The 144,179-nt window shown below is 44.2% G+C and overlaps 3 protein-coding genes across 5 annotated transcripts in view; 2 read left to right on the forward strand and 1 right to left on the reverse strand.

Annotated features, from left to right (window-relative positions):
- Window positions 1-1,498: 1,498 nt before the first annotated feature.
- Window positions 1,499-8,931, reverse strand: Spase12 (Signal peptidase complex subunit Spase12). Its single transcript, XM_037423960.2, has 4 exons — window positions 8,742-8,931; window positions 8,595-8,654; window positions 8,078-8,164; window positions 1,499-1,755 (listed from the first exon to the last, which is right to left on the reverse strand). The coding sequence occupies exons 1-4, from the start codon at window positions 8,793-8,795 to the stop codon at window positions 1,648-1,650; spliced, it is 309 nt and encodes a 102-aa protein (XP_037279857.1). The 5' UTR covers window positions 8,796-8,931; the 3' UTR covers window positions 1,499-1,647.
- Window positions 8,932-9,095: 164 nt separating this feature from the next.
- pcm (5'-3' exoribonuclease pacman) lies at window positions 9,096-116,449 on the forward strand. 2 transcript variants are annotated; one of them, XM_037423936.2, is made up of 39 exons: window positions 9,096-9,291; window positions 15,779-15,910; window positions 16,027-16,127; window positions 17,691-17,788; window positions 19,163-19,272; window positions 19,867-19,977; window positions 23,843-23,928; window positions 24,773-24,860; window positions 24,949-25,117; window positions 26,089-26,156; window positions 26,251-26,398; window positions 27,605-27,743; window positions 27,832-27,921; window positions 29,705-29,861; window positions 30,532-30,651; window positions 36,577-36,746; window positions 39,011-39,137; window positions 41,603-41,692; window positions 42,250-42,353; window positions 43,409-43,522; window positions 44,135-44,209; window positions 44,669-44,756; window positions 53,695-53,808; window positions 54,733-54,831; window positions 58,527-58,706; window positions 59,133-59,215; window positions 59,784-59,867; window positions 62,284-62,419; window positions 65,909-66,098; window positions 68,315-68,520; window positions 74,150-74,302; window positions 78,825-78,999; window positions 82,421-82,475; window positions 83,116-83,197; window positions 95,503-95,625; window positions 98,595-98,640; window positions 99,511-99,851; window positions 105,189-105,428; window positions 115,803-116,449. In XM_037423936.2, exons 1-39 carry the CDS (start codon window positions 9,217-9,219, stop codon window positions 116,154-116,156), a joined length of 5,121 nt encoding a protein of 1,706 aa, XP_037279833.2. In that variant the 5' UTR covers window positions 9,096-9,216; the 3' UTR covers window positions 116,157-116,449. The 2 variants fall into 2 exon arrangements, with proteins under 2 accessions (XP_037279833.2, XP_037279840.2); XM_037423943.2 differs by lacking the exon at window positions 95,503-95,625.
- An 18,679-nt stretch (window positions 116,450-135,128) lies between these two features.
- IntS2 (integrator complex subunit 2) overlaps window positions 135,129-144,179 on the forward strand; it is a 44,740-nt gene continuing 35,689 nt past the window's right edge. For both annotated transcript variants that reach the window (XM_037423925.2, XM_075889914.1), the window contains exons 1-7: window positions 135,129-135,535; window positions 135,629-135,767; window positions 136,587-136,689; window positions 137,317-137,430; window positions 138,966-139,096; window positions 140,955-141,137; window positions 143,027-143,202. In XM_037423925.2, the coding sequence (XP_037279822.2) occupies window positions 135,231-135,535; window positions 135,629-135,767; window positions 136,587-136,689; window positions 137,317-137,430; window positions 138,966-139,096; window positions 140,955-141,137; window positions 143,027-143,202 (1,151 nt within the window). In that variant the 5' untranslated portion in view covers window positions 135,129-135,230. The remainder of the gene's footprint in view (window positions 135,536-135,628; window positions 135,768-136,586; window positions 136,690-137,316; window positions 137,431-138,965; window positions 139,097-140,954; window positions 141,138-143,026; window positions 143,203-144,179) is intronic.

Below are 144,179 nucleotides of genomic sequence, written 5' to 3' on the forward strand. Positions count from 1 at the left end.
TTAGGGTTAAGAGACAAAAGCCAATTATCGCACCATTCTTGAATGTGGTTAAGATCGTTCTGGAGAAGATTTTGGTCGCAAGTGTTAGCTACTGTCCGATAGATTACACAGTCATCTGCAAACACGCGGATTTTGCAGGATACACTGAGGGGTAAGTCGTTGATGTATATCAGAAACAGGAGGGGGCCAAGAACTGAACCTTGAGGTACGCCTGATGTTACTTTGAGGTAAGCAGAAGATTTATTATTGACATGCACAAACTGAGAACGGTTAGTTAGAAATGCTTTTATTCAATTTAGTACACTTGGGTCTAAGTTTAACTGGGATAGTTTTAGCATTAGTCTTTGGTGGGGTACTGTGTCCAATGCCTTTGCGTAATCTAGAAAGATTGCACCAGTTTGCAAGTTGTCAAGATTAGCATGCAGATCGTGAAGAAATATTGCTAGTTGCATTTCGCAGGAGAATCCTTTCCTAAAACCATGCTGGCTGGGGTGAAAAAAGTTGTTGGAATCTAGAAAGTTTACAATCTGAGAGTAGATGACATGAGTAGATGACGCTTGTTAAAGAAATGGGACGGTAGTTCAATGGACAGTTCTTAACATATCTACCACACCGGTTGAATGTGTGTTTGCTTGTTTGCAAAATGTCTGGAGGCTACTCTCCACATTCGGATGTTCGCCGCTTGCCCTTCGATGGCAGATGAACAAGGCACCACTCTACCCGGGATCTCCAGATATGCCGGAATAGACATCGCTGATGGGCAGACTTTCTAAAAAATCCACACACAAAGAGGAATGTATTAAAAGAAGAAAGTAGACAACCATGCTTTGTCATCCTCTCTGGTCCCATATGTGGGCTCACTGTGTTTGTTGTTATAGTGCTCTTCGAAGCACACTGCTCACTTGAAGTAATATTATTAGGTATTAAACCTCTGCCAGTAGTTTCTGCGTCTCCTCATCTTCCCTGATAACATGTTTTAAGTTCAAAGCAGAAACTGCTAATGTCTGCCCTTTTCATCAATTTAACATGTTATACTGTTTAATGGAGCAGTAAATATAACTAATTGGCTTATTCTGGCAGCCATTGTAATGCTTTTTTAAAAGCCTTGATAGTGCCAGATAAAATGATTATGTGAAAATTCCACTGAAAAAAATATACTAGTAACCTTGAATGCATAAGGACAAAACATAATGTTTAAGTATTAGCATAAGGACTCTGTAAAGCTTAAGACACTGAAAATATCAATTGGCCAGGCACAGATTACCCTTTCGACATGTATCCTGTGTAATCTTTCTTACCTAAGCATGTTTAATGAGCAACAACGAATGTTTTAGGTGCGAAAAGCATGCCTGCTTGTCTAGAATGTAAGCTCGTACATGAACTGACAAGCTCTTTCATTTTTTCAACTCCAAGGAAAGGATTGATGACATGCTATGAGCCACAGTGCACTGCCGAGTTGTGACCCTGTGTGCACAAGCTGAGAAAAAGAAACACCATCTCCAAACAGTGTCCTCATATTTGTTCACTGAACTGAAGACAGTCTTGGATAATTTATTAATAAAGAACACACACCACATCCCCTCACTTCACTCAAAATATGGAAAAGCCTTAATGAAGAAAAAAAAATTGTTGAAAGCCCTTCGTTGATCACTTCTTTTTCTTGCTAGACTTGCTTGACGAGGAGCCAGCTTCGTCCCTCGCCTTTTGCCATGGGAGAGGGTTCTTACGGTACACCGGCCAGGGAGGCAGCGTAAGCTACAAAAGTAATAAATGCATGGCCACCTCAGAGATGATAGCACTCACGAATAGCAAAACACCATTGACAGCAACTCAAATGCAGGCTTACCGTATTTACTCGATTCTACCGCGCCCTCGATTGTAGCGCGCACCCGATTTCCACCGCGAAAAAAAAAAAAAAAAAACGTAAGACATCGATTGCAACGCGCACCCATTTTTTTTTTTTTTCGCTGGCCCGCACGATCACACCACTCGAAAAAACGATTCCTTTCGGAATTGTCTTCCATTTAAATTTGAGGTACGGGCGAAGCTTGCGCCCATCTGACGTGTAACAGAGCATTGCCGTCACTGTAGTTTTACCGTGGACCGATGTCAGCACGCGAACTTGCTTCGCCCCCTTCTTCTCGCAGGCATGTCGAAGTAAAGAGGCGTCTGATCGGCATTCCAGATTTGCCCAAGCAGGTAGCCGTTGTTGCGCCGCAAGTTTAGGACGAACCTCTGAAAACTGTAAAGCTTTTGATCGTACTTCTCCGCAAAAGTTTTCGCATATGCATGTCCCCCTTCGGAGGGAAGAGCCTCGTCTCTTCATATAGTTGATTAGCCAGCACCTGCTGGCTTTAAACTGGCTCCGCATTAGACCTTTTTCTAAGACTAATTGCATAGCCCGCACTTGGAGCAGTTCTGTCGTCACGGGCCGCTGTGCCGCTCGCTCCTGAAGCACATACTCGCCGAGCAGCTCTTTAATTTGCGGAAACCGACCCTGCTGTGGTTCACTGAAGCCTTTGCGTGAAGCTTTGCTGTCGACAATCTTCTGCTTTTGTTTCCGCCGGTCCCGCACGCACGTTTCGGGAACGACCGCGATGCGGCCCGATTTCCGTCCATTTCTGCACACGCGATGACTTTTCTTTTAAAAGCGGCATCGTGGTGCACTCGAGTTTTTGGAGTCGGCCCTTCCACGTCGTCGATGCTAATGCACTACTAGATGACGAACTCCTCAGCACACGTACGAAGTGCCGCACATGGTAAACACATAGGCAGAAATAGCCGACGCACCATGCCGATGCACGTAGGGGGCGGCCATTTTGAATTTGCGATGGCAATAGATTGACCGTAATTTTTTTGTTCGTACTTGATTGTAACGCGCATGCGATTTATGAACTCGCTTAACCGGAAAAAAGGTGCGCGTTAGATTCGAGTAATTACGGTAACAAGGAATGTGCCCTGACAAAGTGGGCTCAGAAACTATTTTAAACAGTGTGTATAAGTGGTACGGACAGTTATTAGTTATACAATCCTCTAAATAACGTGTCTACTACACTGAAACTTCAGAGATAGCAGAACAGCTACAATACAAATGTGAACATTTACTATCCTAGCTTTTATGAAATCTACACAGCAGCGATTGAGCAGAGTCCGTGACACTGACCAGTGGATATAGGTAAAGGACGTTTAAAATATAATTCTGGAGTAAAAGCACACAATGCCTTTGTAGCAATTGTGCCTTAGCAGCACCCGTGAAGCAAGCATTTGCCTGCAGCTTACTTCAGAAATGTAACCTTCCTGTGTGATTCTTGATAACAGAGAAAGTGCATTTATTCAGCAAGTGTAGGTGTACCATGTTAATTAAAAAACAAGAAATTGTTCTTGACTAAAGTAACTTACCTAGACGAGTATTCGTATCATGATCTCTAATAAAATTTCACTACATGTCGTGGTTTCCTAAGAAAACCAGGAATATCAGCCACGAAGAATTAGCCACATGAAACTCTCGGCATGTGCAAGGAAAACGCTGCTCTTTCTTCACTGTACGTGAACGCTTTACTGTGCCTGGAGTAACATGATGGAGGTCCGGCTGCACTTTCACAACATTTTTTTCACTCGAACATTTTTTTTTAACGGCAAATTTCACTGGTGGATCCGGAGTGGCCGCCGAAACCTTGGAGCGAGTACTCGGAATGTGCCAAATGAGATCTGCGAGTGGAACACGTGAATGCCCCGCGTGAGGTCTCTGCAGAAGTTTTTTACGCATACGTCACGAAACCAGTACCGTAAACGATTTTCTTTTCTGCTCTCGACATTTCAATGACAACTGTGTTGCCACGCAGTCTCGTGGAAAGCAGGGCTACCACTTTCCAATTTTAGGAATGTAAACAAGAGCACAGAGTTACTAGACCGCCTCAAAAAGGGCAACCCAGCTGTCCGACTGCACCAGAAATGATGGCAACGCATTCTCGAAGTTCCGGCGAAATCCGCCTCCGCAAGACGGAGCACGCTGAACACTCCTTCGCGGAGTGGATTGCTCCGAATCTACCAGTGGAAAATGCAAACTTGCTCTGAATCTACCAGCGAAACGCGGATTGTCAGCTTTGGAGCAAGAAAACTTGCTCCCGTTCGACGAGTGGTATTCGCCATAAACCTGCTTCATTTCGAGAGGGGTGGCAGTATGTACATACGCATTATATATCACGCAATTCTGACATTGCACCTTGTGACTGGGCTTACGATTTCAATGCTTCCAGTCTAAAACCTGCCAGGAGACTACTGGGATGATATGATTGCTTACTTGTTCTATATGAAACTGTCCCAACATGGCATTACTCATTCTCAGCAATGACAGAAAGGAGCAGGTTCTGAAACGCCATCAGGACTCTGAGACTTGTCAGTAATGGCTGACAAAGCTTGTCATTAAAGCCTTTACTGAGCGCAGGCTTTTTTATTTTGTCGACGGTGACAGAACCACTGAAGGGTTTTCAGCTACATTATTACTTTCTACCTAATTTGGGAGAGAGAGAGAGAGGCACCCGAGAGGAAAAAGTGGCCCCAAATACAAAAAAAAAAGTTTTGAGCGGCTTCACGCTAGTGGCACCAAGCTTAGACGAAGCGCAGAGCTGGGCAGCTTTCTTTGTTTCTCTGCGGCTTTCTCTCTTTCTCTTTCTAACAGTTCTTTTTTGTCTTCCTATCTCTATTTCTCTTTGTATTGTTTACCTTTCTGTTGTCTCTCTATTTCTCGCTTTCTATCTCATTTCGTCTATTTCAATAAGTGGTTTTGCCTGCATTATGCTAAGCAACAACAGCATACGACAGCATAGGACAGCCCAGGCCCCTAAAGTGCCCTGAAAGGGGCCCTGCAATTCTTTTTTAAGTAGCCATGCAATGGATTCTCTGAAAAAGCTTACCGCCTCACGAATTCACAGCCGCAAAAGCTTTTCGAATCCATTCAGTACGAGTAGAGTTACAAAAATTTGGCGCACCCTTCAAATGTATTCCCTCTTTTCGATGAAAGCACTGGAAGCAAAGTAGGGAAGGATGGCACGAGGAAAAAAAAAAAGTCTCGCACGCCTCGTGACCATGCGCACTTTGTTTTCTCCCTTCTTTCTTTATTCGAATACATGCCACACACGCATGGACAAGTCGCAGCGATCCCTGTAACGACAGAGCGCGCCATACTCAAATCAGCCAATGGCTGGTTGAATGGCTGTAAAGAGTGATTTTTGAGCTTTTTCAGTCATTTGTCGAGAGAAGAGACAGCCATTCCCGGCTGACTGAAATTTTATTGCGAATTCCAGGCAGCGTGCTGCGCTATAATATTTGACTCACATGTTATCGAGTGCCTCTACTACCGATCGGAATCGTTTTCTGGCCATGCTCAAAAGGTGTTGCAGGACGCCTTTAACATCATCATCATCAAGGCACTCGAAGAACAAGAAAAAGAAGACTCCTCCTTGGTGCGAGTGTGTGCTCAACATGCCGAAGACTGCTACGCTTCATGCGATTTTGCCTGCGTTACCCTAAACGACGAAGACAGAGATTCCAGGCCCTTATAGTTGCCCACTTAAAACCAGAGCACAGCATGGGCATATGGACGTACAAGTTGATCGAACAGAGCAGCCCAGTGAAAACAAGACGTAAATCGGTCTGAGCAATTTTGCGATAAGTTTAAAGGTGCCCTTAGTACTACTGTAAAATAAACCCAGTGCACCCTCACAACAAGAAAGGTCAGAAGGACCCAAATCTCAAGTTTGCGGAACGAAGACAATGCCATGCTGCGACCCTGGCTGCAAGCTCAGGGAAATTGGGGATATGCATAGCGGAAGGCGCAGGCGATTCAATGTGTTTCACCACAGCGGGAGCACGTGCAGAACGCATTCTAGAGCCATCAACTTGATGTGCTGGGACAAGATGCTCGCAGTTTGACGTTGCTTTTCCGCAATGACAGGAGCGACCACACGGAAGCATAAGCAAGGTCTGAAGTATTGTTCTGTGCCACGAGAGTGCAGACAGTACCAAGACACGGGATCCACTTGTAAAACCGTTGGTTGCCAGACAAGTCGTACGAGAGAGAAAGAAAACAAGTGTGGATAACAGCAGTTAAGAATAAAGTAAGTTCTAGCTCTGTCTCACCTTCAGTTTTGATTATTTCAATTCACTTGAGATCATTTGTTTTGACTACCTGAACCAGTACGTAACACGTCCATGCAACGACTGAGTAATGACAGCTCGGTGTCTTCTCTAATTGTGAAAGCCCAGTTATGATTGTATGCTGAAACAATTTTGCGTTTTCATTCTTTGCGATTGTGAGACGTAGCTGTCGTTGTTGGATGCAAGTCATACTGCGGTTAGCGTTGCGCTGTTGGTTGCTTTCAATAGAACTGTGCACATTGTGAAAGGTTCGCTGCCTGCAATTCACGCATCAGGAAGGCTGCATCATAGTGCCGGAACGAACAGCTGTGTATTTTCAGTGAAATTTGACATCGCATTGCTGGTTAGTTATATTTTTGTCGCTTCATTATAATGGTATTTATTCGAGTCACTGAATCAAACTGGCACTTATTAGATTCGAAGATGTGTGGTTTTCTTTCACGTGCGCCGCATGTATGCGTCTTACACTCTGTAGAGTGCTTCCAGTGTGCGCTAGTTGCGCGAGCTCATCAGGCACCTGATATCACATTGTGCCTGAAATTCAACACCTCTCACTTTGAGCCCCATTCATGCAGCAGGCCTTATAGATCTGTACAGTCGATATTTTCAAAAAATAGAAAGTGCAAGCACGACGCGACAATCGACAAAAAGAAAAAACAATGATGGCAGTTAAACTTGCTTCACAGCAGTTAAAGCTAAGCTAGCTGCCTGACAGCTTGGTCAGACTTTAACCTTATCAACTTATAACGATTGTTAGTGCTATGGCCGTATCATCTTTGTTTCTTTTTCGCACACCGCAAAAGTTCGTTCATGACAGTACGTGTCTGCTACATCCAGCATGCACATCGAAACAACAATCATGTTATTCATTGCAGACAATGTAGAACATTGATTGCAAGTGTGGCTTCACTTCGCACTGCATAAAGACCATGAGGTATACTTAAAGTGTGAAATAAGGAGGGGTACTTCGACCTATCGTACATGGTAATGCCGTGGACTTTGGAAATGCATGTTATGTTAAGTCAGACGTATTTGTCGTCTGCGCCACAACGTAAACGTGATGAACAAGCTTTTCTGATTTGATTACGTTCGCTTTTCAAAGTGACTGTCTCTAGATAGGACATTTTTTTTCAAGTGGTGCGCAGCGCTCCAAGTGCAGAGCGAAAGCTCTGCCCGTTCACGGAAATGAGTGGCAGTGCGGCAGAAAGAAGAGAAAACGCGCGGCGTACATTTACATTTTTCTGCCAGAGATGGCGCTGCCTGTCCAGCGTTTCAGCACCACCAAGCGTTTTGGGTCCTTATGGGGAGCAAAAGTTTTGCTTGCTTAGTGCCACTCTGATGCGCGCGCAACGCAGAGCACGTTGTTCGATAGGTAGGCAAGGAAAGCAGAAATTTCAGAACCAATGGCATATAGATGCCTGAGCGAGTGCTGGCAGCATGAGACATGCTTTGGGTTAGCATATATATATATATATATATATATATATATATATATATATATATATATATATATATATATATATATATATATATATATACACACATATGTGTGCAATAGGCCTCAGTGAAAACGAGTCAATTTATTTTTTCCTTGACCACTGCTGTCTTTTCTTGGCGATGTTTAATTATAAACATAACTCAAATACCAACCTAAAAAAGTTACTGGGCATCAAACAGAACACCAACTCATGTTTAGTTCTCAAAAATATTACAAGCACGAGATCCAACACAACGATTTCACAGAAGTATTAATCATTGCATAAGTCCTACTGCCCCAATCATTATCTCCCTGGCAACGTCGGCAATCGTTTCACGCAGGATCAGTACTGCACGCAACTAGGCACGGAATCGCCACAACTGCACCGGCTGCCAATCGAAGCGGCAGTTGACATGAACACCGCCAAACGAGCAGGTTGCTTACCAGGCAGGAAATGACGAAACCAATGCCGAGGCTGATGACAGTGTAGGAGAACTGCTGCACCATATATCCCCAAGCAAGTCCGGCAAACTGCAGCAAAAGACGACACAAAAATGAGCTCCTCGCGCGTAAGCTCCCACGGCAGAGTAAAAAGAACTAGTTCACGCCGCCAGTTCGACTAGCATACAAAACGTGACAATGCCTCAGTTACATTTCACTACCGCGAAAAGCCAGCATTTAATTCAGCCGTTCTGCGGTTCGACTTACCCGCACTGATACAAACTGTGTTTAGCACAATATAGCATCACAATATAGTCACACTATGCACACTAAATCGTACCTGAAGAAAAAAAAAAAGGAACTGTGACCTATAACTTTTGTTTTTCAGCTACTTCTTCCGCACCTCAACTATCGACGAAACGAAGATGACACGTCCGCATAAGGCTAGTTGAATCGCGGTTTCCGTTCGTAGTAAAGCCGCACCTTGCATTCATGAAACTGTCAGTGCAAGCCCACTTACCGCAAAGGCAATTATGACTACTTGAAATATTTTCTCCGCCGCTTTCTGTCCCTCGAAGTCCTGCAAAACGGGGAGCACCATTTGCACCAACGCGACACACGCAACAGCCGGCTTGCTGTAAACAGAGCCACGGCCTATTCAACGTACCATGTATGTAGGAATTCTGTCCAAGAGCGGTGTCAAAAAGGGTATGTCAATCATGATTGCGAGCTTGTGATTGCAATACCACTAGCAGAGAGAGAGTTCGTAAACGGGTTCTCAAACAGCTGAAACGAACACGTAAGCACGTAGCGTGTTTTCGCCTGGCGGGCAGGTCTGCGCAAGACGACAAGCAACGTCCGCGTTACTGTCACGCAGAAAATAAAAAAAAATAATTTTTGTTGCATATTGACTAAAAATTGTTTTGATAAACTCAATTATTTTATTTTAATAATTTACTCAGTTGTTGTTTGAGTTTTTGTTTTGAATTTTAGAAAACGTCAAATTGCAGGAACGCAGCAACCAAGGATTTGTCTGTTCTGTGTCTGTTCTCTGTTTTCAGCGTAATTGTAAATTTTAGCACACGCGATTTATTGGCTTTATGAGTGTGTAAAATCCCGAGCTAAACAAGCCGCACGCAAGAATGGGGGTGCCGAAGTTCTACCGATGGATAAGCGAACGGTATCCTTGCCTAAGCTCCGCTGTCAAGGAATATCAGGTAGGTTTGACGTCGCAGCGGCAGGTAATCCCAACCGTCACTAGACGCACCTCGTAGATCATGTTACAATAGGCATTGTTCTTGCGATAACTGGTTGCCACGCCCGTTTCGGCACCGTCAGAAAGGCAGTCTAACTTCGTGTGCGGTGCATAGCAGTGTGTCGCTGGGGATTCCCGCACGGAGCTCGATGCGACGTCGGTTCGAGATCGAAGGGGTGCTGACCGCGCTGAAGTACCGTATTGAATGGAGTGCCCCCGTCTCGGTCCATGCTCTACGTCCTAAGCACTTAGTTTTGAGCGCCGTCGATGAGATGGAGCGGCACTCGGCGTTAAAGAGCAGCATCTACATCAGGGCGCTTTGTAAATGAGGCGCGTCCATTGGGCACGTTTACGTTGGCGTGTTCTGACTTTTGTTTACAGATTTGCTAAGCAGTAGATACGAGGAATCAGTTACGCGACGCAATTTTTTTCATTTCAATTAGTCTTTTTTGGTAGATTACGTGGTTTACGCTGTAGTACATTACAGTCTGCTTCGTAAACAGTTTGTTGCAGCGTTTGGTGACTGCTCGTCTCAGCCTTGCGTTATCTCGATGTCCCCCACGGAAGCGACGTTCACAAGCCACTGATTTCCGCTCTGGATTGGGCTCCATGAAATTTTTGTGAAATTACATGTGCCGGCAGGAATCACTTGAAGGAAAATTTGCCGGCTGCTTGAAGTTCCCCGATATTTTCGTGTATTTTCCTATTTAACATTTTTATTGTCCATGTGACATCAGGACAGCAGTTGGCAAAATCATTAAAACGATTACAAAAACAAATCCTAGTGCTTACCGTAACCCTGTTGTTATGACTTTATTCATTTCTTTTAAACCTTTTATATTTGTTGCTAGTACAAAGTACAAGCATACCCTCATTCAGAATGTGCACTTGAATCTTGTCGTAACCTCTCGGAAATACTTTTAAATTCTTTCCTTTCATTATTTTGATGGCAGTCTGTGCCAGTATGATAAGTTGTGCCTGGAGAATGACCTTGTTAAAGGGGATATGTGTGATAAAAAAGGCACTCGTGTCAGTAAGAATGCAAGCTGAAACAAAAATGCAATACAAATGCCGAGGGGATCCTCCACCAAAAAGTCATCAGTTGGATGAGCTGGAGACTTGTTACAGTCGAAACTTGAAGTGTCGAAGGGTAAAACGTCACACTGAATGTGTACCACGTATTGAAGTAGTGGTGTTCCAGATCTCTTAGACATTAGGCATGAATTGTATGATCATCTATAGCCAACGTAGTGTTAACATGCGCCTGAGTGCACTGGATGCAGCATAAGTATTCATCAAGAACATACGCTTATTGCCATTTGTCAACATACTGTAGCACACGTAGTTTGATCTCAATCTCTATTACACAATGATTGAGACTAGGCATTGCACTCCACTTCACAGAAAATTAGATGGACCAGATTAAGAAAAAACATGTAACATGTGTTGGCCACACATCATTTTGCTATTCCCAATAAAGAGCTAACGCACCTGACAATCTGTCATGCTCCTTGAAAAGTGATTGATTTCTGTTAAAGGGACACCAAAGAGAAATGGTGACTTGCTTTTGATCGACAAACTGAGAACTCTAATGCCAATGTCTGACTATCATAAGTTCGTTATTAGCGGTTAAAATCCAGGTTGAAGGTTTATTTATAGTCTTGCCGCGGTGGTCTAGTGGCTAATGTACTGGGCTGCTGACCCGCAGGTCGCGGGTTTGAATCCCGGCTGCATTTCCGATAAAAGCGGAAATGTTGTAGGCCCGTGTGCTCAGATTTCGGTGCACGTTAAGAACCCCAGGTGGTCGAAATTTTCGGAGCCTTCCACTACGACGTCTCTCATAATCATATGGTGGTTTTGGGACGTTAAACACCACATATCAATCAATCGAAGTTTCATTTTTAAATGTCACGCCGAAAATACTGTCTGTGACATCAAAAATTTTAAAATGTATTTATTTTTGCTACATTGGCTTGATAAAATTCTCTGAGACGTTGTAAGCTAGGTCTATGGTGCTCACACATGATGTTTTTCATTATTATTGACTAGAACCTACGTAATACCCAGTAGACGCCTTCAAAATCTATGATGCCACGGTATTTGGTGCGGGGATCTTAAAGGAGCACTGACATCAAATTTCAAGATCAAGATGTGCCCATCATTAGATAGCTTGGTATGCAAAGGTCTTTTTGGCCAAATTTGAACGGCATCCGTCGCGTGGAAGTTATTTTAATTGAATGTCAAACAGCGTAGAAAAGCCAAAGAGAAAAAACGGAAAATAGACTGCCCTGCGACATCAACACTAGTGCTATGTGTTCGGTGTGATACATTCCACAAATACCATCCTGAGTGACGATGCCCTAGTAGCGACGACTAGTACGATCCGAGTGTTCTTATCGTGGCGCCGAAGTGCAGAAACGCACTCGCTCGTCGCGCCGGTTTGAATGATTTTGTGACATTATCAAGATAGAAACCACCTTTAGAAGAACGGCTAAAAAAAAGCATGATTAAACGTGTGCTGTCGATCAGCATGCCACGGAATTGTGAGTTGTAGGCGAGTTGCAGTCGTCTAGTTCGGCGCACAGAAAAAGTGCAATGAGAGTGTCTTTTCATATCACAGATGTGTTACCCATCAGCATGACCATATCAAAAGTGGAACAGCGTATAGTCGGATACCGTCGGTGACAAGTAACATGCAGGTATCGTTGAATTTGACTTTGCGTCCACGTAAAAGTGGCAATACCGTGGTAACCGCGAGAGGTTGGATAGATGGTGCCATCTGGAGGCGCGAAAAAGGACCGGGCAAGCAGGAAACATATTCTATTTCTCCGCTGATGCTCATTCGCGATAGCTATATTGCATTGACCCCTCTGCGTATACCTGAATTCTTTGCACGCCAAAACACACCAATATAGCTGAGACACACGAGCGAACATGGCTGAAGCGTGCATCCTCGGGCACCTCTGCAGTGCTGTTTGGAACGACGTTCGTTTCGGAATCACTGTTCTACAAAAGGTTGATCGAAGCAAAAATAATTCGCAACGTCGCGAATCAGGGGGATTTCAACACCAGACGATCTTATTGAAGCCGACTCGACACTTCGTACGGCGATGACAGCAATGCAGGAGAAAAGGCGAGGCTGAATGTGTCCGCCTAGCGGATGAAATGTTTGCGGAGCAGCTGAGCCTGACGTCACTCTTTTCTGTGGAGAAGTGGTCAGCTGTGGCGGGATTTGGAGGTGACCTTGAGGTAGCGCGACTGCTGGTGCTCCCAGCATTAGAAATGGTGGGATTGCCAACCGTTTTGAAGTGTGCGAGATACCAGTGATAGAAATCAACGAAAGTGATCGTTATTCATCCCTCAGTTGCGTTTTAGGTAGCGAATTGCTGCTACGGGGTCTATAGCTACTTGCCGACGCAAAAATCTTGGCACGAGTAAATTTTATGTCAGTGCTTCTTTAAGGTGGCGTCGTCTACACCCACATTTTCTTTTCACAAATTTTCTCCCTTACGAAGCGTCATGTTGTGATAAAAGGGGTGTTTTGAGGATTTTAAAATTGTACTTTAGTAATATGTGAAATCGTTTTGCTTGTAAGTGTCCCTTTAAAATATCATGTCACCATATTTGTTTTACCTTTGACAGCCATGTTTATAGTTCATTAAATAAAGAAAAGGTAGTGGTGAATGAAATCTTCTGTTGTGATTTATTTCTTTTGTAGCAGTCATGCTAGCTCTCTTTTTTCACCATGAAGTTTCACATTATGGTCACTGACACTTGTCCACGACCTGCTATATAAACTTCCAACCTGCTCATGGCGTTGCTCCCCCTGTCGCCAGATTTGCTTTTGCTTGTTTAGTTTTTTTGGTTCTCGAAACGGCCACAACACGCCGTGGCGCTATCACTAACCCCCATCGTGTTAGTGGCCACTTCATTCTCCGTACGCTCCCAGTCGCCGCCAACACAGAGTCTGAAGTTTGCTACGTGCGATAGGTGCCCCTTAGTAAAGCTGTTGTGTGTAATCAGTTGCTATACTTAGTCGGCAACATCGTCAAAAGACGGCAGCAGTATAATACCATTTTCTGCGATTGTATACGGCTGCGTTCCTTACTGCAAGTCCAGCGGGCGACTTTCTAGGAAGGTCAACTTTCCTTGCCCTTCCTACAGAACGACGTCAGTGTCGGCCGCGCTAGTGATGGGTGATTGAGAGAATGAGCATTTGGGTACACTTTGGAAGTGAATTGAACTATATTTTGAACGTTTGTTGCGTCGGACCCTTTGTGTGGAGTGTCCTTGCATACAGAGAAAAGCCACGACAGACGTTATATATATTGCCTCAATGTTTGGCGTCGCCACCCCTTTAAATTATGTTTTAAACTCGAGGAGTTGCATAAAATATTTTGCCATCTGCCCCCCTCACACCAAATTCCACTTCATAACAGCCTTTTTCCTGCCACAAAAATCAGAATGTCTATTCCATCACTGATAATGACTGCACATTCAATGTTGGAAATGTTGACGGGAATGTGCCTGCCAAATGCAGGTGTTTCAGTGTATGCTGAGTGAAATAAACTCATTTAAATTGCGAACTTGCTTCTTAATTCTGCTTCTTGCTGTGGGAAAGCTCGCACAGGTACCGGAAAGAGCTTCCGAGGAATCTACTTTTGTATCTTCAGCACCAAGCATGAAATTTATGAATTTGTCTAGTAGTGAGATATATATAGGACTTGTCTAGTAAATTGCCAGGGTGAATGTGTGAACAGCATTGAAATTTCGTTCTTTGAAGTTATTGCCAAACAGGCCTTCAGGATGCATTTTATGCATGATGTCAACCAAGAAATTTGGAAATTCAGCCTTTGATCAGAAACAGTGCATGCATTGTAGGTATTGCTATGCAGGTTAACGTAGTTTTGCAAACTGTAAAACTTGTTGGCATTATAAAATTTCGTGAAACAAGAAAGTGATATTGCAAAGTGGATAGTCGGCATATATAAAATGATAAGGAGAGCAACTGATTAAGTTGGGTTTGTCTCGTAATGCTTTTATATGAAGCATATTCTCAAGACAGTGTACCAGCAGTCATGAGAAAGCATGGTAGCCCCGCCGATGCAAGATACATTTTAATTTCATTGAAGGTGCATCAACATTTCAACTGACTGTAACCGCGATGACTAATTTTAGATGGTGGACAATTTGAAAATACTGTTGGCGCGAACTGTCGTAGCGGCAAGCCGCTACATTGCTCAAACTTGGACATGTGCAAGGGCCGCACGTTTACTTCGCCTTAAGTTTCCTTGACCCTGACGGTTACAATCATCACTCATCACACACCCTTCACGTCTGGACAGCGTGGAATTGGGGTGTCTTGAAACAGAAGTTCTTGCAGTGGCAACGAGTTGGTCCTGGAGACAGGCGACAGCGTGGGTCCAGCAGGACAGAGTGCCCTGCGGAAACTCCTGTTTCAAGATGTGCCGTCAGCCCCAGAATTACTTTTCCACAGTTGATGTGAGGCTCCGCGAAGCGAAGTTAGAAATGTAACGATTGCATTCGCCACTTTATTTTTAGTATATTATTTGTTTTTGCGGCCTACGTGTTCCCGACCGTCTGTTGCCTGTCTGACGGAAAGTCAGCTGATCAACATCAATTCCACTCGACTCCTGCGCGCATTATGACCAGCGTGTTGCCTCGAGATATTAAACCCTGTGAATCAGTCAGCGCACGCGTTAAAGGCAGAAACACACACACAAATGAACGCGCGCACCAGTGCGCGGGGACTTAGCCGCGCGCTCAATGTAAATGACGGCGCATCGTATGCTATGTGGGTAAGTTCTGGCGGCATCTGGTGGCACTTTCGGTCCCTACACATCAATTTTCAGGCCCATGCGCCGCCGTAAGAGAGCGCGCCGGTAAGCAGGTCGGAAGTTTATATAGAAGGTCGTGCACTTGTCGTCTCACCACTGTGTCTGTGAACTGCGTGTTGTACTGCCTGAAATATTTTCTCTTGCTTTCTCTCCTTCACATCTATGTAGGCACTAGTCACATGTGCATAGTCAAATAATGTAGACACAACTGCCCCGGTGGTCTATTGGCTAAGGCACTCAGCTGCTGGCCCCCCAGATCGCGGGATCGAATCCCAGCCATGGTGGCTGCATTTTCTATGGAGGCGAAAATGCTTGGGGCCTGTGTGCTTAGCTTTAGGTGCACAAACCCTAGGTGGTCGAAATTTTTGGAGCCCTGCACTACAGCATCTCTCGTAATTATATGTTAGTTTTGGGATGTTAAAACCCAACAATTATTAAGTAATGAATATGCATTGCTGGCAGATTATGTCCGTGTTGAAATCTTTCATTCCAGTCTGATAGTCACTCTTTGCTTTGTACTCCATTATAATATAATGCAATATGTTTATGAGAATGGCCAGCAGTTTCATTTCATTCCAATCACGCTTTCAGATTCCAGAGTTCGACAACCTCTATCTGGACATGAACGGTATCATCCACGTCTGCTCTCATCCCAACGATGATGACCCGCACTTTCGTATTACAGAAGAAAGAATTTTCTTGGATATCTTCAATTACATAGATGTGAGTATGATGTCACGTTATATAGATTTCGCTCAGTTTGTTGACCTGTTATTGGTGCAGTCAGCCTGGATATATGTGCTTTGTTTGTCTGACAATAGCCCAAATGTGGTTTTCAGTTCCTGTTTCGCATGATCAAGCCCAAGAAGACGTTCTTCATGGCTGTCGATGGGGTAGCCCCAAGGGCCAAGATGAATCAGCAAAGAGGCCGTAGATTCAAGTAAGTGCCTTCACATAGTCACGACTTGCTTCTGTGTGTAAGTGATATTTAGCTGGTGTATCGCTCATGCAGAAATTTGTGTGCTCCAAGTTGTGCCCTTATTCGAGTCACAGAGTAGTTGTGTTTAAGGGTTTTATGAACATCTCCAGATGGCGGGAAAGCTGTGCCTATACATCACCATGCTTAGCATAGTCCACAATGGATAGACGTAATGATTTCACCGTCTTCCCAGTCTGACAACTTAGAAATGTTCTAGCTAATGGACTCTCCTGTGATGTAGAAGTGTAAACCATTGAATCTTGGGGGGGGGGGGGGGGGATACATTGAATAAAGATTAGAGAATTGCCAATGAATAGCTACACCTACGAATAAAAACTCTTGTATGGACAGCAGAGTATCCTTCCTATCAATGATGCGCTTGTGTTGCTGTGGTCAATGCGGCTATTTATCAGCCATTATGCCCTATTCACCTCAGAAAGAGACTCTCATACGAACTTAAATCTGTTTTTATGGTCTTGTTTTTTTTAGCAAATTATTCATCAAGCATCACTAAACATGGTGTCATTATCACACTCATGCTACATACTAAAATTACGTCATATTCCTGAGAAACCAGTGATAATTTCCTCCATTCTTTCATTCTCAATAAAATGGCAAGTCACTTGTACACACAGTACGATCATAAACACTGTGTTGATCTTTTGGTTGTCCCTATAACACTGTGACTGAAGTATTTGTTTTCTGCCCCGCCGCGGTGGTCTAGTGGCTAACGTACTCGGCTGCTGACCCGCAGGTCGCGGGTTCGAATCCCGGCTGCGGCGGCTGCATTTCCGATGGAAGCGGAAACGTTGTAGCCTGTGTGCTCAGATTTGGGTGCACGTTAAAGAACCCCAGGTGGTAAAAATTTCCGGAGCCCTCCGCTACAGCGTCTCTTATAATCATATGGTGGTTTTGGAATGTTAAACCCCACATATAAAACAATCAAGTATTTGTTTTCTGTTTCTATGCTGTATGCTTTCTTTATTTAGGCATCCCTTGTGTAAATTCTGTTCATGAAATTGTTGGAAGCTTGTGACACAGGTAGCGGCACAGTATTGCAGTAGTGCAACAATCATTAGATGTGTTATTTGTGCTTCTGGTAGTACTAGCGTTCCCTATTAGATTAGAAGCTTAACCATTTGAGCTTTGTATACGACATGTACTTGTCTTGAGCAAACTTCTTCAAATAAGTTTCTTTGACAGGCAAAATTAGCAATGTCAAAGGTGCAGAAAAACTTGCTGCTTTCTAAATAACCGTGTCGCCATTCACTGTTGCTCCAAGTTTTTCTTCTATGCGCTTTAAAAGACGTTAATGTTGTCCATGATGTGTCCTTGCATCGAAAGACATGTAGTATACTAAAAGTAAGCTTTTTGTTTTTTTAAATGTATCTTTCTCATGTCCCTCGTATCCACAGTGGGAGATTGTGTTCACCGAATGTGGACTAATTGGAAAGTTCACCGGGTAGAAGATCTGTATCTGGCCCTTGTGTAAATACTGTGCCATATATTTTTTCTTGTTGTTAGGTCTGCAAAAGAAGCCCAGGCACAAGAGAAAGAGGCACGCGAAAGGGGAGAGGTCCTGCCCACTGAGGAGCGGTTCGACTCCAACTGCATCTCGCCTGGTGAGATTTTACCTCATAGTTATCTTTTTCTTTTATTGCGACAGCAATTACATGGACACTCTCGGCTAGATTTTGCCGTCGACGTCATTCGCAGTATATGTATACATATCTACATATATGAAAACGCAAGAAAGAAAAATAATACAGAAAAAGACTCCAGCGCACGAAATCGAACGTGGGACCTCTTGTTTGTGTGTGTGAGGCGTAAGCCACCGAGCCACGAAGGAGCACCTACTTCAAGGTTGAAACGGCAAGCTATTTATATCTATCACTTACCGCTGGCGAAGCTCATCTCGGGGTTAACTATCGTGTTTTCAACATTACCAGCTAAATTGCGCAATGAGCGCGCGGTGTCAGATAGTCACGGCACGGTGGAGCATGCTCTCATCTCCCACACGTATTTTGCCCCACGGAGAGGGGGTTGGGGGTGGACGCTCACGCGTCCCCGCGCTTATCTCGCAGTTGGGAGAATCGTACGCCTTGGGCTTTCACTGCAATGATTCTGTTGTTGTTATTGGGCGCACAAAGGTCACTGCACTCGCTGCACATTCTTCGTTTGCGAAAGGGGCACGCTTTTCAGACGCAGCAAAGTAACAAGTAAGATGTTTATTCGCGTTCATCTGTACCTGTGAGTACTTTTGGTGCGTCATTTGTGCATCAGAAGGGCGGGGCACGTTTCGATCTGCTTGCCATTCTTCGCGTGACCTTCCAATTTGTTGCTATTGCGTTCATTGCTTTGCCTTTGCGGCAAAGCTGTGACTTTTTAATTTTGGGTTCCCTTGCCCTCCCTTCTCTCTCCAATATCTTTTTCGGGGTAGGACTTTAAGTTATGCACTCAACGATTGCATTGCGGCTCCGCCATGTCGCTAATAAGCATTTTTCAGGTGAAACACCCGACTGCACATCCACCATTCTAGAGCCCTCCCTCTCTCTCACTTTCATTTGCAGAAACGGCATGAAAACAGTAATATTACCAACTTTTTAAAGGTTTTCTGCAATCAATATAGCGTTGAGTTTTAGAGAAATATGTTTTACGAGTCCTAGGATTCGCAAAAGGCTGAATTCTAAAATGCTGAAAGGAGCATCAAAGTCTCGATCTGTACTGTACTTCGGTTTTGCAGCCTGCTAGCTAATTCACTTAATTAGAAGAATGATGTCCTTAATAAAAGAACTGAAATTTCTGTTTCATTCGTGGAACTTGCACCCTGCAAGCTTTGCAGTTAACTTTGCTTATAAGCGTGTGTGTTATATTTGCACATCAGCGATACACTTTTGAAGGCATTAATTATAGAGTACTCCGACATGCTAGCTAGCTTTTCTGGTGGACAATTCACATCTTATATGTGAGGAATGACAGCATGCATTCGGGTGCAGGCACCGAATTCATGGCACGGTTGCAGGATCAGCTACAGCAGTTTGTGGCCGTGAAGGTCTCCAGTGACCCATTGTGGCGTGGCGTCAAGGTTTACCTATCGGGCCACCAGGTTTGTTGCTGAAACTTTATTTTAATTTTATTTTTTCTGACTGGCTACCCTAGTGGTCAAAGTTGGCATGTGCATCACTTGTTGTTTATCAAGGAGTCATTTAGCATTTCTTCTTAACGTGCACCCCTAGCTTTAACTCTTCAAAAAAAAAAAAAAAAAAGAAAGAAAGATACCATATAGTCTGTACCCCCACTTTTTAAGCACATTTTTCAGTTTTTATTGGTGCGAGTGATACGCAAGAAAATATGGTATTACCTGTAGACCTAAGGTGCGTCAGATGCCCTATGCCTTTTTGTGATGGTGTGTATAAGAGTCACTTTCATGAAGGCTTGTTTGAGAGTCTTTAGTATAGGTGAATTATAGTCGCACAGGATTTCAACAATATTTAAGGACAGCCATAACTTTGGTCGATCGTACAATATTAATTGTGTGCACTGCCCTGGTGATGGTTTGTGACGTTCCAGCCTTAAAAATATTATTATTTTTTATAGTGCTGATGAATGCTACTCTCTGCTACAAGCATGCATCGATATAATTTTATTGTTGAGCTCTTTTGTTCATGGGACGATTCCTTTTCCGTGCTGTTTTAAATAGACACCAGGTGAAGGGGAACACAAGGTGATGGATTTTATCCGGACAGAACGATCCCAGCCAGGTTACGACCCAGACACTAGACATTGTTTGTATGGGCTTGATGCCGACTTGGTGAGAATTTTTTTTAACAATCGTACTTTGCTTGTTCTATTATTGTCACACACTGTAGACTTTCTGAACTTTGAGCATGTGTTTGTGCCATTGCTATTTCATTGTCACTACCTTTATGGTCTACATATCTGTTCACTTTGGACTCATTACTGTTGAAATGAGACACCTAAAGGTTTGTTTTAATAGCTGAAGCAATGCCAGAGTTTCTGACAAAATTTTAAAGGATTTTCGTATGTCCAACCTAAGATCGAGAACAAAAGGTGTGTCTGTAGGTAAAAGTCAAGTATCTGGAACGTTTGACAAATGTTTGACTTTGCAAAAGTAAGGAAGTATTATTGCAAGAAGCACCTGATTCCACTATGACGCCAAAGCCACCTGTCAGCTATGTTCTGCAAATGGTCATCTGTTCTTTATTTTTATTCACCCATGCTGTTTTGGTGGGTAGTCTTATGGTAGCAAAGTCAGGATTTCGTGTGCTATATGTCTGTAAGGTGTGGCAGCAAACTCTGCAGTTTTGTCGCAAGGTAATGATGGGACGCAAAACACACAGGGTACTGACAAACATCTACACCATTTACTAATTCCATTTTTAATGGGGGAGGCTACCATGGAAGGGTAACATTTTTGTTTGTTGATATATCCTAATGGAATTTTCAGGCTAGGCTAATAATAAAGCCATTTGAATAACCATAAAATTTCATCCATTTAGGTTCACTGGTTCTAAAGTTACAGCCATTTATCAGGATAGTCCATATAGGTTTCTTAGTCAGGCTCTGGTGAATTTAATAAATGTGCTACCACCGTGAAATTCACTGTGATGATTCCTGCATGGGTGTTTTACACTAGAACAGAGACTTTTTTTTTTTAATTTCCTTGCTGAAAATTTTTAGCAGGGCACTGAATTTGGTGTTTGCCATTGAACATTTATTAATAAAATTTTAGTTATCACACAGACGCAATAAATTTTAAAAATGGGTTAGTCAGTGTGTGGGCTATTTATTATGGTACATAACAAAACAAATCTGATAGAAATCAGTTGAGCGGTTGCAGATATATCACCAGACTAAACAGCCTCACTGGCCAAAAAAGTCATTCTGAGAAAACGGACGTTGAAAGTATTGAACACATATTTTGGTCTAAAATGACCCTGCAAAGTAGCTAGAAATGTGCTTTAGGACTTCTTTTCTTTTTCCTCTTTTCCTGCTTGTCTTGCACTGTTCTTGAGCCTTTTTCACTAAAAAAGGGTCTCCGCTGCCCGTTGTTTGCAGGCATAGCGCCGTCAGTTGCCGACATAGCACCGAGCTTTGGTTGCAGAGCAACACGTTCGCTATCCTCTGCGGCTAACTCCGCGCACATTCAAAAACGTGTTGGCAAAGGCACAGTGAATGACACGGTCACACTGTTCAGGGCCATAATCACTGCAGTTAGTGAGTGCAACGCACCAGGCGCACTTGAGCATGAAACACCAACGCCAGCCTCACTTGTGACGACGAAGCGTTGCGTCGATTCGCAATAAGTATCAATGCAGTCGTCGTCTTGAAGAGACAAAGGAGAAGCTGCTCAGCATCGATGCGACTGTCGCCCTCGCGTTGTCGCCTGAAGCGCGAGACAGACCTGCGATTTTCCGTGCGATGCGGCGTCGCATGGTGCGGCGTGTCGCATGCGACGTTTCGGGACACGCGGGGGCAAAGGAGCTATCAGCGGCAGGCTCCGCCCCCATGCGGCGCTTCGGCATGCAGGGTCGAACGACTTGGTATCCTCGTAATGAGGCTCAAAACAAACAACATTGCACAGCCACGCTTCGTTCTATAAAAGTAATTAATCAATTGCATTTGTTAACGACAAGCACGTCGTAACCACGGCAACAGCTGATTATTCATGACTCCGACAGGTAGGCCTAGCATCGCGGGTGCCGGGCGTCGCCTACGCCGTTCACACGCGAGCTCGTCATCGAGCACTTGTTTTTGACAACACTATCAAGCATTGCGCTCGTATGTAATGCGTTAGCATACATTATTACTTTATCGATGCCATCGATGTGAAGAGCAAAGGTGGAATCGAAGCGAGCCAGTGCAGAGACGCCGGTAGCTGTGTTTACCTGCTGGTAAACAGCAGGTGAAATTTACCTGCTGGTAAATGGCCCATGCATCGCTGCTCACGATCTTCGATCTCGCTAGCGGTTTCAAAACGGGCATTGTCGTGCAGAAAAGGAACACTTCAAGCATCACTTTATTCAATCTAAAATAATATCACGTCACCGGGAAAATGTACTCGATGTTTGTCACGCCGCCGCAGTCAGCGATGTCAGCAAATCCACGCTCGCACCGCTTCGTCAACTCGCTTCGAGCCTTGAACCACGGTTGATGGGAGCGGCGACAGGGATATGGCGCCACTAGCATCGTGACGCCACCCGTATGCTCGCACTGTGATTGGCTGCTGCCATGCGGCGGTGCGATGCGCAATACCGCCGCCCCAACGTCCTGGGTACGCAAGCCGCTTGGGTACCCAGCACTAAAACTCCCCAATATCTGGCCGGTTTGATGCTCGCCGCACCGGCTATGCGGCGGTGCTGACGCGATGATACGTCACCACTCCGGCAGTCGAATCGTTGCACCGCCCGCCGAATCGCAGAAAAAATCGCACGTCTGTTTCGCGCTTCAATGAGCCTCACCATGCGTACGAACTTCATCAGATGCTTTCTTGAACAGAACACGTGTCGAGTCCCAAACTTTGCCCTGCCCATTGATAGACAACAATCAGCATCCCATGAACACGGCGAGAGATCGTCTTGTAAAGACGGTGAAAAATTAAAGAGCATGCATGAGAACCAAGCGGAATGATAGAAAACGGGAAAACAACGCATGCCAAGAGAACATAACGACCGGAGTAGACGGCGAGGGGGGGGAACAGATGCGTCATCGCGCGCAGCTGCCAATAGAAGCTGTGTGATCGCCCATTCCCTCGAGACACGCGCGCTTCCTGCAATCGTGGCTTTGCATCCGAGCCGCGGGAGACTTCAAAACTTCGAGAGCCCCCAAATCATGGGCAATTCCTGCGCGGCCACGCCGCTGCTGCTGCTGTGGGTGGCAAAAAAAACAAAAATAAACAGCAAGAATTCACGAGCAAAACAAGACAAAGATGGTGGCGCTAGGCCGTGTGGTTGGGAAATTGCAAACGCGCGAAGTTGGGGTGTTTTCGGCGCTCGCTGGCCACTTGCCGGCTGCCACGGCATGTTACATAATTTATTTGATGTACTCTCGCGATGAATTAAACATTGATATTTACAGAACAGATAGTTTATAAGACATACTACCAGAATATGTGGTTTTCAAAAATCGACTTTTTTGCGATTTTCTCCGTTTTCAAAGGGCGCATACCCCCTTATGCCCATGTAAACCAAGAACTCAAGAATACTATGACGTTGAAAGTAAATATCACTTACTGTGAATGATATTGATACATAACAGCCACCTCGAAATGGCTGCATGAAAGAAAAGGTAGATGATGTCGTTTCTAGTTTTTGCTGAACTGGCGCCATTTGCGCTGTGCATTGTAAATAGGTTATTAAACGAGGTATACTTGTACATAGTAATGATATTACATGTGCCGTGGGACAGGGGCATTGGAAACATTTCTTCACATAATTTTGTTTGTTCTTTTTGTTAATATAGTGTTGCGATCACAGTTCAAATAAGGATTGCAGTTGAAGGTGGTATGTATATGTCATCTGTTGATTTCTGGAACACTTGAGTTTCACATTTTTGCCTTAACGATGTGTCTTCTTATTCACAGGGAGACAGTGCTCTTTTAGTTTTGCTATGTATTAATTCGGTCTGAAGCTTTCAAGTTGGTAATTTCTTTGCAGATTATGCTGGGCATGTGTTCTCACGAACCACACTTCGCACTGCTTCGGGAGGAGATAGTGTATGGCAAAGGGAAGCATTTGAAGAGGTTTGCATTTATTTCTAATATTTTGTGTTTGGTATAATGCATGTGCATTCAGAACTGCATGTATTGTCCATCCACTGAACTTGAGTGTATTTTGTTTGGCTGTTTGTGAATTCATGTGTCATGCCAACCATTGTGAATGAGTTAGTACTTTCGGCTGTGAAAATTTACAGTGCACTAGATTTACGAAGAAGAATAAAAAACATTGGGTCTCTTAAATTCTACGTGAAGTAACCTTAGTATTTTTTTTTTTCCTTGGTCTACGTTTTCCCAGTCAATTGATTCAAATCGTCATGCATTGCCGATGCAGAAAGCCATACATCTAGTGGAACTCGCATCTTATAAGCGCTGTCACGGGCATTGCGGGGATGTATAAACACAAGTAGTTGCTTTTTTTTTTCTTTTTTTAACAGAATTTTACAGCTTTTCTGGAGGCTTACTCTTACTTTAAAAAATTGTAATATTAAAACAGAAGGGCAAGCATCGCAATGTTTTGACAATATTTCCAGCTGCTGTATAGTCTCCCACTCCCGTTTTTTATTACATTTCTCAATCAGTTTTACATTATTACTAAAACCAAGGAGTTGCCCGGAATTTTGTTGCAAAAGAAGCTGTTGTCTTCCTCCTATTACTTGACAACCACTAACACTAGTTTCATCTCATTGTTTCGACTGTAGCTTGTCTTTCTGGGCACAAGTGTGCCCTCTAAAGGGTTATATTTACACTTATAGCTTTTTTTACATTATTAAAAGGTGACTGTGTCATTGATTGAGTGCCGCGCTGTACGCTACATCAATAAGCTCGCGTTGCTTATATTTATTTGCTCATTGTTGTGTTGCTTTTGCAGGCTCAATGTTCCTGAAGAGATCACGTTTCACCTTCTCCATCTGTCGTTGCTGCGAGAGTACTTGGAGCTGGAATTCCAAGAGTTAAAGGTGAGCTACCTGTCCTCTTCTGAAGGGCAGGCTGTAGATTGGATGCATCTGGATAGTGTCCCCGTCATTCTCTTCTTGTACTCCACAGAAGACGATCTCGTTCGAGTTCAAGATGGACAACATCATAGACGACTGGGTGCTGATGTGTTTCCTAGTGGGCAATGACTTTCTTCCACACTTGCCCAATCTCCACATTGCGCACAATGCGTTGCCGGTTCTCTACCAAGCCTACATCGATGTGATGCCATCTCTTGGAGGCAAGTTCCTGACGTCGTTTTCAAAGGAAGGGGCAGTGCATTGACGTGTGTGACTGTTATATGTACGACTGAACAGAGCTACAGTTACACTGTAGCTCTGTTCTGTTGCCACTTTCAGATGAATGTGACAGCACTGCAATGGCAACAGGTGGCGCTTTGCATTTTAAGTATCCCCTGTTCCTTTTCTTTTCACAGCCTAGCCCTTGTAGTTAGCGTGGTTTGTAGCTTGTCTGGTAAGGACGTTGCATTAAAGTCCTGCTTCATAGAGAAGTGCAAAAAAGTCTTGGCAAGTTTTTTTTTAATCTGCCTGTGAAACCTAAAACTGAAGTTGAGCTCTGTCATTGCTGTCCAAAGAGGCAAGTGATATCACATTCGCCTTTAAAGGATGTAGGGATGTGTATACTCAATTGCTGTTTGTTTTTGTTTTGCTAAGAACTGAGAAAAAAGTTGTTATTAGCGATAACCTGGTACAGTTATAGCAGTTTTCCCCTGCTTCACCTCTCCTCTCTCTTTGAGGGGGCAGGGCTTCATGTCGGGAGCAACTGGTCTATGTTTTGCGAGGTCGCATGTGTAATTTGGGCATTAAGTTGCAATTTAAATTGATTATTAGTTTGTCAGGCATGTAATACATTAAATGTGCCCCCAAGAAGGACTTTCTTATATGCCCAAGCATTTCAGTGTGCAAGGAACCTATTTAATGCCCAAATTAGTACAGAATTCGCAGTTTTTATTTTCTAGTGCTGCCTCTGGCGCTTTGTTAGTGATACGAAGCTTTGAAGGGGTCGTCCGCGACAAGTGAGATTGATTGAGAAAAGCCTCCTAGATCAGAGAGTGTCCAGAGACCCCACCAAATGCGTTTTGCGACTTCTGCACCAGGGGAAGCACACGTGTGCTGTGGCACTGCAAAAAAGAGCAGAGAACATAAGCCAGGTACTTTTTAGTTGTCTTGAACCTCTGTTTTTTGCCTGCAGGTTACATCAACGAATATGGAAAGTTAAATTTGGAACGGTTTGAAAAATTTCTTACCAGGCTTTCTCAGGTATGTTTGCTTATCTTCGTACTGAGGTTTTTTTTTTCTTTCTGAATATTGATCTCACATTTTTTATTGACTATTGTGTTTTCATTTTTTCCAGTTTGACTATGAAAAATTCTCAGACGTTCAGGCTGACCAAAAGTTCTTAGCTTCTAAACGAGCCTATGCCGAAGCACCAAACGGTATTGTGCAGCAGAACGGGTCGCCACCATCTGGCAAAGAGAAGACTAAGGATCCAGATGAAAAGCGTAAGGGCAAAACGGGGAGAGTGCAGTCTTTCCACTTCGATGTGTGTCCTCGGGCGAGGTTTCTTGTTAGGCATTGTATTTGCGGTTTATCATTGGGGTGCCTGAGAATGTGGGGAAAGACTTACTCTGACAGTAGACAGATAACACTGATGGCTAATGCTACCCCAGCTGTTCAGTTACTTGTGCCATTGTTGCTTCGTAGAAAGCCCAGCATCATTGAATGTGTTCAATCAATAACTGCAGTACGTAACGTGTAGCTTCCTCCCTTGAATACACCAAGCGGTTTTCAGCATTATTTTGTAAAATAGACTTGATAACGAGCTCTATCAAAGTGTTTCTGTGCCCTTTTTCTTGCGTACACGCTGTGTCATGAATTCATATCAGAAATATGCCGCCAAGTTCAAACGTAGGCATGGGCAGAGCTTTCTGGCATGCATTAATACAGTCAAACTTGCATATATTGCACCTACATATAATGAATTATTGTGCGTATCAAATAATTATGGAATCTCCTAAATATATTTTTTATATATGAAATATTATATGTTTATAGAATTACTTGTAAGGATCCTCTTCAGATTCAAAATGTCTGGGCTTGACTATATAGGTGAATAGCCTGAATTGCTTCTCTTAAGTCTCAAGTAAACAAAAGTAACATTAACATAGACTCAGAATTTTGAGATACTGCAGCTGAAGGTAAGGTCCTGGGTTCACTTTCCAGCTGCCGTTGTTGCATTTCTGTGGAGGCAGTATGTAGCAAACGCTTGCTTGTTTAGATTTAAATACACGTTAAGTAACCTAAGCTGGTGAAAATTAAACCAGACCCCTAAACTTGCTGCATCCCTCGTAATCCAGTGGGGAAATCGAGGGCATCAAATCTGATGATTCAAGTCTGAAGTTTCGAGCATAGGGCCACAACAATGTACTGGGAGAAGTAAATTAATTTACGAGAAACACGTGGGACGTGGTTGGAAAACATGCAAACTTTTTTTTTTTTTTCTGCACACAAGCAAAGCGTGATATGGTCATATAATTGTACATCACTGGTTAGTTCTTCAGATAAGGTTTTCAAAAGATATCAAGGTTTCTATTATATTACGAGGGCCTAAAAGCCTATTGTTCCTGAATAAGCATTGTGTGATTACGCAGTGCCCTCTCCTGCCTGCTGAATGTCAGTGTCTCAAAGTGCTCTACGTTCTCTGTCAGGCCTGTTGGAAAAGTTTAGTCACCTGGACATTCCCGACTTCGATAGTGACGAAGACCAGGAAGGTCTTCTTGAGATGGAGTTTCGTCAGCACAAGCGGGATTACTACGTCAACAAATTGGAATACTCAGACGTCAACAAGTGAGCTCTCTGTTCTTACTTCAAGGCTCTGTGTGGCAGCCCCTCTGTACTTGTCGGCATCACAAGGGGTTGTTTTGTATTCTTTCAGGCAAGTTATGCAAGAACAAGCGCACGGCTACGTCCGAGCCATTCAGTGGAACCTCCACTACTACTACAATGGCGTGCAGTCGTGGAACTGGTAAGGAGTTTTTTGCATGGAAGGTTATGGGAAACTGTTTGGCATGTGAACTGCAATCTTACTTGGATTTTAAAAAAAATTACTGTCATCATCACAGTTCATGTCCAGTGCAAGGCAAAGGCTTCTTTCTGAAACCATTACAGCCAACTTTCATTAATTCAAACTCAAAGGGACCTCTGAATTTTGTTTGAATTACCAGGAAGTTTGAATTATCAGACGTTTTCAGGTGTATAACTGTGGGTGAGGTGACAGCACATATTGCGATTAGGCATTGATTTATCACATTTAAAAATTTTTAAGTGTTTTAAAACCCTAACTGCACACAATAAACAGCAAGCAGAGGTGTAAGGTCCACAAGTTTATTGGCCATTTACTGCTGATCAGACCTTTTAGAGAAATCACGAGTAGCCAACTGCTTCTTTGCTATATGCACCTTCAGCACTAAGCTCTCCATACCAGTTGAAAAGCATCATGGTTTACCATGCGTGTGCTTCGTTTCAAACATTTCTTTACTAGCAAAACCTTTTACCTCAAAGGTCTGAGGTTATTTGTCATTTTTAGACTATTAAGATTATATATGCACCCAAATTTTCAAACAGTAGTTGGAAAGCAGCAGATATTTTCTGGCGTGAACCACAAAAAGTATGAAATAACCGAGTTTGGTGTTTGAAATAAGAGGCTTTTAAATACATTGCAAGAATAGAGGGACAACCAAAAAATTGAATTTTGTTTGAATTAACTGGAAGTATGAATTATCATAGTTTGAATTATCGTGAGCCTGCTGAAATTGGAAATTGCTCCCTTTCGTTTGCTCGTGCCTGTGCATTTCTGTTAAGCTAAGTTGATTGTAGTCAGTCAGTCTTGCATAAACTTCAGTGACATGTGCTCAATTTCGTCATGCTTTCGTACTGGCTTGCAGTCTTCAAAATCTTGCAGGCAGTCAAACGAATCAATATCAAACAAATCAACGGAGATTAATTTTTCCTTTTCTTTCGAAACAAAGTTTCTGAAATAAGGGCTTCGTTATATGGGTCGTGCTGTGCAAGCTGCTGATTACGTGTAGCAAAATTTATAATTTATACCGAGGTGGTATTAAAGAGGAAAGTTGGTCAACTGCGCTTGAGATGGTTAGGGGATGTTCGGGTCATTGGGAAAACGTCTAGGCCTACTGTTAAAACATGGACTAAGTGGGTTTCACTGTCATTCGTATAGCCGTGGTGTTAAATGGAATGATCAACAACTGACCAGTACTCAACCCTTTTGTGACCATTGAGGACTATGTATAGTGGTCACGAGTCATCCCCAAAAATTGGACTCTTGTGGAACCAGTCATCAGAGACTGACTGTACGGCAATTCCGATAAACTACATGGTAGCAGGCGTTGGGAGAGTGTTTGGTTCTGCTCAGGCTCTCAACGGCTGTCTGCTCTGACGGCCGCGAGGCTGCGCGCCAGTTACCGTGCATGGAGTGTGTATCCACTGTAGTTCTGTTTATCATTGCTGCGAGATGGCCCCACTTGACCATGTTTTTTCACAATTGAGCTTGTTCTGTCTTCCCCTCCTGTGTCTCTTCTTTCAATGTATTGCCACCGCTGATACCGTGCATGTTGAATCTTCATATGTCATTTAAATTTAATTATTTGTGCCATTTTATTTAGAAGAAGGTGTAAAAAGTGAGTGACAAAAAAGATGTTTTGGTCATTCTGGTAGTTTTTTTTTTCTATTTTGCTTTTTCAGTCACAAAAGGATTAGTGACAATGCTGGCCACCATGCTATTTCTGCAGGTTCTACCCGCACCACTACTCCCCATACATTTCGGATATCAAGGATTTCCAGAACTTGGACATGACGTTTGAGCTGAGCAAGCCGTTTCTGCCATTCCAGCAGCTCATGGCCATCCTTCCTTCAGCCAGCAAAAAGCTGGTGCCCGTCGCCTATCAGGTGAGTGGCCATAGAAAGCAAATATTCCAACGAGCGCCTGTGATTAGTTCAGATGTAAATGTTTTCAAATGTACTGTTTTTCAATGATTGTAAGTCAAATAGAATTTAGGTCGACACCTAAAATTGCACAGCAAAAAAGAAAGAAAGTACAAGCACATTTCATGAAAACATTTTACAATGTCTGCAAAGGTAATTATATCAAAGGCGGCTGTACGGCAGCACTTGAAAGCTGAGCAGGAAAGCTAGCTTCGCGAGAAGATGCGGGGATTATTTTCAAAAAGATTACAACTGAAAGTAGTTTTTGATTCTAAGTTGACTCCCCCCCCCCCCCCCCCCCAACCGGATTTCAAATGTATACAAAATGGGTTGACCTACAATCTTGTAAATACGTTATTACAACACGTGAGAGCTTGTGGTCCCAGAAAATGGCCATCTCTGTATTTTTGATCTCAGATCCTCTGATAAAACGCAGGCTTTCTTTTGGCACTATGTTGAATCGACCATGTTATATCACTGCCTTGATGTGTAGATGTACCTGTTTTTGCCATCAAGCGTGTATGTCTATGTGCAAACTGTTATTTCATTTTTTTGTGTTTTTTCATATTACTGTGCGTAAAACATGACTTACTGAAAGTGCTTTAATGTTGCTTTTGCATCCCCTTGTTCAAAGGATCTCATGGAGAACGAGGCATCTCCCATCTTGGACTACTACCCCAAGGACTTCAACACAGACTTGAATGGGAAGCAGCATGATTGGGAAGCTGTTGTGCTCATACCTTTCATAGAAGAGGTATGGCTCCTTACTTTTGCAGTGGTATGGGTATGTCACAGGTCCCGTTAATTAGGGAGGCGATCGCCAAGCTAATTCCAAGGGCCGAAGTATCGGCCCCCCGAACCGCACCACGAAAGCGTGGACAATTTAGAAGTGGTCCTATTTGGCGCGCCAGCGGATGCCGGCTGTGGCCCAAAGAACAAGTCAGAGCCGAGAGTTAATAAACAAAACAAGATTATATTCTCAGTTATGGCAGATCAAAACGATACACAAGTATGCACACTCGACTATATTTCAATACAATATGTCACCAATCAAACAATGTACTACACAGTACAATCAGCCACACTCGAAACAACGGACACAGACAACAATACGCACTACAATGCAGTCGCATGCATCGAACAACCAAGACACTTAAAGACTAAAGAGTTAGAAAGCTTATTCAGTCCAAAGTTCTTGGAACAAAAGTCTGGATGATACTCTTCCGAGAATCACTCACTCAAAGTCCAGCGTTGTTGTCGCTCCGCTGCCCCCGAAGTTTCTCTTCCAGGAAACCTCGCGTCTTCAATTGGCCGCTCTCCAGGCTCGAAACTTCTTCGCCGGAAACACTTCGGCTTCACACACGCAGCTGTTGCCACGCGTCTTCGCTCGATAGCGGTAGACACACACTCTTGCCTGTAGCTCGAGTCTTCACCCCTCAGGTGGAAATCCTCTTCTTCTCCTCCTTTATCACGGAAGACAAAAGGCTTCGCCCACAAGGTGAAACACCCTACGCACTCTGGCGCATACTTTCTTTTTCTCCTGCTTTGTCACTAAGGACAAAACCTTCACCGACAGACGCGGCGGAGTAACCCCACACACTGGCACTAACTTCCTTCTTCTCCTGATCTCCCATCTCTGCTGCTCGGTTAAGGGGGCGGACTGGTCTTAGACATTTTTTTTTTTATTTCTTCAGTGATCTTGATAAAACTGCATAGGGTTATACAGTTTTTTCTGCTGATTTCAAATATGTAATTAGTTTTCCTGTCACTCACTTTGTTGCCGAGATAACTTAAGTTCATTCCCTATTGTTTAAGGCCACCATAGAAAAAAAAGTGCTTAATTAAAAGTGATATTTAGGATATGCCAACATAGACTAATGACTATAGAGTGAAAGTATGGAAGAGGTTTTTGTTTTTAGACCTTTATTGGTTATTTTGCAGCAAAATGAACTATACATTTTCAAAAGCAGTTGGAATTGTGTTACAATTTTGATTAGTAATTAATTAAACAGGCATGTGCTCTAAATTTTGCTCCCATACTTGCATTCTACACACATACAGGTTTCCACTGCAAATAGAAATATTGCTGTACCTGCCCTAGCTGCAGAGATATCGAGGCCTCAAAATTGAATAGTTACAAATTTACTTTTTTGAGAAAAATGGAAAAAACTGAAAACACACAGTTTCTTCAAAAAGCAACGATCATGGTGCGCATGTTTAGCAATCCTCACGAAGGCGCTCATAAATTTGTAGTAGAGCTTTAGACAGAGGGGCTGGCAAATTATAAAGAAGCCTCAAAGTCGGTTCCCCATTTTTTTTTGCAGGTTCTGCATGTTAACAGCACCAAGAATCTGGACAGTTAAAATGACATTACAAAAAAATTACTACTTCTTGGTGCATGAAAATTTGCAGAGAGATAGAAAAATACTTGCAAAAACCAAATATGTCAATTTTAAAAAATGAATATTTTTGTCACTTTTTGGTCCCAAAGAGCAGTTTGCCCCCTTAAATACCTTCCGCGCGAGATTCCAGAAAATTCTCATAATTTCGTCGGCCCGATGCGCAGCGAAGGCGGGGGGAAAGCGCAAGACGGTTCGACGGCCGTCCGCGACAGATGACGCCACCCGGCATCACCACGCCCCTTTCCATCGAGAAATTTCCCGGGCTTGCTTGGCCGCGATGTGAAGAGGTTCGTCAGGGAACCTACGCTTCCGAGAGGGGAGAGGGAAGCGCGCCCAGGGGAGTCTTTGGATGCTTGTTTTCTTTTTTTTATCGTTGACCTCGAGGCATCTTTCTGGCACTTCGTCGCGAGAATTTGGCGGCGCGCCCTTTTTGAGCGCTCGTTTTGTGACAGGGTAGTTTTGCCAGTTTTTTTTAACGAGTCAAGCTCGTAAAGCTTGAGGTAAAATGCAGGGTGTCCACTAAAAACCCTCTCCGCCGTTGCTTATCAGCCACCGACGGAGATAGGCCACTGTTTTCCGGCAGCGCGAGCCAAGTATGGGCGACAAAAGTCCCGCGTCTCTACCGAGTGTGCCACAGCCAGCTTTGCACGTTAGTTCTAGTGCTGGATTTTAGACATTCTTGCGTGGTCTGTGACAGGCTGTGGTTTGATCCTACTTTGTCTACACCAACTTTACTCTGTCATCAGCCAAGAAGGCCATGTTAAGCTCTTACGATCAACCGGCTTCGATGTTTCTTAAGCTTTACACGGCCAGGGTAAACATCTCCGTTTTTTTTTTATGTGCTACCGTACTTGCTCGATTCTACCTCGCCCTCGATTGTAACGCGCACCCGATTTCCACGACGAAAAAAAAATTAAGACATCGATTGCGATGCGCACCCATTTTTCTCGCCGGCACGCACGATCACACCACTCGAAAAAACGACTCCTTTCGGGAGCGTCTTCCATTTAACTATGAGGTCCGGGGGGGAAGCTTGTGCCCATCTGACGTGTAACAAAGCATTGCCTTCACTGTAGTTTTACCCTGGACCGACGTCAGCACGCGAACTTTCGCCTCCTTTCTCTCGACGGTCGCGGTGCCAGGCATATCGAAGTAAAAAGGCGCCTGATCGGCATTCCCGATTTGCCCAAGCAGGTAGCCGTTGTTGTGCCGCAAGTTTAGGACGAAGCTGTGAAAACTGTGCAGCTTTTCATGGTACTCCTCCGCAGAACTTTTCGCATATGCCCGTTCACTTTCGGAGGGAAAAGCCTTTCCTCTTCATAAAGTTAGTTAGCCAGCACCTGCTCGCTTTAAACTGGCTCCGCATTAGACCTTTTTCTAAGGCTAACTTCACAGCCCGCACTTGGAGCAGTTCTGTCGTCACGGGCCGCTGTGCCGCTCGCTGCTCAAGCACGTACTCGCCGAGCAGCTCTTCAATTTGCGGAAACCGACCCTGCTGTAGTCCACTGAAGCCTTTGCGTGAAGCTTTGCTGTCGACAATCTTCTGCTTTTGTTTCCGCCATTCCCGTACGCACGTTTCAAATACTCCGAACGTCCGCGATGCGGCCCGATTTACGTCCGTTTCTGCACACACAATGACTTCCCTTTTAAAATCGGCATCGTGGTGCACTCGAGTTTTTGGAGTCGACCCTTCCATGCCGTTGATGCTAATGCACTACAAGATCAATCAATCGATCAATCATTTTATTTCCTTTAGCTAAGGGGGAGGACAGGACTAAAAGCTCAAGAGCTTGACGAGGTCCTTACCCTGTTCACAAGTTGACAAAGCTCCAACAAAAAATGATGAACTCCTCAGCACACGTACGAAGTGCCGCACATGGGAAACACATAGGCAGAAATGGCCAACGCGCGTAGGGGGCGATCATTTTGAAAATGCCGATGGCAATAGAATGACCGTATTCATTTTTTTTTTTTCGTACTTGATTCTAACGCGCATGCGATTTATGAACTCCCTTAACCGGAAAAAAGGTGCGCGTTAGATTCGAGTAATTACGATATGTTTGCATAGTGAGGTTGTGTAAATGGGAATTGTTTAATATTAGCTCTAATTCTCATAAAGAGCACTCTTATTACACAGAGGCTTATTTTGACATCGGTATCATTTCCTTTCATTGCGCTCCAAGTGAGTTGTTGCCGTTCAAAATGTCGTACTCCTTGCCACCTAGAGGTTGGCCTTTCCACAAAGCTTAGTTGTCCGATGGCTGAGCTCACCTTATGAGTTAAAGGGCGAGTAAACAGGCTCCGACTTTTTTAACATGAAAGTATTGTATGCCGTGGCCCACCACGGCTCCGCTGACGTACTTGCGTCACAGAAGGTACGTTGGAAAACATATACTAAGGAATTGCAAAGAAAAATACAGAGGGCAAGCGTTCGTCATGCGGAATCGATCCAGCAACCTCTCAATTCTCAGCGCGCGGCACTTACCACTGTGCCACGGACCATGTGTTGTTGAAGATAGTAACGGAAAGTCATTTATATATATATATATATATATATATATATATATATATACACCGTTTGGTGGTCGTCAGAGCTCTGAAAATATTGCTCGTTTTTTTCATCAGCAGCGAGATGGCGTGATGGGCTCACGTTGGGCACGCTCGAAAGGTCATTGTCTCCACGAAGTGCCCCCTCCACGGAGCGTGGTTTCTCCTGCGCGCACACTTACGATCGGACTCGTAGTTTGAGAAAGGACGAAGGTCACTTCGCACGCTGCCACGGCCGCGTTTATGAAAAGAGCATGCTGGACACACGACGCAGGAAGAATTGTGACAGTTGTTTGCACTTGTCTTGTCTATACTTGTGTGTTTGTTTCGTGAGTTTTTCTTTCTGTTTGAACAGAGCGCTTTGTGTCGAGCTGTGACAGTTGTTAGTCCGCGCCTATCCTGTGCATGCAAGTTTCGAGCCGCTTCCGGTTCTTATTCTGTCTTTGCGATTTCTTGCTGTTGTTAACACCCCTCAAACAAGCTCGCCAATTGTACAGTAGACCTCAGTGATCACATTTTCCAAAGATTACAGCACTGCGTGCTGCGCAGACCCTCCATTTCAAAAAACAATTTCTGCAGTTATTTCCTTCACCTGATCAAGCCCCCTGGTACGCACAGGGACGCAAGTTCGCTCATGAGCAACCTTACGTGCCACTGAGCTCGTCAGTTGGTCCTTCCCCCTTGAAACAGTGCCTTGGCGCTGCGGTGGTGCAGTTTTGGTCGCACATTTTGCATTTTCATTGTCCTGTGCTGCCCTCTTGTCGTTTTGTAGAGCCCGAGACCACCAGGAGAAGCAATATTGCCAGGATGAAAGCCTCCGAGATAAAAAGACGTCTCGCTACTTTATCACTAGGGGAAGGGTGCTCCTCAAACTGCTCTTCCTCCCCACACCGCTATGACATGTGCTCATGTTAGGGAGGCCCTGCTCGGTCGTTTGCTGCACGGCGGTCACGTATCGCTGACATCATGTCACGTTGCTGAAGTAGGTGGATTCATGACGACGTGTTACGCCTTCTGCCTCCCTAGGGTAAAAAATGCTGGCAAGGCCGCGCGACAGTTTGAAACCAGCTCAAATGGATGTTTCGACAGTGGTAATTTCCTTATTATAGCTTGTACTCGCAAAATTCTTGCGGCAGCATGTTCACACAGCAAAAGGGCACATATTCGTGACATTTTTTTTTTACCTTCGGGTTGTTTACTAGCCCTTTTACTTTTGCCAGTAAATGAAGCTATCTCAAAATAGGTTGAAAGTAGCCCACATATTATTTGTATTAGAAACAAATGCGAAGAACTGTGTCATGGCTAGCAACACGATTAAGGGGTAGATTGATGAATCTAATACCGGTGTTAATTATGTAATATTGGATATTTAACATTACTGAATATTCTACCTCCCCCATTTCTTTTTTTTACTCACAAGCCCATACACTGACTTATTTCAGTTTTTTGGCCTATTTTTGCTTCACACCAGGGCTTCACTTTTTGAATCGCCAGTCTTGGTTTGCCTGTACTGCTGTGTTTTTGTGTGCATGGCTGTTGTGTGTGCATAAGTGAGTGTGTGTGTACTTGCATTTACTTAATTATTTAATTACCTACATGAAGCATGAGCAGTGCTTTGAAGGCATCATTGTAGGGGGCACACATAGGGTCCCTGCGTGTAGTCGGCCAGGTAAAATAAACACAACCCCAATAGAGCCACTAGAAAAGCTACATCGCTCATGTTTCGTCAGGATCGGCTGCTTCCCGCGATGGAGGAGCGCTTCGAGAAGCTGACCGAGGAAGAAAAGTCTCGAAATGGCCACTCGGGACACTTGCTGTTTGTCTACTCCGAGGAACCTCAGCCCCCACGCCCATGCAAGGGTGAACGGCTTGTGCCTAGCTTGGAGGTCAATCATGCCAAGTGAGTGGGCTTCATGGCATTGAGACCACCTTCATTGACGCTGTATTCCTTGTGTTCCTATACCTCGATGTGCAGTCGACTTCCGTCAGTTCGAGTGTGAAGGGACCGAATAAATCGGCTAAATTATCTAAAGAATTGTATCATTTAAGACGCAGAAAAAAAAAGAGAAGACACCACTGATTCCTGTGGCAGTATTTAGTGTGTTTGCAGCATAACATTGGTTATTCTCGGTTTAATAAGTTCAAAGTTGGAAAATATCAGAGGTCACATTGTGGTGCATGAGCTACGTAGATATCAAATGTGCACCCAATGTTGGCTAGTTAAAAAACCGTTGCACATCTCAAATTCTGGAAATAATAAAAGCATAAAACAAGTAAACATAGCCTTCATTTGATGAAAATTTATTTGCTTTATATTCCTCATCATCACTCTTCAAGCATCAGTTTATCGCCACGACGAACATAATTCCCCTCTGTACATTAGATTGTGCAGTGGACAGCCTGCATTTGCTTTACTGTTTTACTATATATTGCCAATAAATTAACTTTGATTATAAGTCAACCCCCCCAATTTGCAACCCCTTCTAGGCAATAAACAAAGTTGATTTTGAAGACAGCCTCATGCTGTTGTTATAGCACTCCAGTAAACACCAGTAAGTCTTTCAGAAGAGGGAGTGATGCCGAGAAACATTTATTTGACCGTGAAACATCGCTTACGACTCGTCGTCTCTCGAGAGAAAGATGCGACAGTCACGGTTATTGCCCATCCTGTGAGCCGCTGCTGCTGCTTGCCGTCGGCCCTAGAAAACATGTGGTTTATAGTTCCCAGGGAAGCTTTGCCAGCCCATGTGGCGCTGCCGGCTTTTTTGTGGAACGCCCATGGAGCTTCACGGGAAATCTAACAGCCAGCGCTGTTAGGGCACATTTTCCACTAAAGCAAGAAATGAGTCACGTCTTTCGCGAATGATAAATGTCAAATTTTTTGTGAGCGAGAGACACGTGTGGAGTTTTTTGTGATAGATAAGCGTATGTCGCATTGTTAGCGAACGATAAACGCATGTGTTGTTTCATCACAAGCTCCGAAAGCGGCTCACACGCATCGGGAGATAGCAGTTCCTGCGACTCCGTTGCCTCTGTGGCTGATGTTATCGATTAGTTGAATAGCGGTGAATCAGGACAATGACCGTTCGTCGGATCCCCCAGAAACGTCGACTTTATGACTATAAGTCGACTTCACGATTTCGCATATAGGTCAACTCCAATTATAAACCGACCCCCGAACTTTGGAAGGCTATTTTATGAAAAAAAATGTCGACATGTATTCGGCAATAGACAGTGCTTTTCATCAAAAATCACAAAAGAACGTGCAGCCCTTGCTGGACTAAAAAATTTGCTAATCCGTCTTAGAACATGGAACACAACATGTTCTATTCTAGAGCAGCATGAATACGTGGCATCGCTTTTTTCCGCTAGTTGAACAAGTAATATTTCTCACTTAAACACTTTTCTGTGCCCCTTTACACCTCCTTGCACAGAGTAGCAAGCCAAATATTTATTATTTGTTTAATCTCCCCACCTTCTGCATATCATTTAAAATGAAAAGGTTGTTAATTGGATTTTATGGGTCCGGAATAAATGTCTGAATTAACCGTTGTTAATCTCCCCACCTTTTGCTTACAATTTACCATAAAAAGCTCGTTAATTTAGATTTCAATGGTCCGGAAGAAATGTCTGAATTAACCGAATTCTGAATCCTTGAAAGTATCAAAAAAACAATGTACAAATGTCTATCACATCTATACACTTTTATTTTCTTCATAAATACGTAAATGTTGCACTCATTTTGAAGAAAAGCCAAAATTTTTACCATACTGAAATTTATTTCACAATGCGACCGCAGCTTGAAACCCCTGGTCTCAATTAGCACTACACGTGCTCAGCACCCCTTCTTTATTATGTTTGTCGCCGCCACCATTCGCACATTACGATGCCCTTTTTTTTTTTGCCACGATATGTATGGTTTCATCATAATTTAACCAGGAAAAAGAAAGTTGGTTCCAAAAGGCATGTCCCCCCTTAAAACGCCTTTGTGTAGTCCGTAGGTAATAATTTTTTTTTAGCTCGGTTGTTGTTTCATCCCTCAAGCAGATCCTTCTTTTCCCTTTCGTTTAACCCATTACTGTTCATCAACAGTTGTTTGAACTTTTGTCGGGGTTGTGCCACTTTTTTAGAAGTTTATATAATCAATCATCTCTCGTGTTGTAGAGTCACCGAGCTGGACATGAATGTCTTCAGACTTCCGGTGTCCAAAATCAAGAAAGGTCTCATGGAGGGAATCAGGCTGGATGTCTACTTTCCGGGGTTCCCAACTCTAAAGCATCTCGACTACACGGTAAGTCTGTGGGATGTCTTGTCATACGATATCCTTTATTCTTTATTTTTTATTTTTTCTTTATTTTTACCAGACCAAACTGGAAGGTCGCCAAGGCTAAAAGCCGTGAGAAACGGCTTGACAAAGGCCCTGGTGACCTGAATATACACATGGCAGTAGTGCGGAAATGATTACAAGTACATAACATGCAAGTACAATAAAAAAAATATGAACAATACACAATTCAAAAATGATTTTTAACTGATTATTTTACAATACCTGTTATAAAATGTGTAAAAAAGGGTTTTCAATAAGCAAAATACACCATGCACAGACAAATCGTATACATTGACACTTATCAACCTAAAAAGAAACATATATACATTTATGTGAAAACACATACATTCATATCGCTAATACAACGCAAGATAACGAGATATAACATGATACAATTTATTTACACTGGACTGGACTAGGAATGTTCCTATGGAGCCAGAGAGCAGAAATGTGAGTGTAGTTGTTTTTTGTTGCAGGAGATTGTACTTTCGTGCGTGTTAAGTGTTGTGGGAACGTTGTAGGCCAAGGCTTGGTGTCTATATGTAGTGCGGAAACGCGGTACGAACCAAATATCTGTATTTCTTGTAGGAAACGTAATGACACGACGCTGTAGGCATGACAGTAATCTAATGAAGTTGGAGAAATCCTTATTCGAGAAATAAAGTGTGTGCAATAAGCGAAATGTGTAAAGGTTGTCAGCTCGTATTATATTAAATTCTTGGAAAGCTCCACGCGTCGTTCCGAACGGTTCAATATTTCCAATCTGGCGGACTATTTTTTTTTGCAAAGTAATGACTTTATTAAAAATGACGCAAAATGACGTAGCGTTGGCATGATCAGAGCCAACAATTCTTTGAAATATACGCTATTTTTTGTCACACTCTAGTTGCCGTCATGTTGGGTTGTTAAGGCGGTGTTATCTTGTTTTTTTACATGGGGACCTGAAATAATAATAAAGCCATTAATGTCGTATGCACCTACCCAAGCGTTTTCATGTGTATGCATCTATCATGAGGTCTTGTTTAGTTAAAGGTACAAAATGCAAAGGTTAGCAGCCCAATATGGCGATGCTCGAACCCATCCGTAAAACAGTCTACAAAGCACTGTTTGGAGCAAGATCTTGTGTAAAACAGTGCCGCAACATAAGTATTGTGTTATTCCTCAGTCACAAGAACCTTCGAAATGAAGTGCCTGTCTGGAAAAATGGCTTGCAACTGAGAGCTCAAACTGTGACAACTTTCTTTTTTTTTTTTAATGTGCATGTTCACACATTAGAATAATAAATTTTAGGTTACCTTAGCAATTTAGGGTTTTAGCTTCATTGTCTCAGCCTAAGACAACATGCCGCGCTTCGAAGAACTTATTATTTTCTTACACAATCACTTCTTTCAAGCTGTCATGAACTGTTTCAATTCTGGAAGAGCCACACTCTCTGAGTAATGGAAGTGGTGCTCCGATTGCTCCAAACTACTCCAAAACAGAAATGCTGCTCCATGCTGCTCCAAAGTGCAATATTTGGTCCAAACCTGTCCAAACCTGCTCCGAAATGGTGTTGACAAACTAAAAGGAATGAAGGTGAACCATACAATGGGACCATCCCGTGTGCCCAACCGAACCCAAAAGCAAGCTGTATACGCACTATCATTCTAGTATGCAACTCAGTGGCGTAAATCCAGAAAAATCACAAGGGGTGACACATGCCAAGCCATGGTGGCCAATTCATATTTTTATTATGGGTTGTATTGTTATTTATATGAGAATTAAATAATGCTTTCAAACAGAATTTTAAAAAACAAGCACAGTGTCCAAGCTTGAGCGATTGTATTGTTCTATTCAGTCTCTTTTTTTTTTTCACCTTTTTGCGATTTCCATAGCTCGCACAGCTGAGGCGCATTGAACACAGGTACGCAGTAACAGATGAAGAGACTTTTAAAATGTTGATTGGGCTATACTTAACTGTTGCTCAATTATAGCACGTGCTCAAGCCAAATTTCAAGGGGGATACTTGCAAGGGCTGTCCTCATGAGCCTAAACACAAAAAGTTCTGGACTCCTTTGAGCCTCCCCCGCCCCCATGATTTACACCAATTATGCTACTATATGGCTTGTATACTAGCTGCATGCTAGCATACGGCATGTTTAATAATGAATATAAATATTTATTAGATGCTTAAGTGATGTTTTAGACTGCAGGGGTTGTTAAGAACATGCGTCTGCTCTGAAAACGCCAATAGCAACCATAAGCTATAGCATTTTTTTTTTCTGCTCCAAAGACACTTAAGCCTGCTACAAAGCATCATTTTTCCTGCTCCAGAATCGGCTCCAAAAAGCAAAATGTCGCTTCCATCACTGCTGTCTTGTACCACTGCTTGATTAAACACGGCTGTGTATATCTTCGAAGGTTGACTGCAGCATGTTTTCGTTTTAAAGGGATGCTTGAAAAAAGAGTCCATCAAGGTGTTCCAGGCTTTGACCAGGAACGAAAGCATGGTCATCACGATAAACAACAAAGACGAACGTGTGAGTAGCGTAGCGTCCTTTCCTTTTTGATTGACTACGGTACATTGTCAAAGCAGACAGAGTTAATTAGGTAGCGGGAAGAGTGAGTACAAATTTTAGAGTAGGGGCAATGACGTGTCTCAAATGAAAATTACAAGTTTTTTCAACTCTAGAATTGCTTCTTTTGTTGACACTAACTGTGCTTTTACTGCACCTTAAATGTTTGATTGTTCGGGAACTATTGTCATATCTTGTTGATAAATAATGGACACAGTAAGAAGAGAGCATCAAGATCACTATGTGGACTAGAGCGCAAACCACATTCAGTTTATCACCGTGAATAGTTGGACACCACGAACGATGCTTCCTATGAAAACTGCACTGCACCTTTTGATCTGTTTTTCACTGTACTGAAAACGCAAGGCATCTCTCTAATGGAGCTCATTTCATAATTTCTCATATTAAATTCAGTAACTGATATTTTTAGATATGAATATCTCTTTATAGCAATAGCAATGTGATGTACCTTATCCGATAACTTCGTCTTGCAAAACTACTTTTGCACTCTTCCTTTTTAGACATTGAAAGAAATATCGACGGAGCTCTTGGGCAAGTCTGTTTACGTCTATTGGCCCCATTTGCTTGAAGCTTTGGTTGTAGCCGTCTCCACCAGGGACGAAAGGTAAGGTAGCTTCCTACCCTGTGCCTTTTGCTAGTCAGTGTCAGCATCTATCTTGCACAATTTCTGATCAGTCCTGTGTCTTTGCTTATTATGTGCTGTAATGAGGGGTCTTCAAGAGAACTTTTTGTTGCTAGACTTCCATACTTGCGAAACTTTCACATCCTTTTCTGCCAATGATCAGTATATAAGACAAGGGTCGATTTTTCATCACTTTCTTTTTTCAATAATTCAACCTATACTTTACTTTTTATGGTACTTGTCAAAATTTTTATTTTTTCGCCCCCAGCTTAATAAATGCACCCCCTACTTTCATCTACTGTGGTCCCGCATATTGACGTGGGGCGCCTCGTTGCCCGCTGATGTTTTCCATCTTTCATTATGCCGAAATCTCTCCATTCGCTCTCGCCCCCCACTTAACCCGCTGCCACGTGCAGTTCTTTTGAAGGGTCGAGGCAGCGGGCGCATTTTGTCATTGATCTTGTTACGTATACACTCTTAGTTTTGGTGTCTTGGTGGTAGCTTGGTGCATTGTTGGTAACTTGCTGCAATGCAAAGGTCGTCATCATGCAAGTTTGCAGAGTGGGTCATAGCATACGCTCGTACGCTTACGGGTACCCTTCGAGATCACAGCAGATACCATTGTCGCGGTTAAACAAAAATAATGTGAAAAACAGAAAGCAATATGACGCCTTGACGGAGTGCACTTGCAGAAAATAGCGCCAGCGACCACCGATGATGGTGAGTGAAGTGCAATAAAGAAACTGTTTCCAAACAGTGTACATATATGTAAATTGTGAAAGGTCAAGCTACTTGACTTTTTTGTTTGAATTACCGTATTTTTGCTCATTTTGTACCCCGCATAATAAATGCACCTCTCAATCTTACTTTGATTTTTTGGGAAAGTGCGTTCATTATCCGAGTGTATAAAATTACCTTTTTTGTTTTCTTTTTATCTGTTCCATAAAACTGCCACAAAACTGAGTGCTATTAAATGTCCACTCCTAGTTGTATCATCTAAGCACTGTACAATGTGGGTGTTCTTGTACCAACTGCAGGCACTCCTTGGAGATTCACAAACACGCCAAAAGTTGTGAAAGCGTCAGCATCTACAAGTTGGCCAGTACTGACCAGGAAGTGTTTGACATGCAAGTCAGTGGAATCAAGGACCGGTAAGCTCTCGCACCCCATTCTCCTCCTTTGTTTGGGCAAATTCAGAATGATGCTAAAGAGGAGTGTTATATTTATGCACGAGCAAACGTGTTTGCACTTTGAAGATTTGTGATGAGTGTGTCTGAAGTTAGGCGTTATAAGGTTGGCACGATGCAGCAGATGAAATATGGTGTGTAGCTGTCACAGCAGATGGTGAATGGCCTAAATAGAAACAGGCCAGTAGCACCGTAGACGGTGTCATTGACGTTGCTGGCACTTGCATCTTTACCGTCGGTGCTGCGATTTCAATGTTTAAGTGATAAAATCGAGTCAAGCCCGCATTCTCTCTGCTAACAATCGGTCATATGCCCAGAAAATGCAAATGTTGCTTTGAACACATGAGACCAGTATGAACTGATTCGGCGTACTCTCTTCAGTAATACCTCTCTTATTTCCTTTTTGTTGCCAAGTTCGTGCTTGGTAGCAGGCAGGCCAAAAAGGCCATTTGTTATATTTCAACTTTACTGTTATGGTAGCAGATCGCAGTGAGCAAAGCGTATCAACCACACATAATGACGTATATTATAGGTATATCATGCTGTCTGTCCTCTGTTCTTTTTTTTTTTTTTCAGTTATCTTAGCCGTTATGGCGTGAATGTCGGTGAAGTGGACATCCTGGTCTTCTGCAAAACGTTGACTGGTCGAAAGTAAGCAGCTAGCCTCTTTTTTGGAAAGTCCCTTTGTGGATTAGCTTTACTGCTTGTTACCTGAGCGGTACACTTGAGCCATAATATACTGATGTCATTTAGAAGCATACTGTACACAGCACACTTCATAAATCATGAAACTTAAACTAGGTTGTGGTTGGGCAGCCACTAATTCGAAAAAGGTACGTCATTGTGTTTCTGTGCGAAAAGACATCACTCACAATTGCACGGACCTTTGCTATTAAGTGTCAACTGTATTGACAATTACTCTTTGGTATTTTTTTTATCTTATTAGGTGGTGCAATTTTTTAGGTGTTTTTTTTTCCTGCTCCCATAAAATATATCAACAGAATTCCACTTTATATAGGCGCATTCATTATACATAGATGCTTAAATTGCTTTTTCTTTTTTTTATAAGCTTAGTGTAATTATAATATCTCTCTTCCCCATTGCCATCAGGTACACCTGCACGTCCAGAGGTCGCGTCACACTCGATAAGCAGTGGGCAGAGCTGAGTGTCCCGTTCGCTCTGCAGTCTATCGTGAAGGTGAGCTCTTTTGTTCATGTCTTGGTACCGCAGTTGTGTCTTACAAGAATATCAAAACTGACGCTACCCTTTTCAAAACATTAGTAAGCTATGCTTCATTCTGAGGCAAGTTTCAATTAGCTATGAAGCAAAATAAGCAACTAAATTAATTTTTTCGGTGTGTAAGGAAGTTCGTATGCTGTATATGCAGGGAGCAGCCTTGGAAGAAATACTTGGGCTAGTTGGTTAGTATTCATTGTGAAAGAATAAGACTAAAATGGCTGCTCTATTTCACACCTAAATGCTCTATTTCACACCTGAATGGGCTGCTCTATTTCACACCTAAAAGGTGTGAAATAGAGCAGCCCATTCAATAAAACCCCTGTTTGAAATACAAGTAAATGTGTTATGAAAGGGTAACGAAAATAAATGTTTTGGCTCTCTCTCTCTCTCTCTCTCTCTCTCTCTCTCTCTCTCTATATATATATATATATATATATATATATATATATATATATATATATATATATATATATATATATACATACATACATATATATATATATATATATATATATATATATATATATATACATACATACATACATACATATATATATATACATACATATATATATATATATATATACATACATACATACATGCAGTAAAATAAAAACAAGTGGCAGCACATATTTTAAGTCTCTTTATAATTTCCCAGGGTCTCAGCTAAACCATAGTCGGGTACAACTTAAGAAGGTAGCAGGAGAGGCCCCGTCCAGATAACCGAAGCTCAGCAGCAAATTCGCTCCATGACTAAAAAAAATAGTCCCGCTCAAAAAAATTGTGACTGCTTTTAAAACGTATTTGTTGGTATAAATAATATTTATGTATCGTGACGAGTGGTTTGGTAAAACTGTAATGATGGAAATGCTACAGCGTATGCTGGATCGTGAGAGAAAAATAACTCCGTGCCTTCTACAACGCTGTGCGTTGTCTGCCACGGAGCAAGACTGACGGCACCGGGTGTGCGATTGTAAAGCAGTCGCTGGTTTCAGAGTATAAGATTCATATGTACTTTTTGTGTGTTTGTGCAAGTATTTTTTTTTCATTGTGTCAGGCTTTTTTTTTTCTCCCGGTTGCGAATCTGCAACCTCGTGAGTTTGTACACGTTGGCGCATGGCATTTCGTGTCATAGTTATTCAACTGCGTTCCAAAACCTGGACACGCAGTTGGATCAATTTTTCAGTAGTTAGCTGACGTTCGCGCTACCTGGGAGCGACAACACTAAACACAAATAATGCATTGAACAGTGGGCGTGCGGATCAACAGGTGGCACGACAATCTGCTCACTTCCGACAAGGGGGCCAATGACATGTTTGGATTTCGATACATGGATCCTATGGGGAGTTTCGCAACTCATATGATTGAATAACTCTGTTCCTTGCAAGTTTTCCACCATGGAGCCCAGTGAGGTGACATGGGAACGCGATCCTTTGTTGCCGTACGAGCCTTGTGTCGCCTCGATGGCCGCACCACCAAGGAGCTTCAGCAAGAACAAGAGCGGCCACATCCTGAACAGCGGATCACTCAACATAATTTTCCACTGCTACACGTACTGGCGCAACAAGGAGCCTAAACCCAGCATGGAAGACATGAGCAAGTTTGTCACCGACATGCTCGGTGTCAGCGAAAGGACTGTGTTCAGGCTGGGGGAGGAAGTTAAAGCTTCGCATTTTACGGGTGGCAAACTGACGCCCTCGTGAAAGCCCCCATGCAATTTGGAGCAGAGAAGATGCAGCGCGAAGTTTGACAGCTTTACGTTGTGCGCGCTGAGGTCATGTGTTCACGATCTTTTTCGCCGCAACAAGATACCGTTGGTCGAGAAGATAAGTGCCGAGTTCTCGGAGCGCATGGAACTTCCATCACTAAGACGGTGTACTGTGCGTCGCCTGCTTGCCGATATCGGCTTCAAGCATGAAAAGAGAAGCCGCAACTCGCTGCTTATCGACCAGGATGACATCACCAATTGGCGTAATCGCTACCTTCATGACGTGGAGCGTTGCCAGGCAGAAGGCCGATAGATCTTCTACCTGGACGAGACATGGGTGACGTTCGGACACACTCTGTCGATCGTGTGGACAGACACCGTGATGCAGAGGCGTGGACGCCTGTTCCCTCAAGCAAATGGCCTGACGACGGGTTTAAAACAACCTTCTGGGAAAGGTCAGCGCCTGATCGTGACGCACATAGGCAGCGAGGATGGCTTCGTCGACGGCTGCTTGGATGTATTTCGAAACCAAAAGACAGGCGACTACCAGGAGGAAATGGACGGCAATCGCTTTGAGGGATGGTTCAATGACGTTCTGCAGAAGTTGCCAGCTGTTAGCGTCATTGTTTTGGACAATGCACCTTATCATAGCTGGCGAGAAGAGAAATTGCTTACGACGGCCTGGAAGAAGGAAGAGATACAGGAGTGACTCACAAGCAAGAGGATCACCACCTACTGTAAACGGATGATAAAGAAGCAGCTACTTGAGCTGGTGGCATCTGTAAAGTCTCGCTTTCTGATCTACATCGTAGACAACACAGCTGTAAGGGCCGATTTCATTCTACTGAGGCTCCCGCCATACCACTGCGAATTTAATCCCATTGAGCTTGTGTGAGCCAAAGTCAAAAATGGTGTCGCTCTGGACAACAGAGACTTCAAGCTGTCTGCGGCCAACGCCATCTTGAGAGATAAAATCAAGCAGGTAACGGCGAAAGACTGGAGGAAGAGCATTCAGCACATGATGGAGGTGGAGGCAAAGTTCAGTTTATTTGACATGTATGGGAGTGAGCTCATTCAACCCATCATCATCCACCTGGGTAAAGACTGATGAAAGTGACGACTGCGAGCTCTCTGGCATTGAGCCATTTAACGAAGCATAGCGGCTTCGTAGTAATGAAAAAACAGCCCTTATTAGGGCTACCAAATTTTTGCCCGGTGGGTTTGCAACAGCCAACCATTCAATCCGTCCCCTCTCAAATAAATGAGCAGTTCCATTTATAGCATATTCCTTTCATAGAAGCTCAACTCCGATAAGCAACATCCCTCACACATCACGCTCGATTTGAAAAGTGGCATAGAAACACATTTCAGTGCTGGCATATCTGAATTGAAACACTGTTGTTAACCTTGATCATCGTTGGCGAGCTCAAAATGCTCAGTCAGGCAGCCACCATCGAGTTTGACACGCTTTATTGCTCCGTTAGCAGTCTGAACCAAAAATTAAACTGTTATCATAGCCAGTGCTGGTGAAATAGCAGCAGTCAATACGAAACTGACACCCACTGTTAGCAGCTTGCATGCCCAAGCACATTCATGTGGCCGCATTGTTTATTTTGGTTATTTGGCTCACACAAGTAATGCAAATAAGGGAAGAAATATAAAACATCATTAGCTTAGTGAGGCCCTAATGCTCATTCAGGCAGCCACCATCGAATGTGATATGCCCCATAGTGAAATAGCAGTAGTCAAAGCACACTTTATGATTCTGTTACCAGTCTGTACTGAGAATTGAAGTGTTGTCATAGCTAATTTTTAATTTGTTAGTCTGACTTGGGCAAGTAATGCAAATTCAAGCAAGCATAATTATTAGCATAATTAACTTTGCTAGCATTGTGTTGTCGTATTTACGCACTAGAAAAGTGCTCGGCAATGTTAAATGTGTTAATAAAATTATAGTCAAAGCACACTTTACGATTCTGTTACCAGACTGCACTGAGAATTGAAGTGTTGTCATAGCCAATATTTAATTTGTTAGCCTGACTTGGGCAAGTAATGCAAATTCAAGCACAATTATCAGCGTGATTAACTTTGCTAGCATTGTGTTGTCATATTTACATACTGGAAAAGTGCCTGGCAATGTTGAATGTGTTAATGAAATTGTAAAGAAATATTTGGCTGCAGAATGCTTTGCAAAAAGAAACGCAAAAAGGACAGAAATGGGAATAAACATATACAGACATGAAAGTACTCACATATTCACACACATTCACACAAACGCGAGCACATACCTGCCAAGTCTTCCAGATTGGCCAGGAGACTCCGGGGTTTTAACTGCAATTTCCGTTTGTACGGTTGTCATGATATTCTCCCGGAAATCCAAATTTCTGTGCGTGATCTGGCCGCATTGACAAAAAAGCAGCTCAATTCGCTCCAGGCTTTTCGAACTGACCCCATTTTATTATAAATGAGTATAATAGGTGTTCATGTAAGCGTACAGTATAATCTCGGTGATTGGAAACCGTGGCAGATACGAATTCTTGAAATTCGCCAGCCAAATTTGACTATGTTCATTGGGCCTCAATTCGATTGTTCCGAACACATTTCCTAATCGCGGCGGGTGATACGAAATTTAGCATGGAAACCGTCGAACGAAGGCCGAGAGCAGCATGCTCGGAGCTTCAGAAGCATGCGTGCGACCGGCACATGCACTGTCTTCTACAGCGCGTGTTATTGTCGTTGCCACAACCGCAGTGGATGAAACCGCGTTCGCTCTTAACACGATCATGTATGGCGATGGCGTAACTGATAGGACCGCGAAAGTGTGCGCTCAACTAGTCAAAGCAACGCTGCTTTCCGCAAACTCTACGGACAAAACTGCAGCAGATACTATCGTAGGTGGCATAAAATGATTTAGTTTTGAAGGCGCGTGCGCAGCTATACGCTTGGGGATTGTAAAATGAACTAGCGTTTGCCGCAACCGCCGCGCACAAAACTGCTGTCGCCGTGGCGCGATAGCAATCTACGAGCTCCGAGGGCAAGCAGCAGTAGGTTAAAGGCAGTAAATACGTAAGAAATAAAAAAAGCTACAGTTCGCCGCAAAGGGGAAGCAATAAATTCTACAGCAACAACTTAGAATGTAACGCTGAGAACGGCAAGCAGATCAAAACGTGCAGCACGCTGCTCACACACAAATGACGAACGAAAACGATACTTGCAGGACGAGAGAATCTTAACTAACAACGTTTACCGCTCGACACGTAACGCACTGTTTAAATAAAAACGATGCACGATACGTAATCACAGGTACAAATGAGTACAAACTAACAAGTGTCCCAGTACCTCGCTGTGTATCAAAAGCGCGCTGTTTTCGCAAAAGGGGCCTGTGCAGAGAACAAAGTGGCCTTTGTTTGGCCGGCAACTAGCGTTTTCATTTCAGTGAAAGGTGAAGGCACACGATTCCCCCACGAATGGATAAGCGCGCGCACACAGGCATCCATCCATGGGACAAAGTACACGTGAGAGATAAGCACGCGTCGGCGCATTGCGACGAGCTCGGCGCCGAGCACAGGCGGCTTTTTTTCTTTGAGTGTTCATATATATAGATAGGTATACATATAGTGTGAAGGACGGCGGCGGTGGCAACAGCAAAGAAAACAGCCTGGACTGTCCATATAATTGCTATCGCAATAAAAAGGACCCAAACGCGTTTTGGCGTTCCTGTCAAAAGAATGTAGTAGGGAGCAAAGCTTTGACCTGCGCTTTTGCGGCAGCCAGCTGCGCCGTCCCGTTCATTCACGCGTGTCCCAGGAAGACACACGCGAGTTGTGTTGACTGACATAGATTCTGCTAGTTGTGTTGATCCTTTGAGACTCTCACCTTAGTGAAAAACTCTACCCTCGTGTGTTCGACCACTCCTAGCCACTATAAGACCGCAACGCTGATGTTGGCACTTGCAATTCAGACCCCCCTCCCACCGCCTTTTGTTTTTCGTGTTTTTTTTTGTTTGTATGTCCTTGTTTTTTGTGTCCCCCCCTTGTTGCGGAAATCTCCCAGATGCAGAATCCTTGAACTTGGCAGGTATGCAAGCGCAAAAGCAGATCTAAAATACAAAAAAGGGTAAAATAACAAATGTACACAAAATGCACACACATTTAATGCAAACATGAGTAGAACTATTAGGAGTCGGCTCACAAGCAGCTGTGCCTACTTTATAGTGCCTTTTTAGTGTACATAATGGCTCTGTTGCCTTCACTGTCTTAGGAACTTTTCAGTAGCGACATATCACAACAGTCGAAAAGCAGTGCTAAGCTGTATAGTGTGAAAGCAAGTCGAGCGCTGGCAGCACAAATTAATGCGCGATTGTGTCACAGCAGGCATTCTACATCTGGCACGTGCATTGAGTGAAGAGTTTTAAGCCACACAGCAGTACTAATTTATGCCAAGCTCCCTTGTAACGGCACCAATGTATCAGTCATAATTTTATTTTAGCACTGAGGCTAACATTAAGGAAACAAACACTGCTCCCAAATGCCTGACTGTTAATAATCCAATGACATTCTCTGAAACAGCGCGTGTTAGTCACTGATTGTTAGCATTGGTGGAAAGCAATCGATCGACGTTGCTGCACAACACTCGAACGACGCTGCTTGACGCTCGGCTATCTTATCACACAGCCGCCACCGGTAGGTTGTTTGCGCGCTCAGCTGGCAGCAACGAATCTTTGCATTGGAGCTTGCTGTTGAAAATTTTTTCTATTGAGAAACACGTAGGTTGTTTTCTTTCGCGTACGCTTTTCTCATTTATCCTGATAATAGTTTTGCTCTATCACTTCGCCACGTCCGACGAGAAACGCAGGGGCACAGTACACTAGCACACCTGCTGCTTACAGTAGACAGCAAGCTTTGGCAAATTCTACTAGTCGTAACTTCACTTAGGCACAAATAAAACACCATGAAACAAACACGCACAATGTTTGTACGCATTGATATGTCACCACAGGATCCAGTTTCCAGACACAGCGCAGCGTCACCAATGTTTGCTTAATCTTTCTTTGCCGGCTCACGGCTCAGAACAAACACACGCTACACAAAGTGTATATCGTAAACTCCCAATAATATTTCCGGCATGAAAGACCGCCACACATAATTCAAATTCACTCTGACTAAGAGAGACGCACACACCCAACGGGACTCGACCCAGTTTGAAGCGAGGGCGGCCATGTTAGGCATGTTCTCTGTCGACTGGGTCCGCGGCTAGAGTGTAGTCCGGCGTATGAAGTTACCTGAAGTGCGCGTCTATTGGTGGAGGCTCGTGTACATCCGCCTTTGAGCGGAAAATGCCGCTGCCTTCTTAAGTTGTACCCGGCTATAGTTAAATTTATAGCTATCTAAAATTTAAACATATACCTTGCGTTTGTATGTGCACGGAAACTTTACCAGAGCAACTTGAAATTTTCATGTGGAGAATAAAATAGGACTGTCTGGCAATTTTTTGTAACAATTTTTTTACAATGCTATCTGTAATTTATAGTTCATGGTGTACAGTAGAATCTTGATGACACGAATTCGAAGGGAGCACGCAAAACATTCGTATCATCCCGGATTCGTATGAACCAAAAACAAGTTGAAGCTGATCATGAAGATGGACAAGAACTTTATTGGACAAGAAATGAAAGAAGTTCATGAAGTTCTTTTCCTGCTTTCATCATTTCTCAATAAAGTGCCGCGGTTTCCTCACTCATGCTGCTGGCACTGAAGGCGCGCTCACACTTGGCATGAAAGTAAGCTTAAGCGGCAAGACATATCGGGAATTCACTCGCTTCACCACTTAAGCGGCCGAAAAAACGCACCGCAAAGTCGACACACACACACAAAAAAAATCAGTCCTTGAAAATTCAAGCAGAAACGCCAGAGTGGCTGCGAATCCACGTCGGCGCCCGTCGAAAACGTTCACATTCGTTCTGCCCCTCGAAGTACTTGCTGCCATCGCCACTTGGGAAAAAAGTTCATTTTGCCCATTTCCTGTACTGAGTTGTAGTTATGCATGCAAAGCGCTGGAAAGAAACGGTTTACACCTTTGCAAACATTGTTTCGGGAGATACGCCAGAAGAAATGACACGAGCAGACGCACTGTCGGTGGTGGCGACCGATTCAGCGCTCAGTACAAAAGCGAGACACGCTAGGGCATGCCGACTTGTTTCTGCTGCACCGTTTTCTATTTCTGGTGTTCTCAGTGATCATAATCCAAACCAGGATCTCAATGAACGCATCCTTGTCGAGGCCCGCATCCTTGTCAAGGCGGTAAGCTTTCTCATGCTGCAAGGGTAGTTCATGATTGTGCCGCAGTGAACCATTGCTGCCACCTTTGCTGCCATGTTGAATTCACTGCTGGTTGTTTACATCATGGGCGAAAAAAATTGGTCTCCGAACGATTTTTTCGCGTCGGCCTTGTAGCCTTGTTTTTCGGTCGCTTAGGTGGCGAAGCAACTGAAATTGCCGTGAGTTTTGCCGCATTCGCTCCCTTTGAGGCCAAGTGTGAATGGGCCTTCCTCCCACAAACCAGCCGCGTTACACCGTTCGCATGCAGCACTCAATCACACAATCGTATCATCCGTGGTGGCTGGGGAAACACCGAATCGCGGCATGTTTTATATAATTTAGTCCATACGAAGGAACGTTGAAATTCGTATCATCACGAAGTTCACATCTGTCGTAATCGTATCATCGAGATTCGATTGTAATGGAAAGGATGAAAGGAACAATTACTTACAAGTTTGAGAAATATTGACATACAATAACTTTACTCTCAGTAAACTGTACGCATGACTACTGACACGGCTGATAACCAAGACAAGCCACAGATAAATTTGTGTATATCTACTCAACAATTTTTGTTATTTTGTTGTTCTCATAAAGTTTCGATGACAAATCCTCACATAGCCACCTACTCCATTGAACTAATGTATGACATTAGCTCCTCAAAGACAAGTGAAAACCTAATAGTTCAACTTATCTAACAGCCTAGGATTTCAAAGATAAAATAATTTTTTATCATGTATTTGCAAATAACTTTGCAATACATGTATTTCATCTACTTTGTAGGCAGACTCTGTATACTCAGAGATACGTTCTAGTGTGCGAAGGAGAATCTCATTTCATGGTGTCCTTTTTGTTGTTTTTCGTTTTTCAGGACATCACCGAAAAATCTCCGGACTTCGAAGAGTTCAAAACAATTGAAGAGCTTTTTCCTGTTGGAAAGACGTGCTTCATGATTGGCAGTCCGCATTATGGCTGTTCTGGAACGGTAACGTCAACTTATCTCAGCTTCCTTAGTTACAGATTTCAGAAGTATGCAAACCCGTGTGAAAAACGAAGTCGTAAGGAAGGTTAATGAAAAAGAAGCAGCTGTCTAGTCGAGTAAACTGGCAAACTGCACTGTTTATGCTTAAGTGACGTGTTTTCATAAAAAAATCAGTTAACGGGGGTTGTGTCGAAATGTCAGCCTGACACAATCCCTGTTTGCGGATTTTTTTATCGCAAGCTTTCATTTTCACCTTCCTGTCACTTTTTTTGTATTTTCATCAGTTACGTAAAAGAAAGGAACCTTTTGGGCAACCTGCATTTTGCCTAGATGCAATCAAAGAGGAAAAAAAAAAGCCCAAGAAAGCTCATGGAGCATAATTTGTAGTTTTAATTGAAGTCAAGTAATCCTGGTATAAAGTGTAATAAAAGTGCTCGAGGAGACAACTTGCCACCGTTGTAATGTCTACTTGGGACCTCCGCATTACGGTGGTCGGTTCCCCTGGCACCTTCTTTTGTACTCGTCTACAGTATAATTTGAATAAGTTAATATCATTTAAACAAAACAAATTTGCCTAATTTGGTTGGTTTTGTATTCAGGTGCTGCTGCTCTCTAAAGTATAGTGTTACATTGTATGTGCAACCCTGGAAATGTTAGCCAGCACCACTTAGGGCAGTGCCAGTGAATTCAAAACATTCTTTTTGCCTGACCATTTAAAATAGTTCTGAAATCTTGTTTCTCTGAGCTTTTCATGCATGGCTATCAGGTGGTTGTGGTTCAGGTATAATGTTCTTGATGCTGACAGTTTTCAAAATGTTGGTTTTGTGGTTGCGGTATGCTGGAGTGGTTTTGTGATAAAGTAATATACTATGTGTGTTGTGAATTGTGTGCTGTGGGTAAACCAAATCTTGTTCTTGTTTTTTTAAGGTTGTGGATGCCAAGCCAGAAAATAGAGCTGGACGTATAATGATCAAGTTTAAAGTGCCATCGGAGCCAAATTTGGATGGCATCATCCGAAACGAAAGGGTAGGTGCTATATAACAGTTTTATGTAACAGTCGAATCTCATTCATTCAAACTTCTGGTTAATTTGAACTCGCGTTGTGGTCCCGTCAAAGCTATGTGTATTCCAATTGGCGAAAACATTCTGTAATTCGAACACGCAAGCACTTGCGACAGGTAATTCGAACTTGCCGCGCTCCGACAATTCTCTGAGCACCACGCCCACTCCCGTGGGGGCACTTCCGACACCTCAACGTTGTGCGCAAAGAAGGAAAAGAGGAAAAGGAAAGGCTGTGGCGAAATGTTTGCTCTCTCAAATGCCGATCTGTGACGCGCCTGTGCCACGCTTCTCTCTTTTCCGCCCCTGCCATGTAGAGGCCCTTCTCCATTCAGGGCGTGTTCACACTTGGCTTCGGAGAGAGTGAAAGCGGCGAAACTCTTCAGAAACTGGCTCGTTTCGCCGCCCAAGCGACCTAAAAACCACGCTGCGCCACCGGCGCACATAAAACTGTCTGAGACCAATTTTCCCGCCACGTGAAACTGAATTCGGTTTCCGCTTCACTGCCTTAATTGCTAGATCAAACCACGTGACCAAACCAGCCAGCCGTAGATTCAACATGGCGGCAAAGGAGTCGGTGGTGGCTTGTATTAGCTAAAATCGCAAGGCTACCTGTGCAGTACGACGAAGCTTGATGGCCTCAACGAGGACACGTTCATCGAGAGCCTAGTTTGAAGTGCGATCGCCAAGAACTCTGGAATTAGACGGTGCAGCAGCAGCGGCATGCCCCAATGTATCTCGCGTTTGTGTACAGCCAGCTGAATACGCCGCTGCCAGTGCATTCGCTCATGTCATTTCTGCTGACTTATCTTCCAAAACATTGTTTGAAAAGGTGCGACCTGTTTCTTCTCGCTACTTTGTGTGAATAACTAGAATTCAGTATGAACGTTAGTAGTTCTTAGAAAGCAGGCAAAATCGAATTGTCAAGGTATTGATGGCAGGGACGGCGAGGTGGAGCAGAACAAATGTGAACATCTTGGACGCGCGCAGTCGTGCTTTTCCGGCTGCTCTGGCGTTTTAGTGTTTTAGTTTTATTCACTTCTCAAGTGTAAACACGACCTCAATGCCGTGTGTGAAGAGAGAGAGGGGAAAAAAAGAGCTTTCACGGTGTGTTGGCTCTCTCTCTAATGCCGATCTGTGACGCGCCGGTGCCACGCTTCCTCCTTTCCCGTCCTTGCCACGTAAAAACCCTTTTCCTTTCAGCGCCGCATGCGAAGAGAGCAACAAAAAAAAAAAAAGGAGAGAAGCTGCCACGGAGTGTTGGTTCTCTCTCCAATGCTGATCTGCTTCTATCCGCATCAAAACGCTCCTCCTTTCTCGCCATGTGCTGGCCACGCGGTGGCTGCGGCGTAGAATGTGGCTACCATTACGCAATCGTTGCCATCAACGCGCCAGAGAACTGCACACTATGTCTCTTGCCAGGTTGCCAGGTAAACGCTGAAAGCGAAGTTGAAATGCTTGGTTAACTGCATGCCAAATTGATTGATTCGCTGCAAGGCAAGCGTGTGCAGGTGTGCATCACCAATTACTTCAATTAATGTCAGATGTCCTGTGATTTGTGAATAAATTTAAGTCTTCTGAAGCTTCCCTCGTGTGTTAGCTCAATACACATGCGCCACTGCGTGGTGGGCCCTCTGTACATTTAGCTTTATTAATTTGAATTTTTTTTCAATTCGAACAAATTTTTGCGTCCCTTCGAATTCAGATTATCGCGATTTGACTGTATACACACCCACACATACAGCAAACAAAAATCGGTTAAATGGAACTGCTGCTTCAACAGAACAACTGCATCTATTATGATTGGTTTCATAGCTAAATTGTGCGACCCTATTTGTTTCTACCTAAATGTAACAGATCATATTTTTCTGGTCTCTTCTGGTTCCGTTTCATGAATCTACTTTCTCTGTGTGTGTTTGTGTGTGTGCGTGCATGCATATGTGTGTTTGTATGTGTCCTGAATTATTTTCTTAGGGGAACAGTATACACCCGCATGCAGAATGTTCGAGCTATCGAAATCAAGTTCAAAAAATTAAGGGAGGTCTTTTATGCAAATGAAACAAGCAGCATGTTAGCAGTAACCTGAGCAGACGTTTAGTATTCGTGTCATTTCTACGTACTTAATTTGTGATGACTAATTGGATAGGTCACCTTTAATTATTTACAGCTGATATGTGAACATGTTAAAGTCAGTTTAAGACACCCTCCCTTTTTCTCAAACTGGTACCATACTTATCGAATGTAACATGGATTTTTGTTCCTGGTTTTTGCTACCAGAAGTGACCCTCAACTTACAATTTAATACCTAAATTGAATTTGTCTAAATAGTGTAATGATGAATGCGACTGTTCTTTTTTTTCTTCCTGGAAGTTACCGTTCGCATTATAATTGTGGTCGCGTTAAAGTCGAGTGAATGCTGTACTACGTCTCAACTTTTTTGGGCCATGAAATATTTTAGTAAGCTTGTTTAGAAATGGAAGTTGGCACAAATTATTGTTCATTAGTATTTATTTTTATGTACTAAACTTAAGAACACTCGAATACCTCTGCTCGTCATAAAGTGGTTAAATGCGCACTATGACGGGAGCTCGTAGTAAGCCAAAAACATTTATAGTCCAGCTCAAGCAGCTCGATGTGTCATGAACTGGTTTTCAAGTGGACATTAGGTAATATTTTCTTGCTTCGTCTTTGTATTTAAAATTTCTATAGATGCACATAAGAGACGAGTTTAACTGTAGCCCAAAACAAATTTTTCACTTTTAGTAGATGCGAATAAGCTTTTTGACTAGCCTGTGTAACGCTGTCCCTCCGTGATCTGTACGAGCGTGCCACAAGGCGCTCGCCGCAGCTGCGCATCAACGTTGCCCTCCCCGCGCAGTGCGCACTGACGTCACTCTGTCTCTTGCCTGCCGTGCACCCGCAGCTGCCGTTTTGTTCGTTCGCCCTCAACACCTGCCCCGACCACCGCTCACTTCTCTGCAGATTTGTCAGTTCACACGCAATAAATATGACGTGCCAGCCATCACAAGACCTACGCTGGCCATCGCTTCAAACGAATCTTTCACCGCTCACGGCAGCACCCGCGTTAGTGCCGTTCGACCTGTCACGCTATTCGTACACAATGCTGCTGCTTCACATCCCATCAGGGTTACATTTGGGAAGATGGTAGCAATTTTTTAGCTACCGTTGAAGAGTAGTCTTCACGAGATTTGGCAACAAAATTACCGGTAACTGCTTTACTCGTCATGAACTAAAATTGGTCTCACACAGGAGTCAATGAAGACTGCACTTGCCATACTTGTGTTTCTTGATGCTAGGTGGCCACGTCTGTGGATCTTGGGCCATTTATTCCTCAGCCTTCATATTAGTGCCATTTCTCGTATTTCCATGTGGTGAAGCCACCTATGAGTGATTTTTTTTTGTTTATGCAATTAGTGAAATGAGGAGCCCCATTGAATTGTGAGAATGGTACTGTATTATTCAGAAAAGGAAGCTCTTCAAACTGTGAGAAAAAAAAAATTTGGTAATTCTGGCAGACTTTTCTTTTTTTGGCTCGGAAAGCGTTAAACATAATTTTTTGTGGCCAATGCCTAGATGGGGGTTGAGGCCCACCTGTAAATAACTTTGCAAAGCTCTAAATAAAGCTGCTTTGTTGATTCCAGAATCTGTGCCAGGTCCATTACATGAACGCCCATCAGATGTCGCAGCAGCTCGGGGTCAACGCGCAGTTTGTGTCTCGCATCACAGGCACCGTGTATATTCAGATGAACAGCAGGGAGGCAGAAGCAGCTTCCCTTGTCAATGTCGGCTTGCACTTGAAGTTCAACAAAACGTCCGAAGAGGTAAGCACTCGACTGTACGAACCGTGATGTGCAGCATTAGGGAGAGAGTCTGTGCTGATCTATGTCTGGCATAACTTGAAGGTAAAGTCCAAGGTGCAAATAGATGGCCGCAGAGCAACCGTAATTAATTATGCATGTAATCTCAAATGCTCATTTCAGTTTGGTGATGGTTTGTGGTGTGTTTCACCTACCACATCGTAGTTGTTAGCAGCATCCGCATTATTGCAGCATAAATTGCTCAAAATGATTCACCAATGCTCTGTATTAAAAAGGGGAGAACATTTTTCAAACACTGTTTTAAGTCTGCACTCTAATAGTGTAGCTGAACCAACTTCAAAAGCTCCTCGGCTTCTGTCTCGGAAGGGTGCCCGGCACGTCGGGCATTCGTGGCATTACTTTAGCACCGTGCATAATATTTTGTCGCAGATTCCTGGATACTCAAAGAGGACTAATGACGCTTGGCTGTACTCGACAAAGTGCCTTCAAGTACTCAAAGAGTACCTGGCAAAGTAAGTAGTAGGTCTTTGAATAATGTGTTCATTTGAGTGGTTCCCAAGTGTTCTTCACAGAAAATTGCATATAGCATAAATTGAAGCGAGCACACAAAATGGGGCAGTTATATTTACTTTCATGTGAGAACGGCAGCTAGATGAAGTAAATGCAAGAAATATTTTCTCTACGAAAATTATTAAAATGAAGAAAACACTGTGCACCACTGCAGGTTGCCAAGTGCACCTCCGACCCGATACAATAGCTCGGGTTGTACTTGAATGTTGTCTCGGAAACCGAAGTACTTCCATCTGGATTAAGCACACAATCTAATCATTGCTGCCTGGCTCTCATTGTTACATGTACACTAAAATGTTGCACATATGAGGTTCACAGAATCACTTGGAATATTCATATGATTGGAAATTTAGACCACCATAGAAAAAAAAATGAACAAATTTATTTGTCGCAGAAACTTTTTATCTACGTTTTTCTTCTTGCCCGGATTGAATTCAGTGACCTTCCGAAATGTGCAAAAATGCATATGCGCTTCGTTTTAACTATGCGTATGCGCTTCCGTTGTTACAGGTATCTCGGCTTTGTGCAGAGAATCATTCCGTTTTTGGGACAAGACAAAATCGCAGTCGAGGACCTTTACCCAAAGGGAGTTGGGTAAGTTTTTGCAAATCGTTACTAGGTGTAATCTAGGCTTGAGATATCTACTGTTGTAAAACGAGCCTGATTTTTATGGCTGCAAGAAAGGATAATGCCAGAACTTAACTTTCTAGCGCACACTTTTTGACTAGATTTTTCTGCTTACAAGCAACTGGTGCAAGTGTGGCTGATGTAACCAAGCATTTGTCAAACTTCAAAAAGGGATAGCGAGGGCGAGCTGAAGACAAATAAAATTCTGTGTTTATTTCAAGTTTTCAAGGGTTCTTCCAACTTTTTCAGTTGATTGCCACTTGCCTTTCTATGTGCTTTCTCATGTTTCCAACAGCACTGTCAGAGCAATGAAGACTCCTTGAAGATGGCACAGTCTGTGCACTTTTCATCGGCTATAGCTCGTTAGAGCCAGAACTGTGAGAAGACCAACATAACTTCAATTTAAAAAAAAGAGAAATCTGCAAGTTGTAAGTGTGAGTGAATTGTAGGACAGTTGTAATCCTAGAGCTGTTGCGATAGCAAGGTTTGCTTCCCCTCATTTGACTGATGAGAATCGTGCTTCTTAGTAAAAGTTCCGTTATGACCAGTCTTATAATAGTAAGCAAACGGCTCACTTGCCGGGCTATTTGAGATAGCAGGTCCGGCTGCTTCAATTCTGGCAGCTTGCCTCGCCACCCAAGTCCTTTTGAATATGATACCGAAACATGCCTGAGAAAATTAGCAGCCAGACGGGCACCAGAGAGCAGGAAGGGCTAAACAACTTTCAGTTCAAAAAAAGGCACTGTGGGTCAAACACCTAAGCTGGGACACTTGATTAATGCGATGCACTCCTGCGTACAAGTTGTATGCATCGTGATGGTCAGTGAAACCGTTTTCTGCCCAGCACATTTTGTCATTGAAGTTGGCCTAGATGAGATCTGCAAGAAAAGAACATTAAAACGACACTTAGTGGAAGTTACTTTTCTACAAGGTTCTTACCTTATATTGTCAAACAAAAATATAGTTGGAAGAATTCGGAACTCAAGTGGGGACCGCGGATTACACGCCAAAATTTAGGTGTGCAAGGTGGCATCATGGAACTGCAAGGAATGTAACAGTGACAGCAGTGGCTGCGATTGGTTGTCAGTGAGAGAGGAGTTACAGGGGGGGGGGGGGGGGGGGGATTAAAAGGCCAGGAAACAACTCCGAAATTCAAAAATTTTATGGAGTAAAATATGTGTGCTTTTGGTAGGTCAACATGCTGCCACAAGAGTTTCGCAAATACGTGCTATAATATAAGGAAGTTACAGGGGTTAGAACATCCGTTTAAGCCGGTTTCAAGTCTTGGTGCATCCGCTTTGCTATCCTTCTCCACGAAGGAGTAGCCCGTCGTCGTGACTTCGACCGAGCTGCGCTTCCCCCACGTCCTGTGTCCCCACAGCCCGTGTCATAATGGCACAGGCTGGAAACGCAGAGTGAGGAGCTCTTTTTCCCTCGCAGTATAGTAGCGAGACGCCTCTTTATCTCCGTGGCTTTCATTCTGGCAATACCGCTACTCCCAGAGTTTCTGGCTCTACAAAGCGGCAGAGGGCAGCTCAGAAAAATGAAAATGTGAACTGCGCGGCTGAAGCTGCATCGCTGCAGGGCGAAGGCGATGTTTCGTCAGGCAAAGAGCCAATCGACGCGCTCAGTGGTGAATAATGTTGCCCATAGATGAACTTTCGTCGAACTGTGCGTACAAGGAGGGTTGGTCAGGCAAGGGAATAGCCGGTAAACGTGATCGTGGTGGTCTACTGTACAAAGTGGTGAGCTTGTCTGGAGGTGTTAGAGGAAAAAAGTCGGAGTCTGTTTACTGGCCCTTTAAAACAGAGTGAAAGTAAGGTTTCTGCAATCTTAGGGCATACTTAGTGGGGTCAGCTTTATCAAAGTAGAAAGTTAAGATGCTTGATTTTGAGCTATGAAAACTAGGAGCCTATACCAGCTTGCTCAAACCACATTACTTTAACGTTACTTGATTGAAATCTATGGGTAACACATAATGTCATTTTTTTTCCGCTTGTTGCAGTTGGGGGTGCAGGTATGCAGATGGGGCTTATATGCCAGGAAACACGGTATTAAATCTTTGTGTGGATCTTGTATAAGTTCTTTGTGCTGCAGGCCTACCTTGGACAATTTGCCCAGAAACGCTTGGATAAGTAATTACACATAAATGTAATTCTCGTGTTCAAACTGTTGCTTTTTCTGATCTACTGTGCACAACGCTTCATAAATGTCCGCTCTCTTCTTGTATGAATCATTAGCTATGGGCTTAACATGGAAGTGAACAGTGACCAAAGCTATCTTATAAAGCTATTTGGTAGCTATTCAAGATGTCACTGAGATTTGAAATTTAATTAGCTCCTAGCAACTAAAATGTTTGTCTCACCGTTATTTGTCTTGCCAGGAAAGAAGAGGTGAAGGAGGTGGCCAAGTGGATAAAAGAACAGGATTGCACCAAGGTTGCACGGGTGAAAAGTGGTGCACAGTTGCTTGACGAAGGCGTCGTGCATGCTATCGAGGAAACTGTCAAAAGGGCTAAGGTACAAATTTTTTTTTCTTTCTGTGCAGAAGGTGCTGCAGAGAAATCTGAGAGGGCTGTAGTTTCGTTAACGACATTCCATGTGCCTAATGACTGATTTCACGCTGTGCAGTTTTTTGCGAGCCTGTGTTCACTAAGGCAAACAAACTTACTTTTTACTGTTGGCTCAGCCTAAATGCTCCGCCACATGGCTTTTTTTTTTTTCATAGTTCTGGGCTTTGGATCTTCATACAAGGCTAAAGATGAATATACAGTGTCAATACTCCTTTAACGATTGCTTTAGCAATTTTACTAAAGGGGAGAAAGAAAGAACAAAACATTTGTGGTTTTTATCTCTCCAGTTAAGGCATTAAAACATCATCCGTACAGATGTAATTTTTAGGTATACAGTTAACGTACGTCCGATTTCCCCAATGGCCGAAATTCCGGACATGCCCGTTTTCTCGGACACATCTGTGGCACCGTCATAGATTCAGTGTATTAAAAAGTCCGAAATTCCGGACACTTACAGCCTTCGGCATCCGATTTCCCGGACTTTTTACGATTAACCGCTGACCCAAAGTCACCACCGACGCCGTCATTTTGTTTGTTTTCATATCCTCGAACCCGCCCTACCCGCATCGCAGGTATGGCCAGCAGCCCCACCTCCAACTGCCGCACCCTGCCGCGGCTGCCGTAACCTCGAAACCGCACGTGTCAATTCGTTGCCAGCTGTAGCTTAAAGACTTAGCCAAGCCAAACCTCACTGTGTTCGTTCACGTCTTGTTTTGTCAGCTCTGCGGTTGTGTCTGTGGTTGATCGTTTGCAGCTGCTCACTATCTTCAGTGATCACGTTTCCCGACCTTCAGCATCTACCGAGTTCCTAGCTGTTTTGTGTTGCGCTTTTCGTTCAGCGGATTTGCCGTTTACCGCGATGGCACTGACTGCTTCTTCGTATTCATCCGCGCCTTTGAAGCACACAAATCCTCCTTGTAGACTCACGATGGAGAAGAAAGCCGCCATCATTGAAGAGGTCTAACGCGGTCGGTCGCAGGCAAAGATGAGGATGGAGTTCGGAATTTCGAAGCGAACTGTTTCGGACTTCATCAAAAACAAGGCGAAGATCTTGGAAGTGGCTGCCAAATCAACCGGTGCTGGAAAGAATGCGAGCCCGGGTGTTTACTCTAAGCTTGAGGAAGCGCTCGTCGTGTGGCTCAGTGCCATGATCGCTAAGAAAATCCCAGTGTCATGCAACATCCTGAAGCAGAAGGTGGAGATTTTCGTGCTACAGATGGGCATGAAGGACTTCAAGTTCAGCGATGGATGGCTTCGCAATTTCAAGAGCCGCAATGACTTGAAGTTCAAGAAGATGTGCGGGGAAAGCGGCGCCGTCGACGATTCCGTTGTCGCCAAATATTGGGATCAAAAGCGGCAGTCCTTGCTTCAGCAGTTTCCACCTAATGATATTTTCAACTGCAACGAAACTGGACTGTTCTACAAGCTGCTGCCAGAGAAAATGCTTGCAGTTGCTGGTGACCTCTGCCACGGCGGCAAGCACAGCAAGGCGCGGCTTACTGACCTTATTGGCAGCAACATGTCAGGCAGCGAGAAGCTTGCTTTACTAGTAATAGGCAAGTTGAAGCATCCAAGATGTTTCAAGGGGGCAGTGACTCTGCCTGTTCTCTATGAAGCTAACAAGAAGGCGTGGGTAATGCAGCAGTTATTTGAAGCGCACGTGTGCAAGCTGGACAGAAGGTTCGAGCAGCAAAATCGAAGAGTTCTGCTGTTTGTGGATAACTGCGCTGCGCATGGTTACATCAAAAACCTAAAGGCTATACAGATTGAATTTCTGCTGCCGAACACCACAGCAATCCTGCAGCCAATAAACCAAGGCGTGATTCGGAACTTGAAGCATCAGTACAAATCGCGCGTGCTCAGCCGCATGGTGCTCTGCTCCGACAACGGGACGCTGTTGACCTCAGGTCTGCTGTCGGCATGCTAGTAGAATCGTGAAAGGCGGTTACGCAACAGACTCTGCGGAACTGTTTTCACCACGCTGGCTTCACACTCGACGACAACGGCCGTCTCACCCCAAGTGGACAGCGTGTGTGACGAACTGCCATCCGTGGATGTTGCCTTGGACGATCTGCGTACTGCTGCCCCGCCGCGGTGGTCTAGTGGCTAAGGTACTCGGCTGCTGACCCGCAGGTCGCGGGTTCATATCCCGGCTGCGGCGGCTGCATTTCCAATGGAGGCGTAGATGTTGTAGGCCCGTGTACTCAGATTTGGGTGCACGTTAAAGAACCCCAGGTGGTCAAAATTTTCAGAGCCCTCCACTACGGCATCTCTCATAATCATGTGGTGGTTTTGGGACGTTAAACCCCACAAATCTAATCTAATCGATCTGCGTACTGCCGGCGTGTCAATTCTAACCGGGATAACCTTTGAGGGCTTCGCCGACGCTGACAAAGACCTCGAGCTATGTACGGGCTTGACCGATGACAAAATCATTCGTCAAGTTACGGAGGATTCCAATGACTCCGGCACTGAGAATGAAGAGCCAACGAACTCGGAGTTGACGCAAGCACAAATCACACTGTCATCGGTGTACAGCGGCAACATGACGTTGACTAAAACTGAGGCAGACATGATCGCGGGCAAGCGGAACGCCGTGCAAAAGAAAATAGGCAACTTCTTTGCGCCCAAGTGCTTACCTATAAGGTAGCGCCGGACACGTCGGATTTTTTTAACTATTATTATTATAAACGGCTCTTTTCTGAGCCACCCAAACGATGCATTGGCTGAATCGCAATGGGAATCTTGTACTCCTGCCATTACCCTCTTCGTCAGCGAAAAATACCTACAAAAAAAGTGCATTTTCACGTGCATTCGTTTTTCCGGACTGCCCGATTTTCCAGGCGTTTTCGTGGTTGCTTCAGGCTTTGGGAAATCAGGTGTCGACTGTATTATGAATATGAGTAAACGAGTCTCATTTGGTTACATCTTTATGTGAGCTTCCTTCACTTGACCTTCAAGAAAAGTTAAGTTGGTCATAGCAAATTTCTTGAATTATGTGAAAGCCATAGTCTTGTGTATTGAGATGCAAGGAACTGGTCTCGCACTTTTGCTGTAAAATGTAGTGCATGTGTCTTAATGTCAATTTAGGACTCAATTAGGTAAACAATAATTAACCCCATATACAGAATGTACACTTAAAATTGGATCTGTTATAAAGTTTTCTTTGCCACAAGATGAAAAGGAAATGGTAACAAATTTTTGTCGCACAGGTGAGGCACCTCTTGCTGCACAAGAAGCAGCTATGTTTATCATGAAGTTGCCTCGGGTTTTGTGTATTTTAGCACTGAGGCAGTGGCTAGCGTTATTAGAGGGTAGTAAACATTCTTCCGACATTGACTCGTCTTTCATTGATCCTGCCGGGCTCTGTTTGAGTAGTTCTCGTGCTGCCTGCGTTGTAACGTCCTTCTCCTCGTGCATCGACTACGTGGAACAGAGCACACAGCCACCACAGGAAGTGCTCTTGGACGTCCACCCCAAGCACCTCTACCGGCCAGGCCTGCAGTTCGGCTGGGTACCACCTGATCCCAAGGCCACGTACAGCTTGTTTGACCGAGTGGTGAATGTCCGCGAAAATATCGCGGTTCCACTGGGATACCGGGGAACCATCATCGGCCTCCTCCCGTGTAAGTGTCGCTGCGGCATTCTGCATGGCTAAGGGGACACTGAAGAGACAAATAATTTCGCCCGTAATACTTTACTATCCTTCCACAACGTCAAGAGCGCCCTTCATATCACGAGGGGCACTCTATGAGCCGGAAAGTGGGCAAAGTAGATGAAGAAATAGAAAATGATAAAAGTGGCAATGTTGCCTTCAAGTTCACGCACTAACTCACCATGGCATTGTAGATCTCGGTAGCTTCAACTAGGGCTTATATGATTCTTTGTCAGTTACAAAGTAAACAGGCCAGAGACACAACACGGCAAGCTTCAGAAAACTTTACTGAGCCAACGTGACCAGAATACGAAAAAATGGCCTTAAAATGCGCGACATTACAGCAATATCCATTTAGGTGGCAGGGCCTCAGCACAAAATTCAAGATAGAAACTTTGATTGTTGTCAACTGTATAACGAACCTACGATTGCAATTCACTACAATGGAGTTTTTTATCAAAGTCAAAAATTTGATAGCAGCCGCAGCCGCCTCATTTTAGTGTGTATGAGAATGCAGAAATGCATGTGTGTGTGCAGGTGGGGGAGGGAGGAGAGAGAGAGAAATTATTTTAATGGGAAGCTGGAGAGGTAGGCGAGGGGGAACAGGTGCTCTAAGTTCAATCTAAGGTTTGATTGATTTGTGGGGTTTAACGGCCCAAAACCACCATATGATTATGAGAGACGCCGTAGTGGAGGGCTCCGGAAATTTAGACCACCTGGGGTTCTTTAACGTGCACCCAAATCTGAGTACATGGGCCTACAACATTTCCGCCTCCATCGGAAATGCAGCCGCCACAGCCGGGATTCGATCCCACGACCTGCGGGTCAGCAGCAGAGTACCTTAACCACTAGACCACCGTGGCGAGGCAATCTAAGGTTTCCCGCCAATGCTGCTTCTTAACGACATTGCAGCGATTGCTCCTCTTACTTCCAATTTCAATTTCGATTGCTTCTCCTACTTCCAATTTCAATTCGATATATATATATATATATATATATATATATATATATATATATATATATATATATATATATATATATATAGTAAGGATGCTAAGTTTTTTAAATGTGTGGCCATGAAGTTTAGTGAATTGGAGTGCTTGTTTGTCGTTCAGCCCACCAAGCTATCTTGTGCCGCCACTCTGCTCACCTCGAACGAGAGAGATAGAAACTTAGGAGCTTAAATCTTGTCTTTTATTTTTGAACTGTTTAGGCGTTTTTTTTTTTTTTTTTTCATCAGCCCGCGAGTGTCTCTTGTCAGAGCCTTAATAGTTATTTAAGAACGTTGATTCGTTTTACACTTGCTGAAAAATGAGGAAAATAAACTCTCAAATAATCTCTGTTGTAGAGCTTGAATGTGAAGTTCAGCGGTGTTGTATAAGTACTACATAAAAAGGCGAGCTGCCAATGAAAGTAACAGACCCATGTTAATCGTGTTAGTACAATGGCTGTGTGAGTTTAGTAATCAACATTTTTTGCATGAAACTGTTACTGTATTAATCTGAAGTGTACTTATTTGCCTTTTAGTTTCACATATTACTTTACATTATGCTCTTTGAATTGTTTCTATGAATGACAGTCAGTTAGAGTGATAGGGTGGATTACAGGAGATGGGAAAGGTAACTGAAAAGGGCATAGAGTTACACAGGCTGACTTAATGAAGAATTTGTAGGCAGTAAATGGAATGGTCTCGCACAAGACAAGGCGAATCGGAGATTGTCGTGCAGTGGACATGAAATAAGCTGATGACGTTGTTGGTGTGATTCTGATTGAATCCGAGCCCCGCCGCGGTGGTCTAGTGGCTAAGGTACTCGGCTGCTGACCCGCAGGTCGCGGGTTCGAATCCCGGCTGCGGCGGCTGCATTTCCGATGGAGGCGGAAATGTTGTAGGCCCGTGTGCTCAGATTTGGGTGCACGTTAAAGAACCCCTGGTGGTCGAAATTTCCGGAGCCCTCCACTACAGCGTCTCTCATAATCATATGGTGGTTTTGGGACGTTAAACCCTACATATCAATCAAATCAATCTGATTGATTCCGAGTGTTTTTCCGATCCTGTCAAACTGGCATTTCTTTTCCACTTGACAGTTTCTTTCAAAATTAAGACACAAGTTGTTCAGAATGAACTTCAGTCAACAAAGTTTCCAGACTCTGATAAAGATCTCTCTCTCTTTCTCTGATTATCCACAGTGGAAGATAATGATCCACAAATGTGCGAAGTGGTGTTTGACGAGCCGTTTGCGGGCGGCCTCCCCCTGCGGTGCTCGGAGCATCGCGGCTACCGCATCTCCATTTTGTTCCTGGTGAACCTGTCGTATGGCAGCCGAATCCAGAGGAGCCAGCAACTCTACCAGGTGCCAGCACGGCGCCAGCAACTGGCAGATTCATACCCAGCGGTGAGATGATAGCTTGTTTTCATCACTGCACTAGTGTTTGTCTGCTGTATGGCATGAAGTTTGTACCCAATTATGGTGGGATCTCTTACGCTATTTTTATGCCTCCTATTTCATACCGCCTCCTGTTAAGGGGCTAGTCAACATGCTCCAACATTTTTTCACACACATCAAACAAGCTCGGCAATTCGTAGAGTAGACGGCAGCAATCGTGTTTCCTAATATTACAACGCTGCAGGCCACCCAGAGCCTCCACTTTGAAAAGCAATTTCCACACTCTTTTCCTACACCTGACCAATCCTACTTTCACGCGCAGTGATGCTAAGTCACCGGTCGTCGATTGGTCTAAACCAGGTCTCAACAAACAGTAGTGAAGTCAACGTCAGTTACTGTCCCTACCGTCGCTACGAAACTGCCCCTTGTTTCTTAGCACTGATGGTGCAGTCGCAAAAAGTAAGCAGCGAGGCACCACGGCTAGTGGAAATGCGTTGCGATCGATTGAGCTCACCAATGATGTCAATTTCTGACGTCGTGTCATGTTGCGGAAATGTGTGGAGCCATGATGACGAGGTTTACCTTTCCCCTCCCTATGGCAGAGAAGGGTGGCAAGGTCGCGCGAAAATTTGAAACCAGCTGAAACTGATGTTTCAACCCCTGTAACTTCCGTAACATAGCACACATTCGCATAATTCTTGCAGCAGCATGTTCACAAAGCAAAAGTGTACATATATCTCTTTATAACAATATTTGGACTTCGGGGTTGTTTGCTGGCCCTTTAAAACAAGTGATGCACCGTACGTTTTCTTTGCTGCAGAAAAAGAAAAGCTTTCGTCTCTGTTCGTGTGATATGCAGTCCTTACGAATAACAGAAAGCTGAATATTTATGCCATCCGATGTGCCGCTGTGGTTTGATCGCTGTGGCTTTGTAAGTATGTACAGTAGACCCTCAGCAAATGGAAATCTGTTAAATGGAACTGTCGCCTAAATGGGACAGTGGAATATGATTACTTTTGTACTTCAGCTTCACACCCCTGTTAATCTATCAGTAATTGGAACTCTGGCTAAGTGATGCATATTTTCTTCCTCCTTTAAGGTTCCTTTTAACGAGGTTCCAGCACTTGCGATTGCACCCAGGGTGACATTTCGCTGGGGGCTGAAAGGCAAAATGCGTTTACGTAATTGAGTTTAGTGTCATATTACAGACAATGCAGATTGTAAAACTTGTTATCAAAAGTGGCACTTATGCTGCCTCTCACAGCTGCAGCGTTAATTTGAGACTCAACGTAAAATACCATGAATCCATGATTAGAAAGCAGCACAATCGGACATCCCCTTCAGCTGTCCGGCTCACACCTGCATGTTTAATATATGCTGCTAGTTACGACGAGTAATGGCAAAGAAAAGGCAGCTGGCATTGGGCTTTCTCAATTGAATATCCTTCATATTCAGTTTGTATTGACGTCACTGTATGCCATATATTATTGAAGGTTGTCTTCTTAAATAACTTTCAGCCGTATGCAAACAATCTTCAACATGCCACATTAGATGAAATGCTCTCTGTTGTGCCGAGGACAGCAACAGCACGAGAATGTCTTTCTTTTCTCATAACAATGCTTCAAGGCAATTAGAAACTCGAACGTGTTCTTTGAACTAATTATTCAATTGTTTTTATGCAATACTACACCACTGACTGCACAAGAAATAAATGGTAATATTTAATTACAGTATAACCTTATCATAGTGAAGAGGATTTTGGTCTGTTATAAAGGGAGTATGTAAAATCCAAGTGCTGTTACAACAGACTTTTTGGAAACACTGAATAGGTATAACCAGAGAGAACTATAGGTCATACGAATTTATTCTCAATGGGGGCATAAAAAAACATTAAAGTTCTCGAAAATACAGGGATGTGATTAGCTGTGGCCATTGTGGAACAGGTTTCTGGAGCAGCCAAAGCCATATTTTAGAGAAGAAAAAAGGTTTTTGGAACCACCAACATTTCAGAGCAGTGGGGAAAAAGGGGAGGGGGACTTTACAAGCAACCAAAAACATACATTAAAGCAATGAATAAGGCTGCTGGGTTTTCTAAAGGGTCATTGCTGGAAAAACTGATGTGGTGACAACTAGGACATCTGAGTAAAGCGTAACTAAGATGCATTCCACAACATTCTATGTACATACACTTCGGACTATGCAAAGCGTAACTGCATATAGGGCAAGGCCGGTTACGAAAAAGACTATTTCCTCTATCGTTTGTAATTCCACAAAACTACATGTATACACATATTGCTCATTGTGCAGCTCCCGAAAGACCGGTTGTAATGTTTCTCAGATAGGCGAGGTAATGATCTCTCAACAGAGGTACACCAGCAGGGAAGAGACGACGAAGAAAGCGCTACGAAGGAGAAGGGGACACGAAACAAACTAACAAGGAGTGAAATGTGGGAAAGAAGAAAAAAGGAGGAGGGAGGTTAGCCACGAAAAGCTGAAGTAACAGCAAAGCTGGTTGGCCTTAGGTGTTTAACGTGGCCTCTAGGTGAAATTCTAGGTCTTTGCTTGACAAAAACAGAATCAACTACAGCCTGTCACTGACCATGCGAAAATGTCCAAACTTCAATGCCAGAACTAACATGCAAATCTGGTGCAGGCTTATTGTTGCTGGTACTCTACTCGCACCACGGCAAAAAAACTCAGCGGCGGCTGCTCCTCGGCGCATGCGTGGCTGGGCGGAGGTGGCGAGCAGATGCAGGTGTTGGCGAGCATGTGCAGCTGTCTTATGGCTCCCTCTAGTGATAAGCAACGGGCCAAATTATTATATATATATATATTTTTACAGACATCCGACATTTCGTCTAACTTCGCTCTTAAAAAGAATGCATCGAGGGCGCACGGAGTAAGGACGTGTTGTCTCTGCATCGAAAAAGCCTTTGTACCAACCGCTTGCCACGCGCGCCATGCAGAACAACCGCTCGCACGCGGCCCGCGTTCGTGATAAAAAATAGTTGCGCCATTGTAGAGCGCAACATCGCGTATGTAATCTCAATTCATTGAAGAGGCTGTTGCGCAATTGAAAAGGCTTTGCGATGTGCGCTGTCGCATTTCGCACTAGCAGGCGAACTAGCGAGCTGGGTAAGCTTTAGTCGTCACAGCAGCTATTCTCTCGACCCTGTACCCAAACTTGGTTCCACTCGTGCTGCCCTCGTTTAAGCTTGTGAGTGCGACCTTGTTCACGCCCAATCTCTTTGTTTTCTAAGGCAAACTTTCCGGGGCGGCGTGCCAATTGAGTTGAAGTTTGCAGGCTGGACCTAATGAGTGCTAACCGTGTAACCGCCCCATCAGTAGCAGCCGCGGATGTGTGGTTTCGTGCCAAGTCAACGAAACGCTTTGCAGTGTTTAGATATTGAAAGGGGCGGATATAGTATATGGAAACAACTTTCCTATTATAAAAGCAGCGACTCGTGTTGTTTACGATAACGAGGGCGTGCATGGTGCATGTGCAACATTCGAGTTGGGGCTCGTGGCCACGAATGCTTCGGACATCGTGCCTAAAGCAAGCGGAAATTCGCTTTCCATTATTCAGGGAAATCTGGCACATAAACAAGAAGCTCTGAAAAGTTGGAAGACAACTTTTTGTAACAGTGCTTCTGTCTCTGCATTCATTTTGTCGGCACAGCAGCCCTGCCAACGTTGACCTTTGAACATTTCTAAATTTAAGGGGGATAATCGAGAATTCACATCCCTGCAGCACGACTCAATTCTCAGAATGGCAAGGCTGCCCGTCTGACAAATCTTGCACATTTGCAGTCTCAGGAAAAAGGCGTTTTGCTTATATGTCTTATGTGCGTTCTTTTGGCGATGTACGTTATATAAGCGGTTTATAGTGTATAACAGAAAGTAATCTGACCAGCACTGCACAAGCACGCAAGTTTTACTTAATGTAAAGTACATGTGCTGACAGCCATGGTAGCGTGGTACGTGCAAGTGAGGATAGCAGCGAGCTAAAGCTTTTCGACCTCGGTAAATTGTAGTTTCGTTTTTGAAATATGAAAACACCACGGTTTGCACATCTTTGGCACATAATAGTGGAAATGTAGCAGGATTGGCATTTAGGTGCAGTTGGGCACAATTGTTGCAGCTATCACATCACTGAAAATAACATCTTCAGTTTCTGTAGCACTTTTCCTATGTTCACTGAAAATTATGTAGAAGTGCTGTAAAAAATTTTTTTGTGCCTGCAGAGGTGGTGAAAATCATTGTGTAAGCTATAAAAAAACTAACAAACAAAAAAACCTCCGTTTTCACAAATTTATAGCTTTGCGATGGTGCAACCACCACAATTTTGGGCTCATCGTAAAAGTATTTCGTTGAAAGCATTCAATGTTCAAAAAGCAGATTTTCGAAATTCATTTCGAGGCCACTGGTTTGCTGCTTCTGCCAGGTTGCTCCAGTACGCCTCTGGGATAACGTCGTCTGCTTCTCGTGCGTCACGGCTGTCTAAAATCATGTTACTTAGTTATGTTTTCACACTCATTCTGTCGTCACTGGTGAACGATATTTCAGAATACAATTACGTCCTAAGGCAGCATCATACAAGCTGAAGTTCAGTCATTAGATTACGATTGTGCGCCGCACTCGTTGCGAACTTCACACACATGCGTCTTGAACAGACTGTTATAGTGTTAACTCGTTGGCAGGAAGGTTTTGCTTATAAGTGCTTAGAGCCTTGTGACGAAGATTACCACAAGCAAATCTTTGTACTCGGGATCGAGCATGTCGTACTTTTAAACATCGGGTGCCGCAGCCATGCACACAGATGCGCTCTCTGCTCGAAGTCATGCCTAGGCCTAACTCCGGCCCGAAACTTCTGCTCGGCCATCATGCTAACAGATATGCGAAAGTGAAAAAGCCACAGTGTGCTTTGTCGCTGGCAACGAATCACATCGGCGACTGGCTACGTAAACCGCGAAAAGGCATCTTGCGCGACGGTAGCGGACCCCAGCCAAGCTCGCCATGCACCGGCCGTTTGGAACAGCACTGGAAGCAGTCGGCAATATCGCGTCAGCGCCCCAACACCCAAAACCAAGCATGCTGTGTGCCGATTTTTCATCTCTATAGTTAGGCATAACTAATCATTAACATATTGAAGATCAGCAGCCTTCGTTTTTATATCGGTACGGCAATATCCGTGGCTGTTTTCTCATCCCGAAAGTATTCAAAGTGATGTTCAAAGTCAGAAGTTATAGAATTTAGTAGTTCTGTGGTAAAAAAGTCTGCTATAAGGAGGTCCTGACCACCTTGCTGGCCTCACATTTTCGTCAATTATATCTGAAAGTCCGTTGTACCAGAATCCTTATTAAACGAAGCTCAATCAATGAAACAAATAGGGAGATCGGTATAATGCTGCCAATTAGTATGTAGTATCCAAATGTTTGTTGTAAGCAGATCCATTGTAACGAAGTTATACTGTACTTCATAATCAACATGGCTTGCAAAAGAACAGCCTCTACTTTCTTGCAATGAAGTATCCGGCACCTCATTATAAATTACTGGAAACTTTGGTGCATTCATCATCATTTCACTGTAATGCGCACCTGAAAGGGATGCCTTACTCCTGTGGCTTCGTGTAATGTAGGTCGCTGGCAACAAGGTCAGAACCGGCGGCTCTGCTCAACCACGGGCCACCCACGCAAGCGCAGGTAACGGCTGGCAGGACTTGTCACCGCAGCGTCGGCAAGAAAAGAACAGGTTTCACCACTCGCCTAATTCACCATTCGAGGCTCAGAAGGTGAGCCATTGTTAGGCTTTTTGATGCAAGATTGTAGTGAAATATTGGCTCAAGCACTTTCTTGCGATCGATTACTTGCTTGACTAGCAGATTCCCGATCTTGTTAATGCGATAGCATGGCCAACAATGGAGGTGCTGCCGTCATGTCCCCGGATATAAATTACTACTGGGCCAACCTGCGATCAAACTTTTTAAGAGAGCTTGCATGAAAACTTCATATGGAGACATGCCAGCATTGCTTGGGGTTCAGAGTCACTGAAACATGACAGGTGTGTTTGAAGTTGTTGAAAGCAAGCACGAAGCGGTAGAAGCGAATTGTGCGTTGTCTCATCAGTTTCTAACCTTTGTCCACATTGGCAATTGTTACTGAGTTATCTAGACATCCTGCTTGTTTGTTTGCAGTGTCCTAATTTGCTGTAAAGCACTTTCAAACATAATCTGTACAGTGAAACCTCGTTAAACCGTACTTGCGTAAACAGTAGTTTCGTTTTAAAAGTAGTGAAGTCAAATCCCCGACTCAGCGGCTATTGAACATAATGCATTTTGTATCCGCATAAGCTGTACCAGCTTATCGCGTATGTATCGGTTAATAAGTAGTTTTTCCAATTTTCGTTGCGCACTCGCCGCGGCATGTCGTCCCTCACTGGCCGTCCCGACGGAACAGCAAGCCCCCAGAGATTGAAACACGCCTCGCTTGTTTGTGTTGATGATGATGGCGGCTGTGTTGGTGAGCGCCATCTCTTGGATTTTTCTGCAACAAGAAGCACTCGGCCGGCTAGGCTTCTGGTGTTGTCCACGCGATGGCGCTTTGCACAAACATGCAAACACGGTGTGCGCTTGCTTTGCTTTCTTTGTTCCTTTGGCGCCGTGCATAGGTGTTATCTGGTTGATCTGTGCCGTACAGCTCTCGCGTCGTTTTTCACGTGTTGTGTATGTGTGCTTGTGCTGCTTCGTACTTGCGTCATGACGAAGCTGGGACAAAAGCATCGAGTACTGAAAATAGAGGAGAAATTGAACATTGCTTCAAGCTTGCTGGCTTCAGTGTGTGTGCGGGCGACGCAGATGACACCAGTGACACCATCGACCAGACTTGGGACATCGTAGACGAAGCTTGCGAAACTCTGCTAGCTGAAGTGCTGGAGCGGCAGGGCGTTACGGAAGGCATTTCCTTCCCCGACTTCAGAGACGCAGACAGCGATGTGCAGACATCTCTGGACATGTCCGACGAAGCCAATGTTGCCTCGGTTGTCGAAGTGTCGCCAAATGATAGTGATGAGGACGACATGGAAAGCGACATCACGGGTGATCCAGGTCCGATAGTGGCCGAAGCTGCGCATTGCGTCAGCGTCATGCGGGTATTTGCCGAGAAAAGGGGGCTGGCAGAAAAGCTGGCTCACAGCATAAGTGAGCTTTAGGCCGCTGTCATTGCTGCTAGGCCGCCACGTCGTCAAATGAAGATTACAGACTTTGTCACGCGAAGTTAGTAAATTACTGCACGTTTTTTTGTTCTTTCATTGCACTCCCTGAACGTTTCTTTTTTTGACAGGTAAGTGAGCGACCTGACGCTATTTCGGTTAAGCAGTACTACCGTTTAGTACATACTTTTTCAGAGCTCCGGCCAACTACGGTTTAACGAGGTTTCACTGTAGTTGCTTGCTGTGTTGTTTCTCCAAGGCTTTGAACTGCTTTGAGGCAATAGGCGTAGCAGATAAATACACTCAAGCCTCAATATGACGAACATGGATATAACGAAATATCAGTTATAACAAAATCAATGTAAAATACTGGTGCAATAGATACAGTCTTCGGAATAACCTTTATAACAAATTTTCTTGTACAAGGAACTTATTTTCTTTCAAAATGCAACTTTGTTATACAGTTAAACCTGGATATAACGAAATTGATGAAGTCTAGGAATAGTTTGTTATAAAGAGGTTTTCGATATATGCAGGCTCGGTACGAAAATTCTGAAAATAAACACACAAATTAAACAAGAGGAGTACTGAAGGAGAACTAACCCGAAACGCTTATTTCACAGTAAAAAAAAAACTGCATTATTGTGATAGGAATTACATGGATACACTCTGCGGGTTTTTTCTATAGCCGCCATGTTCCGTAAACAAGTCCAAATTGATAAGATGCCCCTGTGCTTCGTAACTTTCACAAATGGGTAAAAGCGCGCGAGCGCTGCTGAATCAGAGATCAAATCAGTTGGCCCATTCCTATCACCTAGAAAGTGCACGAGATAACATCTCCAGCGTTTCAGAACTGCCGTCGAATGCTCAGACAGTAAGCCACCCGTCTTGAACGAACATGAAACAACATGGGGAAGGCAAGGGGACGGGTGATGGGGGAATCGATCGAGTAGCATTAATAAACTTAGATTTAAGGGTGGTCGCGATCACTGGCACACTTGCTATCTCGGTGAGTATCAGTGCAGTTTCAACGTGAAGGGACTGTGTGAAAAGAGCACTTCTCCCTGGAGAGGCCGTATTTGCTCTCACCAGCATTTTGTAGAAGGAGTTCCGCGATATTAGATCCAAAAAAGTTGCTGCAGCCTTACTTCATATACCATTCTAATTTTTCACTATTGCGTTCATTGCATTGCATTCAACGTGCCGTCGTGTAGCCAAAACTAATCTGCTTATCACAAAAGCTACCAGCCTGCGAATTTGCGACGCGCTGCAAGACAGAAGCACGCTACGAGCCAACCTCCGAAGATCTGTCGTCACCGGTGTCTCGGAGAGTTGCCATCCACGCCTTATCTGACATACCCTCGATGACGACAAGGTTGTCCGAAATTTTGCCTCAAATTTTGCCACACGGTTGTCCGAAATTTTGCCACGGTTGTCCAGTTTTGCCTCAAGGGCGAAGCAATTAATGACTGCATTAGCAACAACTTTGAATGTAACGCTAAGAACGGCAAGCAGACCGAAACATGCAACGCGCTGCTCACGTGCAAATGACGCTCGAAAACGATTCACAGGACGAGAGCAGACTGACAACGTTTACTGCTCGGCACTTAACGCACTGTTTAAACAAAAACGAGGCACGAAATGTAATCACAGGTATGAGTGCGAACTAACAAGTACCCTAGTTACTACTTAGCTGTTTTTGAAAGGCGCACTCTTTTCGCAAACAGTGCCTGTCCAGCGCCCGGCAACTAAACGCAATCGTTCCAGTCAATGTCGAAGGAGCTATTTTCCTCACCGTAGGATAAGCGCGTGCGCACCCATGCATCTACCCTCCCCTCTATTCGCGGGGCAAAGTATGTGTGGAAGATAAGTGTGCTTCGTCCCATCGTGATAAACTAGGTAACTAGGTGCCGAGCGCGGGTGTTTTTTTTTTTTTTTCCTTTTGAGTTTTCATATTGAATACATACATATACGGTGAATGACGGCTGCGGCGATGACGGCAATAAACCAGCCGGGACTCTCTGCATAAATGCTATGGTAATAAAAAAAAAGAAAGCAAAGCTGAATGTTGTCGGGGGCCGCACCATACGCGCAGTGAAACTATGCACGCGCGCACGGCTTCGAAAATGAAGAGCGGACGACACGGACACCGCGGAAAAGTATTCGGTAAAGCGCCCTCCATATTCAGCGCAACCCCACATATACGACAATAACTAAAGCGAGGCACTGCCAACGCGCAAACGTAGTTTTCTTTCTTTTTTATTTTGGTTCGGAGGGGGGGCACCCTCATGCATGCGCCGGCGGCGGCGAGAACGGCAGCAATGCCAGCTCGTAGGGTGCAGGTCCACTCGCACTCACCCGTGCGCAATAACGAGCGCTTGCTCTCGCCTTGTGCATCACGCGCTGCGCCGCTTAGTTGGCGGCGGGGCAGAGAAATGAAATGCAGAGAAAAGTTCCTAGATTGTCCGTGGGGAAAATTCATTGGACGATGCCTTTTTCAGAGGGGGCAATGCCACGTTTCATTTCCCAAGTTTTGTTATCGTCCCAAAACACTACACAATTCTCAGCGCAAACCGCGCCTGCAGTTTTCGAGAAGCTTCCAGACTGTAGTAGATCATTTCGATAAGATCACGCCTACTCTGCGAACTGTACAGATTATTCTGCAACCTACGCCACCGCCAGCGATAACGCTAGAACATTCGATGGCGAGAGCATAAATGCCGACGCGCTTCGCCGCTTGTGAGTAGTTGATCGACGGCCGACGCTTCGTTCGCCGCTATCAGTCCAAGACTGCTACTGTAATCGAACTTTGGTTTACCGGGCACAGGTTCGCCCAAATAAACAGTTAAATTCCAATGCAAAGTCTCCTGTCTTCGGCCACGTCACGACCCCGTGACAATATCAAGGTTGTCTTCCGCTGTTACTTTGTTACTTAGAGGTCGCAAATACATGTACTTCTATGAAGCAACAGCGGGGAGTAGAAAAACTTCGTTATATCGAGGAATTCGTTATATGGAGGTTCATTATAAGCAGGTTTAACTGTAATGAGGTGTCAGTGTAATAACTTCAGCTCATGCAATTAAAATGGTGTATTCATCTCCCTGCAGTCCTCTCCAGCTCCTGAGTCACCCAGTCAAGGCACATCCGACTTCGCCTCCTTGTGGCTAGGGCTGCAGAAGACGACGACAGCACCCATGCCTTGCTCCGTACCCACTGCTCAGCAGGCATCAACCTCTTCAAGGCACCAGGGCACTCCGCTCTCATTGGACGAGCTCTTCAAAGGTGTGGACTTCGTCAGATTTCCAAGTAGCATAAGATGCTACACATCTGAGCTGGCGTGATCGGCACATCATTTCTTTTTTTTTTTTTTCTTGCACGTTCGTCGTTGTAGTTGTTCGATCGTCTGCGTCTGCTCTTGTGGTCGTGCATGTTTCTCGACACACCTTGTTTCTGCTTTGCGCTGGTAGTTTTCCATGCTATCGAGATGCTCAGTGACTCTCGTGTGAAACCGTTCTCGCACCGAGTTTTTGTAAGCGCTAAAAAGTGGGCTTTGAACAAGAAGGCGCCAGCTAGAAATGCACTGTCGGGATGAGAGTTTGGTGGAGTCTGTGTCCTTACAGCGCACCCTTACACCTTGATCCGTTCCGCGTAGAAGCATACCTGCCAGCTCTTCCGATTTTCCCATAAAATATATGTATTTTGACTGCAATTACGATTTTACGAATTGCCTTAAGTTTCATGAAGATATTTCATTTTCGATATAAAAAATTAAATTAGTAAAATAGCCTGGCCTCTGCGATTGGCTACGGTGCAATGCCATAGCTAGTCACGGAGGCCACAAAAACGGCATTGTGCTACATTCTGCCGACCAGGAGAGAACAATATGTATTGGTGATATCATCATCACATACCTGCCAAGCCTCCTATATTTTTTCATTTTTTATAGACTCCCGTATTTCGATCGTTTCTCTTATTTGTACGGTTGCCTTGAAAATCTCCAGGAAATCGAAATTTGTGTGCGAGATCTGGACGCATTGGCTAAAATGCATGCCAGTCCGTTCCAGGCTTTTTGTGAGCCCACCGCATTTTATTATAAATAAATTTAAGAGGCGTTCTAAATGTACAGTAGAGTCTCAGTGACACGAAACCGCGGCAAATACGAATTCGTGAAATTCCCCAGCCAAATTCGTGTGTCCATTAGGCCAAAATTTGAATGTTCTGAACACTTTTTCTTATCGGGGCATGTGATACGAACTTTAGTGCCGAAACTGTTGAACGAAGGCCGACCGAGAGCAGCATGCTTGAAGCTTCGGAAGTACGCGTGCGTCCAACGCATGCACTGTTTTCTACAGTGCGTGTGGCTGTCGCCACAACTGCTGTGGACGAAACTGCAGTCATTTGACACGATCACTTAAGGCGACGACGTTACTCACAGAACTTCGAAACTGTGTGCATGGCCAACGTTCGACCAATCAAAGCTATTCCGCTTTCCGCAAACTCTGTGGACAAAACCGCGACAGTTGCGATCATAGATAGCATAAAACGACTTAGTTTCAAAGCCACGCAGATTGAAAACAAGACTACCGTTTGCCGCAACTACCGCGCACAAAACCGCAGTCGTGGCGATGCGATAGCAAGCTACGAACTCTGAGGGCACGTGGCTGACACAGCGGTATATTAAAGGTGGTAAACATGTATAAGGCTAAAAGAAGCGTATTGGCGTTTCCTGTCCAAAAAATGTAGTAGCGAGAAAAGCCAAAATTATGACCCACGCTTTCGCGGTATCTAGCTGCGCTATCCCGTCCGTTCACGTGTGAAGACATACACGAGTTGTTATGACTGAAATAGATTTATTTTTTCTGCTAATTGCTTTGATGACGCGAAATTTCAGGAGCATTTGCGTTTTCACTTTGAGACTTGGTCCTTAGAGGGAAGCTGTATTTTTGTTCGGCCTCTCCAAGACATTATAAGACCGTAACGCCGATGTTTGCACTTGTGTTTGCGACCCCCCCTCTAGTTTTTTCGCGATGTTCTTTTTTCTTTTGAAGCCAAGAGTGGGAGAATAATTCAGCGTGTCTATTTGACTTGTGGCGGCAAAACGTGATTATGCTTGTCGCTAAACACAAATCTATTACAGCTAGAAATTAAGAAAAAGTCTATAGCTTCTTGCCCTTTCTCCACTCGGAGGTTTTACAAATTTCTTTGTTGCCAGGTTGGCAGGTACGTAGAAGTAACTGTAAAACACGTGTGCAGAACAATCGTGCGAGCAGTGGAACATAGAGCGCATTTTTCGCTCTCTTTACCAAGTCGATTGAGCAAAGGGGAGCAAAAGCAGGGCAATCTCATTGTCATTGCTATCGAGCAATGGCACCTATGCTTGCTGAACAGCAGTAGTTTCTAGTGATGCCAACGCGTGTTTTAGGCTTCGTCAACGTATTTTCAGGTTCTGAAAATGCATCAAAATGTTAAACATTGGGTTTACTGTATAGTCACAGACGATCCGAAGCTGAAGCTCTGTTGCATAGTTCATGGTTTCCTTCGCACAGCTGCTGGTACATCTGCAGAACAATGCCTTTTCCAATTCCAATGCTTATCATTTTGTTCGCGCTTGGCCAGTGTGGTAACTAATCAGAGGGACTGTTCGTCCGCATTATCAATAAAATCTGCTAGCCGGGAGTGATGGACGAAAAGAATGACATGAAATAAGGCAAAAGTCACCGCTCCACGATACCCTGCCGTTATCTCGGCGTTTTGACGGCAGACAGCTGCTGGTGTTAACGTGTTAATGCAACTGTTTGGTTCGTTCACGAAAGCGGTTGTAGTCATTGTTTCAGTGTGCTCTTTACCACTGCCTCGCTACGCATGAGTGAGAATCGCGTTGTGACACTGCTGGGATAGAATAAAAAGCAGTGGACACTTATTGAATTTTGAAAATAAACGTTCCTTTGTTTTGCTAGTTCATATCAGCTGTATTTTCTCGATTTCACTACAATGAAATTTTCGCTTCAACGAAATGTTTTCCGCACCCCTTCAGTTTCATTATAGCGGCGTTCGACTGTATGTGCACGTGCAAGTTTTCATGACATATCCTCATCTGCGCGTCGCTTCTTCGTTAGTCTGCTTCGTTTGATGCACACCTCACGTTAGGCAACTTTCGCGACAGGGGGGCACAACGATTCTATAGTCTGCCAACAACCGCACGGCGCTAGCAGATGATCGAGAAGGCGACGCACAGGCTGCCATATTTTGTGTTTTGGAGCTTGACGTCCTTGCAACTAGCCACCAGGATTAGTACAGTAGCCTGACGTCAAGTTAGTGTTGATATCTGTAGGTGTGCCGTGAGAAAATTGACGTTAATATCAAAATGAAATATCTTTTCAGCATTTGCTGAGCGCCACACTTGCTCAGAGCCATCTCTGTATGCTAGAGATTTGTATGGCAGAGTAAACACGCCTGCAAAAAAAGGTGTTAGTACCCCTTGACCAGTGTGTCACCTTAACGCGCAATGCTTCCCATGTTTGTTCTGTGCCATGAAATTATTACACACATTTTCTGGTTAGCTAAACTGAAATATGCTTGCAAGAAGGTTGAATAGTGCATTTATTAGAGCACTCTATAACACTCCAGTATTTAAGGTGTAATATCTGCATTCCTTTGGGGAAAAAATGTTGCAGATTCCTAATTCGGGCTTTGCTGTTTTCAGGAGCCAAAAACTATGAGGGCCAGACTTCTGGTGCCGTTGCTGTGTCTTCAGCAAGGTACGTCGACTGTTGAAAAAGCACTCTTACTCTGTTTCACACAAGCAACCACAGTGAAGGTTGAGTGAGATTAGTAAAAGCTTGCTAAATCTGAATTCACAGGGTAGTTTGTCTTGGTTCAATCAAGCAGAATTTAAACACACAAAAATGGTGAACAGAAGGCTTTATATAAATGGTCCTTCCGTAATGCAACAAGTTACAGTCCAACATGTTACAGTGTCAGTTATGTTGGTCACTTTTTTTTGAAGATGCTTAGATTTTTGCATTCACCTTTTGGATCTTCATCAAACTATAACATTCAATTTTTATTTTGCTATCTTTCTCGCAGTAGAGGCCAGAAGCAGCTGTATGTTTTTGTTAGTGACTTTTAGAAAAAGTAAAGTTGTATTGGCAATTAGCATAAAAAACTTACTAAATCTGCGTGATTTCATCGAGATTGAGAAACAAAGAAAAGATGGGCCTTATTTCAGCGTAGGCTGTAGAATGAAATGTACATGACCATGGTTGACTGATAGATGATTGCTCACAAAGCCAAGTCATTAGTGATGTTTTATTGTAGTTGCCTCGTGCATGGTTAACTAAATGTAAGGAGAGATTACACACTTGCACTAAGTCTGGCTCAAAAATTTGGTCTTTGCAGCATCCTGGAAGATTTGGTAAAGCGCACCAAGGAGACCATGGGTGCAGAGCCAGAACACTTCTGCATCGGAATAGATGGACAGGTACGTGCAAGTTATCTCTTTTAGCAAACTGATTGCATCACGAAGTTTATTCTTGGAAGTTCATTCTTGTGGTTGAAAAGGCGCCAATGTGATATTTTATAGGAACGGACAACCAATTTTTACAGTACTTATTTTGCTTAGTGCAACGGAAGGCTTACCAGTCAGAGCGTCTAATCAACGAATAGTAACATGGCAAACACCGTAATCAGAATATGTCTATTCGCTGTGAATATGAAATGGTATACAGTTGCCGACCGATTTTTCGGACTCCAAATATTCAGACTTGTTGCATATTTCGGACTTTAAAAGTGCACCGTCAGGGTTCCCATAGGGCTAGTGCATTTCATTGACTGATTTTTTGGACGAATTCGCCCCTTAAAGTTGGATTTTTCGGACTAAATCACTTGCTTTGAGCCGCGCCACAAACCTGTATGGACGCAGCCATGTTGGATTTTCTGCCGGCTTGACTAAGCTTAGTGGCTTAATTTTAAATGGTTTTCCTGCCTCCCAGATTGGAAAGGAAATGTCATATTACAAGTTTCGGAGGCCGTATCTGCTTTAGAAAATACGGCACGGGACAATTTTTTCGTCTTCGTTCAGCCATAGTGGTCAGCACTGTCGTCATCACACTGTACAGGGAGGAAGCGGAGCTGTGCAGTAGTGGAGTGAATGTGCCTGCCACAATTACATTAGGGAGTTTTTGAATAGCACACCCTGAGCCCTTGCGGAATCCAGCCCTTGGCTGGATTCCGTGCCGACCGGTTGTGCCCTCGCGATCTCCGAGGACAGTGCAGCTCTGGCCGACTGGGTTGGTTGTACACCACCTCCTGACGCTGGTCCCCTAGGACGACAGTGTAGCTCTGGCCGACTGGATTAGCCCTACGCAGCCTCCTGTCGCCGATAAGAGCTCTCGCGATTGGTGCCCTGTCCTCGGACTCCTGCTACCGTGTCCATCTTTCGTGTCTTCTCCTTACTTCCGTCGTTTGCTGTCCCTCCGCCTCGCTCTCTCCTTCCTCGCTCTCTATCTCTCCACGTTTTACTCCTATCCTTTTATTCCCTTCTCTACCCCCATCTCTCGTGAGCTACTGTTGAGGTGTCCTCCCCCTGAGAGACAGTTGTGGGGCTCACTTTTCTCTTCTTTTCATTTAAAAATCACTTCTTCCCCCCCCCCCCCCCCCCCCCTTCCGGTGCGGTCGCTGCCACTGTGCATGCGTCGTAACGTGAGTCGCTGTTCGCGGTCTGCCCGCAGAAAATCCGAAATAGCGTGCGGCGATCCCCGCCCGCAAAGTGTTGTGTATAGCTTTTGTGCATTTCGTGCGCGGAGCCCACACATGAAGAAACTCTTCGCCAGGTTGTGCCGCAGCCGGAGAGCGGTTCGGATGATGAAGACGATGATCGCTTGCAGCTGTCGGCGGAGATCGCCACCGCGGTGACGCTTTTGTCGAGCATTTACAGTGACGATGTCACTTTGGCGCAAATATGGGTGAACCAAATTGCTTTCAAGCGTAGTATGAGGCAAGGCAGAATCATGGATTTTTTCAGCCTGCCTGATGCAATAAAGTTCACATTTCTGACAAAAACTAATTTTTCAGACTGTTCAATTTTTCGGACTTTTTTTCGGTTCCTGCTGGGTCTGAAAAATCGATCGGCGACTGCACATGCTCCAATGTCGTTTACAACATTAGCTCCCAAGAGTGAGTGAGAAAGTGGTTCGTATTCAAGTGCGGAGGTCTGCAACACATGCGTGCACTCTGCGCACATTCACTGTGTATTGATAGGGTCCGCTGGCTGTCGTGAAGGCAGCTGCTTTTACCTCGCTAGCAGCTCAGAATTGATTGGGGACAGGTAATGTACATACATTTATTTTAAGGACTAATTATGATGCTCATGACAGCATCAGACTATACGAGTACATACAGCAAAGTGGTTGACATTATATTCCTTCGTTAAAGGGCCAAAACAACCCCAAGGTTCAAAAATTGTTATAGAGAGAAATAAGTGCATTTTTACTTTGTGAACATGCTGCCGCAAAATTTTGCAAATACGTGCTACAGTCGACTCCCGTTAATACGAAGTTCACGGGAACCGCAAAAAACTTCGAATTAAACGAACTTCGAATTAAGCAAAAAGCACTAAAAATGGCACTTTTAATAGTTTAAAAGCGCGACAGTTTTGAGGAAAAATAGTCTGTCATCTTCTTCTGCTTGCCGAATCTGGCTGCGGCTTGCAAGTTTTGTAAGGAATACACGTGTCGAAGTGCTTTTTCGGCGTTGTTTTCTCCAACAAAAAACCGCTGCGCAAGAGCAAGACCCGCAGCTACATCGGCAGCCCTCGGTGGTGGCTCATTTCCGATGTCGTCGTCATCATCGTCATTTTCAGGAATGCAGTCATGGGGCCGAACCATCTGCACGATTTCGCTGTCCGTTAGTGGACCGCATGTTTCGACGTTGCTGTCCACAGCGACATACTCGTCAAAACGGACGTCACCGAGAGCGGCGCGAAAGCTACCGTCGTCGAGCTCATTTGTTTGCACTTCCACTGGCGCACAAGGAGAAGCATCCCCCGAGTTTTCCATGAAACCACAGGCCTGGAAACAATTGGCGATGGTTTCTTTTTTCACGCGGGTCCAAGCTTGAATAGATTCTGCTTGCCGAATCTGGCTGCGGCTAGCAAGTTTTGTAAGGAATACACGTGTCGAAGTGCTTCTTCGGCGTTGTGTTCTCCAACAAAAAACCGCTGCGCAAGAACAAGACCCGCAGCTACATCGGCAGCCCTCGGTGGTGGCTCATTTCCGATGTCGTCGTCATCATCGTCATTTTCAGGAATGCAGTCATGGGGCCGAACTATCTGCACGATTTCGCTGTCTGTTAGTGGACCGCATGTTTCGACGTTGCTGTCCACAGCGACATACTCGTCAAAATGGACGTCACCGAGAGCGGCGCAAAAGCTACCGTCGTCGAGCTCATTTGTTTGCACTTCCACTGGCGCACAAGGAGAAGCATCCCCCGAGTTTTCCATGAAACCACAGGTCCGGAAACAATTGGCGATGGTTTCTTTTATCACGCGGGTTCAAGCTCGCGCTAGCATGTTGATGGCACTAAGCAAACTCACCTCGTATTGCGACGAGTTGTCCATGCACAAAAGCATGCGCTCGATGAGATGCTGCCTATACAATACCTTCACATTTTTTATTATGCCCTGGTCCATGGGCTGCAACACGGACGTCGTGTTTGCAGGCAGGTACACAAGACGGATGGCACTCAAGGCAGGTACGTTCATGTGGGCACTACATTAGTCCACAAGGAACAACACCTTACGGCTTGATTGCGCGAACTTGCGGTCGAGTTTGGTGATCCAGTCCTTAAATATATCGGATGTCATCCACGCCTTTCTGTTCGAGGCATAATCCACAGGAAGCGTCTTCACGCCTTTAAAGCTCCTAGGCTTGGCAGCCTTCCCGATCACAAGCAGGCGACACCGTTCTGTGCCAGTCATGTTTGCCGCGACTAGCACTGACACTCTCTCTTTGCTTCTTTTGCCTCCAGAACAGTCGTCGTCTTTAAATGTCAGGGTCTTGTCCGGTAGCAGCCGATAAAAAAACGCAGTCTTGTCTGCATTAAAAATGTCTGCCGGCTGGTATTCTTCGAGGTACTCGCGAAGCTTGCCCGCTTTCCATGTCAGGCACGTTTCCTCATCGACTGACGCCTTCTCCCCACACACGCTTTTAAAAATCAAGTCGTGGCGATGTTTGAAAAGCGTAAGCCACCCATCCAAAGCAGCGAAGTCGTTGATGCTCAACATTTCAGCAAGCGATGACGCTTTTGCCGTGACGACTTCACCACTGAGAGGAAGTTTGTTGTTTCGTGCCTCTCTGATCCAAATCAGCAGTGCTTCCTCCAACTCGGGGTAGGCGCCGGTGCGCATCCGCTTCCGCGATGTCTTGAATTTTTCACTTTCAAACGCATCCAATATTGAGCGCTTATTCTTTATGAAAGTCGACAGCGTGTTAGGCTTAATGCCGTACTTTCTTGCAATGTCTTGTTTGGCGGTGCCTCCCTGGTCAACTTCCTTCAAGACTTCGACTTTCGTCGCTAGGTCTAGCGTTCGGTAAGGGCCACGAGTTGCCATTATCAAACGTACGTGACCACCACAACACTCAAAATCAGAAGCGCGGAAACACATGTGGAATCAACCCAGCGCGCGTGTGACGCGGTGACACACTCGATTCTCGACAAAAGTCAACTAAAGAGTCAGTCGATGCCGCCGATGCGATTCGCCAGCGTTAAAATGATTGCCGCTTCAAGATCTGTGGCGCTGCGGACAGTAGTGATGGCGAAGACACGAGCGCGGTCCGGCAGATGTTTTGGCATATGAAAAGTTCCCCATTTTACTGTAAAATTACGGTCGCGACGAGACTGTCGATTGAAAAAACTTCTAATTAACCAATATTATGGGTTTTTAACTTCGAATTATCGAGCATTTTTTTCTATGCGATTGCATGCAAAACTGATCGGACCACTTGCTCTTTTCTAATTAACCGAAACTTCCAATTAAGCGACTTCGAATTACCGGGAGTCGACTGTATATTAAAGAAGTTACAGGGGCTAGAACATCGCGTTAAGCTGGTTTCAAATTTTCGCGTGGCCTCGCCACCCTTCCCCTTCAGAGGGAGGGGAAGGCGTGGCCCGTCATCGTAGCTCCGCCCACTTCGGCAACATGACAAGACATCAGCGATTGACATCATCGGCAAACTCTATCAGTCGTAGTGCACTTACGCTTGCTGCGATGCCTGGTTGTTCTCCGTTTACCCAGTGTCGATGCTTCTCCACAGCCCAGTCGCTCAACTTGCAACCAACGACGATTAGCAGCAAAACTGCGTTCCAAAACCCGGACATGAAATTGGCCAGATTTTTCTGGAGTTAGATTTTTCGGGATCAGAAGGTAACGCCATTTGGGAACAATAACACAAAACACAAATATTGCGCTTACTAGTGGGTGTGCTGGTAAAAAGGTGGTGCGACAATCTGCTGCTCACTCCCAAAAACTGAGTCAGTGAAGTGTCCTGATTTCGATGCATGGAGCCTATGGAGAGTTTCGCAACTCGTATGATTGAATAGCTCTCTCAAAACTGTGGGTGGCAACAGGAACTGTCGTTGCTGCTTTAGACCAATCGGCGAGCTACGTGCTGCGTCATGTCGACGATTGCCGGGTTGTCGTCACTGCGCATGCAAGGAGCATTGGTCAGATGTAGGAAAGGAGCGCTAGGATCGTTTTCCGAAGTGGAGGCTCTGCGCGGCACGCAGCTCTGTGGTATTCAGAAAACGTGACCGCTGCGGTCTACTCTACGAATTACCGAGCTTATTTGGGGGGGTGTAAAGAAAAGTCGGGGCCTGTTGTCTTTAAGGCTGGGCAGTTTAACGTGCAATTTATTTTTTTACCTTTAAACACAGTTAAAGACACAATGTAAAAATGATGCTGGAATCTGTTAGTATATGTTAGGGTATTTTTATTCCTGCCATGTCTAATCACACAATGTGGCCAGTTGTCAGCTCCTTCGTACTTTCATTTTTTTTTTTTTCTTCCGTAGATAGTGAAAGCCCTAGAACTTGAAATGATAGAAAATGTATCTCAAGTCGCAGAGGGCTGTGAATTATTTACTGAAAGATCTTTGCTTTAAGTAGTGTCAGTCTACAAGAGATGTGTATGAGTTTTGACGTCGAAGGTGCTCCATTCAAGTCATCAACAATGGTTGTGCTAGTAGCATCATCGACTTAGTCATCCATAACATTTTTCATGTCATGATGTTAGAGATGTTTCAACAATAAAATTTTTTTGTCAAATCCTAGTAAGCATTATCTCAACGTTCATAGGCCTGTTGAAGCAAGCCCGCAATGGTATGCAACACTTATCCAAAAGGCAGACCACTGAAGTGTGAAATATTGTTCAAAATAATTGTTGGCAGACTGTTTTTTGTGGGATCTTTTCAAGCACATACAACTTTGTCGAGACCAGCCATGCAATTCGAATCATTGAGACTTTTCTAGATTATCTTTAGTATTTATATTTACCGTATTCACTCGCGTAATCCTCGCACTCGCATAATTCTCGCAGCCCCCACATCGCTCAACAAAAACACGATTTCTCTTTTTCCTCGAGTAATTATTGCACCCCCGAAAACTGCCGCAATGTCGTCTGCTCGTTACAACCACTGATGGTGATAACGCGTGCCGTCTGGCGCCATCTCTTAAGCATCGAGCGTACTATTATTGCATGGAGATTCAATCCAATCCAAACCAAGCCAAAGTGGCAAGTGCGCGTTGTGGCATGTTTTATATGTTGTGTCGGTAATCTTGTGACGTTATGGACTGATACTGAACTACACGGCTGCTTTCAAGTTCAAAGTGATAGATCATGCTCAAAACAACGGCAACAGGGCTGCCGGAAGGCCTTTTGGAGTCTACGAGTTTTGTGTTCGCTACTGGTGACAGCAGCTGAAAGCCACCAAGACGCGCTGGGCCTGCTGTGTGCCTAAAACTGGGATTCATGGTAAACTTTATTCCTTCAGAAGGAAACTGCAGACGATTCTATAAATATTCATCAGCCCAATACTGATGTCCTACGCTTACCTTTTGAGGACTTCTGTTGAACGACCAATGCTACCGCTACGCCCGCAATGCCCACAAGCTTTGCGTATGGTAAAATTAATTTTTGTGCCTCAAATAAATCTTGCCTTGTGTTGAACCTGTGCTATTATTGTTGAGGTAGGTTTTAATTAGTACTTCTCAAAGCTTGGTCTTAGTTGCTGGTGTGAGAATACTGATTTGCGGCCACTTCGTGTTATTTTTCGCTCTGTACGTTTTCGTATAAAGTTTTCTCTGCATAATTCTTGCACTGCCCAATTTTGCACCGGTTTGCCGCCAAAAAATGTGCGAGGATTATGCGAGTAAATACGGAGGTGCCATTTGTTTTACTGCATAGCTATGTAGAGAATAGAGTTGGCAAATGGCACATTTGTGGAAATGCCATAATTTTTCATGCATAACCTGCTCAAAATATACACAAATACTTGGAGATAAAGTGGCCTGAGTAGTTATACGCAAATTTCAGTGCACAGGTTTCCTTCACAGCTGGGTGATTCCACGAGAGATCAAGACGAGTCAAGAACTTTATATTTTAAGTTTGATTGTTTATCTTTGTATTTTGTGCACATACCACCCAGTAGCCTTAAAGTCAACCTCGTTTTTTTATTAACTGCATAATGTAGGAGGAAAAAATATTGAACTTGTTTTGTGCAGAGGGACCAATTTTGTTCCTTGTCATTTTCGAAAGTTAATGATGATATAAAAACACAAATATTAGCTTGATGAAGACGATGTTTTTTCTAATAAATGTACCCGTAATCAAGAGTGAAGCAGCATTGTTTGAAGCTTGTGGGCTGAAGCAAACTTTTTCTGAAAAATGTCTGAACAGGTGAGATTTTTCAGAAGTTGCTTGATTTGAGATTTTTTTCCCCCCTAAGCTAAACCAGCTAGTGATTCATAACTTGGTTACCTATAACAACATAATGTTTGCAATAATGCCTGTGAATATTGTTGCTGTACCTCAAACACTTAATTTTATAAATGGCCTCAAACTTTCAATTTCGTCGACAGTGAAGCCTATTGAGAAATCAATATTTAAAAAACCCTACCTTCGATTTTTCTTAAAATACCATAAAACGTTCCTTGCAGATGAAAGAAAATAATAAAAAACATATTGCATTATTTTATTTGCAACAACAATATTACGGGTGGAATTCCTGCTTTCCGAGCATGCACATAGATGATAAACGCATGAGAAATCGGGCTTAAAAAATGGGCTTGAGCTTCTGAGTCATTTGAACAGGACCATGTTTACAGAGGAAATGAAGACTTGGTAAACGGGAATGACCGTCTCATGCCGAGGCTTCAGATCCCCAACTTATTGGCACCTCGGTTACATGAGGCAGCTATTACAGTCGTCTGCTTTTACAGTCATCTGTTATTACAGTCATCAATAACTTGGCACTTTCTGTGTTTGTGTACCTTCAATTTTTTTTTCACGGCTGGGAAATTAGTTATCTGGGGTCCACTGATATGACCGATTCTTGATAATGTATGCCGTATGGCGCATGTATGTGCAATTCTGCTTATTTTGTGTGGCTATGCACAGAATCTGTTTCCTATATTTTGCAGTTGGTTTGCAATAAACGTTGGTTGTTAGTTCAGCGCTCTGTTCTCGTCTCCCCCATCCCCTCCTGTCGTTTGTGCTGTTAAGCTCTTTCTTTGTCTACCAATTTGAGACATCTACAAGAATCTGAGAGAGACGCGCAAGCAAGCGTGTTTTCCACCTGGCACGTTGCTAACAACACAGGTGGCTTTCTCAAGAATATTCATTGTGCATGCCAGCAATCATTGAAATCACTCGAGAGCGTGGTCAAGTCACGCACTCTATGAGAAGCAGACACAGATAATGACTTTGGGCATTGTATGTTCACCAACGGTGCTGTACACATCACCTGTGACACAAACATTGAGGCATGATTTCAGCTACAATTACAGTAGATATTGTAGATATGATCACAGATAGTACGCATTGGTAAATTGCCCGGCCGAACTTCATTGTGCCCAAGGGGCTGAAATTCAGTTGTTCCGTACACTCCTCAGCATCAAGACAGGTTATACGAACTCGGGTGCTGAAATGGTCGAGTGACGCCTGACACTTCCACGCTCTGGAAGCTCGGAAAACCACATTGGCCATGATAATTGATAGCAGTGCATAGTCGGAGAACTTTGGGCAATGCAGCCTCCTTCATCCTGAACCAGATCTCGATAATGGCGCCATGCAGGAAGTCTACCCACGTAGTTTTGAAGGAGCATGCAGGACCTGTGCACATGGAATGAAAACGGATTGGAACCGTTTGCTACAGCCACTGAGCTCAAAAGTATGGTTGCTATCAATGTAATTGTTGATAGCAGCTGCGCTGCATTCAAGTTGCACAGCTAATGCTGCTGTATATTAGAAGCAATCAAGTCGTAAAAAGGCACTGTTTTTCGGCATTTCTGTCCACTTATGACTGTCGGAGAGGCGACTCAGGATCTTAATTTTCAGTTAGCTTAAAGCAAAGCTTTGATGCGTGCGTTCGCAGCAACCAGTTGTTCTGTCCCATATTGGTGGTCTGTTCACACGTGTCCCTAAAGGACTTATGAGAGTTCTTTCGGCGGAAATTGCGGGACTGAGACTTGCCCGTCATTGTTGCATGGATTTCGCCTATTTCCGCTACCCACGCGGCCATTCATGACTCTCCCTTTAGCACGGTTTGACGGTGCTTTGCGAGGAAGGTGACGTGCAGCTTCCTTCATCAGGAACCAGATCTCAATGGTGGCACCATGCAGAAAGTCTTGCGAGGTGTTTCACGCTCGGTGGGAAAACACGTTTTTCTTTCCCGTCCGTCCGCTGTTTTGAGGTTCGCTCGGGCTGAATTTTCCAAATGTGCCTTGCGTCAGCTAAGAGCGCTCATCTTAGGTTGTCCTTCCTTCCAAATGCTTGGCTGAAGAGCGGTGCAGTGTGTTCGTGCACGATCATACTATGCTGAGCCACATTTATCGAAAGTCCATCCCAACGGAATGTGCCCACCCTTGAATGATCCGGTCTAGTGGTCGTTGATTATGAAAGTATGCAGCATGATCAGTTGACCTTTTCCCTTAGTGGCAGCTCTCCATAAGCCATTGCCTATGAAGACGTACTACCGGCACCCATTTGCCTTGCATTTCCGCCTGTGGCATGGTTAAACCTTTTGCTTTTCCCGTTGCCTTCGAGAGCAGGTGTGGTATGTCATGTTCGTAGTGTTGCCACAGGCAACATAAAGTGTTGCAGATTTTCGAAAGCAGTACTGTGTACTTGCTGTGCTACGCTCAACGCCTTCGTTGCCCAAACACGCGTGTGTTGCGGCGGGCTAGCTCACGTGAAGTGACGATAAGCACAATGGTTCGCAAAGTTCAAACCCATACTAGTGGCTGTACTCTAGTGGGATTGAACGCCATGAAGTAAATATTTTTTGCGCATATTACGGTTTGGACTGATTTTGCCGGGTTTTTTTTTTTTTTTTTTTTGCGATACGAAATTTCGAGTGATACAAATGCTTTTGTTCCGATGGAGTCGGAAATGTTGTAGGCCCGTGTGCTCAGATTTGGGCACACGTTAAAGAACCCCAGGTGGTCGAAATTTCCGGAGCCCTCCACTACGGCGTCTCTCACAATCATATGGTGGTTCTGGGACGTTAAACCCCACAAATCAATCAATCAATCAATCAATCAAATGTTTTAGCTTTGAGATTAGCATCTCTGAGATTCCACTGTATTTACATTTTTTATACGGCAATTACGTATACAGTTGAACCTTCAATATATCATATTTACTCTCGAGATGAACACACTTTTTTCCTTAAAAAATCGGAGCAAAGTTGGGGGTGCGTTTATTATGTGGGGCAAATTTTATAAGAACATTTTCGGGATGAGCGAAAAATGCGATAATGCAAAAAAAAAAAAACGTTTGGAAACAGCTTCTTTGTTCCACTTCACTCATCTTTGGTAGTTGAAGGCACTATCTTCTGCAGGCATTCCCTGTGCCGCCCGCGCACTCCATAAAAGCATTTGGCGCTCTTTTTTTTTCTCGGGATCATTTAATTGCAACAGGGGTATCTGCAGCAATCTCGAGGGGCCTCCTGAAGCATGCACTATGATGCGACAGCGCACTTTGCCAACTTTGTGGCAACCTCGCATGATGACCGCGACAACAAGGTTGCCATTGCACCAAGCTACCACCGAAGCACCCAAAAGAAACCATTGATAACAAGATTAACACCAAAATAAGGCTGTCGTCTCGCTGTCCACATGAGATGTTACGGTAGAACACGCGAATAACGAGCATCAAGAGCAAATTGCAACGGAAGCGAGAATCGAGGGTGCTACCATGATGCGGAAATCGTCACCATCTTTTCTGGGCAACAAGCGATTTTTTTACAGGTTTTTCAAAAACCTGTGACGCGATGGCAATGAACGATAAATGGCCCTTTGCAACAACGACGACGACAGCAAACCCTGTTGTCGTTGCTCAAATATTATGGGCATTTAAAGTTTCGTATCTGCTGGAGGCGATCGTCGGTTGGTGTGGGCAGTTTCGTGACCTTTGCTTGCTGTGTGCTGCTTATTAGCTGCGATGTCTGTACAGTAACACAGTTGGTCAACCCCGCTGTGGCGCACAAACATAACAAAAGAAGAGAGGGGATGTGCCACAGGGCAGTGTGCATGGGGGAGGAGGGGGAGCCGAGGATGTTGACATAATTATAAAAGAACAAGAAATATCCAACAGGCAAGGAGGTGTCGGTTAGCAGGACTGCAGCGGACAAATTTAAGGGGTGCGTTCATTACACAAGAGAAAAAAAAATCTACATGTTGACAACTGAAGTTGGGGGTGCATTTATTATGCGAGTGCATTCGTTATGCACTCGCATTACGCACTTGCATAATGACTCCAGAAATGGGGTTGACAGTATTGAAAATAAATAAATAAAATAAAATTACGAGAGTAAATGTGGTAATTACTATACAGTTGAACCCACAAATACAGTTGAATTTAACAAAGTCATCATGACCCGCTAGTTATTTTGATTAAATGCAAAGTTCGTAAAGTCAGCAACACAAGAAAGTTCCTTCGAGAGCGACGGTTCTATTGGTTAGGGAAAAAGATCATGATTTTTGCCTGCATGCGTTTCGGGAGCTGTGGGAGCACACAGTTCCCAGGGCAAGAAGTGGGATCGGATGGGTACCAATCGTGTCAAAAGTAGTGGAGGAGAGTATCTATGCTGCCTTGTGTCGCACGCGAGATTAAGCACCTTTTGCCGCTTTTGCCGTGACTGGCTCGAAGCCTTGAAAGAAATGCACAGTCTGCCTTTCCACGCAGTTTCGATTTTAATTTTGTAAACCCTCATTTTTTAAGCGTTTTTTTTCCCCAGAGTGCTTTGTTAAATCAGGTTTGACGAGGACATTCGTTTTGTCATATCGTTATTTCAAGATCATGAAAACATTAGTAGGAAAGGAGAAAGGGGGTTCGCATTGGTATGTTGGATCGGGAAATTTGTAAAATCTGGTTTCGTAAAATCGGCTTTCAACTGTGGCACATCCTATGATTGAGTACAAATGAAAGAGCGCTGGGTATTGCATTTGTATTCATAAATTTAAATGCTTGCCTGCTTGTACACGTTAGTTGTGTGGGTCCACTTCTTACAGCCTCCAAAGAAATTCGTGGCGTATATCATCCTACCGAATGGGAAAAAGTTCACGAGTGCATGCTCGGACAACCAGAAGAGTGCACTGCAGGATGCAGCCCAGCAGGCTCTTGCATTTGTCACCGTGAGTCTCTCAATGGTTTTTTTTATTAATTCTTTTTTCACAAGACAGGAGGATTGTGTCAAGCACACAATCTCTCTCATCCAGAAGAAAACTCTTCACTCTCTTGTCAGAAAAGGTACGCTGAAAAAATTTCACACTAGTTGCGTTTGTACAAACGCTCCCATCAGAAACATTGATTTTATCAGCTGGCTTTCCTGCAGAGCCGAGTTGCACAAGGGTCAAGCTTGCTATATTTTAACGTGCAAGATTCGGGATGGCAAAGTGGGTTTAAAGCGAGTTTTATCAATATATACCCAAAGCGAAGATTTTGGACATGACATACGAGTGCTCTCTGAAGATTGAGCCAATAATTATGCACAGCACGCATGTTACAACGCACACGTACAGTGCAGCATATCGCAGGCAGCCGCTCAATTCCGTTATCGTCAATCGCAAAAAGTCTGAAAGGACTGAGAAGTGGTAGTTATTAATGTTCCGAATTTAAAATGTTTTTCTACGTTAACTGTACACGTTGCAGGACTGCACTACGGGTATTGTGGTGGTGTGGAAAATCAGTCACTGATTCTATTATGTCGAGTGACTCGATTAACCGGTGTCGGGAAGAAAAGCAGCTTCATTGGGTAGAAAACATTCGGTGTGCACGTGCATGGTTTATCATAGACCTCTCAGCTTCATAACTCTAGTTATTTTCTGCATTTCAGAAGAACCAATGTGACTTATTTTTTTAATGTTATGTAATCTGGTGCAGCTACGTATACAGAAATGTTTCTTTCCATATTCAGTATTTTTGCAGTTCTTAAGAGTAATGATTGGGCCACATATTACATAGAAGGATCATTGAACCCTTTAGTAGCGTGAACTTCAGGGATAAGAGACAAAAAGAATGCGACACACAAGCTCTAAAATTCTAGCTAAATTACTTATTAAAAAAAATCATGAAATAATATTGGTAACCTTGCCCCTGCTCACCTCCTCAACCACAAAACCACAACAAACCAAAGTGATAAGCTTCAGCTCAACATCAGTTGCGTGGGAGTGCTCTCCTAAAAATGCGAGAAATAGTAGAAGCAGCAGAGATGGCCAAGAATGATGGCCAGTGCATCAGCGTGCCTCCCATTGCACTGACAAAAAAAATAAAAAAGCTGTGTTTTTTAGGTATATCTATAGTGCCTTGTGATTTCATAATTTTTTGTTCTTTTACGTAATTGTTGTTCAGCTGAAGCTTACGTTGGGGTGTCGTGGTGTGTGGTTGTAAAAATTTTGTCGTTGTGAAATATATAGGCAACCGCACTGGCGCACATTTACCCCAACTTGCAACCCCTTCTGGGCAAAAAAAAAATGTTGACTTGAAACACGGCCTCATGCTGCAGCCATAGCACACCACTAAGTCTTTCGGAAGAGGGAGGGATGCAAAGAAACATTTATATGGCCGTGAAACATCGCTTACGACTTGTCATTGCTTGAGAGAAAAATGCCGCACTCACGGTCATCCCCATCGTGTGAGCCACTGCTGCTGCTCGCCATTGGAAGGGGTGCTGGTGTTACTGAGATGCTGTACATGCAAAGCGCCACGTAGACCATGTCGGTTGGCAATCCATACCAGAGATAATTAACCCATTGCACCACTTCACACAAATAGCTTGGTTCGAACTGGGCTAGCGGGATGCATGTATCCTTCGCGACAGTATGTGCTTTTGCTTCAATATCATCATGGCAAACACTCAGGCTCTTGCTTCTTTGGTCGTGAACCCAGTGTCAAACCGCCTCCTCAATGGCAGGGTGTTGTCCAGACTTCAGTCTACGAAAGGAACGGCGTGTCACAGCACACGCGAAAGTCTTGGTCATTTGTTTTCTCTATTCCCTGACGCTCTTTTCCGACACATTGAACTTCCACCCTGCTTCAACGTTGCTTTCTGACTCTGCGTAGAGGATCGCTTGAAAGCGGCATCGTACTGTTGCCGGTGTAGCGGAGGCATCTTGGCATCCATTCAGCTGCGCACAAATTGCTCACACTGATCGCGAGCGAGGCGAAAAGCAGAAATGGCGAACAGGCGTGACCTGTGTAAAGACTTGAAGACGCTTGTGGGTGCATGCGTGGGGTGCATGTGACTGGTCACGTGGTTTAGTTCCCCGCAAGGTGTTGCCCGCCCACACGGCACTGCTAGCTTTTGCGTGGAACACCCATGGCGCTTTGTGGGAAATCTGAATTTTCGAATTGCCTAGTCATCAAGTGCGGTTAGGGCACGCTGTCCACTAAAACGTCACGTCTTTCGCAAACAATAAACATCACGTTTTTTTCGAGCAGATGCATGTCGAGTTTTTTGTGACAAATAAACACATGTCGCGTTTCTGCGCGAGCCAAATGCACTGTCATTCCTATATGCGACGAGTGCCAATGTTATTGCTGATCTCACCCTACAATCGCGCCGCTGCGGTGGCGCTACCATCGAAACAGTGATGCCGTTGGCGACCCGTCATGAAAAAATTCCTCATCTACGACGTGCCGTTGCTGGCACCTCCTCTTCTAGCCACTGTAGCTATACCGTAGTTTCGCTATCGTCGTGGCAGATCGTAAAAATGTCCCACTCCGAAAGCGGCGTGCGCGCGTTGGGAGATAGCAGTTTTTGTGACTCTGTTGCCTCTGCAGCTGATGTTATCGATGCGTCGAATAGCAGTGAATCTGAGGATGACAACTGTTCGTGAAGCCCCTCAGAAAAGTCAACTTTATGATTTCGCGTATAGGTCGACTCCTAAACTTTAGAAAGCCACTTCATGAAAAAAAAAAGGTCGACTTATAATCGGCAATATACGGTAAGTCAGTTTCAAGTTTAACGCTTCTGTGTTGCATCCTTTTTGTCTCTCATCCCTGGAGTTCGCTCTATTTAACAGTTAAATGGCCTACCAACTAGCCCGAACAAGCACCTTGCTAAGAAATAATCGTGCTTACTATTTTATCTTTTGTTACACAGAAGAAAATGCCTGCCTCCCAGCCGGTACAGCCAACACCTATAGCAGGTAAGCACATACTAGGGACGGTATCAAATTTCATAGATACTTAAAAAAAAAAAGGTTGCAAAAGATGTAGATTAGTTGAAGGGGATTTTCATTGCCTAGTTACTCTAGACTTATTGCTGGACCTAGGTGTCCGAGTTTGCAGACACTAATTTGCAACATTGACCATTTCTTATTTACTAAGATTTGTTAATGGCCTCTTGAATTAAAAAATAAGGTCCCACCCATGGCGACTGCTTCGTATTGGCTCATACAGCAGATGCAGAAGCTGCTGTGTAGTGCCATCTTTACAATGAACTGTGCCTGTAATGTCTGACGGGCACTCATCTGCTAGGGCTTGCTGCTGAGGCCTCCTAACAGAAGCGTGCATGCCAACCACCCTTCTTATTTGCCATCTGTTTACACTCAAACTTTGATTTTATGAACACCGATATAACGAAACATTAGTTATAACGAATTAAATGAAATCTAGTCGTGCTATAGATATAATGTCAGGAATATACTTTTATATTGAATTTCTTGATTTAACGACCTTACTTTCGTGTAAGATTCAACCAGGAAAATATGTTTTGTTTAAAAGGAGTGCCGTTTAACAGCTGTTTTGTTTACTAAGAGGTGAACTGCAGTGCATAATTCAAGTACGAAGACCACCATATTAGTCGTTTTATATAGTCACAGTCGTTCTATATAGGTAGCAATCGGAGAAACTCCCATTATAGTCTACTCTATTTGGCTCTTATGTTCACAGCAGCATCTTGTACAATGCAGAAATGTTTTCCTACGTTCACGAAGTGCCTCTTCAAGCTTTGATCTTAATGGCTAGCTTTAGCATCCTTTCAATCTCTATTTCTGCTTTTTTCTCGCTTTGCACAGTTCAAGCTCAGCGGCCCAACGTGCCCCTTTCCTTCGGCAACCCACCACAAGCGTGTGCCAGCAGCTTGGGGACACAGTTCAGGATGCCGCCCCCGTGTGAGGCATCGCTCATTCCGGACTCCTTCGTGGAGAGCAACCGTCGCCTGATGGAGACACTGAACTGCATGCCGAGTGAGCAGCAGCTCGGCCCTAGTTTGTCATGGCAGACGCCAAGGATGCCTCTTCCGTTCAACCGGGCACCTGTCTATATGGCAACGTCGGCAGGCAAGGAACCGTACCAGCAGCGCCCCTTCTTTCCCAGTCCCCGCAACACTTTTGCACCACGACCTGCGATGTATATGGTAAGTCTTTTCAAGGCTCCACAAAAGAGGTCAGGTTTTTCCTGCCCAAAATAAATCGGGCACCTTATACTCTTCTTCTTCTTTTTTTTTTTTTTTGTGCATGTACACGAAAGACTTAAGGAGAGATGCGAGTCGAAAAATTGCGTTTTTAGCGAAATTTCTCGTATTTCTGATTTTTATTGCATTGTAATCTTCAAACCTTCTTCTTTCATCTGTGAAAATTTTAAAACTAAATTCGAACCGCAAAATGCAAAAAAATGTGTATGAAGGCATCGCGGTGGTTCAAAATTTCGTGAATTTGCGCCGATATTGGCCATCTTTGACTGCGCGCTGCTCCCCGTCGCAGTGCCGCCCACCATCGCGATCAGTTGGGAAAGTTGCACCCGGCCTTCTTCTTACAGCTCCGACGACCGCCAGTTTCGTACGTGGGCAAAAAAATAAAATCAAAAACGAGGCCTTTTTATCACGTGGTTTGAGTGGTTTGAAACGCGCGGCACCCTAAGCCGCATCGCCATTGGCTACAGAGTCATTGTCAGCTGTGTTGGTGGCGGCCATCGGCATTTGGTTCGTCTGCTTTTCTGCGCCTCTACGCATATTTCCGCGATGACAAGCCCGAAAAAGTGCAACGTGAGACCGCAGAAGTTTCGAACGAAGCACCAGTTCAAGGGAAGGCAGCGTAAAGCGCCCCGAACGACGGCGACGAACGAGAACGCGCCTACGTGCGCTAGGCCTGACGGCGGCATCGACGAGTGCGCGAGCGACAGTGGCTGCGATGAAGGGATTGACGCTGCGCTTTCTTTCGTCAGTGCTTCGGAAAAGAAGCTCGGCTTCTTCGAAAAAGACGAAAGGCAGCGCGATGAGGTTTGTGCAACGACAGTTTTGTGCGACACCCTCTTGCTGACGGCACTTGTGGCAGGTGCAGCATGCCCTGCTTGCGGTATTCAAAAACTTGCCGTTCGGGAGCCGGCAGAAAAGCGCAAGGGACTTTCGTCGCTCCTCGAACTTCATTGTGAAAACAGCGAATGCTCAGCGACTTTTCTTTCGTGCTCCTATACGTCACTGTGTGTTACGGCGGACGGCAGCAGCCGAGTGAGCCAACGGTACGACAGTGGGAGCTCCCGAGATAGTTTCGCTGTAAATGTGAAGGCGGTGGTGGCTGCACGCGCTGACGGCATTGGGCATGAGCAATTGTCGAGATTTTGCTCCATTATTGGACTCCCAAAGCCAATGCACCACCAAGGATTTTTTTCGATAGCAAAGAAGGTGCACACCGCTGCCATGGCAGCTGTGAGTGAAAACTTGCGCCGATCCAGAGAGTTGACGAAAAAAGTAGCAGGTGTGGCTGATGAAACTGATGTGGCTGTTATGTTCGACGGCACTTGGCAGAAGAGGGGCCACAAAAGCCACAACGGGATTGGCGCAGTTATCTCCTTAGATACTGGCCTCTGCTTAGACTTCGAGGTCATATCAAATTACTGCCTGACATGCAGTAGGCACAAGGATATGGGCCCAGACGAGGAAGTGTGGCAGGCATTCCATGGCCCAGTCTGTGAAAAAAATGCAGACTGTCCCTCCCATGCCATGGAAACGGAGGCTGCAATGCGCATTTGGCAGAGAACATTGACTTATGACACCCCACTGCATTTCAGACTCTTATTAAAGAAAATCGTTTTTCGAGTAGCATCTCCCCTTAAGGGGGGACGCGACTTTCGAATCGCGAAAAATGGGCAAAAAAATGTATTTGTCGAAAATTTGATTTTCAATTTCTGTAACCTGTTATCTCTCAGATTTCAAAACATCATTCTCAAAAACGGCGTAGAAGTGCTTAAAAAATTGTTTTGTCACATAATGCGGCGCATAAAATCGCGGAAGTCGTGAAAAAAGGCGTGTTTTTCAAGCCACGCTAACATGGCAACGGAGCAGCCAAGAGCCGCCGTCTTTGTCTGGTCTGAAAGAGCGTTTCTCCAGCTTCAAGTTTCTCGCATCACCCACTGTCTGCAGGCGAAAAGAAACGTATAAAAAGCAAAGTCCCGAAGGTCCCATGCTGAAGCCTGACTGGCTGCGCACGCCACGTGACACAAACGCGGGAGCGCCATTGGTCTCCTGAACAGTTGTCCTTGGCAACGGCGCAAATTCTCCTCTCACACGCACGCGTGCGCCTCCAGCTGTTTATTTTTCGCGCCATCAAGCACGCCATTGAAGCGCTGAGCGGATATTTCGGTCGTGGGCGTCATGGTTTCGCCGTAGATTCTTGCCAGCGATCATGGATCGGCCACGGTGTAAGCGAAAATACTGAACATTACATCAATTTGGAAGTCATAAGCGCAAGTCTCCGAATGTGAAAAAGAAAACATCGACAGCTTCCAGTGCTGCCTCTGCTGCTCACGTGTTGCTGACACGCTGTCATTTGCTCCGTGCCCGTGCTCTTCGGTCGACGACTTCTCGGACCCGCAGCCGTGCTCGTCGGTCGACGACTTCTCGGACCCGCAGCCGTGCTCCTCGGTCGACGACTTCTCGGACCCGCAGCCGTGCTCCTCGGTCGACAACTTCTCTGATCCGCGGCTGTGCTCGCCGGTCGACGACTTTTTCGACCAGCGGCCGTGCTCATCGCGCATAGATGAAATGCCATCAGTAACTGCCAGTACAATTCAATCTCGCTTGGAGCCTCGTTACATATTGCCACAAGCCTCTCGTGAGCGCGCATAGGCAGTGAAAGCCTCGCTCGAATTCCTTTCGGCAACAGAGCAAATAATGAAGCTTCCTGAAGAGAATGAGCAATGCACTGATGTGGAACTGGCAGAGGAGTTTTTGCTTGGACAGCTAGCAGCAATAAATGCCGTATATAAAGATGTTTTGTGCCCAAAATGCTTTCAGTGTAAACTCAGTCTTCATTTGGGGACAAGGCATGGTTTGGCAGCACAAATGATATTGAACTGCAATAGCTGTGGCATTGTGTTCACCGAGTGGTCATCATCAAAAATGGAGGGGGGCAAGGTTTTTGATGTGATTATGCGTGCTATGCAAGCCATCAAGACCACTGGGCAACTGGTCTAAATGACTTCTGGTCTATAATGAACGTGTCGCGTAGGGGCCTGCACCACAAAAATTTTCAAAAACACTTGAAATTAAAGTTCAAATCTGCCGGTGAATTGGCTGCAGCAAGTGTTTTTGCAGATTCTGTGACAGCTGTGCTCTCTGTTTATAGCCAAATGGAGCAGACATTTTAAAAAAATGTTGCAGTAGTGTATGATGGGACATGGATGACACGCGGTCATGCATCTCACATCGGTGTAGGCACAGTTATCGAGTTCTACACTGGTTTGGTGCTTGACTGTGTCGTTCTCTCTAACAGATGCCATGGCTGCACACTTGGGCCAAAAGAAAATGATGAGAGCTATAAGGATTGGAAAGAGGCATGTTTGTCAAAAAAAAAACACCAACCTAAATTCAGGCCGAATGGAGGTTGAGGCTATACTAATTTTGTTCGGAAGGTCGCTGGAGAAGAAAGACCTCCGGTACACATCTATTGTTTGTGATGGCAACAGTCGTACTTTCTTGGCTCTTTTTGAAGAAAGAACATATGGCTTCATTGTATTGGCAAAAAAGATTGCATAAATCATGTAAAAAAGAGGATGGGCTCAGCTCTGCGAACACTTGTAGCAAGAAGTAAGAAAAATCAACCCATTGGAGGAAAGGGCAGTCTGACTCAAGAACTGATTAAAAGACTAACGAATTATTATGGGATGGCCATCCGTGACAACACTGAAGTTGATGACATGCAAATAGCCATAATGGGGACGTTTCATCACATCACCTCAAGAGATAAAGAGCCGCACCATGAATGAATTGTGTCCGCCTGGGCCACTAAGCTGGTGTAAGTACCGTGCTGCAGAAGCTGGAGGCAAGGCTCCACCACAGCACAAGTATAAACTGGCAGCACATGTTGCAGCTGCATTGCTGCCAGTCTAACAACACCTTTCTGACCCTCAGTGGCTAAGTCGTTGCCAAGGCAAGAAAATCCAAAACGCAGCTGAGAGTCTCCATTCAGTAAATTGGTCTATTCTTAAAGAACAAAATGCTGCGTTGGTTGCCGCCGAAACAGCTGTGAATGAGGCCATCTGCAAGTACAACTCTGGCACTCTCTATTCTTATCGAGAATTTGTGCATCGCTCGGCTTGAAACCTGGAAAGCACTCCATTCGCAGAGCTGCAGAGAAGGATCAAATACGAAAAAAGAAAGCATCAAAAGCACACCAAAGCAAGCATCAAATGCCTAAGAGGCCCCGCATCACAAAAAGACTCCAAGAACTATGATCCCGATGTATTTTAGATAAGTGGAGGCAAGGAAGAACTCTCGAGCCATTTTCTCAAAAGCATTTTTTGCCTACCTGCTGGGATTGTGCAGCCATTTTCTTCGTAACCGTTTGGCCTATCTTGACTCTGGTTTTTTGCCATATTTCTTGGACTTCAATGTATGTCTTGACATACTTTATTTCTTAGTTTGACTCTATGCAATTTTACAATGTGACTAGTTGTTCACCCCTAGAGTGCGCCTAGGTTGGGAAGAAAATCGCAATACAAGAATTTTGTGGTGAAAAAAAATTAAAGCAGGCATGTCATGACTTTCAGCGTGCATTCAGCTGTACAGCAAATATTCTTTTAGCCTTCTAGTGCATTTTTTAAACTTTCCAGGCACTGTGCAAAGTGCTAAGGACTGCAAATAGTAAAAATTTTTTTTAATAAAAAGTTCTGAGGATACTTCTCTGAAACTTTTGTGGAAGCATTAGGAAGGCATGCTGAATATTTGTGCCAATTTTCATCAACATCTACTAAGTTTTGAGAAAGTAGGTATTCAAAAGCCACATCCCCCCTTAAGAACTTTATAAATGCTATCGTTTCAGTTTTGAAGCAGTTATTCTCCCTGGTGAATCAAGTGTTTACTTTTTATATTTTTGTATGTACCCCCAGCTGTAATGCCCAATGGGGCTATGCAGGTATGCAATAAATAAATAAATAATAAACAACGTATTTGTAATTTGTAATGTAGACTTGCCTTGGCAAGTTTTACTGTAGTATCTTCACATGGACCTTTTACGCATGACCCACTCCTGCCTAAGGCTTCATATAAGAGGCAGGCAGTACTTCCATAATGAAAAAAAATAAAGTGTACGACACCCATGCTACTTGTTTTTTTTTTTTGTTTTTTCCCCAGAGGTCTTTTCAGATTTGCTTTTATGAGAGCTCATAAGCCCTTTTATGAGAGCTCATAAAAAGGTTTGGAATATGACCAACATATGTTTTTCGTGTGTGACAACTTCAGCGAACTCTCACTATTTAGGCTGGCCCACCGCATCATCTGCAGTACCCGCAGCAGCAACAGCAGTTGCACAGGCAGCCACATCCAGACAGTCTTCTGCGACCCCAGTTTCCGGCCAGGTCTCCACAAAAAGACAGGCAGCCAGTGCACAGGGGCGGTGGTCGTTACGGGGAGCAGCAGTCGGAGCCTTGCCTGCAGCGGCCGCCCCCGTTTCCCGAACACAAGCTATCGGCATCGGCCAACATCTTCATTCCCACTCAGGTGAGGCCCTCCCTGCCTCAACGGTGGCAAGTCCTCCCAGAATTTTTAGCATTGGTAGCAGGAATGGCTCATTTGGTCAATTTTGTGGATGCCTCGCTATGGCCAATAAATCTTGTTTTTGCATTCGTGAGGGGATTTAAATGGACAATACAGTCGACTCCTCTTAAGTGGAACTCGAAGGGGATCCATAAAACTGTTCTATTTATCAGGTTCCATTTAAGCAAAGTACAGACAACTGCCGATTTTTTGGACCCTCTAGGGAGCGAAAAACCGTCCGAAAATTCGGGCAGTCCGAAAAAATGAATGCAAGCAAAAGAAACTCATTATTTTACTGATAATTTTCAATGCAAGCAAAAAAAAACACCATTTTGCTAATATTTCTGAATGCAAGCAAAAAACGCACCATTTCATTGATATTTCTCGGATCAAGAGGGTCAAGGTCGAAGTACCAGACTTCCGGAACTCTGCCAAAGCATCAGTGGGGTGGCTCTGAAAAGGGCCATTAAAGAATAATGCGTGCAGCCGACAGCGGGTGCCGTCAGGGCATTCATCTTTTGGGCACCAGACCGTTTTTCGGCCGCTTCCAAGATCTTGTTTTTGTTCATCAGGAAATCGAAAACTGTTTGCTTGAAAATGCCGAATCCTGCTCTTGTCAGCCTGCGATCGGCCACTCTTCACTAACTTAATAATGGCGGCTTTCTTCTCCATCGTTAACCGACTGTACTGTTTTCCGCGCTTCGATGCCATTGATGAAGACGACAAAGGCGGAGTGGGGGCCGTCGCAGGCAAGCGAAATCCTAACGATGTGAACAAAGGAGTTTGCTGAGGAGCGTCGAAGCACCTAGGCTTAGCGTTGCAGAGCACACTTCACACGATCGCACAACCATGCACTAGGCTAGCCAAACACCATGTCGACTGCGTAAACAAAACGGCGCGACGGCAGGCAACGGTGCCTCGGGTACTCCAGAAGTGGCGCTGGTAAACATTCAAGATAGCCAGCGCGGCCAGACCAAATCGGTGTGTGACGGTTAGTTCTAGTTCGAAGTGGTGAAACGCTTCGCGAAAGTGCTGCGCTGGAAGCCAGAGTGGCACGCACGATCACAAGCGCTTAAGCGAAAGGCAGTTTATTGGCGCCAAAAAATTTCAGGGTGGATAGTTTCGATTTTCAGCGAAGCACCCCCCTTGCACGATAAGCACGGGCGGTGTTAGAAATCTCAGAGGCCGTCTGTGTTTCTCCATTAACGATCAATGAGTCCAAGCAACAGATGCCGCCACAGTAGACCAGCACGCTCATTTATGCGACCGTAATCGCGTGTGAGGCAGTTGAGGTGGTTTCCACCGGAGGTCAGTAGTGGTTTCCGACCTTCCGTCGCGTCAAAAAGTCCAGAAAATTGGACTCCGGGGGGTTCGAGCGTCCGAAATTTCAGACTTTCATATACATTGATTCTATGGGGCTTGTGGTGGGGCCGCAAAGATGTCCGAATCATCGGGCATGTTCGAAAATTTGGGTGTCCGAAAAATCAGCAGTTGACTCTACACTTATTTAGTGAACCAAGACTTTTATTCAAATTGCACAAACCTCACCTTAGTCATGAGGATGAGTAGGAGAAAAAAAAAAAAAGGAGTGGGGTGGTTTGTTTGGCAAGCTTGAGTCGTTTTTTCACAAGGTATGTACCCATGCCTGACAAATTAGCTAGAAATTCTGGACAAGCCTCATGCTCAAAATAGCGCTGCAAAAGTTCAAACAGCCTCTTTAGCTGATCGGTCTGGTGCCGCCACTGCACTGGCACTATTTTCATCACATTCATCGATGAAGGGTTGAACCTCATCTTGCACTTCGGCAATCATTTTCTCGACAGTCTCTTCACAACAGGTACAAATATTTTCATCAATTGATTCGTAGTCCTGCAGCGTGAAAGGCGCAGAGGATACGACCTGACTGAATACTTTCACAATGTCGGCATCAGCAGGGATTTTTTCTTCGTCAGGTACTGCTTTCTTGCGCTTGAAAGCTAGCATGGGGAAAGCATCTGTGTATTGTTGTTGCCTTCACTTGCTCCCAGGCACAAGCCAAAATGTGGATGGCTGCCAATAAATGTATGCTGTAGCATTTCCCGCTGCCTGTTCTACGCAGCATTTGGTGGAGCAATTGTCTGGAGTAATGAACTTTAATGTTCTGAATAACTCCTTGATCCATTGGCTAGATCACTGCCATTGCATTGGCTGGCAAGAACTCCAGAGTGATGGCTTGGGGTACTTAAACCTGACCAAGGGCTGGTCAATTATTCGCGATGAATACAACCTTCCTGCCTTGCCTTGTAAATCTTGTGTCTTCCTCCTGAAGCCAGTTTTCGAAAATGACCATGGTCATCCACGCTTTTCCGTTCCCATGGTACGCAACAGGAAGGTGTCGAACGCCTTTGAAACAACGTGAGTGCCTTGATTTTCCTATTACCAACAGCTTCGATTTCGCATCTCTTGCCATGTTTGCACCCACCAGCACAGTGATGCGATCTTTACTGCGTTTTCCTCGACTACAGGCCTCGCCTTTGAAGGTGAGAGTCTTTGATAGAAGCGCCTTATAAAAAAGACCCATCTCGTTGATGGTGAAGACGTTTTGTCCCCTGTTGCCATTCGGTGCAAATGTCCCTGTTGACTACACCACTCTCACCTGAGATTGCTTTGAAGACTAGGCCATGGCGTGTTTTGAAGCAGCTGAGCCATTCGTCGCTTAGGATAAAGTTTTTAACACCCATTTGCATGGCGATCTCTCGAGCTTTCTGCTCAAGAATTGGTCCACCTATGGGAAAATCGGAAATCCATGCACGCTTGAACCACAGAAAAAGAACTTTTCTAGTTGTTCATAAGGCGTCGTACGCATCTGCATCCGTTTAGATGTAAAGATCCCGTTCTTAGCAGTGCCTTCAATCTTTTATGTCTTTCCAAATCCGCGACAGCGTCGATTTCGGGATGTATTTTTTCGCCACCTTCACCTTGGGCAGGCCGCTTCGATCGAGCTCCTGATGAACTTGCAGCTTTTTTTAAAGCGAGAGTGTATGTTGCGGCCGCTTCCTTTCCATCAGGCTGAAATAACACTGTGGTACACCATATTTCGCCGCACAAACAGGCCTAACGCACAATTGGCTCCCACAGCCACAAGCGAGAATGGCTACTGGATTGGCTTGTCTCGATCTCAAGGTGTTGCCATGGTTGTGAAACTATTTTTGGCATGAGCGAGTCTGTGCTGTGTTTAGAGTTTGTGCCTTTTAGCCGTAGGTGACTAATAAGCACCGTTTCGATTAACCGATGAATTTTACTGTGCAACACATAGAAATCCAGTCATATGAGCCCGTTTTGTTCCGTTAATCAGGCATTTTCGTTTAAGCAAGTTTCGTTTGTTGGGAGTTCATTGGGAGTCCATTGTATTGGCAAATAGCATTTCATGTCAGAGTAATGCTTGAGAACACCTAAACTGTCAATGTTATACGTGACAGATTTTTAGGAATTGAAAAGTTCAAGTAATTGTAGGACACAATTTGCACCACCACTGGGACATCGTGGATTACCGTATTTGCCCAAATCTAAAGTGCTTCCAATTCTAACGCGCACCCCAATTTGGCAACAGAAAAAAAAAAGAGAGAGACCTGATTCTAACGCACACCCGAATCCGAAAAAATTAAAAAAGAGACATACTTGATTGGGGAACGAGAACGTGATTTCTGCGGACGAACGGGAGAAAAGGGGAGCAAGGTATTTTCAGCATGGGAAAAAAAAAAATTATTTACCTAATTGCTATTACTCTCAGAGAGCTCTTTGTCACTCTTGGACCAGAGCATCTCGTCTTCAGTTCCGTTCATAGCATTTGTGATTCCACACTTTTTTAAGGCTTTCTCAACTATACCAGATGAATCCCATTTCAAGCTTCAGCCACCCACCTTGTCATGTCTTCAATCAAGGCACGCTTCAGCCTGTTGCCTGATGTCAATGTCTGGCTCCCGTCGACTAGCCACTCACTATACAGTGCCCGCATGTGGTCTATCATGGGCTTGCTAATGCAAACATCCAGTGGCTGAAGCTGAGAATTTGAGCCACCGGGAATCACCACCAAGTTCGTATGGCAAGCCGCCAGATTATCTTTCACCCGCTGATCCAGGTGACACTTGAATGCGTCAAGCACAAGCATGGAGTGGATCCCCAAGTTGGCATTTGGTCTCTTGCGCCAAACACAGTCGATCCAGTGAATAATCAGTTTATTACCCATCCAACCTTTTTCGTTAGCACGCACTATAGCGCCTTGCGGGAACCTTACATTCTTTGGAAGCACTTTACATTTACAGTTAAACCTGGATATACCGAAATCGATAAAGTCCCGGGAAAATTTGTTATAAAGAGGACTTCGTTATATGCAGATCTGGCCCGAAAATTCGAAAAGTAAATGCACAAGTTAAACAAAAGAGGGACCCAAGGCAGAGCGAACCTGAAACACTTAATTTACAGAAAAAAACTCCGTTATTATTGTGATAGCAATTGTATGGACTCTCTCGGCAGGTTTTGCCACCGACACCATGTTTCGTTGCAAGTCCAAATTGATAACGTGCCTCTACACATCGTAACTTTCACGAGTGGATAAAAGCGGGCAAGCGCTGCTGAAGAAGAGATCAAAAGAGTTTTCCCATCTCATATCACCTGGAAACGGCATAAGATGACATCTCCCGCATGTTAGAACTGCCGTCGACTGCTTACACAGAAAGTAAACCACCCGTCTTGAACAAGCATTTCTCTCCAGGGCGGCTGTATTTGCTCACACCGGCGTTTTGTAAAAGTTCCGCGATATCGGATCCAAAAGAGTTGGCTGCTAGCCTTACTTCTTATAACATTAAAATTTTTTACTATCGCATTCATAGCATTGCATTCCACGCGCCGTCATGTTGCCAGAACTAATCAGCTAATCGCAAAAGCTACCAGCCTGCGAACTCGTGGCGCGGCGCAAGACGGAAGCACGCTACGAGCCGACCTCCGAAGATCAGTCGTCACCGTGGTCACAGAAAGTTTCCATCAGCGCCTAATCTGACATCCTCTCAGCGGTGACAACATGGTTGTTCGAAATATAAGAACCGTCACAGTTTCGCCGCAAGTGCGAAGCAATGAATGTGACAGCAACAACTTGGAATGTAACGCTGTGAATCACAAGCAGATCGAAACATGCAGCGCGCTGCTCACGCACGAATGACACACGAAAACAACATACACAGGACGAGAACGAACTAACAACATTTACCGCTCGACACTTCACGTGCTGTTTAAACAAAAACGAGGCACGAAACGTAATCACTGGTGCAGATATGAGTGGGAATTAACAAGGTGCCAGTTGTTACTGCGCTGTGTTTTAGAAGCGCACTCTTTTTGCAAACGGTGCCTGCCGAGTGAGTGAAGAGATCTTTGTGTGCCCGGCAACTAAACGCAATCGTTCCGGTCAAATTCGAAGGCAAGTGATTTTCCCCACCGAAGGATAAGTGTGCGCGCACACAAACATCTAACCCCTCCCCCATTTGCTGGGCAAAGTACGTATGGGAGATAAGCGTGCTGCCCATACGTACTTCGTCCCACAAATGTTCACAAAGGTTCGTTATAAGCAGGTTTAACTGTAAATACAAGAAAAAGAGGCAACCAGGCACCATCTTCTGTACACGCCAGCATTTCCGTAACACGGGTCTTCTCGTTGTTCGCTGTTAGCAGGCGGACTTGTTGTGCCTTTCTTGGCTTGACGGTCGTATCAAAAGGCATGTCAAAATACATAGGAGTTTTATCCCCGTTTCCTATTTGTCCAAGCATGTACGCATTGTTGCGTCGCAACAACGTTATGTATTTCTGAAAAGCAATCAGCTTTTGCTCAAAAGCCTTCAGGAGCTTCTGGCACACACCAGTTCACCTGCACAGGGAAAACCTCTTCCGCTTCATGAACCACGTTATCTAAGTTTGGCTCACCTTAAAATCGCTTCTCGAGAGGCCTTGACTCCTGGCTATTTCGTAGGCCTTTACCTTAAAGGCCATTTCCGGCGATTTCTCGAGGTCAATGGATCTAAATGAATCATCTCGGCACATTCCTTTGCACATTTTCGTCATTTATGCCAGATTGCATGCTTGAGAGATACGCTGATTGTGTAAATGAATTTTAAAGATTGCCTCGAAAGGCTCACCTAGCTTACCAGAATTATTAGCAATACTGTTTGTGTGACGTCATGTTTGGCATGTCAATGGAAGTGATGAAGCCGATGGCATCGCTAACTTAGGCCGCTACAGCGTTTACTGTGTGTTTACTAGGCGACAGCGGCGGTGTTTCGCACGGAAAAGCTTCCTTCCTTCCTTTGTGATGTTTGGCCGGCTCGGCTCGGTGCGCTCGCCTCTGCTCTCAGTGCCTCCTTGTCCCGGATATCGCAGTTTTCATATTCCGTGCCGACGGGACAATTATACACACAAACCTCGTTATAACATAATGGGATATAATCAAATAATGGATATAACGAAGTAAGTGAAATTTCCCATGACAGCTCCATTGAGAACCATGCATTTTAAACCTTGTTATGAAGTAAAGTGAACCGGTAAATGGATATAATAAACTAAATTAGTCTATCAAATAGTCTATAAAAAAAAAACGACTGTTGTGTGTTAAGTATATCGTTTTCTGTGGAGTTTGACGCTCGTTCGGCGCGACTGTTTAAGAACTCCCGCACCGACCTTATAGCCATGCCCCGCGCAGACGAGAGAGCAGTCCTCCTCACACAGCCAGCTAAGAGGATTTAGGAAGCGCTCAGCAGGTCACATGGCCGAGAAGCAGCGCTGCGGTGCAGAGTGATTTCCCTCTCACATCAGCAACGACTGCCTCTCCGCTGCTACCGTGGCTGCTACCCTCTGCACAGAGAAAAGAGGACTCTCCGCGACAGCCTTCTTTTTTCTTTCTCTCTCTCTCTCTCAGCGCGGCTTTGAAAGGAGAAGGGTCTCTACGTGCAGAGACAGAAAAGGGAGAAACGTGGCACAGGCACGTCGCAAATCGGTATTTGAGAGAGAGCAAACAATACACCACAGTCTTTTCTTTCTTTTTCTTCTTTTCCTTCTTCGCGCGCAGCGTTGAGAGGTCCTGCCGCGGGATCGTGCATGGGCTGAGAGCATTTTAGTAGCGCGGTATGTTCGAATGAACCATTGCAAGTGCTTGCGCGTTCGAATTACAGGGTGTTTTCACCCATTGGAATACACATAGCTTTGACGGTACCTCAGCGTTAGTTCAAATTAACCTAAAGTTCGAATTAAGCATGTTTGAATTAATGAGATTCGACTGAGTTTATTTCCGGGGCACGCGTGGTCGCGTAGCGGTACATCGAGCCGTGAGGCGTTTTCCTTCTGTGCATGCTTATAGGTGTGTGCCCATCTGAGCATACATTGCCACAAACTGTTATAATCGATATAATGAAATAATAGATATAACAAAATAATTGTGGCTCCCCTTCAACTTTGTTATAACGATGTTTGAGTGTACGACAACTAGTTCTTACCAAACAGTGCGTCATATGAGAGAGTGCACTCAGTCAAGTTTTGGTTTTGGTATCTATTTTTGAATATGCTGAGCATTTCAGCTATCGGCCTCGGGACGAAATTGCCTCTGGAACTTAAAGGCACCATTACCCCGCTGTGGTCGAAAAATCGCCGAAGTTGGCCTTCAGGCACCTCAGTTGTGGCAGGCATGTGGTCCACTCGAAGCTGCCTCACGAAATCTGCAAGCTTATCGTCAAGGCCGAGAAATTTTTCCCCTTGTGGTGGCCTTTGCTTGACGGCTTACAACAAAAATTTCTTTTTTCAGCTTTTTCCAATCACGAACACAGTTCTCTGGCACACTGAATTAACGAGCCGCCTTCTTGTTGCCATTCTCTTCCACACGCACAATAGCTTTACGTTTGAAACCATTATCGTGACGGACACGACACGTCTTCGAGGATGAAGCATCCATTAGGCTTAGGGACGATGCTGTGCAGGTCAAACTCAATAAGCAGCAATACCAAAGGAGGAGATGACGCACAGCGTTGTAGAAGGCACGGAGTTATTTTTCTCTCGCGATCCGACATGTGCTGTAGCATTTTCATCATTATAGTCTTACCAAAGCACTCGTCCAACACACAAATCATATTTATACCAACAAATACGCCTTTTAGAAGCAGTCATAATATCTGAGTGCTACTATTTCTTTTGTCGCGGAGCAAATTGGCTGCTGCTCTTCGATTTGGGCGGGGCCTCTCCTGCCTTCTTAAGTTGTACCTGACTATAATTCCACACACACGCCGAATTATTTATTTGCATGAAAAAAATCACTAACTTTGGCATGCTTCTTTGTTTTTGAAATGAACACGCTAGTCTCGATCTTATCACAACTTGCAAAATGCGTCAACACACGAATCGGTCGAAACACTTCGGCCGGTTTCCGCAAATCCCGCCGTCTCGAAGCCTTCCTTGCGGAAGCAGTTGACCACTGTGTCTGTCTTCGCGTCTCGCCAGGCATTGAAGATCTCTGCGGAAGAAAACTTCGCGATTTCCGGCCACTCCTTCGTCATCCATTGCTGGAGGTCCTGGCTGCTGACAGCTTCGCTTTCACCAGAAATGATTTTGCCAACAATGTTGTAGCGCTGCTTAAATGAGTGAAGCCACCCGCTGTTGTCTGCGAAGTTGTTTCACCGAGTTCAGTGACAAACCATTTGGCCTTGGCGATCAGCATCAGGCCATCCACTGAAATGTTCTTCATGCGCACTTCTAAAAACCAGGCATAGAGCACGTTTTCGACATTCCCGTGGGCAGAAGCGTGCACATGAAAGGCTCCTGACGTTTGCTGCTCTACCGCCTTTGCCTTGATATCTGCCTTGTTTTTCAACAAAATACTTAGACTGTTTTTCAACAAGGTACTGAGAGTGCTTCGTGGTATCATGAAGTCGTCCGTGACAATCGAACATTTCTTGTTCGCCTCAACACGCTGAATAGCTTTCAACTTTGTACCAAAGTCAAGGGTCTTGCACTTCTTGACGCTGGCCATAGCTATGCGAGCAGTCGACAATTCAAGGAGTCTGCAGCGGTTTTGCTCACCAAGCATGCAAAAGAGAAATGCTGCACATGCAGTGGTACGTAGGCGACGTGACAGCTCGAGAGCAACGAAGTGCTCGCGAGGCGATGGCTTGATGTGAGGGCAACATCAAAAGGCGCGAGCTGTGGTTGGCTGATGAAGCCTCGCAAAACAGCAACAAAAAAATAAAAGAATGAACAAAAGGAGGAGGACGTCGGCTTCTTCGTTCCTGCTCTCCAAGCCGACATGTACGCAGAGAAAGCATAAAAAAGAGAAACGAGAAAAAAAAAAAGCCTTCTACAAGTTAGAGATTGCGCAGTCCGAGCCCTCTCGCCCTTACCTTTTTCAGGCGTTTCGGGTTTTGGCGGTGGCATGGTGCCACGCGGAGATCACTGAGCGCTGCTGCGAGTGCCAAAAGCGCACCTTTCAACTCGCGTGCGGAGCTGCGCTGTTGAGAAGATCTCGGGGGGGGTGGGGGGGGGAGGGAGGGCAAGTGTCGAAGTCGCTTTCTAGCTTGGCAGCGCTCGATATATTTGAAGACGGGTAAAAATACTGTTCGATATAAACGTGCCAGTTTTTATACTTTTACAAAGAAATTTCAAGGGGATAACTTGCGAGCTCGATATACCCGAAAATTCAATATATGTGGGTTCGATATAACCATGTTCAACTGTATTGCCTTTAGTGTTCCTTTAAGGCGCAGTTACATGACAGGCCGAGCAGTGGTTAAAACACTAGCCACGGTAGGCCACTAACCAAACTTGGCAACCTCTGTCTTGATAACCAACATTTCACGGACGGACAAAATGCCAAATGGTGCATTGCCTCTCAGTCTCACTTTTATTGCTCAAGAAAATTATCCTTTCCTTAAAATAACGCTTTCTATAAAAATTATCCTATGTAAAATCAATGTGCCACGGTCATATGAGATATTATTATGCCATTGAAGTGTGAACAGTCTAGCCTTTCTAAATTTGGCAGTATTACAGTCAGTATTAAGTGTGGCAAATCTGCTTATGTAACAAGGGTGTGATAATGGGATGCGCATTCACGTTATTTGATGCCTTCTCCCTTAGCTTTCTTTTCTCCTTTTCTTTACACACTGGCCATGTTATAGCTCAATAGGGACAAGGCTTGAAACCATTAAAGATAATAACAGCTCGAATAACACGCATTAGCCCTCTAAGCAGCATAAACACAATTAGACCAACCGATCATAACCGTACCGACTAGCCCAGTTTCCCATCCTACTACATTTCTCCCATTGTCTGTTCTAGGTAATGCGAAGGCTACCTTCCAAGTCCTCTGCGGCCACTTCCAGTTCGAGCTCCCTGAGAAAGAACAAGGCGGCCGCCTCATCAACCACAAAGTCACCGCCGACTAAGGAAGCGTCTGTGCAAAAGCCCCTTGACGTCATCGCGAGTGCTCCTCCTGCAAAGCAGGAAACTGCAAAGGGTTCAGGGGCAACGAACACAACTGCACCTTTAAGCGCTGCTCAGTCTTCAATTGCCGAACCCAGCCCGGTTTCCAACGCCCCGAAACCCGCATCGCAAGACGCTGCCTCTTCCAACTCAAAGCCTCCAGCACGTAGGTCGAGGCTGGCCGTCAAGTTTGACTTTGCCCCCTCCTGAGGGGCTCGCGTCACATAGCGTATTTGCAGCGTGCTGGGCAAAGCATTTGTGAGAAGCCCTTTTGTACACTTAAAAAGGGCTACTGAACAGCTGCAGCCCACAGACTCTCATATCGGACAGTGTAAAACAATGTTGGTTCACAGATGTATAGTGTACATTCTTTGGCGACTGGCTGGATATCCTCTCCAGCGTTAATTCTCAATTATCTCCTTACCCATGCATTGTGATTTGAGAGAGAGAGAGAGGTCTTTATTGAAAAGCAGAGAATTTAGCTGGCATATAAAATTCACTGACTTGCTGCTCTGCGTGAGGAAGGGGATTCAAGATTGAAAGTACGAGCAGGAAGAGAGAGATAAAAAAGACAAAATGTAAATTTAGTAAGTGTGCTTTCAGATAATTTCTATCAAGCGTACGGTAATGTTTAATAACACTTGTCACAAGTGTCCTAAGATGCACAGGAAAGTGTTAACGTGCTTTAGTGTTTTATTTAAAGCATTGTTGATTTCCACAATGTTTATGCCCATGAGACCTTGTGACTTGTGCTTGTTGTAGCTGCTGCCTAATAACGGCCTGCGGTCATTACCAAAACAAATTGAAAAAAATCACGCACATCCATTTTGCTCGTGGTACTTATTTTCCATTTCATATTAAGGCGATATCACTTCTGCTTGCTGTAGTGCTTATCTTCTAAATCATCGGGCAGCAAACAACTGAGCCAGCCAAAATACATGCCAACGAAAACCAGTTGTTGACAACCAACACGCTCTCTCTGTTGTCATGCACAGTGTGCTGAATGTACACGTAGGGCAAGTGTGATTTCAACTGCGTTCTTTATTGTTCACTTGCGTCGTCAATCGCGACATTTTCGCTCTTTTGTTGAGCCTATGAAAACTGAAGAAAGCCACATTGAAGTGCTGTTTTCTTTTTTTATCAGCATAGTACATGTGTCGTTACATTTCTAAAGATTTCTTTTAATAGCAAACTCGTTTATAATATCATGCATTCGATATAATTGGCAGCTAACGAAGACTGCACACTTTTGTCTGACAAAAAGTTCTGCATGTTCTTAATGAGCAATCTTGTGCTGCGGCTGTTTTTCTTTTTCCATGAGCCGTGTAAGGCTTATTTATCTATATTTGTTTTTAAAACTTTATTAATGACTCAACTGTTGCTAACGTTTCCATAGTTTCTAAGCAGAAGGCACGAAGTTTCTCACTGAAATTGCGAGAGGAAAGTCTGGAATCGCAGTTGATTTGCTACCAAGGATATGTAGGTTGGGAACACAGAATTGGCACGGCGTTCTTGACGGAAGCAAATTGCTGCTTTTTGTTATTCACAATTCAATCATGTTGCATGCTAGCCTGAAATTTTTTTTTTTTTTTTTGGTGATCAAAACGTTTCACATTGGCATTTCTCTATGTTTAAGGGAGGGCGCGACTTTGAGATCGCGAAAACTGGCAAAAAGAAAAAAAAAAACATTTTTTGAAAAGCAAGTTTTTAGTTTCTGGAATCCTTTTTCTATCTGATTACAAAATATCTACACTGAAAACCTCGCAGAAGTGCTTCGGAAAATTCATTTCACTCACCTAGGTAGCGAAACTTTTTCTGGAAATCGCAAGAAAACAGCGATTTTCAAAAAAAAAAATTATGGTTTCGCGATGGCAGGGCTGGGAGCCAGCTTCTTGGGCTCATCGATAAAAGCATTTCTCCGTGTTTAACTTTCCTGCCTGAGCTGGCTCCTCCCTTTAAAAACAAGTGCACAAAAAGCAAATTTTTTAAGGTCGTTTCGAGGCCCTTGATTGGCTGTGGCTGCCATGTTGCCTCAGCTCGCCTCGCCATTGACCCGATGCTCGCTTTGGGAGATCGTCGTCTGCTGCTTGTGCGTCGTGAGGACATGGCTCTCGAAAATTGCTACTTCGTGACGTGTTCACGGCTCGATGATCGCTTAAGATATAACTACGCTTTAGTTAGGAGCAGTAAGCGAATGCGCGATCAGGTTACTACGAGCAAGCACGCGTTCTACGAGCGCGGCACGTTATCGGAGTCGGCTTTAGCCCTAACTCTGCTGACAGCGAGACTGCGGGCAGGAACGACGCGCTAGCGCACTTTTGGCGACGTGATTCTTCGCAAGGAATGAAGCACATAACTTGCTAGCTTCTCTGAACCACGTGCGGGCATTTTAAGCATCGGCAGGGGACCACACAGTCCAGCTCGTCACCCCCCCTTCACTGCCGAGGATTGCTCGGAACAGCGGATAGCAGTTTGACGCGTCGTCACTCGAAAATGCTATGAGAAGCGCAGTGCGCCGATTTTTTGTCATCGTAGCTACACATTTCACGCATCATCACTGAACGCCGCCGGCAAGTGCATTACGTGCCGGCTGCACTGTCCACGCGGCCGTGCACTCCACGGTCATGCGGAGTGTTGTCAATAAGCTTTTGTGATGCGATTTAGACGTGCTTGGAGCCGTGCTTGATATCGCCACGAACGCTTATGAATGTTCCGAGGCAATGAAAGCCTCGTAGATTAGAGTTTCCGTGACCGGCTGTATGATGGTGCGTTTCACGGCTAGAGTGGCAACAGAGCGTGTGTGAATCAGGGGCACAAATTTTTATATGGCCATTTCGCGTCATTAATTATACTGCTGAAAATTTCTGTGCCACCAGTCTTCTGCCCATAACTTTTATTTGAAAAGACTGCATAGGCCGTCATGGTGTGATCCATTTTTCTGATGCAATAAACCTCTCTCCAAATAAAAAAAAATGTTCAGTGATTATTTGTAATAAAGCACTTAATTATGCTAATTACAACTTCAGCACGAGAAATATGTGTAATCATTTCAGTATATGGTCTTATTCAATTACAATCTTTTCTGTCATGCCTATCACACCACTCCTTCATACAAAGAACTTGGTTTGAAATCCATACTTGTTCTTTGTAAATCATGAAAAGGAGGTTGTGGGAACAAAAAAAAAAAAAAAAAGGCAACCAAGGCACACTGGTCAGAGACCAAATGCCTGAGAAGTCAAATATCACAAGACAAACCTGAGATCACAATTTTTAGGTGTCTGAGAGACGTAAAGAAAAGTCGAAACTTCAAAACGCAGTTTTCTCAATACTGTTTTTTTTTTTTTTTGACATTATGCTCAGCCCCTTTATGAGGTTCAATGAAGAAATAATTCGTCTCTCGTAAAGTATATGTGGTATCGCCTCAAAATTTTTATGGAAGCACTGTGTGGTTATTCTTGGTGTCTGTGCCAATATTTATCAATATCAATATCCAACAAAAAAGTTCATCGAAAAAAGCCTGTCAAAAGCTTCGACGGGCTTTTTCTCCCAAGTCCGTTAGGACAATATGCATTGCTCGTGGGAAGTGTAGCACGGAAATGACTGGACAGATTTTGATGCAATTTTTTTTTCTGAATCCCAAAACATTTCTTGAAGGTATGGCAATCTTAGAATCCTTGTTCATGGCTCAGTTTTTTTTTACTAGAAGATGACTTGTACATGACACTGTTTCTGACAATGTGTGTAGGCAGCCATGATGATCTCTATAAAAAAAAAGAGAAGTGATAAAAGAATTCTGAGATTGTCACACCCAATAGTCTTCTTTTGAGTAAAGATCAACATCATTTGCAGCTTCCTGGCGTGTTTTGTTACAGCGATGGGCTTTCCACAAGCAGACCATATAAGTCGAAACACGTAGCGTGATGTAACTTGAGAACTACTCAAGGTATGATGAAACTGCATATTTCTCTATTCAAGACACTTATGAGAATGCACGCCAAATTTCATTGCTCTAGTTCAACAAACAAAAAAGCTTTTTTTCAATGCCACCTCCCCCCTTAACAATTTCAACTGTCAAAATAAAGTCTGGGCCCTACTCGGTGTGCTTGTCGCTGAAGGCTGTTGTTGTGAGGCTTGCCATTGGCGACTACTTTATGTGCTTTGAAAAGCTGCCTTTACTTGCAAGGCTCTAAGAAGAATGCCGAGGAAGACATATGTGCAGACTGATCATTGCTGTGCAGCTCAAATTAAATGACGAGAAACGAAACTAAAATGTTCGATATGCAAGAATGATGTTTACTTGATGAATACGTTGCTTTTCATTGCCATGTTTGGTGAAGTGTTGAATTATACAGCACTGTGTATGGGCACTCCAGCCAGATTCACTTATAATTTCAGTGTGCAACTCTGTGGAAGAAGCCATGCATTGATTATCGAAACCATTTGCGTGCATTTTAGTGCGACCGTTGTTCTTCTTACACGTGCCTGCCATTTTGCATGACCCTGTACTTGAACCAAGTGAGAATGCGAGTATGTATGTGTCTATAAATACCAGTGGTTTGGACTCGTCTTTGCAGCGTGAACTTGTTTGAAAAGTGAAGTAACGTGTAACATGGTGAGCAAGCTTAACTGCTCTCAAAATATGGAAAATTTTCTGTAAATAAAAGCTCTTTAAAAAATGTGATTTGTTTCTTCTTTCTCAGTTGACAAGAAATGTCATGATGTGTTGATAAAGGTGATTTGGTGTGCTTTACCTGTGAGCTGCTTTGCGAGTGCCAGTCGTAGTTCACAAGACCAAACTTTATTTGACAGCATGCAGTATCCTCATCGCATGCTGGAAAATGTAACATTAATGGTGGCCACATCTTGTGATAGAGTTCCGAATTACTATTTCCACGTGCTTATTCCATGTTTTGTGCTGGTGGACTCTGTAAAAGAGAGTGTTGTTACCAGGGGTGACAGCGCTGTGCCACTTGCGTTACGCTTCGCCAACCCACTTCTGCTGCACTATCCTGCTCCAAAACTGCTCCCAGGTGGTGGTCCTAGGTACATTTATGAGCCGCGGTCATATGCAAAGTTGATGTTCTCTGGCGTGCAGGAATGAGCTCCTGTTATCGTTCACGCCTGACGCACTCTGTGGGTCGTTCGTGATGGCGTTAAACGATCAAGCAATGAATCTGCTAGCAACAATCTCTAATGTTGTACAAAGGGCTAGTAGCTAACTCTTTCGTATCTGATCTTGCCTAACTCTTCAAGACGCTAGTGTACAAGAATACGACCACTGCCTAAAGCGAAGCGGTTTTCGTGGTGTCTGTCATATCTACGTGAAATAAGCGGGCTGTTTGCTGATGTCTGTTAATATCCGATGTCTGCTGATGTCTGCTAAGGGCGCGCCAGCGCCCTTATGGTCAAAGTTCGCAGTCGCTGCACGAGCAACCCCCCTCTCTTCGCTTAGATTATCTTCGTGTCATCTTTGCTTCAACTGTGTTTGCCCCAGTGATTGTGTTCTGTTACTTGTGTGAAGAATCATATGCAACATGCGGAGCGATGTTATCGATAGAGACTTCATACCGAGCATAAAAGCTATGGTGAAAGCCCACCAAAAATGTCCATGTATTTGCTAACAAATAAGGAGGGGTGGGGGGACATTTCAGTTTTCTTTGTTCTCATTTGTACTTCTTAACAGTTGTGTTTTGCCAATTTGAGCATATTAAAAAAAAAAAGTTTTGTTCTAACGTAATGGAGAGGCTGCATTTTCTGCGCACCAAGGCCGATCATATTTTACTCTTAAAATTTCGTGGTGAATACCTCTAATTACACACAACTCTCCTCATTTCTGAAATAATGGGGATGCCACAAATCGGTGTCTCTACAACTTTCCCAAACAACAGGCAACCGTAAGTCAATAATCGAAAAGCTAATTAATTAGTCACATCAACATCATATTAGTGCTAGCAAGGTATTTTCATGTGCAAAAATTACTGAAGCTTTGACTGTCATAGAATTTTGATTTTAAAAATCTGTATATTCTGGAAAAAAGCACCCTGTACCTACAGCACTATTCAATATTGTTTATTAAGATCTGGCTCATTAATATTATTAAAATTAAGGGTGAACTGACACGGTCAACAGACCACAGCAGTATACTAGTCTGAGTAGAGGAGCCACATAAACTGATGAAAGATGCTGGGTGACCACAATTTCCTCTGATGGCTCCAGCGTTCCACATTTAGTCTGGTTGGTTCAGCAGTATTTAGTAAAAAGCACTGGAATTGTTTGTGTTTATCAAAAATAAAAGACTTCAATTAAACATTAATGACTGTACCCAATAATCTGTTCCAGAACTAATTTGCATTGCTCCAGAATTCATCTTTTGGTTCTCCAAAGCTGCTCGAAACTCTCTTTTTACTTAAAAGCAGCATTGCTGCTGCTTTTTGGCCTGTTCCAGAGGCCTTAAGCCCACTTTCTTCCCGTATTACGCTACTCAATGTGTATCTAGCCAGACTCAACTCAAGAACACCGGAGAGGCTCCATCTTGATGACAGAAACATGGCTGTTGATTGCCTCTGCGACTTTATAAATAATTGTGCTCATGTGCTCGGTCACACTCTTTGACCAGCGGAGTCTCTGCAATCTGCTAATGACGTTGGGCTAGAATAATTGCGTGCTACAAGCTCGCAATCATCAATATTTTAAAATAAATGGCACTGTAACGACATTCTTGACAAATGTGGTACGCCTGGCAGACTGGCACGGAGTGATTAGTAGAAATGTGCATACTGTTAGAAGAGAAACTTGCAGAAAATTAATGCTGCTCTATATTAGGCTATTTTCCTTCTCAAAAGCAAATTTTTGCGTTAAAAAAAAAAAGATTTGATCCAAACTTCAAGTCAAATGAGCATTAATGTAGGTAGTTGTTGTTCACGGAAAAAGCCAGCTACCTGCTGTTTCACTACAATTGAAAAAACTGGAGAACACTGCTTGCAAACATTCGGCCTTCTGACAACGAAAAGCTTGCCAGGACGACTTTCCCAACAACTAAACCAATTTCAGAACATCAGCTCCCATAAAAAATAAAAACGTTTAACGATACCAAGTCATTACCTCCAGCTACAAAGTGACGCACAAATTAGCCTACAAACAAGCAGAACGTGACGTCACACAAAACATTAGTTAACAATCGCTTAGTCAATGGTGGGTCGATCTGGGAGGTAATGCGAAATTACGTGAGGTCCGAAAAGTTTCTGACGCCTCTAATCCCAAAGGCAGAGTAAAACCGTTTTTGGTGCAGAATAAAAGTTGACAAGAGTTTGAGTGTGCTACTAAACTTCTTTACAACAACCGACAAGCAAAGACAAAACCAAAAAGATGAAAAATATCACCAGAAACGCTGAAAACATGACTCATGATTTGGTCATTATTGTCACGTGACAATTACGATGCTTCTGATTCGCTCTCGCCACAGATCTCGCTGAACCGCCATTTTATAAACTTGTGTGTGCGCTCCATGGTGTGCGCGCTGTGGTTGTGGTGACGACGTAGTGGCGATTATTGTTCTGTCAGAATATTGTCTCTGTATAAGTACTTGATGGGGCGTAAATACGCTACTGTGCACCAGTTCAGCAAGAAGAAACGCTAAACAGGGCCTTGGAATAAGAAAGCGCCTCTAACATCTACAGCCGACGCAGCGGGTGACGCAACACCAGCACTGGCTGTCAATGTCGAGGTCAGCGTGCAGCACCGAAATGGACTAGATACGGATGCTAACGGTTTCGATGACCCCAACAATGTGCAGCAGCATGCGGACGAGACAGTTGGCAGTTCGTTGTCGCTACCGTCAATCGGCTGTGGGGGCGACGCCAGTGCCAACCATGCGGCGGAGTCGGAGGACATAATCCCCGACTTGGAGGCCATCAACGGGCTTCTTAGAAATACATTATGCCGGACTTGCAGGGGCAGTCTCTCTATCGCAAAAGATGAGCGTGAGTACGGCCTCGCCGTGAAGTTATGCCTCGTGTGCAGCAACTGCGGGCTTAAGGATAACATCGTGTGGAGCTCCCCGCAGGTTGCAGGTACGATGCGTGTACGGCGCTATGAGGTGAACAACCTCGCGTCTAGCGCCGGGAAGAAAATAGGGATCGGCCCAACAGCACTCAATAACATGCTGTCAATTATGGGGCTATCTCGCAAGGGCCAGTGAAAGACCAACCTAGAGGACGAGTTCAACTGAAGGTACCGCCTTCAAGACTTCTGAATAGCTTTAGGACAGCGTTTTCGCAGCGCGAGCACTGCTAGTTCCTTTGGTGAAGGCAGTGTTCCGAAGACTCACAGCAGAGATAGACCTGTCTGGGTGAGATGCAGGCATACGTCGTGACTTTCGAACACGTTTGTGGTGCACCTTTTCGTACAATTTCCCGGTTGATTGATTGATTTGTGGGGTTTAACGTCCCAAAACCACCATATGATTATGAGAGACGCCGTAGTGGAGGGCTCCGGGAATTTTGACCACCTGGGGTTCTTTAACGTGCACCCAAATCTGAGCACACGGGCCTACAACATTTCCGCCTCCATCAGAAATGCAGCCGCCGCAGCCGGGATTCGATCCCGCGACCTGCGGGTCAGCAGCCGAGTGCCTTAGCCACTAGACCACCGCGGCGGGGCGTACAATTTCCCGTCATTGTCGTTATGTCCACATGTGCTCTTCGTCTGCACTGGTTACCTTTGTCGTGCACTGATAAATCCTCACTTTCAAACTTGTATTTCATGTTGTCTTCGCCAAGAGTATTGGTTGTTGGCCACGAATGGTTGACAAGCCCAAGTACATGTGTTTTTGTCACCTGGGGCAGGATGGTCGATTGAACTAGTTGGTGATTCATGATCTTAAGATTATAGCACAGACGAAGATTGGGACAATAAAAACACACATCAAGAGCACATAACATTCCCAACATTCAAAAACTAAACAGTGCCTTTGCGCAGGCACGCGGAAGTTACCAAACAGAGGTCTTGCTAGTCCCAGAAAACTTCGGACGACCTTGGCTGAGCGAGGTGTGGGGAAGTCGCGAACTGCTCGGACTTTTGCAGGGTCTGGTTGAACGCCCGCAGCGTTAACAAGATGGCCGAGTACGCAGATTTGGCATTGCCCGAAGCGGCATTTGGACGAGTTAAGTTGCAAGTTGGCACGTCGGAAAACATCAAGCACTGTGGACAGACGGGTAAGATGGTCGTCGAAAGTAGTCGAAAAAACAATAACGTCGTCAAGATAGCAGAGGCAGATGGTCCACTTCATGCCTCGAAGGAGAGAGTCCATCATGCGCTCAAAAGTCGCGGGGGCATTGCATAATCCAAAAGGCATCATCTTGAACTGATCAAGTCCATCAGGAGTCACGAAGGCCGTCTTCTCTTTGTCTTTGTCGTCCACAGCGATCTGCCAGTAGCCTGAGCGAAGGTCTATTGAAGAGAAATATTTGGCACCTGGCAAGCAATCGAGTGTATCATCTATGCGCGGTAGGGGATAGACATCTTTCTTGGTAATATGGTTGAGATGGTGGTAATCAACACAGAATCTCCAGCTATTGTCCTTCTTTTTAACAAGTACAACGGGTAAGGACCAAGGACTAGATGAGGGTTCGATTATGCCCTTATGAAGCATTTTATCGACTTCTCGCTGTATAATAGCACGCTCCAGGGCTGACACACGGTAGGGTCGTCGGCGAATGGGTCGAGCGTCACGGTGTCGATGCGATGGGTTACCACGGATGTCTGGCCCAAATTACGGTCGCCGAAGTCAAAAATGTCCTGATAAGAAGCAAGCACACTGCAGAAAGCAGAGACTTGTTCAGAGGTGAGCTTGTCAGATAGCATTGGTTTGAAAAGGTCGGAACAGGAACGTGACGAGAGCGGCGTTGATGAAAAATCGGGTGGCGAATCGGTGGTTAGGGCGGAAACTGTGTGGTCGACCAGTGGTGTCAGATGCGCAAGTGACATGCCGCGAGGAATAACTTGCGCTGAGAAGCCGAAATTGAGGACGAGAAATGAAGTTCGGTTGTCCTTAACGGTAACCACCGTGTTGGGGAGTGCAACATTACATGTCATGACCACGTCAGAAATTGGGGCAGCAACATAATCACCATCGGGTACGGAAGTATATGGCGAGAGTTGGACTTGGACTGCGGCTTGCTGCGGAAGTCTGAGGAAATCGACAGAGCGTAGACGAGGTGAGCTGGTAGAGACGGTCTCTGAGAAGGATGGTAGTTCGAGCTGAGAAGACCTTTGGAACAGTCAATGAGAGCAGCGTGTGAAGTCAGAAAGTCGAGTCTAAAGATGAGGTCATGAGGGCAATTTTCCAGTACAGCGAACAGAACTGAAGTTTGATGCTCAGAAATCGTTAATCGGGCAGTGCACATTCCAAGCACAGCAGGAGTACTCTCATCCGCTGTACGAACGGTAGGTGCAATCGCGCAGGCGTCAGAACTTTTTGGAGGAAGCGGCGGAGGTCTGAGCTCATCACAGATATTTGTGCACCGGTATCAATAAGAGCAGTTACAGGTAAACCATCAACGAGAATTGTAAGAAGGTTGCACCGCTGGTCGGGAGTAATCAGAGGACTTGCAGTCCGAGTCGTGTATGCAGCGTCACCTCCGGGGGCTGCACCGGCTAGTTTTCCGAGCGACGGTCGTAGGGAGACCAAGAACGGCGGGGTTGGGGCGAGCGGGACTGATGACGCACGGGCGATGGCAAGCGGCTGGTCCGACGTTCTGGATTATGCTCTGCATCTGTCTCAGCACGGTAGGACGGGGCATAAGGTGCACGTTCGGAGCGAGGCCCCCAATCATAGAAGCTCGGTCGAGGTGATGAGGTCCAATGGCTGCGGCAATGGCGAGCAATGTGTCCTATTCGATGGCACGTGAAACATATGGGCCGATCATCATGAGTGCGCCATTCAGCTGGGTTTCGTCGTGGCGCGAACGTGCGGTTCGGAGTGGCAGCCGCAACGACTGGAGCCGAGCTGGAAGTAGCAGGGGCATTTTGATGAGGTGGCGAAACGCCCATATTCGCGATCTCTTGGCGAACCACGGCCTGTATCATTGAAACAGCATCGAGGTTGTGTCCTGGCGCACTGACGCTAGACATAGCGGGTGCCATAGCCTTGAGTTCCCGACGGACTATTCTGGTGACGTTTTCGGCGCTGGTGATTTATGTAGTGTGGGCAAACCTTCGCAAGAGGACGTAGCCACCGTGTTTGGAAGGCGGTCAAATCGGTGAACTATGCGCCTACTTTTTGCCTGTTCGAAGCGACGACATGCTTTGATGACCGACTCCACCGTCGAGCAGTCCTTGCTCAGGAGAAAATTGAAGGCGTCATTGGCAATTCCTTTCAGGATGTGTCCGACTTTGTCCTCGTCGAGCATGTCCTTGTCGACCTTGCGGCACAAAGCCAACACGTCCTGGATGTACGCGATGTACGGCTCTGTGGATGTCTGGGCACGAGTCGCAAGCTCTTTCTTTGCGGCCACTTGACGTCCGATGGGTTTCCCAAATAGATAGCACAATTTCTGCTTACAGACGTCCCAGCTAGTCAACTCTTCTTGATGTGTCTCGTACCAGAGTTTTGCCGTGCCATGCAAGTAGGAGATGATGTTCGCCAACATAAGCGTCGGATCCCAATGGTTGCTGCTGCTGACGCGCTCATATAAAACCAGCCAGTCATCGACGTTTACACCACTTGTGCCGTTGAATGGGCCTGGGTCACGAAGTTGCACCACAACGATCGGTTGCGGGGCTGACGGATCTTGTTGACATTGAGTAGCCTGGTCAGTCATCGTGGTAGTTGCAATGTGCCGTCCGCTGCGAAGATCCAGCTCGTTGGGCTGTATAGCGAGTGGTACCCCGCACCTCTGCCAATGATGTTACGGGGAATAAGGTATACACTGGCGAGCAAATGCGTACTGGCGAATATACTGGCAAGCAAATGTGTACAACGCTGCTGCAGTCCGAGCACGTTCACGTTCGGCACTTCGTTGTCGTCATCCTCAGGCATCTACTTAGCCCGTCACATTATTGGCAGTAGCTTACACGCAAAAGTAGACTGCCAACATCAAAGATTACGAAATATATGCCAAGTTGATGTAACCAATCGCATGGCACCAAATAGAGCCGGTTGTATTGTGCGTTCTGCCCAACTGTAATGAACTCATCATGCAAATGCAATGCTGCAGCTGCAAGAGTGCCACATAAACAACATTATACCTCCAGGAGGCTGTGCACATCTACCTCTGTGCCTGTGCCTTAGAATCAAGAAACTCTTTAAGCCTGTAACTGCCTGGAAAAACAAAGTGTGCTGCAGTGATTGCCACTGATGCTTCAGCTATTGAAGTATTTGAATCCTATATGTCTGGCTACAAGAAAGTCTCATGTCAACTAATAATCATGCAGCTTCGTTATGTTTTGCTGTCAAAAGGAGAAGAGCATTTAAAGGATGCACTCTACTACTGCATGTGTAGACAGTGACTTATATATTTCATGTCAATCGCCCGTTGAGTCACCTGGGTGGTGGATCGACACTAAACTGTGTCATTGTTAATGCACATACCTTACATTATGATCTTGTGATTCTCAGCCCTTCCACTTGCTCCTTATGTTCCTTCTGTTCTTGATTAATTTCAGTGTATTGCTGTATCCTGTACCAGTGGTTTCTTGAATTTTCTTTTTTTGTTCTTGTATAGCAAAAGTGCATTATTTATAAGGCCTAAAACTCATCGCAGGTACTTTTAGAAATAAATGAATGAGTAATGGTATGACTACTCAGCATGCATGCATGATTTCTACACCTCAAGCACCAGCTGTGCACCTTTGTACCTTCATTCATGCGTTTTACTCATTCACGGTTTTCTAATAGCAAGCTTTTGGTAACAATGAAAGGGAATTTCTGCTTAAAAGGTTTTTTTAATGCTAGCAATATATGTTCATTTTCATACTATAATAACTGTACTGGCATTTACTGTTGAAGCAACTTGGTAAAGGAAAACTGCATTGATATGTCACCCTTGTCTAACGAATTTGGATAATGTATATTTTGATGCGTTAATACTCGGTCATGAAATGGCACAAAAAGAAGACAGGCAAGCATGGAGCACTGTGTCTTCATGGTGACCACTCACTGCAACCGGTTTCCACTTCAACACTCTCACTTCGGAAATTGAAAACTGGTCTCGCGTTCTAATAGTAGCTTTCTTTGCACAGGCAGCGGTTTGCTTGTATTTTGCAAAATATGCATGCTTTCCCATATCTTAATCGTAGTTTTTTTTTTCAAATTGTTTTGTGGCATACTGTTCTAGCAACTTTGTTCTTGCCCTTTTCCATGGTAATTATAAAATATAGTTAATCCGTAGTATCACCATGGCAGCCATTTTAAAATTGGACTGCACAAAATAAAAACCCCTCACTTGGACTTAACAGGTGGAGCCTTAAAACTGAGGCATCCATATGTTACACACGAAGAGCAAGACACAATTTCTGGGGTTTCACATGCCAAACAATAATATCACGAAGCATACCATGATGGACGAGTGTTGGATAATTTTGACCACCTGAAGTGTATTAGCATGCTCCTACATAAAAGTGAATCAGTGTTAATTCTTACATTTCAATTTTCACCATCTGGGGCTGTGTAACAAGTACTCTGGTTTTCCTGCATTTTTGTATTTTTCCCTCTCTTAAATTCGGCCGTCATGTTCCAGAATGGAACCCACGTCCACAAGCTTATCAGCATGACGCGTTACCAACTACTCAACTGCCACAGCAGATTGTACAAAAAACATCATTCTAATGTGCAAGAATCTAGGATACTTAGGAGAGATATAAGGCTTATAACAAAAGACTTCACTTTGCTGACTTTAAATCATTCTAGTTTGTGGAAAGAGAACATAATACGTTCTGGGTCTCGCAAGGAACTTGAATGATAGTTTTATGTTTAGTGCATATAAAAGGTGATGAACTAAACAGTGTGGGGTCTTGTGCAAAAAAAAAAAAAAAGAGCTCCATTTTCTCTGCCCCTCATGTTTGAAGCTCCTCCGTTAGTTGTAAACAATTAAGATGGCAAATTTGAGAGATTCAGTACCTGCAGACTAATCCCATTGATTTGCATCAAGCAAAGATAGGGGGCTCAGATTCCAGTGATTAAATGGGTGATTTTGTCCACTTTAATTCATTTCAATTTATGCCATAAATAATGCTGTAAAAATGCCATAAAAATGACTGCTAGCTGCCACATGACAAGTTGATAATTTGTGGAGGAGATGATTGCTATGCATTCATGCATGCACTGTTTCTTGAAGAGAGGCATTGGAATTATTAATTCGACTACAGAAGGGAATACGATGTGAGCACTTCCTGTTTATTGTCCTCTCTCAGGGAAACCAAGCTCAAATGCCTGTGTCGTCCAACAAAGAACAATGTCATTTGTCATAGATCTGTGCCCAACTTGGTGAGCATGTTGATCTTTGTAGATTTCTTCTATTTGCTGGAGTAGTGACTTGCAACTCAAATGCTTGTTCTTCTAATATCAGGCCAGCTAGCCTAATATATGGTGAGAGCAATTACCCCAAATACTTCTCTCTTTTCTGCAGCTGACAAAGTATGTGCGGCAAAGGCTGGCAGACAGATGATGCTTCTGGTGCGCTGTGTATTGATGGAGGCATACATATATATATATATATATATATATATATATATATATATATATATATATATATATATATATATATATATATATATATATATATATATATATATATATATATATATATATATATATATATATATATATATATATATATATATATATATATATATATATATATATATATATATATACTGAAAATGAAAAATTTGGGGTAGGACTTGAACTCCCCCCCCCCCCCACCTACAAATATTACAAGTAAACAGGCTCTTTCTCTCTCTCTCACATACGCACACACACACACAAAAAATTCTAGCCATGATTCCAGATGTCCACAAAATAGAATTTTTTGGGAAGTTGATGGCTCCCGGTCGCTAATTCTAGCCCTAATTAAAGTCAATGCTCAAGCGTCATATAAGACCTGAAAGAGATTGTATGGCATGATGTTTATTGAGATATTTGTTGCGGGAAAAGGAACAGACACGCAAGAGGCAAAACAGATGCGCGCGTGTGGCGCACATTTCTTAATTTATATATTGGATAAACTTTTATTTATAATTTCATTATTTTTGCTTGCGGTGTTTTAGGTGTCATCGCTGGAGTTCGGACGCGAGCGCGCTAGAGTTCCGATCCCCAACGATCCGCGGCTGCCTCATCTGAGCAAAAACAAAATATTTCTCGCCAAAATAACGCGCGCGCGAACACACACGCGCGAAGTAAGTTTTAAGCTTTTGATTGGATCATTGTTGTCATGTGACAAGTACGGTTCTACCGATTGGCCTTCTTCCCTGCTATTGTTAAGGCGCCATTTTCAAAACTCGCTTTCGGATTGCTTTCAGTCGCGAGGTTGGGGCACGTCTACGAAGAGGTCGTGCTGGTGTTGAGGAATCGTAGGTTGGTGCACCATGCTGCGCAGGGGGGTGTAAGTGCCATAGTGCGCACAAATAAATAAATAAATACGGCAGCGAGAATGGCAGGGACGCGCCACACACAGCAACCACCCTCGCAACGAATGACGCCGTTGGACAGCGGTGCCGGATTGCGACGTCAAGGTGGTCGAGGGCCCTACAGAACGCCGGCAGCATAGCAACAGACTCAATCCGGATACCAGCAGTCGTGACACCGAGAGAATGCGACAGCACGCTGACGAGAAAGTCGTGGCTTCGCCATACTCGCCACGGTCGAGCGAACGCAACGTGTGCGATGCACCAGGGTGGAATACCCAAAAATACATGATTGTTGACATGAAGTGTATTAACGCACTTATCATGGCCAAAGTATAGCATGCCCGACTTGCAGGGCCACCGGCAGGGATAACCTTTCGATTGTCACATTTGGGAAGTCACGCGACAGCATCTCTTCCAGCTTGCGCACGGTGTGTAAAAACTGTGAGATCCTGAAAGAAACCGAGTGAAGTGCCTCCTAGGCTGCACTTACCTTCAATTTTACTGGCTGTTCGCTCCGCGAAGAGTGCAAAGATGCATCGAAGTAATGTGCTGCCAACCAGGGAATGCGCGCATGCCGACCTACGAATGGACCCTAGGAAAGTGTTTTCGGACTGCGCTTTGGTAACACCGGTAACATTTTAGTTCTGATGAGGATGCACTTCGCAGAGTTCTCACGATGAAAAAAGATCAATTTGTGCGAAAAGCAATGGAACTGCTTTTGTAGGTGGTTGTGGTCATTGAACATGTGGGATACCTGTACTCTGTTTTAGGAAACATCCTTATTTGTTTTCTGTTCTCCTTGTATCCACGTTCGCACCTTTCCTACATGGAATGCTTATTCCGTACACCAGTAAATTCTTACTTGCGCGCCACTGCCCATATTAATATTGTTTTACTCATTGCCACATTCAAATTGCGCGGGCTGGGATGACTACATATACTTAACTATGTCATGGGGATAAAGCGACTGAGCATGCATGCTTTTTACATTAAAAATATAGCTTATCCACATCTATGCATGGCACCTTTATGCGTTTTGTGAAGTCCCACATATTTAGTGACCAACATTTGGTGACCCTGAAGGCGAGTGTCTGCTGAAATGTTCTTCAGCAAAAGGTGTTGCGAGACGGCATAGCGTACTAGCGCACATTCTAGTACACTATAGAGGTGGCAACAGTGACCGTTTTCGGGCACCGTTGTCTGCCACCACTGGTGTCCATAACCGCTGTCGCACGAAATGATAAAAATATCCAGGATGGAACGGGATTCGAACCTGGGCCCACTTCATAGCAGCGCAGTATTCTACCACGGAGCCCTCCAGGGCTTGAAGCTCTTTCTCAAAAAGACTCTATAGGCTTCATATCTGGAATGAACGACGTTAACATATCTAATATAGCATATGTAGAAGAGCGAAGTAACAACCAGGTGTCGCACATTTCAAATTACGTAACTTGCGAGTCGTTGAATGCTTCTGTAACCCATTACAAAAGGCACAGCCATAATTTTTTTGTTTGCAGCCCCAGCATATTAATTACGCATAATCCTTTACAGGTGGATTGCAGCTACCACACTTCGCCCAGAATTACGAATCATGATATATCGGATGCTTCACTACTTGACAAAAATTATGATGGTTTATAGCATAGTGGGCTCCTCACTAGTGTACCTGCATTAGGTGCAAAGGAAGCCCATGAGTCTTTTATGATCCGTTTCCTCAGGAAAGTTCTTTCTTGCTCATGTTAATGCATTTAATGTAGTGGTGTAAGTGAGTAAGATAACAACCGCGAATCACACAATGCGAATCACGTAACTAGAGGGTCGTTTAAAGCTTTCAAACTGGTGCAAATGACTTGGCCATAATTCATTATCAGCCACTGCATCAACAAAGTGCACATAATGGTTTGCAGATGTGTAGCACCCGTTTTTCAGCAGAGCAACGAACAAGAGGTGCCTTGCAAGTGTACAGTAAACTGTCATTACGATGAACTCTGTTCGTCATTGATAAATTTGGTTCTTTTCTCTGGTTGGAAAATTGAGCGAATGCCTGCGTCTCGCAGGATGAGATGGCCTGCCTGCATCATTGATAGGCGTGTTATCTGTGTCACTCTCTGAGCCTCAAAAATTTCTTCAGCCGTGTTGTGCAGACCGAGTTGCTCGAGCCGAGCTTTAAAAACACGTATAAAATCAGAGCAGTTCTTGATTGATTGATTGATATGTGGAGTTTAACGTCCCAAAACCACTATATGATTATGAGAGACGCCGTAGTGGAGGGCTCCGGGAGAGCAGTTCTTCTGAATAGTAAACTAATTGAAAGGAAAATTTACGTATAAGATTCTTTCAGTATTGTAACTGAAGTATATATCGGGAAAGTCGTATTCATTCAGAAATATGAGGTGGATTCATTCAGAAAAATGCTAGGTGGCAGCTGCTGTCACGGCTTTAAAACCCAAGAAACCTAGATGCATGTATTTGGGGACAAATTGATTGTCTTATATGCTGTTCAACTGGTACAGCTTAGAGGCAAATATACTTGTGTTTGAAAGTGTTTGCTTGGTGATCTAAATGGTTGATAAGCTGCTCCAGATCGAGTGAGATTTAATAAGCTTCGAGATTTTAGATGTGGCTTGGGTTTATCACATTACCGCGCACACACACAAACATTGAAAAAGAAGTGGAAAGCAGTGCTAACAAACTGCAAGGACGTAAGAGAGAGAACACAATGCTCTTATGTCACGCGGGGGCGTAGCCAGGGGTGGCACACCAAGCTCGTGCCCCCCCCTCCCCCCCCGAATTTTTTTTCGACATGGGATGGAGAGCGAAAAATAGTCATATTAAGGGGGTGCCCTTCCCAAAATCAAAGTAATGCCCCCCCCCCCCCCAAAAAAAAAAAGAGAAAAATCCGGCTACGCGTCTGCTTACGTCCCTGTTAGCGCTCAATAAGCTTTCGAGTTCTATTTACCAACACGCCCAAAATGACAATGCTGAAAAAAAAATAAGTGTAATATATGTTACATGCACGGTTCAGTTTCCACCATGAATGACTGCAGTTGAAGATATGCTGTTCATGTGCAACAGTGCAAGATTAGTTTTTTAACTGCTAAGCAGAGGAATTAAGTGTGCTAAAATGTTGAACATTGCCCATGCTTTGGGTGACAATGATGCTTTGGGTGACAATGTTGTAACCCAAAGTGGCGCAACACTGCAGTAGCTCAAAAAGATAGCTTTCTCTTGCCTGGTTCCCGAGCTGCGCGTGCGCAGAAATTTATATATCACGCATGTTTTAAACGCCTCTGACACCAGGGGCTTGGGCAGAATTTTTTTTTTTTTTTCGAAGAGGGGGGGGGGGGGGGGTCCTCTTCCTTGCGCTATGGTGGCTAGAAGGGAAAATAAGCATGGAGGAATGTTCATGAGAGTGATGGTATGTCTCTCAGAGGACAAAAATTAGACGAAGAGGAGTACAAAAGCTTAAAGTTTACAATATTCTTAAAAAGACACTGATACGTTTATTTGCAAAACGAGGCAACACAGCACCTGCTTTCGACATTTCAGGCAGCCTCAGTGCAACGCGCATCAATCGATTATGCTGTTTGGTGCCGGGCAGATGTGTAAAAGCAGTGAAAGCGTGCGTTCGACTACACGGTTTGCGTTCGGCTGCTGACAATGGCGATAGAAGACTGTGCCTCTAACTGCAAAGTTCCCGTCACACCTAGAGCGTACGACGCGATACAAAATGTTGACGTTGATAGCTTGGCCACTCTGCCTGAATGGGAGCTGCGGCCCCTGCTGCCATGTCTCGTTCGCATGGCGTTGTGTTCCCCACTCGATCAACGCAAGGAGTGGGGTCAGAAAAAGAAGACTGTGCTTAAAATACTCTCCGGAATTGAGCTCGTCAATTCACTCGTGGCGCTGTTGTCTATCGATTTCCACGCTCTCGAGCTTGACGTGAAGAAGGAGCAACAACTTCGGTAAAACTGTGCACGCGCGCTCTCGGCCGTTAAATTCGCAAGTTCAGAGTCGCGATGGAATCACCCTGCCGCCAACTTTTCTTTCTCTTACAGATTGAAGCTTGGACCTCACTCTGGTGACAGCATATTGGTAACGTCGCTTCAAAATTCCTTGGCACTGGAGTTCGAAAGAAGTGACGCTGCCAGGAAATTGCGATTGGTGCTCAGCGAGCTTTTGGCTTTCATTGCTCAAGTGAGAACCATTGATATGCCATATATCTCTAAGCTCTGCCGCCGTTAACTAGAGGAGCTAGTTTTTTATAAATTTAAAAGCCGTTTGTGACATGCAGGGCACCCCAATGACATGTATTTATTTATTTAGTAATACTGTCAACCCTCGTAGAGGTTCATAACATAGAGGGTCATTTGACGTCTGGTTTAGGCAGCTTGAGTTAAAAGGGCTTGACAAGTTCAGCTTATATTCGCTCGTGAGACTTGATGCCTTATTCTGATTTATTGCTGATTTCCGTCTATGTGACGTCAGTGCTTAATGGTTCACAAATATTGTACCATTTGGAAGAACAACGTATTGAATATCTGAGCGATACAAGTGTTGCACTGACACTTAAGTTTGCATAAGAACCTGTCAGGACCATGTTTCTGAATTGCAATTTACTCTGTCCCGTGCCAATAAACCAATCGTTATTGAAACTGCTCTCTGTGACATCCGTGTAATATCTCGTATTATTGCAGTTTTCATTGTTCTCAACTTAAATGTAAAAATTGGGCTGCTACTTTAGACACATTAGATAGAAGTTTATTGTCAACATTCACCACTGAGTATTGATAGTAGAGATCGGTCATTGCTGGTTGTCGCATGTAGTTGACATTCTTTCATTCGATCGCTGTGATCTGTGATGCTTATCAAGTTGTTTTTAATTTTTTATTGTGTGGAGCGTGAAAAACATGTAGGTCCATCAATACAGTCAGAATGTTGAATGTACTAGAACTAATTATTTTGTAGTTCAAAGCCAAAAGCACCTTGTACATACTTCAATCTTCACATTTCTAGGTCAAGGATAGCCGAAGTGAGCCAGGCACAAAGACTTCAGACCTGTTCGATAATGACGTCTACCTGGATGAAGTTGCCGATGTCATGTGCATTGCTCATGCAGGTAAGTGTTCCGAAACATGGTGTGCTTTAGTACGACAAAGTTTTGCACAGGACAAGAATATGTTAATTATGCATGATTAATGTTATAATAATGCATTTATGGACGTTCTGATGTTGACAAGACACATGTGATTTCCTCCAACAATTTGTAATGTTCATGCTTGTTATATCAACGTTTGATTCGGGAATGTGTGTGTGGCCATTAGGCAAGGTGGTAGCATGTTTTCTACAGCCTTATGAAATAGTGCTGGTGTTTTCAGACAAAAATTTGCCTATTTACAGTGGCCATGACCATTTCTTTACATTATCACCACGTAGGTTAAATTTGAATGCTCTAAAAGAAGCAATGTAAAGTCAAGGTGGTGAATCATACTTCTGTAATACTAGAAGCATCAGACATACGCCTAGCATAACCTCGGTAAGGGAGAAAATGTGCAAACATTTTGTGCGGATGCAAAGTCCCCACCCTACTCCATTACACTGTCATGGTATTCAGATGGTGTCTTTTTAATGCACCAGTCAACATGTGCACTTGCATAATTTTGTCTTTGCGTGGCCTGTTTCACTTTCTGCAGCGAAGATGCTTTACGTGCAGTTGCTCTATATAAGCATGCCCAATTTCTTTTAGAACTCCCGGGAATTCTGCACATTCAGGACATTGCGGAGACGCTAATTCACCTTAGGAATGGACCAGACCTCCTCTGTCGACTCATAGCAAATGCCCCGGACAGTTTTTCTGAGGGTGAATATAACGATTTTGTAATGCATGCATTAAACTTCTTTTGTAATGCATGTGCTTCTTTGCTAGAACATTTCTGTTTCAAGAGTTATATATTTGAAGGGTGACAAAAAATTGAAGTGAATTGAAAGTTTGCACCTGTCCCTGTCCAGTCTTTCTGTGTTGTTGTCTTTATTTGCATACACCAGTTTACCTTGAACTTGAGACGTTTTGCCGAATGGTCCTTTCCACGAAAACTAGCCTAGTGTGTGCTCAAGATATAGTTAGCTTTCACAGCAAGCTTCTAGTTTCATGCTTGCCTGCTGCTAGAGAGTGCATGCCGTAGCGTTGACACTTTATTGCCTGAATTATGAAACTGCCGGGAAAAATAAAAATTGTTTCCTTTTTCCAGCTTCGAGTAGCAACGTTTAAATGATTATGTAGTTAAATTATCTAAAATGTAACGTTAATGCATACTTTTGCATATGTCGTGAGCTCTACATATGCCACAGAGACAAGGACCTTGCAACAAAAAAAGTACTTCAAAACTACGTAACGAGTTGTGTGCCACCTCTTGAGGGCACCACACACCAAATTAACAAAATTATTGGAGATAGAACTTATGTCACCAAGACGAGAAAAAACGAAAAAGTGAGAACTGTTGCACGCACTTCGGGCTCTCTGCCATCAGCGCCAAAACGATTGCTTCTATCTTATAGTACCTTGAATAGACAGTACTAGATTTTTCATGCTAAAAGCTACATGCCCCGTATCGTACTTGACAGCTGGCATTGAAGGTGGCATGCATTTCGTGACTTACTAGCTGCCACACTTCTAAGTTACTTGCTAGAAGTTTTTTAGTATGCCGCAAATTTGCACATCCGGCAGTAGAGGGTTAACAACACATTGATTTTGGGATTTGAGAGTGTATGTCAAATATTTTTATTTTAATTTCGAAATAATGTAGTAATCCTTAAAAACAGTACATCTATGGCACAGTATTCTTGCATAGAAGTACTGTAGTGAAGTTTCTAAGTGACCATTTTGGCTCACATAATCTACTGCACAAATTATTTTGCCTGCATGATTTATTTTTACTCCAACAAAATAATATTTATATTAGTAATGAGTGTTTAAAGCCACTACTATGCTGGCCGTCAGAGCCATGTTATTGTGCTCATTGTGTTCTATGAGTGGAGTGCTGGTTATGTAATCTTTCATTTATTGAAACAAGCACCTCATCAGGTATGTATAGTCATCGCAAACAAGCAAGCCTGATACATTGATCACGTGTTGTCAGTTTAACCCATACTAACAGTCATTTGAAAGAGACACTGAATCAGGCTAGTTCCAATGCAGGCAACATGCAGTATTCTTGGCAAACATGGAATGCACAGAACTTATCACAACATCTGGGGTGCTGCAAATAAATGAAGAGAAATAAAGAAAAGGAGGCAGAACTTGTGACGTGAGCATGGTGTGGGCTTCTGGCCTTTGTTTTAAGAGGCTTAGAGGTGATTTTTCAATAGCAAGTGTGTTTCCTCGTGTATTTGCTGCAGTGTGCCTTGCTCTGATCTCCAATGGTGACAAGCAAGACGAGGATACGGTGGGTGGATGTGTACGCATGAACGCTCTGCATCTGCTCTGCAGGATGAACCCAGCACAGTCACTGGTGGTGCGGGCAAAAGCGGTGAGCATCACGATGAAATTTTTTCTTTTGATTCTTGTCTCTCTAAAATGTCTTTTTAAAATCCAATGATGTCTCTTTGATATCCGAGTGCAGCAAGATTTCGCTCTAGATAAATCTGTTATGAATGAGTGCTATGTTGTGTTACTCAAGTAAGCTTGCCGAAAATTGGAGGCTTGGGCCATTTGAACTTTAAATAGCAGGTTACTCACATTTCCTTTAACATTCCGGGTGTTCAGCAAATGCCACACGATTTGACGAAGTCATATTGTGTTGCTTGGATGTTAAGAGTTCTCAAGACCTTGTTCATAGGTTCTTTCCGGCTAGTGGTAAGAAACGTGCTCTTTTTCAACCTTTTATTTTTTGGTGTTGACATCAGGATTGTCTGTGAGGAAGCTTTCGGTGAAATTGCTTCGTACTTCAAATACTATAAATTTTGTGTGAGGGTCTTTCTAAAGCTGTTGTACCATTTCGAACTTCTCAAGCGTGGATTGTTAGCAAACCAATCACTCACCATGATATATTGGACTAATCAAGATCTAATTATTTGAACTTCTTTTACGAAAGTAAGTAGACTCTTGTTAATTGGAACCTGAACAGACCAGGAAAATGTGCTCCGTTTAAGAGGAGTTCCATTTAGTGAGCGCATGTTGTACTTTACATGGCCAGAAATAAATGTAAAGGAATCGCCTTGGCTGTCCCAATTTTCCTCATTTTTCTTGGTGTTGAACGAAATTTTTTTTTTTGACTGCGCACTTCAATTTCTGAAACTCCTTATTCAGAGTTTTTTTAGAAAAATAACTTGTGAAAAATCTCTTAGAGAAAGAAAAGTGTATGAGGAGTCCGTCAGGCTATGACAGGATGTGTGGGTTACGTGGTAATTTCACAATTGGGTGAGGAGGCAAAATTTTGTTGCAACATGGCTGATGACACATCTTGCATGTTCCCATCATTTAGGAGTTTTTTCATGATATGTTGCACAGAAATTTTCATATTGTAGCATATTCTGTAAATTTTCTTGCAATTTTTTTAAGTCAACAAAGAGAAGTGACGGAAATTTCAGGGGCGCTTGTTACTGAATAGGGTTCCGATTTAATGCCCTACTGCCATTGAACTGAGCATCTACTGATTGAGATGGCTACTGCCAATGGCTTGTTCCAGTGGTAGGCTTTGATCCAGTGAGGCTGTGCAGAGAGCGCTCTTGGATGTGCATGCTTTGCCGTCTCTGCGCAGCTGGCACGACAGGAGGTTTGCCATGCTTGATGCCTCAAATTTTATTGCGATAACAATTATGTGGGCACTTTAAATGAATTTTCACCACCCATATAGATAACATGCAAAGTCCAAATCAATAATACCGTCCCGCACATTGTACATTCTATGTGCGAGCTTACGTTTGCAGAGGCCCTGACGGGTGCAGCTAATAAAATGAAGCGGGCCGGCCGGTTCTGGTAGGCCAGTGAGCATGAAAGGGTGCCGGGGGTAGGGCTGCGTCACTCAGGCAGCAACCGTGAACTTTGACCAAAAGAGCATAGTTTGTGCAGTGGTGCACAGGCTATCTCTATGGAGATCACCAGACAGCTCATACCTTTGTATGTGCGTTTCTCTCACCACTTACTTCGAACTAAAGCGACAGCGTGCAAATAGCTTCATTCACTGGAGAGGTAGTATTCCCCTATGCCAGCACTTTGTGGCTACACCAGACCGGATTCCGCTAGCCTTATTTAGTCTAAAAATTCCGAGTTGTTGCTATCGCATTCATTGCTTCACCATTGCGGTGAAAACCGTGATTCTTATTGAGGCGCCCTTGTGAGTTCTTTTTGCCTCGTGACTAATCGCTCTGCGGGTGGAAACCTGGCAGGTGGAGCTGTGTCGAATGCCCGGCCTGGCTGTCCTGCTGAGCCTGGACCACTGCCGCAGCACGGAAAAGAACGACGAGCTCAGTTCTGCCGGAGACTTGGTGGCCTTTGTGAGTGGCCTCTTGCTCGGCAGTGACGACAAAGTTCGCACCTGGTTCGCCCAGTATGTGCGAAGTTGCCAGAAGGTGAGCATGGAACTAGCGAACATTTTCTTTCTTTCTTATCTCAGGCAAAGAAATAAAAAAAAGGTGTATTTTGCCGCAGTTATCTTGTAACGAGGAAATTAATACTTTTGTTACACGGTCAAATTTAGTGTCGTGAATGCGTTTCAGTGGATTGCTTGCAACTTTGGTGAAATATTGCTGCACAGAAAGAAAAGTGTGGTTTGTAATTAATGCTGACAACGATAGGTGAATCAGTTGGCACTTTATATATTTGGTATCTTGAACAATGTCTATTGAGTAATAGGGTGCTGTAGTTATGAACACTGTTTAGAATGCCATATGAGTCCAAATAAGATGCTACTAATGCATTGACATTATTGATTACTACTGGTAGTGGTATTAATGATAGTGCTTCTCAGAAGTAAACAATGACAGTGTCATTACGTGACATTGACAAGGACGCCGATTGTGGCCATAAAAGCACAATAGGGAGAATAGTAATTTTTTTTACTAATATATAAATTTTAAACCAATGGCTTAAACTTCATGTTGTTAAACATTTGACAGCCTGCACATGATGCTAGTGATGTTGTGCCCATGCTCTAAATGGCACTAAATTTGCCTGTGTTGTTTAACTATGGTAGCCAGGTTTTTGTTGCACTTGTACCACACATAGCATGCAATGCTACAAAGGCCATTTCACTTTTCATATTCACTTCGATACCTGATGCTTTCTTGCTTTCATTATTAATACATTTAAAGTAAAACATAATCAAAATGTGCATCATTTTAGAATCTTATCTTTTTCGAAAATGCAGTTATGAAAAAGTACACAGTAATTCTGAGCATTTAAATTCTTTCATTTCTGTACCTTTTCCATGACTGTGGGTACTAAATAAATAAAGGAACGAATTAATGAACAAATAAGTAAACAAGTTCTGTGGCAGTTACTTTTGGAGTTATACTAATTTTCAGCACACGTCGATAGGCTGGTTGGGGGTAGGCGAGTCTAACCGCTCCAATCACTGACGCCGCTTTAGTCTCTGAATACGCAAAAGTATGCCTCGCACGAAGTGGCACTGCCGCTGACTTCGATCGTCTTGTAATATGAGGCCCTAGAAGATTTTATTATTCTGATAGCAATTATATGGACACACTCGGCTGGATTTTGCCACTGGCATTGACGTGGGCGTCGCTGTCACTCACCGTATATGTATACGTATTTCTATGTATATATGTAAACGCAAGAAAGAAAAATAATCTAGAAAAAGACTTTGGCAGACGGAATCGAACTTGGGACCTCTGAATCGTGAGTGCAAGGCGTTGCCCACTTAGCCAACGGAGGAGCCCCTCCAACGTTCAAACGGCAAGCTTTCTATATCTACCACTTACCACTGCTGACAGGCATCTCGGGGGGAACTATCGTGTTTGCCGCATTACCAGCAAGATGGTGCAATAAGTGCGCTTCGCCACATCATAAGGATGCAACGGCACGTGCTCTCATCACTCACGCGTACTTTGTGCCGTGGAAAGGTAGGGGGCGACGCTCACTCACTTGTGCGCCCTTATCTCGCGGTGGGGAGTATTGTACATCTTGGTACGTCTTGGCTGGCCTTGGGCTTTCATTTGAACGATTCTGCTGTGGTTACCGGGCGCACAAAGGTCACTGCGATCGTTGCGCAGTCTCTGTTTGCGAAAATGGCGCGCTTTTTAGATACAGTAAAGTAACAACTGAGATGCTTATTCTCCTTCATCTGTACCTGTGAGTACGTTTCATGCATCATTTGTGTGTAAGAAACGTGGGGCACGTTTCGATCTGCTTGCCATTCTGCACGTGACCTTTCCATTTATTGCTATCGCGTTCATTGCTTCGCTTTTGTGGCAAAGCTGTGACTTTTTTTTTGTTACAGAAAGGAGAATCGGGCAAGGGCAGCACCCTGCAGGCCCTGCGTGAGGAGCTGCTGTCGCGGCTGCAAGGCCTGCTCCTCTCCAGCCTCGAGCAGCACGACCTGCCCGACTGTAGGGCAGTGCAGGCCAACGCCCTGCTACGCCTCTTCTGTGCCCTACGGGGCATCGCCGCCCTCAAGTCAGTCTATTTTTTTTGTCAGCTTGCACACCTTTTAGTTGAATGTGTACACTCAAACCTCGATATAACGAACTCGAATATAACGAAATAAGTTGAATAGTCTTGCAATACCAACCATGGGGGTCTAGTGGCTAAGGCACTTAGGTGCTACCTGTATTTAGATTTAGGTGCATGTTAAAGAAACCAAGTTGGTTGAAATTTTTGGAGCCCTCCATTACGGCGTCTCTCATAATCATACAGTAGACTCTCACTGAATGGAAATCTGTTTAAAAAAACCACTGCTTAAACGGAACCATTACCTGTGCAACACTTGGTTTCGGGTTTGTATTCTGCACCTATATTCACCCTTCAGTAAACGTAACTCCTGTTAAATGGAATATATTTTCCCTGTTTCTTCAGGTTCCATTTACTGAGAGTCTACTGTATTATGGTTTTGGGATGTTGAACCCGAACAGCTGTTATTATTATTATTAGTTTTTGTTATACAGTAGATATAGTGTTAGAAATATTCATTTACAACGAATTTTGGTTATAGGAAACTTATTTTCGTGTGCGATGCAACTTTGTTATAATGAGGTTTGAGCGTAGTTTGCAGTTGTCGAGCTGCGCGAAAGCTTCGCATGAGAACTTAAAATTCGAGTTTGCCGCGTTGTTAACTGGGAAACGCCCTTGTGTACAACAAGGGAAGTATTTCGTTTCTCTGTACTATAATCTGTTGTGTTCTGTAAAATGCTTGCAGTTAAAAAAAAAAACAATGTGAAGAGAGTGACAGACGCAATGTCAAGAGTTTTCTGAAAGCATGTTGGAAATAACGTAAATGTTCAGGTTTTTGATTAAGTGAAGTGAAAAGTTATTTGGTGTTTCGGATTTTTCTTTGTATGCCAAAGCTACAAGTTTTCATCTTTTTTTAAGGGGTGGCATTTAGTTTTCAAGAGGAGCTAATTTAAATTGCTTGCGTTTTACTTTTATTAACTGCT

This window comes from Rhipicephalus microplus, chromosome 3 (genome assembly GCF_043290135.1).
Source record: "Rhipicephalus microplus isolate Deutch F79 chromosome 3, USDA_Rmic, whole genome shotgun sequence".
Classification (NCBI taxonomy): Eukaryota; Metazoa; Arthropoda; class Arachnida; order Ixodida; family Ixodidae; genus Rhipicephalus; species Rhipicephalus microplus.

Bases quoted from the DNA above. Each gene is read 5' to 3' on its own strand.
- pcm (XM_037423936.2), top strand. From the start codon at position 9,217: ATGGGGGTGCCGAAGTTCTACCGATGGATAAGCGAACGGTATCCTTGC. The intron at 79,000-82,420 runs GTGTGGACTTCG...TGCTGTTTTCAG, and splicing joins ATTGGACGAGCTCTTCAAAG to GAGCCAAAAACTATGAGGGC. The intron at 95,626-98,594 runs GTGAGTCTCTCA...TTTGTTACACAG, and splicing joins AGGCTCTTGCATTTGTCACC to AAGAAAATGCCTGCCTCCCA.
- Spase12 (XM_037423960.2), bottom strand. From the start codon at position 8,795: ATGATTGACATACCCTTTTTGACACCGCTCTTGGACAGAATTCCTACA. The intron at 8,655-8,741 runs GTACGTTGAATA...CCCGTTTTGCAG, and splicing joins ACAGAATTCCTACATACATG to GACTTCGAGGGACAGAAAGC. The intron at 1,756-8,077 runs GTAAGCAACCTG...TTACTTTTGTAG, and splicing joins GTTTCGTCATTTCCTGCCTG to CTTACGCTGCCTCCCTGGCC.